General features: G+C 36.9%; 9 protein-coding genes, 1 long non-coding RNA gene and 5 pseudogenes across 23 annotated transcripts; 9 read left to right on the top strand and 6 right to left on the bottom strand.

The window, feature by feature from the left end:
• Positions 1-21,561: 21,561 nt before the first annotated feature.
• On the top strand, positions 21,562-33,048 carry LON2 (lon protease 2). Its single transcript, XM_021957682.2, has 17 exons — positions 21,562-21,783; positions 22,279-22,391; positions 22,491-22,599; positions 22,909-23,078; positions 23,821-23,912; positions 24,490-24,669; positions 24,769-24,852; positions 26,125-26,252; positions 27,147-27,348; positions 27,437-27,643; positions 28,035-28,165; positions 28,439-28,652; positions 28,860-29,162; positions 29,453-29,647; positions 30,586-30,831; positions 32,278-32,379; positions 32,609-33,048. The coding sequence occupies exons 1-17, from the start codon at positions 21,677-21,679 to the stop codon at positions 32,690-32,692; spliced, it is 2,667 nt and encodes an 888-aa protein (XP_021813374.1). The 5' UTR covers positions 21,562-21,676; the 3' UTR covers positions 32,693-33,048.
• Positions 33,049-37,702: 4,654 nt separating this feature from the next.
• Positions 37,703-40,444, top strand: LOC110756276 (H/ACA ribonucleoprotein complex subunit 4). Of its 2 annotated transcripts, none has more exons than XM_021957685.2 (2): positions 37,703-37,861; positions 38,425-40,444. In XM_021957685.2, exon 2 carries the CDS (start codon positions 38,428-38,430, stop codon positions 40,210-40,212), a length of 1,785 nt encoding a protein of 594 aa, XP_021813377.1. In that variant the 5' UTR covers positions 37,703-37,861; positions 38,425-38,427; the 3' UTR covers positions 40,213-40,444. The 2 variants fall into 2 exon arrangements, with proteins under 2 accessions (XP_021813377.1, XP_021813376.1); XM_021957684.2 differs by having other exon boundaries at positions 37,709-37,861; positions 38,420-40,444.
• A 129-nt stretch (positions 40,445-40,573) lies between these two features.
• LOC110756279 (uncharacterized) lies at positions 40,574-41,941 on the top strand (annotated as a pseudogene).
• Positions 41,942-42,755: 814 nt separating this feature from the next.
• Positions 42,756-48,200, bottom strand: LOC110756278 (uncharacterized). The gene is made up of 20 exons (XM_088253306.1): positions 48,022-48,200; positions 47,819-47,898; positions 47,573-47,659; positions 47,417-47,467; positions 47,181-47,298; positions 47,032-47,088; positions 46,559-46,623; positions 46,302-46,385; positions 46,035-46,085; positions 45,877-45,939; positions 45,214-45,276; positions 44,894-44,983; positions 44,772-44,810; positions 44,537-44,686; positions 44,378-44,455; positions 44,197-44,282; positions 43,749-43,797; positions 43,582-43,662; positions 43,331-43,424; positions 42,756-43,081 (listed from the first exon to the last, which is right to left on the bottom strand). The coding sequence occupies exons 1-20, from the start codon at positions 48,137-48,139 to the stop codon at positions 43,017-43,019; spliced, it is 1,569 nt and encodes a 522-aa protein (XP_088109432.1). The 5' UTR covers positions 48,140-48,200; the 3' UTR covers positions 42,756-43,016.
• A 4,859-nt stretch (positions 48,201-53,059) lies between these two features.
• LOC110756271 (ATPase, F1 complex, delta/epsilon subunit) lies at positions 53,060-55,016 on the bottom strand. The gene is made up of 2 exons (XM_021957679.2): positions 54,680-55,016; positions 53,060-53,537 (listed from the first exon to the last, which is right to left on the bottom strand). Exons 1-2 carry the CDS (start codon positions 54,944-54,946, stop codon positions 53,193-53,195), a joined length of 612 nt encoding a protein of 203 aa, XP_021813371.1. The 5' UTR covers positions 54,947-55,016; the 3' UTR covers positions 53,060-53,192.
• Positions 55,017-62,230: 7,214 nt separating this feature from the next.
• LOC148294435 (uncharacterized) lies at positions 62,231-62,572 on the top strand. Its single transcript, XM_088253750.1, has one exon. The coding sequence runs from the start codon at positions 62,231-62,233 to the stop codon at positions 62,570-62,572; it is 342 nt and encodes a 113-aa protein (XP_088109876.1).
• A 7,666-nt stretch (positions 62,573-70,238) lies between these two features.
• LOC110756293 (putative protein phosphatase 2C 55 pseudogene) lies at positions 70,239-71,312 on the top strand (annotated as a pseudogene).
• Positions 71,313-71,698: 386 nt separating this feature from the next.
• On the bottom strand, positions 71,699-90,713 carry LOC110756280 (MraZ). Of its 10 annotated transcripts, none has more exons than XM_021957690.2 (24): positions 90,544-90,712; positions 90,279-90,370; positions 88,039-89,064; positions 87,178-87,293; positions 86,599-86,807; positions 84,404-84,523; positions 83,540-83,668; positions 83,304-83,429; positions 82,636-82,691; positions 82,442-82,541; positions 81,683-81,800; positions 81,398-81,607; positions 80,433-80,760; positions 79,002-79,095; positions 77,908-78,016; positions 77,493-77,758; positions 77,258-77,382; positions 76,642-76,876; positions 74,563-74,751; positions 74,201-74,478; positions 73,564-73,771; positions 73,241-73,480; positions 72,678-72,763; positions 71,699-72,169 (listed from the first exon to the last, which is right to left on the bottom strand). In XM_021957690.2, the coding sequence occupies exons 3-24, from the start codon at positions 88,878-88,880 to the stop codon at positions 72,166-72,168; spliced, it is 4,188 nt and encodes a 1,395-aa protein (XP_021813382.1). In that variant the 5' UTR covers positions 88,881-89,064; positions 90,279-90,370; positions 90,544-90,712; the 3' UTR covers positions 71,699-72,165. The 10 variants fall into 10 exon arrangements, 9 of the variants coding, with proteins under 9 accessions (XP_021813382.1, XP_021813379.1, XP_021813378.1 ...); XM_021957687.2 differs by having other exon boundaries at positions 71,699-72,218; positions 88,039-89,070; positions 90,544-90,711; XM_021957686.2 differs by having other exon boundaries at positions 71,699-72,218; positions 90,544-90,711.
• Positions 90,714-92,261: 1,548 nt separating this feature from the next.
• Positions 92,262-105,232, bottom strand: LBA1 (RNA helicase). 3 transcript variants are annotated; one of them, XM_021957680.2, is made up of 29 exons: positions 104,446-105,232; positions 102,976-103,227; positions 102,705-102,875; positions 102,496-102,546; positions 102,289-102,381; positions 102,061-102,156; positions 101,927-101,977; positions 101,536-101,654; positions 100,846-100,954; positions 100,094-100,216; positions 99,884-99,955; positions 99,340-99,411; positions 99,173-99,239; positions 98,654-98,796; positions 98,499-98,570; positions 98,264-98,392; positions 97,431-97,586; positions 97,172-97,285; positions 96,989-97,087; positions 96,827-96,904; positions 96,346-96,480; positions 95,742-95,816; positions 95,471-95,588; positions 94,573-94,946; positions 94,412-94,471; positions 94,250-94,321; positions 93,475-93,606; positions 93,278-93,397; positions 92,262-93,031 (listed from the first exon to the last, which is right to left on the bottom strand). In XM_021957680.2, the coding sequence occupies exons 1-29, from the start codon at positions 104,974-104,976 to the stop codon at positions 92,885-92,887; spliced, it is 3,831 nt and encodes a 1,276-aa protein (XP_021813372.1). In that variant the 5' UTR covers positions 104,977-105,232; the 3' UTR covers positions 92,262-92,884. The 3 variants fall into 3 exon arrangements, with proteins under 3 accessions (XP_021813372.1, XP_021813373.1, XP_088109328.1); XM_021957681.2 differs by having other exon boundaries at positions 95,477-95,588; XM_088253202.1 differs by lacking the exon at positions 99,884-99,955.
• Positions 105,233-114,577: 9,345 nt separating this feature from the next.
• On the top strand, positions 114,578-116,517 carry LOC110756286 (uncharacterized). The gene is made up of 3 exons (XR_015836066.1): positions 114,578-115,861; positions 115,960-116,031; positions 116,197-116,517. It is a non-coding gene; the product is annotated as an uncharacterized LOC110756286 (long non-coding RNA).
• A 3,677-nt stretch (positions 116,518-120,194) lies between these two features.
• On the top strand, positions 120,195-125,455 carry LOC110756292 (SNF2 domain-containing protein CLASSY 3-like). The gene is made up of 4 exons (XM_021957701.2): positions 120,195-120,392; positions 120,674-122,287; positions 122,372-122,533; positions 123,442-125,455. The coding sequence occupies exons 2-4, from the start codon at positions 120,710-120,712 to the stop codon at positions 125,341-125,343; spliced, it is 3,642 nt and encodes a 1,213-aa protein (XP_021813393.1). The 5' UTR covers positions 120,195-120,392; positions 120,674-120,709; the 3' UTR covers positions 125,344-125,455.
• A 2,491-nt stretch (positions 125,456-127,946) lies between these two features.
• LOC148294434 (uncharacterized) lies at positions 127,947-129,839 on the bottom strand (annotated as a pseudogene).
• Positions 129,756-135,896, top strand: LOC110756282 (protein RAE1-like; annotated as a pseudogene). The gene is made up of 12 exons (XR_015835830.1): positions 129,756-129,948; positions 130,054-130,202; positions 130,283-130,369; positions 130,714-130,791; positions 131,358-131,553; positions 131,889-132,030; positions 132,510-132,557; positions 133,090-133,218; positions 133,860-133,937; positions 134,200-134,271; positions 135,344-135,424; positions 135,514-135,896. The product of XR_015835830.1 is annotated as a protein RAE1-like (transcript).
• Positions 135,897-136,030: 134 nt separating this feature from the next.
• Positions 136,031-138,213, top strand: LOC110756285 (uncharacterized). The gene is made up of 2 exons (XM_088253749.1): positions 136,031-136,603; positions 136,924-138,213. The coding sequence occupies exons 1-2, from the start codon at positions 136,110-136,112 to the stop codon at positions 137,846-137,848; spliced, it is 1,419 nt and encodes a 472-aa protein (XP_088109875.1). The 5' UTR covers positions 136,031-136,109; the 3' UTR covers positions 137,849-138,213.
• A 134-nt stretch (positions 138,214-138,347) lies between these two features.
• Positions 138,348-138,788, bottom strand: LOC110756284 (protein yippee-like At4g27745 pseudogene; annotated as a pseudogene).
• Positions 138,789-143,029: the final 4,241 nt, after the last annotated feature.

Below are 143,029 nucleotides of genomic sequence, written 5' to 3'. Positions count from 1 at the left end.
ACATGGGTAAGCCCCCAAGAGGTTGAGGTCTCGAAAAGGCATAATGTTTGGGAGTGAATTGCAAAATTGATTTTTGACAAAGGCTAGGTGTGCTGATTACTGGTGGAAACTCAGAGGTAGATGGCTTGTTGAGTTGGCAGTACTTGGCTTATTTCAAAAAATGGGAAATAGAAAACTGTTTGTCACCATAATGCAGGATTGTCTAGGCTTGTTGTAATCAAAGAGATGATTTATATTGTATGACAAAAAAGGTGGATGGGTTTGCTTGTTTGGATGGCATGGTGTCCTTCTTTGAATTTGTTTGGCCCCCCCAAGTCAGCTTGTTGGGGTCAACAATTGGTTGCAAAGTTGGGTTATGTATTCTTTAGCTTACTTGAGGTCGAGAAACAGAGTAGAGGCTTGCTTGTTTTTTTTTTTTCTCTTGCAACTTGCTTCAAAGAAGATCTTTGGAAGAAGCAAATTAAAGATGAGAAGGAAGAAGTGAAGCGAGTTGCTAGAAGAGATACATGCAGCTTGATTTCCTCCAGATAAGTAACAAATAGTTTGCTTTCCTCCAGGAGGAAAGCTAAAAGTTATAGCAGCTTCTGGATTCTTGTCTCTCTCTTTTTTGCTTGGCACGAAGCCCCCAAGTCATTTGGAGTTTGCATGTGTAGTTTGCTATGATGGATTCACCTAAGCCCTCATAGGCCTTTTGGAAGATGTTTTGTCTGATAAGGTATATCTACAACATAAGAAAGAATATTAGAAATTCTTTTGCATCCCTTTTTTTTTTAAAGAACAACTGAACAAAGCAAAATTGAAGAGAATGCCCTTATCTTTAAATTTTGTTGTAGCGCAGTTGCATGAATACTAATTTTAAAGCTTGTGATTCTTTAGGGGCCACTGCAAGACTAATGGCCTAGTCCCCAGCAGAGTCGTCATTTATGTTGTGGCTTTTTTCCGTCGGAAGGCTCGTCCGGGCTTGTTGATTCTCGGACCGCCATAGAGTGGTGGATCAAGCTTTCGTTGCCCCATTTTTTGAGTTAACGAGGACTAGGCCCAAAGCATCCCGAGGGAGAAACAAGTCCTAGGGGAGAACTCTGTTCTTCTTCCAGCGGCTGCGTGTTTGGTGCTGATGTTTCCGACAACTTGACAAAGAGTTGAAGATGACTTGCTAATGTTTCCGGCAGCTTGAAGAAGAGTTGAAGATGACTTGCTGATGTTTCTGGCAGCTTGACGAAGAGTTAAAGATGACTTTCTGATGTTGATATGAGATTATATGAGCTTGGCATGAGAGCTTGGAGTGTGGGAGCTAAAGATCCACAAGTTTAGCAAATGAGAATGCATGTGCTTGGCTTGGTGTTGGATATGCTTGAGTTTGGGTGTTGATAATTTGTTGTTTGTGGCTATGGCTATTGATCGGTGCATATTTACATATCATTTTGTACCCTTCTAGCTTATGATTTGGTTATGTTTTTGAGTTAAACTTGTGCTTTTAATCCTTTTTGTGTTTATCTTTCAGTTCATTGAGCTTTAGGTAATAATGAAGGCTTTGGATAGTAAATGATGCAATCCATGCATGTTAGGGCCTAATTTGGATGAATGGATGAAGAGCTTAAAGACAAACTCAATTTTGGCTACAGTCCCCTGCCAGCCCAGTTTCGTAGGTCATATTGCAAGCTTTGTTTCAGCAACCTACATAGCTCGGATGAGGCCACATTCTTCATGAAAGTTGTTCCAATGGGTGTGTAATATAACATATCCACAATTCAGCCCCATTGGATAAATATGGAGTCTGTTACCTAGCAAACACAGAGCCATGCTGAGGATGGATTTTATCAGCGCGCAAAATGAGTTAGCAATTTGTTTTGGCCTTAACTTCCTCCTCAGACCTTGGATTGGCCCAACTGATATATGGCTGGAAAGAAGACATTCTGAACTTCAAGTTTGAGTGCTTAAAGTCTTAATTTGCTTAAGGGAAGCCCAATTCGTAAGCCCTTGAAGTTGCTGGTCATGCTGACCTCAGGATGAGCTATTATTTCTGGTTGGAAGCTTGGTCATGGTGACATGAAAATGAGCTAGGGCTGCTGGTGGGATTTATTAGTGAAGTGCATCAACCATTTCAGATTTTATAATGGAAGTGTTGTATGCATTAGTGAAGTGCATCAACCATTTCAGATTTTATAAAACAAGTGTTGTATGCATTAGCCATACTTAATTCAGATTTTCAGCTTCCTTAGGCCTATATATAGTGAGTTTTCCCAAGCTTGTAAACACACCCCAAGGGGAGGAGCTCTCAAACACTTCTCTAGAGCTCCCTTCCCTTCTCTCCCTCAAATTCTCTTAATTTTGCTTTCTAGTTCTCAATTCTAGCTTTCCTTTTTCTTCTTAGTTGTAATTTATTTTTCTTTGTAATGTAAATTCTTTCCTTAAGTTTTCAAGTTGAATTAGTTTCCAAGTTTCAATTATGATTTTTGTTCTTATTCATTATGCTTATAAGTTAATATGCTAGTTTGAATGATTGATCACCATTTAGGCTTGCATGTTAGCTATCTTGGTTTGAATTAAGAGTAGACACCATGCTTTAATTCGAATTGAACTATGAATAGGAAGAGTATGTATGGACATTCGACAACAGGGATTAGATACATACTTGGTTGTTTAAAATGTTCTTCTATGCTTAATGGGTTCCTAATGCTTAATTTTAGGTTAGACAACAAATGATCAAATTAGGGAATTAGGAACACAAGGTTATGACCAAACACCATGGCTTAATCATACTTTAGCTAGAATCAATCCATTAATCTAATTGAACTTGGGAACTTATCTGCTTGAGTTAGTTATTTCTTTCTTCCTTGTTTTATTTATTTCCTTTCTTTTTCATTTCTGTTTTGTGTAGGGAAACTAAATTGGATCATTCAATCACCAATCCCTGTGGAATCGACCTCGCACTTACATACGCTAAACTACCAACGGTTCGTGCACTTGCGAGTATCACAAGTTGAGGATGCAGCTGAATCCATTTTGGTGCAGCTAAATCTACACAACAAGTTTTTGGCGCCGTTGCCGGGGATCGGTAACATTGTTTGATTCTATTTGGCTTTCCTACTTTAATTTTTTTTTTCTTAACTGGACAATTTCAAGTTTTAAAGTTAATGACGTTAATGGACAAGTTGTGTTTGTAGTCCAACAGAAAAGGACAATTGCCCAACAAGCAAGAGAACTGGGTTTAAGTCCCAGCTTACACAACTCATTGGTGCTTGTTGCTTTGAAGCATGGAATTGGACTTGTGTTGATTTTTCCTTTTCATTTTTAGTTTTTTTTTTATATTTCATAATCCTTTAATTCCGTTTCAAGTTTTTATGTGTGTTTGTTTTAGCAATGTAAATAGCTCAATAAAAATGGAGAGAGATGGCAACTTCAAAGATAGGAAGTGTGGAGTAGTGGGAGAAGTCGCGACCTCCAAATGCATCACGCTCGACCTAATCGCTTCAAGGGGGAGCATTTCAATCCTTTCTCTTTACTTGTTATTATTTTAAATTTCTGTTTCTTTTTTTATAAAAATTTAAAAAGAATAAAAAATTTAAAAATTTAAAAAGATTTTTCATATGAGCTGACTTATGGTAACTCCAGTGAGCACTTCCGTCAATACAGTGTCTAGGAGTTCTTTAGGCGACACCTTCGGTGTCTAAGAAGTTTGGGTTTTAAGCGGGACCATTGTGACCCCTCCAACCTTCCCGGATCCCCTGGCTGTGTTTTCTGAGGCCCTTAACTGGTCATCCGTGAGTTGCTTATATATTCTTTTTTTTTTTCTTTTTTTTTTTTTATTTCTTTCTAAACCTTCTTCTTAACTTTTCCCCTTATCATTTACATGTTCTCAATCATCTTTACTTTTCTTAAACATTGAGGACAATGCTTCATTTAAGTTTGGGGGTGCTGGAAAGTTTTTAGCTTTTGTGTTTGTGTCTGAAAACGTAGGCTTCTTCATTTCTACAAATTTTTTTTTTCTGCTACTGTTTTGAAAGTTTGGTCCACGATGTGTTCTTCATTTTTTCATGCTGAATCCAACGACGTAAAGAACGTTAAATTTGACCAAGTGGTTTGAAAGTTACATGTCAAAACAGATTATATGTTGAAATTGAGCAGAATAGTAATTTGAAACCTCACGTTTTTCTTTTATGTTTCTTTTCTTTGAGTCATTTTCAGTTTTCCTTCCCACACCAATGATAAATCTTGAGTCTAACTTCTAATATGGCTCTTAGGAATTTGATAAGCATTGTGTTAGGTCTGAATCTTATTCTTTTGTAGCTAAGTCTCACATAATTATGCTTGAGCTTTCTATGCACTTTAGCCATGATTATACAACTCTTGCATGTCTTACCCAATTGTATGCATTTTTGCTTGTGTGATTCACTTGAATGTTAAGTTATAACTAAGATATGATTTAGGCCATCTTTGTTAAGCCTCTTTCTTTTTCCTCCATCAACCCATACAATACATATTCCATTGTAAACCCTTTTGTGCCCAAACACTTAGCCATTTCTTTCTATCACCTTATCATCTATTAAATATCCTACCATCTAGGGAACATGTAGAGTATGATTGTATTTGAGATTGTAATGTATTCAAGGCAATAAATGAGCTATAAAAATCAAAAGAAAAAGAGAAAAGAAGTGTGGCCAATGTAGTCACGACCCTAGGGTGATATAAGGAGAAATCAAGGTGATCTAGGGTAAAGAGCCGCAAAATTGGGCCAAATTTTATACAAAGTGTGTAAATGTCAAAATCAAATTTTGAAGTGATTCAATTGCAAAATCTGGTGTTGTGAGCTTTTCAATTTATGTGCCTTACATTTCAAATGTCAATGATCTTGTTTATATGACATGCTCTACTTTGTTCCTTAGACTTTGTGTTTCAATATCCATTCCTTTTCTAACCATTACATTACATCCATGAGTAAAGTCCTAATGATTTTGGTTTAGCTTGGCAAACTTGTGTTCATTCTTGCAGGAATTCATATCGTTGTTTGAGAAGCATGAGTTGTATCTTCATGGCTATTTCACACACACACCTTGAGCATGATTTTTTGTGAGATTGTGGTAGCACTTGAATAATGTTTAGAACTTCCTTAGTGCTTGTTTTGTTCCTTGTTGAGCCATGTCTACGAAGTTAAAATTTCTGTTTGGTTGGAAGGTTAACGTTTTTGTATTTTGTTTTGTTTTGTTTTGCTTAAGGACTAACAAATCTATTAAGTTTTCTAACCATTTTGTTTTGTAGAGTTAGAAAAACGTTTGTGGGTATCGTATCTGTTAAACCCTCAGGAGACACAACTCCTCCTACTAGGGATGCCTAGAGGTTTAAAGGCTTGTTGCATATGCTCAATGCAATCGAGTTACCTACGAAAGTGGTCTAGTTAACTTCTTGTTTGTTTTTATCTTTGTTTTCCTTTTGTTTTGCTCGAGGACTAGCAAAATCTAGGTTTGAGGGTATTTGATCGGTGCATATTTACATATCATTTTGTCCCCTTCTAGCTTATGATTTGGTTATGTTTTTGAGTTAAACTTGTGCTTTTAATCCTTTTTGTGTTTATCTTTCAGTTCATTGAGCTTTAGGTAATAATGAAGGCTTTGGATAGTAAATGATGCAATCCATGCATGTTAGGGCCTAATTTGGATGAATGGATGAAGAGCTTAAAGACAAACTCAATTTTGGCTACAGTCCCCTGCCAGCCCAGTTTCGTAGGTCATATTGCAAGCTTTGTTTCAGCAACCTACATAGCTCGGATGAGGCCACATTCTTCATGAAAGTTGTTCCAATTGGTGTGTAATATAACATATCCACAATTCAGCCCCATTGGATAAATATGGAGTCTGTTACCTAGCAAACACAGAGCCATGCTGAGGATGGATTTTATCAGCGCGCAAAATGAGTTAGCAATTTGTTTTGGCCTTAACTTCCTCCTCAGACCTTGGATTGGCCCAAATGATATATGGCTGGAAAGAAGACATTCTGAACTTCAAGTTTGAGTGCTTAAAGTCTTAATTTGCTTAAGGGAAGCCCAATTCGTAAGCCCTTGAAGTTGCTGGTCATGCTGACCTCAGGATGAGCTATTATTTCTGGTTGGAAGCTTGGTCATGGTGACATGAAAATGAGCTAGGGCTGCTGGTGGGATTTATTAGTGAAGTGCATCAACCATTTCAGATTTTATAATGGAAGTGTTGTATGCATTAGTGAAGTGCATCAACCATTTCAGATTTTATAAAACAAGTGTTGTATGCATTAGCCATACTTAATTCAGATTTTCAGCTTCCTTAGGCCTATATATAGTGAGGTTTCCCAAGCTTGTAAACACACCCCAAGGGGGGGAGCTCTCAAACACTTCTCTAGAGCTCCCTTCCCTTCTCTCCCTCAAATTCTCTTAATTTTGCTTTCTAGTTCTCAATTCTAGCTTTCCTTTTTCTTCTTAGTTGTAATTTATTTTTCTTTGTAATGTAAATTCTTTCCTTAAGTTTTCAAGTTGAATTAGTTTCCAAGTTTCAATTATGATTTTTGTTCTTATTCATTATGCTTATAAGTTAATATGCTAGTTTGAATGATTGATCACCATTTAGGCTTGCATGTTAGCTATCTTGGTTTGAATTAAGAGTAGACACCATGCTTTAATTCGAATTGAACTATGAATAGGAAGAGTATGTATGGACATTCGACAACAGGGATTAGATACATACTTGGTTGTTTAAAATGTTCTTCTATGCTTAATGGGTTCCTAATGCTTAATTTTAGGTTAGACAACAAATGATCAAATTAGGGAATTAGGAACACAAGGTTATGACCAAACACCATGGCTTAATCATACTTTAGCTAGAATCAATCCATTAATCTAATTGAACTTGGGAACTTATCTGCTTGAGTTAGTTATTTCTTTCTTCCTTGTTTTATTTATTTCCTTTCTTTTTCATTTCTGTTTTGTGTAGGGAAACTAAATTGGATCATTCAATCACCAATCCCTGTGGAATCGACCTCGCACTTACATACGCTAAACTACCAACGGTTCGTGCACTTGCGAGTATCACAAGTTGAGGATGCAGCTGAATCCATTTTGGTGCAGCTAAATCTACACAACAGCTATGGGGATTTAAGAGTTTCAAGAGGGGGATGGGAGGAAAAGCTTGAGATTTGAAGCCTATGGTGTTTATAGCTTGGAATGAAGAAAAAGCTTGGAGTTATGCTTTGTGAGGCTTTATGGATTTAAGAGTTTCAAGAGAAGGAGGATTGGAGGAAAAGCTTGAGGTTTGAAGGCTATGGTGTTTATAGCTTGGAAGGAAAGAAAAACTTGGAGTTATGCTTGGTGAGGCTTTATAGGAAAGCTGGAGGATTTCAAGGGTGAGGTAGTAGGAAACATGGTTGTGATGGTCGAAGAATGGTTAGGATGGCCGCTGGAATGCTTGCAGCAGCCACCGAAAGGAGGAAGAAAAGTGGTTTGATGGTTGCTGGGGTGCTTGAGCAACCAAGAGATGTTGGTTGATGGCTGCTTGGATGCTTGCAGTGGCCAAGGGATGGAGGTTGATGGTTGGGATGGCTGCTGGAATGCTTGCAGCAGTTGAAGGGAGGAAGGAAGATGAGTTCTCATGGTTGCTGGGAGGCTTGCAGCAACCAAGATAGGGTTGATTTTGCCTAGCAAATGCCTCCCAATTTATAGAGCGTGAGGGTTTTCCTTTATTTCCAATAGGTAAAAGGATGTGCTGGAATCAGCCTATTTCCAATGGTTAAAAGGGAGCATTGGGGCATGCTATTTTCCAACATGGAAGCTAGGTACCATAAACTGATTATTTCCTATGGGTAAAAGGAAGCGCTAGAGATGGCTTGTTTCCAATGGGTAAAGCTAGGCATTTGGAAAATGACTATTTCCTATGGGTAAAAGGAAGTGCTTGAAAAATATCTCATTTGCTCACCCATATTGGAGAACTCTAAGTAATGGGCTTGGACTTTGGTGCTCCCAAGTAGCTAGCTCAAAGTCTCAAGTATCCAAGAGCTTCTGTGGGCCTTGTGGACCTCTGTAACCTTCCACACCACAATCCCTCGTGCAAGCCCCGTAAACCACATGACTTGGGTTCATGTGAGCTTGATAGGTGATTGACATATGAGAAATGTCTTATTGGCTTCGCATGGCATGGACACTATTATTTATCTAATGAATTAATTCCCAAAATACAGCTTGGATTAACGCAAGACCAACATTATATATTATATTGGGCTTTAAATGTCTTTGGGCTTCTCGTGACTTTTTTGGGCCTCAACATAAAGAGACCGGTCACAGTGTGTATTTTTTTGCTCAGTATGTTTTGATATTTTACATGCGTTTTGGGGTTTTTTCTAGCCTACTTGAGCTTGGTTAAGTCTTCTATTCCTAGTAGGTTTGTACTTAAGTCCTATGAACTATAAATAAGCACTTTGGCACTAGGTTTTCATAATGAGAGAAAACTAAGGCATCAAATTGGATTTGAGCCAAGGGTGAGAGAAAAGTGAGCCAGAGTTTGTGAGAGAGCAAAGAGGGTTCTTCATTGTAACCAAAGGGGTTCTTTCTTACTAATGAATTTCTCAGGGATAATCGAAGAGGATGTAGGCACAATGTCGAACCTCTATAAATTCTTGTGCTCTTTGTGTGTGTGTTTACTTTTCAGTTGGTGTTTGTGTGCTTTATCTTTGCGTGGCTTATATGTGGTAGTTGCGTATTCCATCAATGACAAGATGTTGGAGTATTTTCACACAACAAGTGGAATCAGAGCCGCAGTTGCGGCGAGTATAGTTATGCCCAAGTGCTCTTCCAACTTTAAGAGAAGCGGTGTGTTGACGATTGCAAACGATAAGGAACGGGGAAAACTCCTAGAATAAGATACCACAAGCGGCGAGTGTGAAGGTCTAGTTGAAGCCGTTCACCGGTAAAGAGAACTTCACGCTTGGGTAAAAGATGATAAGGTACATAATTAAGCAGCAAGGTCTTAGCGTAGTCTTGGTAGGCAAGGAAAAGAAGTCGGAAATCATGACGAATATAGAGTGGGAAGACCTGAACGAGCTTGCTAAAGGATCCATCAAACAACATCTCACTAACGACGTGTTGTGTAATGCGATGGAAGACACTGCGAAGCAAAAATGGGAGAAACTTGAAGAGATGTTTGCATCAAGATCGTTGTCAAACAAGCTTTTCTTGAAGAAGAAGCTTCACTCTCTAAAGATGAAGGAGGGTGTAAACTTGATGGAGTACGTTAGCGCCTTTAATATGTGTATTGCAGACTTGCAAAGGTTGGATGAAGTTTATAAGTCGGAAGACAATGCTGTTTTGAGCAATATGGGAAGATCAAAATTCAGGGGGAAAGATGATTGTTTTTAGTGTGGGTAAAAAATATCGTTGGAAGAAGAATTGTCCTACATAGAGAGAGAAGATAAACAAAGGGAAGAAGTCGGATGATGTTGGGGTCCAAGAGGATAGCGACGGTGAACTTTTATTTATTGATACCATTGTTAATACTTAAAAACTTTCTATTTCTTCTAGGTTTTCATCTTCTGACTGAATTTTGGATTTCGGATGCTCATATCATATGTGTTCAAATAAATCTTGGTTTGACATGTATGAAGTGGACAACTACGGCAAAGTTGTGATGGGGGACATCTCGATTTGTAGAGTCGAAGGCAGGAGTACTATCAAGGTGAAGAGGTACAACGGCGTGGTTAGGACATTGGGTGTGGTTAGGTACATACCAAAATTGAAGAAGAATCTCATCTCCCTCGGTACTTACGACAAGATTGGCTATTCCTATAAGGCTATGGAAGGAAAGCTCATAATCTCAAAGGGTTCACTTGTAGTTATGAAGTGGTAGATTCAACCTAACTGCCTATGTGCAAAGGCAGAACTAGGAATTTTTCGAAGCGTGGGCTAGCTAAATTTTTTGGCTAAAATAAAATTATACATTAAATCATATAAACCATGCAATTCATAGCTACATTGACTAATTTCCAATAAGATTTAACATAAATCAAATACATATTAGATGCAATAAAAAAAAATACATATTATCAAACTAAATATATGTTTAACAACATAATTGAAAGTGTGCCTATTGAAGTTGTGCCCTGAGATCCTTGAGAGAATTGAAATATTTTGTTATTGTCATATGAATCCATCTTGTTGCCAAAACCACTAAAAGAGTAGCTCATTATTCATCCATAAGCTATGTAAACAATACACTCTATAGATATGCCAAAATCATCACAAGCTCTAGATTTCAAGTTCGATAGCTACAAAATCTATTAGGGGGTGAGCGAAACCACAGCTCAGTAGGGACATAAACCTTTTTACAGAAATTGATATAATTAAATTAAGTGACATACAATCACATAACATATAAAAGATAATAATGCATGAATGTTCTTCATCTTTTCCCGTTAATTCATATAACTAGACAAGCAGACCCACACGTCCCATACCATGCTTATACCACTTGGTCCTGAATGCCCATTTATATGAACTAACCCCCATCTCAATCATCCCATAAATCCCATTTTGTTAGTCACCTTGTCTAACTCCCAGTGGCCAGTCCCGAATCACCCAATAAAAACCATGTGCACTGTGGGATCCCTGAGACCTGGTACTTGCCAAGAGTTAGACTCAACTACACAAAGACTATTTCCATTACCCTCTTTTCTACCATTATTTTCTCCACCCAACAACTCCAACTAATGTCAATGACATGATATAATTATGCATTTCACATATCCATATATCTCACAACAATGTAACATTTAAAACATCACCAATGTATATATATAATTATGCTAACATTGTTCAAATAGTTAAGAGTACGCCCAATACAAGGAACGACAATCAAACTGTACCACACATAATATAATGCTCACAAAATTTAATTAAACCAATCTCTGTAAAAGACCTCCAAGAAACCCCTACCTTGGCACCAAAGCTTTTGCTAGAAATGTAAGTTGTTTCCCAATTTTCCACCACATTCACAAACTCAGTTTCTCACTCTTTTTCTTACTTCTCTCTACCACTATTTCTCTCTCGCTTTCTTTGTTCATTTACTATGCACATAATGTCCTATATATATAAGGATCATAGGTCGGCAATAAGTCCTTTCTTATTGGATGGTGTATTAGCGGTTTGTATGCTTACCATTCAAGTAATATATATAGTTATTTATGTAGTCTACCTTTGCAGATAAGGAAGATTCCAATTCCTCCAATCCCTAATCTATTCTTCTTGGTGAGCTAATACCATAGTCATGCTTACTTAACATTTTTTTTTCTTTGACACGTAACTACACTAACAAAGACTATTTTACTAATACATATCCATATATATAATAGAATTATATATTTATGTAATAGACATATATATATATATATATATATATTACACCAAGATAATTACTTATAAATACATAGCAATTATCTTTCTTTAATTTTTAGAAGACGAACTCTCATAGAAATGGGTAAAGAAATCTTGTTAGTTTTAGGTAAATGGCCTCCATCCAACAAATTTTACATTAATAACTTTAAAATATTTGACTTCAACAAATTTCACATATATTTGAATATGTATGTATCTTTTATATTAGTATTTTACATATTGGCACCCCAATCTTATAATTCTAGATCCGCCTCTGTGTAATTTGTTTCAAATGTTCAACAAGTTATGTTCCTTTTTGTCATTCATAAATGCTCACAGAAGATAGATTTAGCCGTCATGCTTCGTGTTACAACAATTCAACATGAGTTAAGATAACTCTAATTACTTTGAAAACACTACATATACAATTTTCAAGAAAAATTGTCATCTATTCTACATGTTGTGAAAAATTTACGTGCACCACAGTGGGGGACCTATTAAGGCGTAAGGAGGTGCAATCGCCGGAAAAACCAATGTAGGTGGGCCTACATTCATTGGTTGGTGTTGGTGTTGTGGTTGTGGGATGGATGGGTATCTTGATTCTTGACAAGTTTTGGGAGAGAGAGCAAGAGATATGTGTGAGATAGCAAGAAGAAGAAATGAGGTTGAGGTTTTGGAAAAGCAAATTACAAAGTTACCCCACTTAACGGGCAAGTTCGTGTATTCACGAATGAACACGGAAACGATCCATTAGCTTAACGGGTGGCTAACGGGTCAACACGATAACTCGGACCTGAATATTGAAATTTTTTTACGAATTTGAATCTGTTAGCCTTACGGTTTTTAATATTGTTGTGCATATTTTGATGATAACAAATTATTCCTTATTTATCTAATGTATTTAAAGTGTGATAAGTTGTAAGGAGCAGGTAATCCCAAATGGATCAAAAATACTGTACATAGGGGAAGATGTTTGTCACACTGAGCAAGAAGCCGACACTCAAGCATATATTTCTTCAATACAGAAGAGTTAGGTTATTCCTGTAAAACTCTTTATGAATTGAACATCTAAAGGCTCTTTACCTAGATTGACCTTAGGTTCCTTCACGCATTCATATCATACATGAATTAATTGTTTTATCAAATATTGGCTAAGTATGAAAAATGTTTTTCCAAATATTTATTTCATCAAAATAATTTTTGGCGGCTTTTATTCCTTATACTTCAAATAAGAAAACTTGATTTTATGGGATTTTAATATGAAGTATATTTTGACTTAATGAACCATCCTTTTTAGCATAAATCGTATTTTGCACTAGAACCAATTTTTCATATCTTGATTTGGTGAGAATTTGATTTTCTAGTATTTTTATTTGAATCGAAATGGGGGGTACTTCCTTATTTACATTGTAAACTTAAGTAAATTGAGTAATATAAAAATAAATTAGAGTATCATCCTAATTACAGCTGTAACCCTAATGACTATATTTTCAACAACTATATTTCTATACCTATAAATAAGTAGGCAGATTTCTTGTAGAAAATGAACTGAAGATATTCATCCAAGCCTACAAGCATTCATCATACTCTAAATTTCATTTTCTCTTGAGCCAATCTTGTTCAATTTCATACAAGAGTTCTAGTGTTCGAATTCCTTTTGTATTATCTACTCAGAAAGGAGAGTTTCCATTGTGTGAGTTTCAATTGTATATCCCTCTCAAATAGGAGAGACTTTTTATGTTCCGAGATTGATTTCCATTCAAACTTGTAAAAAGGGTTGGTTTGACCCTGTGAGGTGAGAAGGGTGTCTTTCACCTTGAGCGAAGGAGTGGTGTGCTCTAGCTTTGTAAAGGTTTCAACTCCACCTGCGAGGAGTTTTTCAACATAGTGGATCGAATTCTCAAGTGGTGTGCTTGAGGACTGGACGTAGGTCAGGAGGACTGAACCAGTATAAATCTCTGAGTTTGAATTTCTATTTGCTATTAACCTTATTCACACACACAACCCCCCCCTTCTAAGGTTGATTCACTGGGCAACAGAATCGTATTAAAAGGTTGTGCACAATGTTACCAGATCTATATACATTGTTGAATATGAACACACCAAACCACACTTGCATAGTTACCAAAAAAAAAAAAACCACACTTGCATTTTCAGTGGCAGCAATAGAACCGTTGACGAAAAGAGTGTATGCGTTGACTGGAGTGGTAGTGGATATCGAGCCATAACATTTTACGTCCAATAAATAATGATAATCTCCCAATCCAACTCTCCGTCGTATCATTACATTCGTTCTTTTTGTTTTGTCGTCTTTTTATGGGCAACAAACAAAATTGATTTTGATTGGCCTCGCTTTCACAATCGACGACATGAAGCATATAATTCATATTTTTATTTATTTATATTGCGATGTCTATGACTAAAGCACAATATTAATAAGCATTATTCACTTTTGAATTCCGATGGCTAAACTTTTATATGAGCCTTTTTAAGTTGAACTTTAGTTGGGTAGTCAAACAATTTTAGTCTGGCAAGCCCACACCAAGAACACAAAACTTATCACCATATATATAATATTATATAACTTAGTTCGCTCTGAAATATCGATTGCTTTCTAATTGTGAAAATTTCAGTCAAATTATGTGATAAGAAAGATAAACACGAAATCAAGTGGAAGGGGCTTGGATCCTTTAAACAAGAGATCCTGGGTTCGATCCCAGGCGCTTGCGAACAGAGCAGATTTTGTTGGGAGAGGTCCCCGCTTTGAGCCCGACAGTACCTTGAGGGTTAGTCCCCGCAATCGCGCGGGGGATACCTTGGTTTTCACCAAAAAAAAAAAAAGATAAACACGAAATCGTATGTGATAGATTACAAATACGAAACAACTCAGATATTTTTGGGCAAAAGTATCCAAAGGCAAATGATTTTCAACAGTGGTGCAAGGTGGACTGATTGGCATATCAATATGTGAACATGTGTGGACTGATTGGCATATTTTTACGTAATGTTTGTATATTGTCATATCAATATGTGAACATGTGTGAACTGATTGGAAGCTCTTAAAGAACAAAACTTCCAAATTGTCTAACGTATGAAGAAAATACTTCTCACCATCTATTAAATCGCATTATTTAGTAATTGAATAATATAAATAAAAAAAAACTGTTATAGTAATTAACGTATTCCTTATTAAGACTTTCAACATGTTCACTCTATGCAATAGGCATCACTTGGGTTCAACTGATTAGTTGTATGTGTGGCTATTGTAATCGAGTTTTTCGATTTTTATCAATGTTATTTTTATCGTTTGGTGACAACAAAAATTCACAAATCTTGTTCTTTTTTTTTTTTTGGATTAAAAAAAAGTAAAAAAAACAGACAAAGAAAAAGGAGCCTCAAGGAACTCCACCACCTAATACGTCCATTTGAATGGCTAGCATTACTTGCAGAGGCACAAAATCCATCCAAATGTGTTGTTGTTATGGATGATATTTGAGACTTCATAAGCAATTTATTTTAGCTATGCACTGTATTTATTAATACTTCATTTTGAAGCAGCGATCGATATGCCATGCTCATATCATTTTCATTTTTTCAGTCTATAAAAAGATTGTTTAGTTAATAAAACACAAATTCAAATGTTACAATTGGGTGGGCCAACGGGCCTAGACCAGTGGAAAATGGCATTAATTTGCAGATAAGAGGTCTCATATTCGAACCCCACATGACATCTTAGTTGTGTGTGTATGAGAAATCCTCCTCCCTTATCGTTTGTACTAAAAAAAAAATTGATATAACTAGTTGGATGACATGGTGTATGTTATAAATGTGGTTAGTGCTAAATAGCCAAACACCAAATGTGCCCCTAGAGTATAATATTACAATAATGCTATTTAGACCACATTTAATGACTACATTACTCACCACCTCCCTAATAGACTAGAGGTAGGCTGGGCTCTATCAATATATGTGGGAGCCACCTGTGTTATATAGATATAGTCAGTAAATATGGTCCAAATAGCAACACCTATAACATTATTAGTAAATTTGGCTTACTTTGTTTCTATTAATAAAATTCATTTTTTAGAAGTAAAAACTCATGACTAGGATCAACCTCATCAAGTTACCTTATCTAATTTATGAAGAAACATTTAATATACCTATCATCTTTTAGCATAAAATAATGTATCTATTATTTGTACCTATTTTTCCACTATTTTTATGAATAAGATACCTATTTTTTACATATCTTTTGTAAATATACCTAACCTATAAATAACATACTTTTTTTTTATTAATAAAGAATATACCTATTTTTAATTTATGAAATTTTAATTACACAATGTACCTATTTTTTATATAAAAAAAACTTTTTTTTGTTGTAAATAATGTACTTATTTTTAATTTATAAAAAATACTTACATAAATTTCAATTACAAAGTAACATATCCCTTTTTTTTTTGGTAAATAAAGTACCTATATTATATACATATTAATATTTTTTTATAGGTTCATTATTTATTGGATATGTAATTTAGGGATTTTTTGTTTGTTTGAAATTTTAGGGATTGGCAATGTATAGAGGGAATGCCAACCAAAATAAATGGGGTGATTGATATGCTATTAATAGGGAGTATTAATTATAACTAAGGTAGTTAATGACATGCTTGAAAATAAATTATAAATAAAATATGAAAATAGGTAGCATATAAATTATAATGTAATTTAGTTAATAATACTAGGACAAATCTATCTCACATGGAAACCTATTTTAAATTTGAGTTTTTAATAAAGATTTAATGGTGTGTTTACTAATCAGGAATTAGAATTTTCATCAGGAATTGAATTCTAACTATGGAAAATTCCTACGTTTACTTCACATCAAGGAATTGAAAAGTAAGTGGGGCTCACACAAAATTAGGAATTGAATTCCTGATTTGGGAGGAATTCAATTCTTGGGTGGGAGGTGGTATTCTAATTCCTGGGGAACTAACTCATTAGGAATTCATCTTTTTTTTTCCCATTATATCCTCACATAATTTTCAAAATTCCAAATTTGTCATCTACTTTAATCCAACAACGAGGATATTTTAGTAATTAGTAATACTCCTATTCAAATTCCATATGATTTAGTAAAAAACTTCAATAGGAATCCAGAATCTAACTACTTTCAATTTACTCGATTTTTTTTCGACAAAAAGAACCGACATCTTGGGTGTGAAAAATCTAGAAAAGAGGAGAAAAGCAAAGCACTTTTCTCATTACGGATGACCAGCTTGTGTGGACAGTGAGCTAATGCGTCAACTATCTCTCAAGTAAATCTAGATCAAGAACCAAAATCCACGTCAGTCAGTCCACGGTGGGTCCCACTGGCGTCGACGTGCCGGCTAGGCCTCCTGCCCGCAGCTGACGTCTTGTTGTTGACGCAACAATCCACCAGCTGTCGACGCACAAGCACCTCCTCTCCACCCACCCCTTATCCGCTGAGATCAGATCGGACGGTCCAAAACTAGCGGCGAAATCTCAAATCGATCATGAAGGATGGGGACAAATAAATTGCCAATTGACCAATGCCCATTACCCACGTTACATTAGGGCCTCGGGGCCGTGGACCCCACCCACCCCAAAATGTTATTTATTTTATTTTTTGTTTTCAAAACGTGTTATTATTATTATTTTTAAATGACTTTGAACTTTATTAATGAATAGTGAAAAGTCATGAAAAGAATTATTGTATGACATTTTGTGGAAAAAATGGGCTTGGAGATGTGATGTGCATGATGGTGGTTTGATAGTATGACGCCCGTGATGACGCCAAAGCACTAACTAGTGTCCTAGTGAGCTATAGTTTATTTAACTTATACTTTTTTTTTTTTGGTTTGGTCGACAAACATTTCGATGTCTAAGACTAGAGATTTTAAAAGAAGAGAAGAAGCTGTGTTTTGGTTTGTTTAGAAATGTTGATATGTCAATGATGAGTTAAATATTAATGTTCTTCGCGTTTTATTGACTCCTACCCTCATGTACAAAAGTATTTGCACTTATATATGAGTGTTTGAATAATGGATCGCTAATAGAGAGTTTCCTGATCCTCCATGCATGAGTGGAGCGAAATAGAAAATACAAGTATATCAAATACATAAGTATTCAAAAGTTACATGTTATAGCTAAATATTTCTAATTTAGTCATATCTAATTTGTCTTGAAGTGACCAAGGGCACTCATAGTATGTGAGTGGGCCGAGCCACACACAGGCTAGAGGTGACTGTGGCCCGCCTCAGTTCTCATGAACTCCATTGAAGTTTTATATAAAATTTGAAAATCAGTATTTAATTTCATATCTCTTTCAGCTATTGGTCCCCCCAATATTTAGCCCTGCCACTACTACCACCAGCTCTATAAGACTTTGAACAAAATATGCAAGAATACAAGTCTTAATTTACTTCTCCATCAGAAATTTCTTCATGTGATTGTCAAGTTATCAACTCAAATGGGGTATAGTTTGCTTTGTTGGAAGGATTATTGTTTATAATTTAAAGGACTATATTCCTTTCTTAATCAATATTTGTATAGATGTTTAATGAGCTCGCATGCGTCATGGTATTGTTTTGATACTTCAAATAATGCTAGAGAAACTACTTAAATATGATTACCACTTTGGCAAGAAACTAATCAAGTCGAAATTGAATTTAATTAATTAATTAATTGATATTTCCCAATTAAAATACATCTCTATCATCTCATCAAAGATTCAAGTTTGTGTCTTCCATCCAATCCATTTTTATTTCATTTACGCTCATTGCTTAAATTAGAGCACACGGAAACTTCAAGTCCTCCAAAACTCCAAAACTAAAGTCTTCCTCATGACTTATTGCTTATGGTCATGTTAGAGCAGCTCCAGCGAGGAGCTGGGACACGGGCTGGGGGGGAAAAAAGAAAAAATGGTGTTCTAACGGTGAGCCCAGGCTCGGGCAGGGAGTGGGTCCTAGCAAGTTGGGCTGGCCAAAAGGCCAGTTCAGCCCGAGGTTCAAAACGAGGGTTGCTGACGTCAGCAACAAATTTTTTTAAAAAAAATCGAAAAAAATGGATAAAAAAAAATCAAATTTTTTAAAAATAAATACTTAGTCATATTTTTCACTTCCCACACCAAAAAATCTTTTTAAAAAATTTTGTCCAAATTAATTATTGAGGTAAAAAAATTTGTAAAAAAACAAAAAAATGAATAGTAATTGCCCTTAGCCATGGCAACGGTTGGAAACACAAAATACTATTTGCAAGGGCAACCACTATTCACGTGAATAGTGGCTGCCCTAGCTCCCCCCTTGCCATGGCTAAGGGCAAATGGGTGGAGTTGCTCTTAGGGAGACCAATTTGGGATACCAACTTGTGTACCAACTCTCTAATAGAGGTGGTGCCCACCAATACAATGGGTCCCACCATCTATTAGAGAGTTAGTACACAAGTTGGTATCCCAAATTGGTCTCCCTAGCATTTTCCATTTATTAATTATAGCTCAAAAGCCTGTGGCAAAAGGGTAAATTGCCATTATCTTCTTTTTTTGTTTGTTCTGATAATTGTCATTATCTAATGTTAAAATATGGCATCAAAGTCGTTGGTCCAAAGAAACCTTTGTAGGAACAAGTTGATAAATAATGTTAAACAACTGTTGTTTTTTGTTTTTTTTTTAAACTAATCTTTTTGGTATCCCTGTGGGGCCCACCCCAGCAGAGTAAATAAGTGTTGGACAGCTAGCCTACCGAAAATAGTAAAACATCTTTTGGTCGTATAACAAAAAATGGGATCTGATAAATGCACAACTTCTTTTGGTCGTAAAAAAAAAAACATTTAAAAAAAACATAAAGGAGATTTCCTGTCCTATTTATTTATATTTTTACCCTATAGGTGTAGGACCATTACTCTATTTTCTTCATTAAATTTTCAATATCTATATTCTCATATTTCAATATCTTTAATTTTTTTTTTTTTTTTTTTTTGGAAGTTAGGAAGGGGAAGGGAGGGAGCTCACACATGCAGGTACCATGCTACTTGGAAGCGTAGCAAAAACTTGTGGCAATCCAACCAACATGCCGTTGTCATTGGTTCAATATCTTTAATTTCATAATTCATATTTTACTATCTAACTGGATTTTCTTATTTAATAATTTTTTTTAAAAGAAGTTTATCTAATGAAGTTACTTTTTGATAAAATAATAATACAATTCCTTTATGAAGAGAGCCAAAAGGTATTCAATTGTTGGTTTCATCCACAATGTTATCTAATGATCCCAACTATCTAATTTTTAGATCTCTATTCAAGAATTATCATTGAAACAACTACCTGATAACTATGGCACCAATGGACGAGTGGTCTCAGGTTTAAATTCTCATGGCACTTTGGTAGTGTGTGTGAGAAACTACATTCTCTCTTGTAGTTTAAACTATCATTTGTATAGAATACATTTGTGTCAACGGGTTCTAGCCCAATGAAAAATGGCATCCCCTTAGAGTGGTCTTAGGTTCAAACCCTCATAGCACCTTACTAGTGTGTGTGTGAGAAATCTTCATTCCCTTTCAGATTTTTTAGGCTCCCTTATCCCTCAGGGGAGGTGAACCGGAGCTGAGAGCATCCCTCAGGGGATGCTCTCAGGCCTCGTTAACGAAAAGCAGCTAAGACGGCTCTGGTTGTTCCAAGTGATAATAAAGAATTCAAGATAGCTTTTTTAGACTATCATTTGTATTTAGAAAAAAAAAATTCATTTGAAATCCATGAACATGGCAACAATTTATAACTCTTTTAAGACCCTTTTGTCAATCATACATGTAAAATAAGGGGGAAAAGAATAGTTCTTGTTTTGTCGGCTAGGTACGTACTTTCTCATATTGCAAATTAAAGTACGTACCTAGCAATTCTTGTAAATGCAAAGTATGTACTTTCTCATATTGCAAAGTTCGTACTATTCTTGTAAGTGCCTAAAGCTTCATTACATAGTGTTTCAATATTTGAAAACCCCACCAATTCTAGATGGCATTCGGAGGTAGAAATCAAATAAGAATCACATATTATGCACGAAAAATTTACCAATCCATAAATTAACATTGTCAAAAAATCAAGTGTCTGTCAAATTCGTTGAACAATTTGAGCCATTTGGAATATAAAAATCCCAACAATTTTCCGTGTCTGTCAAATAAGAATCACACCATTGCGTGTTTCATACTTCATGAAATATGAAACTTCCCTTTGCAAGCTCTTAATCCCATGTGTGTTTACAAAAACATTAATTTAATTACTTACTATTTCTCATGCCCCAAACGTACTTCCTCCTCTAATGGTAATTTGTGGGGTTTAAATAGAAAATCTATTTTATTTCTTATTTTTTTAGTTTGGGGTGTATTTAAGGGTAGTTTGGGAAGATAGTGGGATTTTATTAGAAATTGTGAAAATTTAAATTAAAACATGGAGTGAACTTAGAACATGGAGTGAACTAAGAGAAGTGTGGAGTTTAAATAGAAAATCTCAAGAAGTTTTAACATGTACTGAAAATTGTTCATAGAAAAACAAATCTGAGGAGGGGTAGTGGCCATTCTTGATAGTGAGGGTAGTGGGGACAGTGAAAGTGAAGGCTAAAGTCGTGTCATCAGTAATGGCTTAATTGATCATGTGCAAGAATTGAGAAAAATCTGTTAAAATTCATGGCCCAATTCTTCTATAATTCATTTATTTTTCGACATATTCTAAGCGCCTCACCCAATTAATTATTGTTTGATTAAAGCAGATTTCTCGACGCACATAAGATATTATTTTCTCAATTTAGTCTCTATTAATATAAGATATTATTGGGGCATACGATATTCATCTTATATTGCTAATACTGACATGTTCGTAATTAATATAATTTTTTGGCCAATTTTAGAGGCTGATAAATTTAAAGTAAACACCATCAAAATCTACCACTTTTTGAATTTTCTTCGAATCAATAACATTTTGAATATCTAGATTAAAGTCCTTCAAAATTTAATAAAATCCCAATTTTAAAGTCCTTTAGATAGCACCCAATATCTATTGTATAAAAAAAATGAAAAAAAATAGAAGCAAAAGTATTTATAACGAAAAACAAGCCGTCGCCGTTTTGATAAAAAAAATAAAATCTGACGGGACCAAAATCCTTCCAACCAAACCAAAACCAAATAAAACCAAACCCACACACCTTGCATTTACCACCTTCCCTTTCTCCTCCTCTGACTCTTCGTCGCCTTCTCTCTCTCTGCAAAACCACTGTTTGTTTCTCTTCAGTTGCAAACATGGCGGAATCGGTGGAGCTTCCGAGTCGACTCGGTATCCTTCCTTTCAAAAACAAGGTCCTCTTACCAGGCGCCATCATTCGAATTCGCTGCACTTCACCTAGCAGGTACCTTTAAACGTAGAATTTCTCCTTTTGATTGCTTGCTGTTCCTTTAAATTGTTTTTCTTGTTTGGTTTCTGAGAAAATTTGTGCATACTGAAGTGGATAGCTGTTTGTTTGACCTCAGCTGAAACTTATAGCTATGCAATTCTTCTGCTTGTTTGGAAATTATGTTTCCTTCATTCTCGATAGGAACAAAATGGAGGAATACCTTTCATGTTCTTCGTCGTGATAGATTGTCTGGTCTAGTTTTGTTTCCTTTTGATGGTATTTTCCATCTATTTCTGTGATCAAATGTTGTGCATATTTTGTTGGTGTGGAAACTCAAGATATCTTGTTTTGCAATTTTGTTACTAGTAATTTCAAATGCGAACTTCCTTTTTCTCGTAGAATTTGGTGTTGTGTCATTTCAGGTAATTGATCATTATGTAGGTGTGGAATTGTGAATTTGTGAGTGCTGGATTATGGAATTGATGGACGTGGTGATTTTGATTAATGTAGTGTCAAATTGGTGGAGCAAGAGTTATGGCAGCGTGAAGAGAAGGGATTAATTGGTATTCTTCCCGTTCGAGATGCTGCTGAGTCAGCATCAGTGGGTCCTGTGTTGTCTCAAGGTGATTTCTGCTCATTTTTCTATTTGACTAGGATGAGGGGGTGCCTATATTTAATGGCAAATCTGAGAGGAAGTGTCTCTTGTAATTTGTCTAATTTAGGTGTGGGAAGTGAATCTGGAGAACGAGGCTCGAGAGTTCAAGTTGGTACATCTGATTCTCACAGGCTAGATGGAAAAAATCAGCAGGAAGTTATTCATTGGCATACCAGGTACATGAATCAAAATTGTATTTTGTTGCGTGGTGGAGAGTGTTTGGCTTTTTGGGTGCTACTACTTAAAATTACAGCTATCAGGGTGGTCCATCTATTTATGTTATGCGTTGTAATTTTCTTTAATCAGTTTAACTCCCCTTTAATTCTTCAATGGGCTGCCACAATTTTTCGACTCGGCCTACATTTCACTGACTTTCTGTTTTCTGTGTATAACTCCCTCTTATTGATATGTTTTTCATTTGGAGTTTTTGCACTTTGTAGTTATATACTAATTTTGTTGCTAATATTTGATATTTATATTCTTAGGGGTGTTGCTGCACGTGCTTTACATCTCTCAAGAGGAGTTGAGAAGCCGAGTGGGAGGGTTACATATGTAGTCGTCCTTGAAGGTTTGTGTAGATTCAGTGTCCAGGAACTTAGCACAAGAGGAACATATTATACTGCACGGATATCTCCTCTTGAAATGACAAAGTCTGGTATGTTGCCAATTTAGTATGTGGATTTGTTTTTGGTAGAAGATATTAGGGTTTATTAGTTGATTTGCTAGTTGTGGTTTGAAACATACCGCATGTTGTTGTTTCTTTGATTTGTTTTTTCTTTTCTGATTCAGTAAGAAGAAATTGTCTTCATACTTCAAATGCTAAGTGTATGTTTTATGTACCCGCTAACATTTATACTACGTTTGGTTATGTGTGTGGCCCTGGTTCATTAGTTGAATAGAAATCTGCTATTTATGACTAGGGGTGTTTTTGAAAGTTCTCTCTCTCTCTCTCTCTCTCTCTCTCTCTCTCTCTCCCACACACACGCACATGAACACAGTGACATGCAAACCACACAGAAATTATTCCTGTCAGCCTGAATGGATAATGTATGCTCTCTTGCTCATCTGTCATATGTTATTGAAAGGCCCTCACGTGAAATGAGGAATTCTTAAATCACCATTCTTTAGGAAGGAGCTGGTTAGGTATCACTGTATCATTGCTTGTGTGTGTCACTGCTTACTGTATGTTTCCTCTCTAAGCAATTAACAAATTTTGTCCATGTTTTACCTTACAATATGAAGACTTAAACGTTGCTTTAAATGTGCTTACCTGAGTTTATAATGTGGCTTATATGCTTATATTCAATGTATCATGATCAGATTATATTCAGATGATGAGTTTTGTGCCCTTATCTACCTATATGTTGAGTTGCTTTCATATTTATTATCTTAATTAGAGATGGAGCAAGTGGAGCAAGATCCCGAGTTCATAACATTGTCTCGCCAGTTCAAAGCAACTGCTACAGAGCTGATTTCTGTTCTTGAGCAGGTGATATTTGTGATATTAGCATATTTTTATCACTTCTTTGAAAACTTTCTCATGAATAGAATCACAGACACCAAGAGACCTTATTTCTTTTTATTTTTATTTTTTGGTGTTATCAGAATCTTTAGTTACAAGTTTTCTCAGGTGTATCATATAGCATCAATAATGAAATACAAATTCAAGACCGCACAAATATTATGCATGTATATGTTCTATATCCATTCTAAAGTATGTGTAAGCTCCTTTTGAAGCTGTGAGGCTGAGCGCCTTCTCTTTTTAACAAATGGGGTTTCAAATGGTTTTGACTGTGCTTGATTGTTAAGATGTTTAGGAAATGCCATTTGCTCAACATTCCTTGATTTGGTTGAAGAGCATCAACTAAGCTTCTTTATGTTATGAATTCTATCCAGATACTGTTGACTTGTGTGTGTATATATATATAGATATATATGTTGTTGATAGTAGACTCTGCTGATAAAACTTTTCTGAGCCTTTATTACTTGAAACGCTTGGTGTTTTCTAAATTTATATTTGTTGTTCATATTTTAAATCATTAACTCATTTCATTTTGTGCTTGCAGAAACAAAAAACTGGAGGAAGAACAAAAGTTCTTCTGGAGACAGTTCCAGTTCACAAGTTGGCAGATATCTTTGTTGCCAGCTTTGAGATAAGTTTTGAGGAGCAACTGTGTATGCTGGACTCAGTTGATCTGAAAGTGAGACTTTCGAAAGCTACTGAGTTGGTTGACAGGCATTTGCAGGTAACTGTTGATTCACTGGTGGTGATGTTTTTTTCACTCAGTTGATCTTAGTACTTCCTATAGTTTTTTAGAAGTCATGTTGGTGTTACCTTGTGACAGTCCATACATGTAGCAGAGAAGATTACACAAAAAGTTGAGGGTCAATTATCGAAATCGCAAAAGGAATTTCTTTTGCGTCAGCAGGTTGGCACTCTCACATCAGCTTTTGAGTTGTTGAGGAAGTGAAAAGTTGTAGTTATGTTTTTTAATGATAAAATTATTATTTGTTTTCATCCAGTTCATGTTTTGTTATCCTACAATAAATGTGGTAAGCAAGTATTGTGCTCATCAGTTTAATTTTTATTATTATTTATATTAATTTGATTTTTCTGGAATTTTGTTCTTTTTGAATTGTCATGGCAAATTTTGTCAGTGGAACAAATAATAAGAAATTCAGTTATAATTTTACTGAAATAAACCATAATTTGCAAATTTTCTCTTTACTCAAAGTAATAAGTAATAACTATTAAACGGTTTTTATTTAGATTAGTAATTACAGAATTAAGCTGAGGGTACAACCTTATCTGATGCAACACAAAAAATCTTGTCTGTTAAAATTTTGTGCTGAGGGTGGGGTGATTAGTTCTTATTTTCTGAAGCAATAGAAAATATCTTATCTGATAATTTTTTAAAAATTTATTTAAGTTAAATGAAGGATATTTTTGACAAAATAAAGGAATGGAGTGTACAAAGCTTTCTAGATTGCTGTATTCTTGCAAGGTTTTATACAAGTTCTACATGTAATAATTTATTTATTGATTGAGATGTAATAATTTATTTATTGGTTAGATTAATTAAGGGTCCGTTTGGGACTGCATCTGTAGGAAGCACTTAAGCTCATACTTGTTTTTGTTAGAAACACGTTGAATTTTTATTAAACACTTCTCCAGAAAACGCTTTTATGACCCAGAAGCAATTTTAAGTTTTTTTGCCAAACCATTTCAGAAGCGCTTTTAGCCATTTTGGAAGCAGTCCCAGACATGCTTTAAGTTTAATATTTAGGATTGACATAATTTTCTGTAGTGCTGGAGGACTCAAATATCAAATATATATAAGAAAAAAAAACGAATATACATTTTTCATGTGCATAACTAGGGAAAGGTTGTGAAGGATACAACAGGCTGCTTTAGTAGATGAAATTTACTAATAACTTTTATTTATAGGCGTGTTTTTGTCTTAGGTGTGCAATTATTTTGTTTGTACTCATTTCTGATTATATGTTGGATTTTAGTTGATTTGGATTTTCATGAAACTTATAAATACTATTCAGGACTTCAGGTGGATTCACATGTTGATGGTTTGGAAATATCTTAACAAACTTCTAAATTTGACACAGATATACTTTTATTTCCTATTCTTTAGCTGCATAAATCCTTATTGTTGTTTCCTTTCCTGCTTTATGAAACACACTTGCAGATGAGAGCTATAAAAGAGGAGCTTGGGGACAATGATGATGATGAAGACGATGTAGTTGCCCTGGAAAGGAAGATGCAAAGTTCAGGAATGCCTTCAAATATCTGGAAGCATGCACAGAGGGAGTTGAGGTATGATTTGGTTAGAAGAAAGGAATATGGGTTACTGCATTTCAGTGTGCAAGTAAAGTAGTTTCTTCTTTCTTAGTAAAAATTTCATACTGTGGGTATTACTGAAACTTTGATGTAATTCCATTCCAAATTTTGGCGCTGAGTAAGATACAGTTATGGTTCCTCAAACAAAGAAGTGTCTGACATTAAGGTCTTCGTCGGAGTAAAGAGAATGACGACACTGTCAGTAGTGCCCAACATTGTATTATCTTGGATTTTTTTCCTAATGATGGCATGTTAAAGTTGATTAGATTATTTTGCTCTTGAGATATTTGTAAGAGAAGAAGATTAAAGTTGTTACCCATATATACAATTGCTTTTTTAATCTGAAGCCACATTGATTTATGCAGCTTTACACAAAAAGGTCACTGGGATTTCTAACTCTTGGGTGTAGTAACATTACAAAATTTGGGCATTGTTAAGTTTGGTCCAGATATAGTTATGTAGCAAAAGGGATCACAGTCATGTTCTCTAGATTTTGTTATCCTCAACTTTAAGCTTGACGCTGGTGATTCTGTAGACAATCTGGTGCTTTATATTTTGTGCTGCTCTGACCATATTCAACATGCATTTTCCAGACCTGCCGGTGATTGGTGAACAGTAGTTGATGGGGGTTTGTAAATCTGTCCATTGATGATTGTAATGTCTATAATGTTTTCTGCAAAATTATGATGATAAAGACAAATATGAAAAGGAAAATTACCAAAGTGAAGACTTATTTATTCTTCGTTAGATTTCAAATCGTATCCAATCACCCTTGTTGTTTTGTTCGATTTCACAATTCTTGAACTTAAAGTTTTTGAATTAAGCAGGTCTCATATCATTTATTTAATTTATTTTCTCCTCATGCCTCAGGAGGCTGAAAAAGATGCAACCCCAGCAACCTGGATATAATAGTTCACGTGTTTACCTAGAGCTTCTTGCTGATCTTCCCTGGCAGAAGGCCAGTGAAGAGTATGAATTAGATTTAAGGGTTGCAAAAGAACGTCTTGACAGTGATCACTATGGATTAGCTAAGGTCAAGCAGCGGATTATTGAATATCTGGCTGTTCGCAAGGTGGCCAATTCTGCAGCACTTGTTCCCTGATTATTTGAATGTTTTGTGTTCAGAATTTGATGCTCATATTGTTACTTTTGGGTTGCAGCTTAAACCAGATGCCAGAGGCCCTGTGTTGTGCTTTGTTGGCCCACCAGGTGTTGGGAAAACATCTTTGGCATCATCTATTGCTGCTGCTTTGGGCAGAAAATTTATACGCATATCCCTTGGTGGTGTTAAGGATGAGGCTGATATTCGAGGACATAGGAGGACATACATTGGAAGCATGCCGGGGAGACTCATTGATGGAGTAAAGGTATATTTTTATTCAATTAAACATTTGTATGGACTTATGGTGTGGTATTCACATGCATAATACTTGCTTTGATGTGATGGGTTCAGTGGTTAGTCATAATTGAAAATGCTATGGTCTAAGGGTGTTGAACGAACCCAGAAAAACAAGAATACACATAGGTATTTTGTTGTTGATAAGGCATAGTGTTTGTCATCGGATCCATAACTGCCTTTAGAAAAACTTCTGATTGAAGAAGCCTCTTAGCTTTTCATTCATGGGTCGAATGAAGATTGTTGGACACTTAGTAGACACAAGAACAACTACATATGCATATCCACACCCACCCACCTGAGTATGGAATTTAAGCTATAGGACTTAGGCTAACGTTTTGCTTAATTATGTTTTATTTCAGAGAGTTGCTGTTTGCAATCCAGTCATGCTACTAGATGAAATTGATAAGACAGGTTCTGATGTACGTGGTGATCCAGCTTCAGCTCTACTGGAGGTTCTTGATCCAGAACAAAATAAAACATTCAATGATCAGTATCCTGCTCTCTGGCTCTATCCCTTATTTCAGTCCGATTTTTTATATTTAAATAATTTGAAATGTCATCTTGTAGTATGAATCTCGAGTTTGACCTATGAGTATATCTACAGTTAACTTTGGAGAAAATTTTCTTTACATAAAATGAAGAGAGTAACTATCAATATGGTCTGTGACCTGATGGTTTCACTGCATGGCATAAATTATATGAATAAATCACTATCTCTTGAATGTGAGTATATTCAAGTGATTCCTTAATGCAAGGCCTATAGCTATTTGAATGTTCCTTTCGACCTTTCAAAGGTGATTTTTGTGGCAACTGCAAATAGGGTGCAGCCTATTCCTCCAGCACTCTTGGACAGGATGGAAGTTATCGAGCTGCCTGGATATACACCTGAAGAAAAGCTGAAGATAGCTATGCACCATTTAATTCCACGAGTTCTTGATCAGCATGGTTTGACTTCTGAGTTTCTCAAAATTCCGGAGGTAAGAAGTTCATTCCATTGTGCTATTATCAAGTAGTAATGGTGTTAAAATTGTGGTATTCCCAATAATAATAGCTGTGGATCCAAAAAATAGGCACCAAATTTCTAGTTTTCAAAATCAATTTTTTATGCCAACCTTTAGATGACTCTCTTGATTCATGACCAAAGTATATACAAAAATATCATAAATGTCTCTCTGCTGTGGTAGGCCATGGTGAAACTTGTCATTCAGGGGTACACTAGAGAAGCTGGTGTTCGGAATCTTGAGAGGAACTTGGCTGCTTTGGCTCGTGCAGCAGCTGTAAGAGTTGCAGAGCAAGAACCAGCTGTCTCTCCGATCAAAGATGTGCACTCGCTTGCTTCACCACTTCTTGAAAACAGACTTGCTGATGGAGCTGAAGTGGAAATGGAGGTTATTCCAATGGGTGTGAATAATCACGAGATATCAAGCACTTTCAAGATTGCTTCGCCATTGACTGTGGATGAGGATATGCTGGAAAAAGTATTAGGGGTAATTATTTTTGTTTTTTTCTTTAATAATTAGGATAGGTTGCTTCAGCTTATTGTTAGGTAGTCCTTTGTAATGAAGTATAGCCACTTCAGGGCTCTTATCTAGATGATTATATGTAAATGAATGTTTAGGAGTCTTTTCAAGTGAGTTTTAGGCTCAACATTCCAGAAACTGGAATACTTTTTTTTTATAACCAATGCATCTTGGATTTCTCATGCATTAAATCTTGGAGGTTGACCTGTCATGTTGCTTAAGAGATTCTGAGGTTGTCTGTGTGTGTTGTAATGCAGCCTCCAAGGTTTGATGACAAAGAAGCTGCAGAACGGGTTGCAACACCTGGTGTATCTGTTGGGCTTGTTTGGACTTCTGTTGGTGGAGAGGTCCAATTTGTGGAGGCTACAGCAATGGGGGGAAAGGGTGAATTACATCTCACTGGCCAACTTGGAGATGTTATAAAAGAATCAGCACAAATAGCATTGACATGGGTAATTTTTTCTTTTAATTATCTTTATATTTTTGAAGTACTAATACCTGCCGCTTGGTCACGAGTCAAACATTTCTTGGGGTGCCTCAATGATCACACTTTTGAATTGGTTTTAATTGGTAATTCATGCATGCCGTGATTCTCAAATTGATTTTTAAGACAACTAAGAGATTCTAATGGGACTTACTGTTAGTCTCAGCCACTTGATATCTGTAATTATCAAAGAGAGAGTGTAATACTGTTTTAATGAAAAAGAAGAGAAACACAGAAGTTCGATACTTGTCAGTTTCAATTTGGGGATATGTGATATTGAAGTTTGCATGCCTCGTTGCTTTCCCATAAATAGTGACATATTAAAATTGGAGCATCCGGCTAAAAAGTAATTGGCAATGGTAAAGACGATCCATGACCCCCCCTCCCTGACCCCGGTATTTTGTGTGTTGAGATGCAATGCTTGGACTTTGAATACCCGTTGTGAGAATTTTTTTGTGCTCAGCACGTCCACTCACGTATAGTGACTGAGCCAGATGCAGATCAATTATATTTGTGGCTTGGAGCATGCGTGGCCAAATTGGCCCTATCTTGTGGATGGATTACAGGCTCTGATACCATGTGAAAGTTGGAGCATCCAATCCAAACCAATTGGAAATAGGTGAAGAGACCTAGTATTTTATTGAGATGCAAGGCTTAGAGTTAGAATAGCAAATATGAGATTTTTGTATTCTCAAATTTTAAAAGTACAAAGTGTTGCTTTTTACTGATGGAGGCATTTCTGTTGAGATCCTAGTCATATTTACTTCTGTTTCTGGGATTGAATGATAGAGAAAAAAATTAGTCCTGTGTGCACCATACTCTGATTGTAAAATATAGTCATGAAACATAATGTCATAATTTCTACTCATGTAAAAGTTAGTTTTGAAGACTCTAATTATCTCCCAGGTAAGAGCCAGGGCAAGAGATCTTCTGTTGGCAACAGCTGACGAAACCAATCTTTTGGAGGGTCGGGATGTTCATATACATTTTCCTGCTGGGGCTGTACCCAAGGATGGACCTTCGGCAGGTGTGACTCTGGTAACTGCACTGGTTTCATTGTTCAGTCAGAAAAGAGTAAGAGCAGATACAGCTATGACTGGAGAAATGACATTGAGAGGTCTTGTACTACCTGTTGGTGGTATCAAGGATAAGGTACACCTTATGTCCTACTATTCTTATGAGAAGTATATAGCTGTGACTTTGTACATAAGTCGGTCTCCATGTATAAAACATGTTATATATGGCTTACAAAATGAAATGATGGCTTTTGTATCTAGTCATGTTCTTAGTTTGCAGTTTGCAGTCACTGCCTTGTCAAGTGCTTTGGCTTGTGTGCGTGTCGGGCATGTTAACATGACCATAGATGCAACCTTGGTTTTAACCTTTTATGGACAAGTATTGTACATCATACTTGTCTGGCATAGAGATTTTCACTTGTAGTAGTACTTTCATTTTTATAATCACCAGGCTATACTACTCAACAGTCATTCCATTTTAGCATCTTTTCTATTTTCTGTAACCATCATCTAGCCAAATTGATGCTTGATGCATAATTGAGTGCGGTTTTCCAAGGAATTAGTATCTAAGTAGTTTAAATTTCCTTTATGATAAGAATTTTGTGTGAGATGCATGTTTATTAAAATTTTAAGATGCCTTGAGTCCTAAATTATAGATGTAAAATAGGTTTTGTGATGTCAGCATCACCCATTAAATTCTGTCCTTTCCTTCTTCAAGCATGGCACAAACACAAAGCATTGACATATCCATGCTAGATTTAAATGTTTTTAATCCTTGTTGTGATATGAGTTGTACCTGGCGTGTGTTCGTGTTTGGTATGGCCCATAATGTTGCCAAGTTCTGCACGACTATTAGATATCCTGCCAGGTCTGTTTTAAGCTCATGGAGCCCGTGTTACACTTTTGCTAGCTTGACCCGCACTTCTGGTATAATTTTGAAAATCAATCAACATACATGTGTGTATGTTCGTGCATTGGTTTTACCACTTATCTGGTTCAATTGCATTTACACTAAATTAAAGGGTCAATCCGGTTTATTTTGTGTAACCCAATTAATTTAAGGGCTGTCTTTGAGTTTTCCATTACCAACAAATGTGTTTAGAAGAGAGTTAGATGTACTGGAGGTTAGGGTTCGTCAATTAGAGCGAGCTACCTAATCTCCAGATGTAATTTAATTTCTTGATACCTGTGAATGCAGACCACATGGATTTTGTTTTTCCCAAATATCTGAAACTATTATTGTTGATGTCTGTTGGCTTTCTCTAGCCATTGAACCTAGATATATGTCACAACATTTCGCTTTGCTAGATTGATAAAAGTAAAATAGCTTTTTGGTATACACACTACACGGTTGTCCAATGCATCTCCGTGCTCATTTCTAATTTGTGCTGTCACTGCTAGGCTTGTTTTTAGACACATGGTTGTTTGATGATTCCACTATTCAGTATGGATTTGAGGAATTTTTAAGCATTTTACAAGAAATTTGGGTCCTAGTTGGCAGCAAATTTCTCAGTGTATAATATTCTGGTACGTTATTGCATAGATTTTCTTGGATTGATTATCTGAATCAACATTATTGCAGGTATTAGCGGCCCACCGTTGTGGTATTAAAAGAGTCATTCTTCCAGAAAGAAATCTGAAGGACTTAATCGAAGTACCATCAGCTGTGCTTTCTGGTCTTGAGGTAATTTTGGTTTTATTTGCAGCAAGGGGTTTCTCACTTACACAGCTGCTTGTAGGACATAAATTGTATTAAGGCCAGATGATTACCTTTGCCACCTGCATAGCCTGTTAGGTGTTTTGATTGCATTGTCAGCTGTAGATACCCCTGTAACCCTGTTAGGTTTTTTATCGTATGAGATATGATTGTGACCATAACGTATTTTTCATTTGGAAAAATCCTTTTGTAACAGATAATAGTAGCAAAGCGAATGGAAGACGTGTTAGAGCAGGCTTTTGATGGTGGATGCCCCTGGAGACAGCACTCAAAGTTATGACAGGGCCCTTGATGGATGATTTTGTTATGTACAAACAAATTCCAGTGATTGAATTGCCATTGGAACATGGCTTGCAGCCCCCCTATTTGTTCAACAGCTGCCTTGGCTGCAAAAACTGAGGAAATTGTCAATCACTTGAACCAGTCGTGGGGCCGGAAACCGTTCATATAGGGACATGATCACAAATCATTGATTTCATCTTGAGTTTTTTGATCAACCGCTAAATTCGCCTTGCGCCCCTCTGTTCCGTTCAATGTCAATTTCTTTCCCAATAAATCTGTAATTATAATTAATCCTGTGTCTGGTGTAAAGTGTTATCGTTTAATTGAGCAAGGGAATACAAGCCCATTTCTCTCTTCCCTTTTCAAACTGATTTGAAACTGTGCCAATATTTTGTGAAATGGGAATGTTCTGCATGATCAAAGGATACATGCTTCTCTGCTTTATATTCCCTGGTGTACGAGTCTTGAAAGTATATATAGTTTTGGTGCAATTGGACTATACTTTTGGGCCTCGTTTGGTACACCTCCCAGCCCTGGATTGGATTAGATTAAAATTAGGCCCATGTTTGGTTCGCCCAATTCTAGTTCTAAGCAGGGATTACTAATGTGGGGCCTACTAAAAACCCCTCCTTAGCAGGTGTTAGTTAGTCCCGTGCAAAAGGAAGGGACTAAACAATCCCGTGCATTTTCAGAAAAAATAAAAAAAAATAAAAATATCGTGCGTTCTGTGCTCGTACTCAGCCACTCAGTTCAAGTCCATGTAATCACCATCATCCCCATTCCGATTCAACACATTGGCTTCACAAATAACATCATCATCATTCACTTGAGATCAAAATTAAGGATGCTCATCCTCCTGCTCCCCTGTCCGTCAAATAAGCCAAGTTCTTGATCAACAATGACTCCAGAACACAATAGTTGGCCGTCGAGCAATCGCTGAACAAATCCCATGGATCTGAGTTAGTGCGAGGGTTCGTGTTGATGCCTGCGATGCCTGGGCGAATCTGAAATCGCCATGGAATGGAAGAACCAAAATTGAGAGAGAGAGAGAGAGAGAGAGAGAGAGAGAGAGATGAAGAGGAGAGGATGGTGCTGATGGTTTTTGGGGAACTCTGGCTTCCCTTGCAGAGATCCAGTGGCTTGTTGTCGATGGTTTTGGGCGATTCTGGCTATGGGTTAAATAAAAAATTATTTTTATTAGTTTTTTTATTTTTAATTTTTTTTAATTAATTAAATAAACATATTTTTATTTAAGTCCCAGTCCAGCATTATACCAAACGCAGGACAAGTCTTATTAAACTTAGTCCAAGCCAAGTTAATCCATGACAGTACTTAAGCATAATCCATGCCAAGACAGTCCTGCGTACCAAACGAGCCCTTGTAGCTCTAGCATGCATTAATTCATACGTAGTTGTGACATCGATGCATTCATTTATTGTTGTGAGATTCTATGAAAAATGCCCAAAATTCAGGTGGACATATGGATGTACTACTACTAGCTGAGATTGTTGCTTATTCAAAGGGAGATGTCTAATGCAAAATGTTAAATTTGAATTTGATGGCTTATGTGGCAATGTGGCAATTTGACATTTAGGGAAAAAAATTTCAACTTCATCCAAAATGCCAATATCATATTATTTTATTATATTTTTAAAGCAAATGGGATCCATATGATCATGAAGTTTTAAAAAAGAGTGAAATATTAAGATAATATTTGACATCAAGCTTTTTGATATGCTATTTTTGACATATATCTTCGAGCCTTTAAATTCACTTAGGTTTTGACTTGGTTGGAGTAATTTTAACCTTTAATTTTTGCCGTTTCATGTCCACGGGGCAATTTAACATCTTTTGGAGATGCTCTGTAAGATCCAACATCGACCAACGGAAAGGGGGTGATGTGTCTTATATGTGCATGCCCTCCTCTATTTAGCACGAGGCCTTTTGGGAGCTCATTGGCTTCGAAGTCATAAAAACTCCGAAGTTAAGCGAGTTGGGGCTAGAGCAATTCCAGGATGGGTGACCCACTGGGAAGTTGCTCGTGAGTTCTCAGAAACAAAAACCGTGAGGGGGGCCCAAAGCGGACAAAGGGAAAAAGACAATCTTATAATAACTAACTACATTCACTGGCGGACTCAATACATGCCTATTGTGGGCAGCTGCCCACACTTAAGTGTTTTCTTCACCCATCTAGCCAAACACTTTACCAATAAAAATAGGGTAAACTACCGAAATACCCCTTGAACTTGTACCTAATTATCAATTTACCCCCTGATCTTTTTTTTTAGCGAATTAAGGGCTCGAATTAAATTTTATTCTCAATTCCCCCCTTACCGTCTAAATCAATAACATGTCATCCAATAATCCGTCAAATATGAGGGCAAATTGGTCATTTCATATGTTTAAAATAATTAAATACTTTTAAATAAAATAAAATGACATAAAAATGAAATTTTTTTTTTATTTATAAACAAAGGAGTAGGACCCACCCACCCTACCCCCTTCACCTCCGCCTCTCCCCTTCTGCCCTATCTCTTTCTCTGCTACCCAAGACCCATTCGTGCCTTCCCCAACCATATCCACCTTTGCTAGCACTTTGCACCCACCAACGGTTCTACGGTTCTATGTCGGTCGTCGAGGAGTGAGGAGTGTGGTGGCGGCTGGCTAGAGTTGGCTAGCCCTCCCAATCTGTTTCCATGGCCGCTTCAGACTCAGTGTAAGAGAGAAGGGTAGATTTGGGCAGTGGCCATGGCGAATCTAGTCATGGTGGAGGAGCTGGGCAGTGGTGTGAGATCCCACATCGACCAACGGAGAGTGGGTGATGTGCCTTATATGTACACACCCGCATCCATATAGCACGAGGCCTTTTGGGAGCTCACTGGCTTCGGAGTTGTAGGAACTCCGAAGTTAAGCGAGTTGGGGGCGAGAGCAATCCCAGGATGGGTGACCCACTGGGAAGTTGGTCGTGAGCTCTCAGAAACAAAACCGTGAGGGCCAGAGAGGGGGGGCCCAAAGCGGACAATATCGTGCTACGGCAAAGCCGATCCGGGATGTGACAAGTGGGCTTGGTGAAGAAGAGAGAGAGAGAGAGAGAGAGAAACACTACGCACAAGATTGTTGTGGTCAAATTCGTGGTTTTCAGAAACCAATTAGTTTTGTTTTTTTATTTGTTTTAATTTGGAATAATTCGATGGTTGTGAATTTGGGGTTAGGATATTGATTTGAAAGGTTGGGGTTGTGCGGATGATTTCTATGGGGACTAAGGATGCAAGGAAGGGTGGCTTGCGGTGGTGGTCATGAGGGAATAGGGGAGAAGAAAACGGTGGTTCATGGGGGGGTAGGTCTGTGATGGGGGATGGGGTTGGGTCTGTGGGTTCTGGGTTCGTTGAGGGGTGGTAGTCATGGGGGAATCAGGTTAGGATGGGAAGGGTTGAATGGTCTGGGGGTAAAAAAAATTGAAGGAAGGGAGGTGGATTGGTCTGGAGTGAAGGGTTGGTGGTCCTAGAAGGATACGCGTCCGCATTGCACGGAAGAGAAATGAGGATGCAGATGCCAATGAGGAGTTATACTCACTAGTCACTGTTACAGAGGTCCCTCCAGATGGATTTACTGGTTTGGGCACCAAGGTGATCGACAAAGAAGACTAAACTGAACTAGTTTAAATCCCTTGTTTTTTTTCCTTCTAGTTAGGTAATTCCAATTTTGGCTGTACTTTTATTTACTTGAGGATGTTTTTCATAATTCTTCTTTTCTGTGTAGAAAAGCCATAGGATTTTTTTTTTTAATTTTTGTTTTTTTTCTTTAATTTTTTCAAAAAAAAAAAATAATACTTTTTTAATGATTTAACGGATTATTGGATGACATGTTGTTGATTTAGACGGCAGGGGGGAAATTGAGAATAAAATTTAATTCGAGTCCTTAATTCGCTAAAAAAAAAGGTCAGGGGGTAAATTGATAATTAGGTACAAGTTCAGGGGGCATTTCGGTAGTTTACCCATAAAAATAAAACACTTGGCTAATATTTTGCATGCAAAATCCCCACTCAGCACTCTAAATAAGTAAAGCCTTCAAGGTTTTAGCCCAAAACCTCTCTTATATTGAAAATATCAAGACCTAAGACTTGATAAACATGTGGTCCAATATATAAAGCCTTAGATTTTGGCCCAAAATCATATATTAAAAAATTAATGACATAGATTATGTGTTATAATATATATCGTATTGCTATGAAAACCTAAACTTTGTAGGAGTCATTCATGAAATTATTTTTTTACACCTCTAGATGGACAAAATTTTGGGTCCACTGACTACATTTAAGCTTAGGGTTCTAAACAACTAAACAACTACTAGTTGGTTTACATGCATTTTTAAGGCCCCTATAACCATTTTCAGTTTTTAGTTTTTAGTTTTCAATTATTAGTTTTTATTTTCTAAAAAATGAACTTGTTCAGTAACTATTTTTTGTTTTTTTAAAAAGTAAAAAGTGAACAAAAGTTGTTTGGTAATTAATTTCATTTTTCTGCTTTATGTGGAACTTGTAAACGAAATTTTTGGGGTCAAATTGTGAATTTGAGATTATAAAATAAAAGTGCATGTTACAAAGAGTTCATAGTATTTTTTGGTCAATTTTTTGAAATAAGAATGATTTTTTTGTTGTGAATTTTGGATATGAAGGTCCTTTGGCCGAACAAGAATCGAGCCGCTTTCAAAAACTTGAATGATCAATGAACGCAAGAATCAGTCAGTTAGGTAACGATTTTGAATTGTGACATTTTAACAGTCGTTGATCGGTTGTTGATTTGGCTGTCTCGATTCGATTACCGAACCGACCCTAGGCCTAGGTATGTTTTTTGTAGGGTTTGAGATAATGTCTGTAAAGAGCTCTTTAATCTTTGGGGCCATTGTCTTTTTAGTCCAAATCAAGGCCCAAAGGGCAAAAATAAAAAAATCTTTTTAAAAACAACAATGAGCCCAAAAGAGTGTTTCATCATTGAAAGACCAATTTGGGTTTGGTCGACGACGCATCGGTAAAAGGTGCTTTTAAACCCTCGACTAGGGTTTAGAGGACAAAAGCGAAGCGAGTGAAGTGAAGTGAGAACCACAGGGTGGCCGCTCTCTCAACCTTTCCAATTCAAGGGTTTGCTCAAAGCAGAAATCAAAATCAAAGGTATTGGTTTTCTACTTGACGTTTTGGAAGAGCTTTGATCATATTGGAATTTATCGTATTGTGGTAAACCAGAACTAAACCTTGTTCATATAAGAGCTTCTGAACCCTTTAAAGTTATTTATATATGGTTTCTTCATTTCTGTGTAAGCGGAGAGTTTGATAGATGCGAAGAGTAATCTAGTTGAAAAACAAGTTAGAAACCCAGAAACTCTTTTGGGTTTTCTGTTATGAAGGGTCTTATTTGGGCGTACTTCAAGTGATTTTTTATGTACAAGTCTCTTCTTTTGTCTTTAGAAGCTGATAGGGTTGTTCATATTCTAGCCAAACATGTCAGTGTTTATTTGTAAAACCCCCTGATATTTTGTGTAAATCTCTGGACTGGGATCTTAATGACAATGCTTTGTGTAGGAAAGTCACTATGTACCTCTGTTATGAGTAATATGATTAATGAAGTCTTTTTTTGACAAATGAAAAATCAGAGCTATTGTTTTCTCGTAAATATTGTCCAGAATAAAATTTGTATTTGATGTTGGGTTTTACCTATTGTTCTGTTTAAAGTGCAGGAAATGGCTTCGTCTGATGATGATCGAACCCCAGTGAAGGCCGTGGCGAAAGTGACAGACACAGAGAAGAAGAAGAAGAAGCATAGAGACAAAGACAATGATTTGGACAAAGACTTCATGATTAAGCCCCAGAGCTCGACTCCCTCCATGGACACCTCTCAGTGGCCTATCCTTCTCAAGAACTACGACCGCCTCAATGTTCGAACTGGACACTACACCCCTCTTCCCTCTGGGTATTCCCCACTTAAGCGCCCTCTTGCCGAGTACATCCGATATGGTGTTATCAATCTTGACAAGCCTGCCAACCCCTCCTCGCACGAGGTTGTTGCTTGGATTAAACGCATCCTTCGTGTAGAGAAAACTGGCCACAGTGGTACTCTGGATCCCAAGGTTACAGGTAATCTCATTGTCTGTATTGACCGAGCTACGCGACTTGTGAAGTCCCAGCAGGGTGCAGGGAAAGAGTATGTCTGTGTTGCACGCTTGCATTCGGCCGTGCCTGATGTTGCCAAGGTGGCTCGGGCCCTTGAAGCCCTTACTGGGGCTGTCTTTCAGAGGCCGCCTTTGATATCAGCAGTCAAGAGGCAGCTTAGGATTAGGACTATATATGAAAGCAAGCTACTTGAGTTTGATGCAGATAAACATTTGGTCGTTTTCTGGATTTCATGTGAGGCAGGAACCTATGTGCGTACCCTGTGTGTGCATTTGGGTCTGCTTCTTGGAGTGGGAGGGCATATGCAGGAGCTGAGGAGGGTCAGGTCTGGAATTATGGGCGAGAAAGACAACATGGTTACCATGCACGATGTCATGGATGCTCAATGGGTGTACGATAATCATAGGGATGAGAGTTATTTGAGGAGGATCATCATGCCTCTTGAGGTGCTGTTGACCAGTTATAAGAGATTGGTTGTCAAGGACTCAGCTGTGAATGCTATTTGCTATGGTGCCAAGTTAATGATTCCAGGGCTGCTCAGGTTTGAGAATGATATTGAGGTTGGAGAGGAAGTTGTGCTTATGACTACCAAAGGAGAAGCAATTGCATTGGGAATTGCTGAGATGACCACTGCTGTGATGGCAACTTGTGATCATGGTGTGGTGGCAAAGATTAAGAGGGTGGTGATGGATCGGGATACTTACCCAAGGAAGTGGGGATTGGGACCAAGGGCGTCCATGAAGAAGAAGTTAATTGCAGAAGGGAAATTAGATAAGCATGGGAAGCCTACTGAGAGTACCCCTCAAGAATGGACGAGGAATGTGGTTTTACCTACAGGTGGGGATTCTATTGTTGCAGGCACTGCTGCTGCGCTTGCCACTGAACCTGCTCCGGCAGAGAAGGAGACCACTCTTGTAGAGGAGAAGAAGGAGAAGAAAAAGAAGGACAAACACAAGGATGAAGAGGAAGCTAAGGAGAGTCGTAAGCGCAAACTAGAGGAAAGGGCAGAGAGCCCTGTTCCTGTTCCTGCTAAGAAAAGCAAAGGTGAAGAAGTTGAGAAGTCAGAAAAGAAGAAGAAGAAGAAAAAGGACAAAGAGAACGGTGTTTTGGAGGCTTCAGATGTGGAGAAGTCAGAGAAGAAGGTGAAGAAGGAACACAAAGATAAAGTTGAAGTTGGTTCACCTGAAACCGAAAAGTCTGAGAAGAAAAAGAAGAAGAAAAACAAAGAGGCTGAGGAAAATGGTGCTGCGACTCCCGCTGGCGCTGATGACTTGAAGGGTGATGGCGAGGCTGATAAGAGTGAGAAAAAGAAGAAGAAGAAGAAAAAGGATAAAGCAGATGCAGAAGAGGATTAGGGGAAGGATTTAGGATTAGGAACTTTAAATGGCCGAACTTTTGAATGTATGCCTCCATCTACAATGAGAATTTTCGCATCTGACTTTGAAATTTTCCTATCTCATATATGTAAGTTTTAATGAACTTGTTTTTCCGCAGAACTAGTTTTTTTGTAGTTTAGCCCTCCTGTATTGCAAGCTGTTTTCTTCTCTGTCTTGAGTAATTTCAATTCATAATTTTTCCGTTTTGTTCCTTTGTTTTCTTCCCTGAAACGCATGAATGAACATCCACTTCATTTGCTGTAGGGTTTTTTGGGTAAATGTTCTAAGCTTGTGTGCTCTTCTGGTGTCAGGAAAGAGGCCTTTATGTTCTGCTTTGCCTTTATGTTTTGCGTTGGCATTGGTGTGGCTGATGTTTTTGTAAAGTATACAGGCATTGGTTATAGAGAGGTACCTCCTGTCCTGTGAGTCGTCATCACTTAGTCTTTATATCTTCCAAACAAAAGACATATTCATTAGTCAGCACCAGATACAAAATCAAATCAGCTTTTCTCATTTGTCTCTCTTTACTCCCACATTTTTGTATCATCAGCTACCTAATTAAGCGGCACCTTCTTTTTCCACCAAATCATCATACTCAATTGTTGACGATCGATATAATGATGAAGATGTCCAAGAAATCTATTAATGGTGATCATCATCATCATCATCATCATCCTGATGTGGGCCGTAGAGCATGGAAGCTGCTGTATCTGGCATTGCCTTGGGCAAGAAAAGGCGGTGTCTTCAGACGACGCCTCATGATGGAACTGCGGGTTATCCCCTACTTCCTCAAAAGCCTTGCTCATCATCATCATCATCGCAATGATAATCAATATTACTTTGAGCGTCAGCTGTCCTTCGATAAGACCCCCATTTTCCCCACCCTCAAATTGAACCGTCGAACATCCTTCTCCTCCATGCGCTTCATTAATATCCCTTGCTTAAACCCATCATTAGTACTGGATTTTGATGATCATCATGAAATCGACATGATCACTTAGATTATGATGATGATGAGGAGGGAATGATAACTGAAGATAGTACTATTATTAATGTGCATGAAGAAAAGGGATGTGCAGATTATGAGGGCGAATTGGTTGATATAAAGGCGGATGAGTTCATAGCTAAATTCTGTCAGCAAATTAAACTCCAAAGACAGATTTCATACTTACACTACTCCTCTAGTACTACTACACTACACTACACTACACTCAAACGCATGCTTAATTAATATACAATACACCCGCTACCAGCTACATCATCTCCGTCCATCCCAAATCCCAAATCCCAAATCTCTCTCTTTTCTTTTCCCGTTGTTTCTTGTTTTCATTGTATTTTGTAAAATAGGCAATATATTATTGCGGCATTTTTGTAGATTTGACAGGTTAATTAGAGTGTTTCCGACAATATTAAGGGCCTGTTTGGGAGTGCTTCTGAAAGGGCCAAAAGCGCTTTCTAATAACTAAAAGCGCTTCTGACAGCGTTTGGCAGAAAAATTTAGAAGCGTTTTTGGGTCATAGAAGCGCTTCTTGGAGAAGCACCTGCTCTGTGCTTCTTCAGGAAGCACTCCCAAGTGCTTTTCCACGAAGCACTTTAATTTTTTATGAAAATTCAAGATTTTTATAATAAAAGCGCTTTTGTTAGAAGCGCTTATGAGCAGAAGTACTTCCTAGAGAAGCATTCCCAAACGAGCCCTAATATTAATAAATAGAGCTTTGCAGTTCATAGTCTCTTCTCTTCTTTGTTTTGTTTTCTTGACACGAACGATATTGGAGGAGGGCAAATTCAAACACATAACCTTGGATAGATGCCAATTTAAAAAAACTACTCTTAACCACTTGAGAACTACCGAGTTTCTTAATTTGTCTTTTCATTTTGAACATGGTTCAGAATCTTAAAATGGAAGGAAATTGAATGCCCATATGATCATGATTCATGACCATGTGGTGTTAAGAGCATCCACAATGGGCTCCCTAAATCACTTCCTTAGACAAATTTTAGGGAGAATTTGGAAAAATACAACTCCAACCATGCTTCTTATCCACCTCATAAAATAAGGTTATTTAATGAGTATTTCAAACCTTTAGTTAATATTAATTATTTTTAATATTATTTTTTTCAAAGAGATTGACCAATTAAAAAAGAGTTAAAGCATTTATGACTCGCTAAATTAGAGAACATGATTGGAGTTTAAATTTTATAGAGAGCTCCTAAAATAGCTTTTATATGTTTTAAACTAAAATTTACCTAAAAAATAGAGAGCATCCTCTAACAGACTAGAGCTCCTATCCTAATGTATCTGTCTTCCTTTCGCGCATACAGAGTACAGTGTGAGTCTGCGGCATCAACTGCAATATTGTACAATCATTTGGCCTTACTAAAGTAAAGAACTTTACACTTACATTTTCTATTTGATAAATTAAAAACAAAATCAAAATATTTTAAAACAATAATCTGTCATTTGTTTTGGGTTGAATCAAATGCCTTCATATTTGAAGTGTGAATAAATGATGAAAAGAAAATTCCAAGAGTTACAGAAATCCTTCCGAAAAATAAGAATTTGAATAAGCTTTGAACTGAGCAGCACGATAAATCATGTAACCACAGTAAGATAAGATGCTAGCTCCGCAATCAGGATCCACTTTCATCGTAAATTTCCATCATACGGCGATCCATGTTCAAGTTTGAAGTTAGCTTTTACTACACTAGGCCCCATCCACCTCCACATTCAAATCTACCTTGAAAAAATTATCTGGGAATATTGAGACAGCGGCTCAATGCTGTCAATTTGTATTTGGATGCTGGTCAAGATATGTTTCCAACTGCCCTGTTGCTGCCAAGATAAGACCTAGAATTGCAATGTCACAGATGTCAAATGAAGTACAGAGACTTAATGACTTGATAGAGCTTCACTGAATGTAAATGGGAATTGTAAAGAGACAATCCGTAATGTACTTCGAAACAAGCATGGCCCAAGTTCTATATCAAACACTAGAGATACAGCAGAGAGACATAGTAATTCAAAGATGCATGTCTCCCAGTAATAACAGGAAATGTGAGTATATGACATCTAAAGCTCACTTGTTTGTACTAGTACCTAAAAAGAGAGCTGAGGGCTTCCCAGGCCGTGATTTAAATTCTGGATGAAATTGCACTCCTACATAGAATGGATGGCTTGGAAGCTCTAAAATCTGCAGAACAGAAAAGTAACACAAATCATGTACAAAGTCAAATATTCAAATTCAATCCTTTTCAGTAAATGGTAGGAAAGGATTGTGTGCAACTATAACCAAGTAAATTCTGACAAAGGCTCACTACAAGTGAGCATAAGACCAGCAGAAAACCCACCTCCATTCGTCTTCCACTGTCATCCTTCCCTACAAATTTTAGGCCCGCTTCTTCAAGAATTCCAATAACATCTGGGTTCACCTGCATCATGACGGAATCAGACCATGTCCACCACATAAAGGCACTTGTGAAAGATCATGTTTCACCTGAACTAAATTACAACCAACCTCATATCTATGCCGATGCCGTTCATCCACATGCTCCGAGTTATGGTACCTAGAAATTGATAGCAATAACAGATTACGAATGTTAAAAGTGGATGCTAATAGTGGAAAACTAAGAAGTTTCAAAGTGGTGGTCTTCTGGGATTAGTTTTGATATAAGCAGTCACAGATACAACATATAGTTGAGATGTCAGGAAAGACATCCTGCAAAAAAATAAACTAGCCAACAAAGTTCAAGAGTTTTACAGTATAAATGCAATAAAGGTAAAAGTTCAATTGCGTGTGCCATGGGTTCTTCCAGACCGGCAGTGTTTGAACACATGGCACCCGCATCGACTTTACTGTATAAATGCAACAAGGTAACTGAAGTTATAATTTGAATTTTCAGTAACAGACAGGTTATCTGTTGTATATCTCAAGTTGAACGTAGTAATATAGATAATGAACATACAGCTTTGAAGTAATGCAATCAGGAGTCTGGAAAAGTGTTCTTCTGGATCCTAGTCTCATTGTGCTTCCCATATGTGTTCTTGAACCCTATATGCAGACATAAAAGAATGAACTATCACGGGAAGAATGTTGCAGCCATGTATTTCATAACTGAATAGGAAAGCATCACCATAAATTTGTACCTCAGGCATAAAAACTACAACAGGATTAGGTGTATGTTCATCGAACTCTGTGCTGTCCGCCCTTTCTAAACTCAAGACCTAAAACAAGTAATTAAATTAGGGCTGATATATGATCTTAAAATTAGAAGAAAACATGTTAGTGAAAGAAATGTTGCTTACGGATCTTGCGAACTCAATCACGGAAATCTGCATGCCCAAACAAATCCCAAGATAAGGAACATTGTTCTCTCTGGCATACTTTGCAGCTAATATCTTACCTTTCACACCACGATCTCCAAATCCGCCAGGAACCAAGACGCATGCAGCATTCTGCAAATGTAGAATAGATCGAAACATAATTACCCAGACCCTCAACTGTACTGGCGAGGGGATGATAATTTAGCTTAAAGCGTACCTTTAGAGTCTCCCATGCAGCAGCATGTGCTTCTGGTGTCTGTAGGAGAAAGACAAATCTAAAGTAAAGATAATATGAACACGATATTAAAGCAAATCAGCACAAATGATGTGGTTCAATACCAGTTTGGCACTGTCATCTTCAAGGTCAGAAGCGGAAATCCAGTCAATTGATGGCTTTAAAGAACATGCGACGCAAGCATGCAAAAGGGCCTGCAAGAAAGTTTAGCCGTCGTAATACGACAGACGTAAAGTTGGCGATTTATTAACAACAAAATAATCTAACAAGCAAGTACGGCACAAAGCAACAGGGAGACATAGTAGCACTAACTCACATATTAACTGAATGTTATATGAATAACTAAATTCTAAGGTCTAAACTAGAGATCATATACACCATCTATCCAGCCAACGAAAAAATAGAACAGAAGTTAGCATCACACCTTCACTACAGATAGATATGAATCTGTAAAGCCAACATACTTCCCCACCATGGCAATCCTCACCTGCAAATATCAACAGATTATCATTGGATGAATCGAAAAATAAAAGAGATAATGTTCCAACATAGAGCATTGCACAGTTATCTAATAACACTCACAGAATTTGTGAGATTATCGTAAGTCTCTGCCATCTTGGTCCAATCTCTTAAATCAGGAGGCATAGCAATGCTGAAACAAAACATTAAACACCAGTAAGTTAACATAGCCAACCTTCCTGTAATCTATATATGTAGCATTTCGAGCTTCATAATGAATCACAAATGTAGTCTATAATCACAATTGCAATCATTAGAGAGGGAGAGAGAGCACAAATATCAACTAAAGGAGTCCAAGTCAGGCATAATTCTACGTAGAGATTGCTTTGTTCTCATTACACAGGAAGAATTTTAAACAGGCTGAGGCTAATTATCAGTCCAGCACCAAAATTGAAGCCTTAAATCTGAAGTAAACAGTGAAACTTAACTTAGTAAATTTAGTTGTTGAAGAATTGAATGATGAGCATTTTGGTTCTGAACAGCAACGTGTCAAACAATAGTTAGAACAAAACTTTAGACAAAATGTAAAATAAGTATTTAAGCCTCCAAGGAGACAGAGAATTGTTACCCTAAGTAAGAGAGGAATGTGCCAAATGTTTGGTACATCATGGATATTGAGAATATTACTAGGCTGTAAGAAAACAAAAAAGAAAATATAAAACTTGTAATCAAGAAAACAAAGTTTGATGAGAAAAAAACCCAAATAGGATTAATTCAGCAACTTACTGCAACATGACAAAGTTGTGAAAGTTTCTCCTTCGTATTTTCCAATAATGGCTGCAATATAGTCACACAAAAAAAATCATCTCCACCAAATTTAATCTTGACGAAATAATGATAGAATAAAATAGAAAGGGAGTCAGGTGGCCACACTGCACCAATATGAGGTGTCCAAGCAAGACTTAAATGGGACCTAATGAAAGTTCTCAGGCTAAATTTATCTGCTTATTTGACTTGTGTGAATGTAAGAACAAGATAGATGAAAAGAAGTACCTGCGCAGAGCGACATGCTAATAGATGAGGAGTCAAGCCATATTTTCTTAGATCCCGCACACTATGTTGGGTAGGCTTTGTTTTCTACATGAACGCACACAGACACATGCAAAAAGAGAGTAAGAGTCAGTCACCCAGAAAAAAAGATGAATCAAATTCTTCAAAAGATATAGTCAACTTTAATATCTAAGATTACAAACTACTATGAGGAACTAATGAAGAAACATAACATTCAACAATTAAGTACAAAGTCTTACTTGCTCTCCAACAACACCCAGTACCGGGATCAGGCTCACATGAATAAGACAGAAGTTTTCTTGCCCTGAGGAAAGAATTAAATCCACATAAGCAGTTATCATTAACACAATGAAAGTTCAAATCCAAGTGGATATCAACTCCATATGGAAATAATTGGTTACTTTTAGTTCTGGAGATCCCACATTCCATTACATCTATACACCGGAAAAAACAGAGCAGCAAGCTCTCGATGAAGTTTAAACAGTGGAAGTATATCAAGTTTATTAGCGCTCATAACATAATGGACCAACAATCTAAACATGTCCTTATCAGATCTCAATGCATATTCCTACAGCAGTAATTGGATGATCTATTTTGACCACAGAGCATAAAAACATAATCACCAATCTGAATCAAGCATGTGGGCGAAGAAATGATCTCATAAATAGAACCATTAAAATTCCTCAAAAAACAGCATACACCACAACCTTACCAACTGAAAAAGACAATTGGCGCAGAGCCTCAATGAATGGCCTGGATTCCATGTCACCTAAGAAGAAAGAAAATAGTTAGCTCTTGCACATAAACACAGAGAAAGAACAATGAGTCATATAAAGTGAATATATTTTAACTGTCGCTTACCCACAGTCCCACCCAACTCTATAACACAAACATCTGCAGGGCCCTCTTTTCCATCGACAGGAATGAGAGAAATTGATTCGACCCAGGTCTTAATGGCATCAGTGATGTGTGGAACAACCTAAATCGACTCAAACATGGCAGGAAGCCAGTCATTAGTAGTGTATGCAAGTGCTAAAAAAAAAAAATTTAAAAAATAAAGTTATGATTCATTAAGATTTGTAATTTTGTATCACCACCTGAACAGTCTCTCCAAGGTAATCGCCTCTCCGCTCCTTATCCAGGACAGACTGATTTCAAAAATAAAATTGAGGAACCCATTAAAAGAAAAAATCAACATTTCATGAAGGGGATAGATGGAGACACATCCCTGTTAGGAAAATATAAGCCCACACCTGATATATCTTCCCTGTGGTAATGTTGTTGTCCCTAGTAAGAGCGACATCTAGGAATCGTTCATAGTTGCCGAGGTCTAAATCAACCTATTACGATTAAAGTTTAAACTCAGGCTCAGCAGCAGCATAAACCATAAAGATAGTATTTCAGAGGCAAGGTGAAGTATTACGTACTGTCTTGGCACTGCTTAAGTGAATCATAAATATTTAAACCAAAAAAAGAAAAAAAAGTCCAAAGCGAAATACCTCTCCACCATCATCGAGAACAAAAACCTCCCCATGTTCAAAGGGAGACATGGTGCCAGCATCTATGTTCAAGTATGGATCTGCAAATTGTTGAACCAAAATCAAATTAGTAAAGAAAAAAATTGAAGCGTTTATAGTAGAGATAGTAAGAAAGAAAGAGAAAAAAGAAAGAAGAAGAAGAAGAAGAAGAAGAAGAAGAAAACCGATTTTGATGGAGGTGACGCGAAGGCCACAGGCTTTGAGGACGACGCCGATACTGCTGGCAGTGACGCCTTTGCCCAGCCCACTGACCACACCACCTGTTACCACAACGTACTTCATTCTATCCTACTCTTCCTGCCTCGCACACACTCTCTTTCTCACACACAAACACTCTCTCTCTCTCTCACAGTCTGTGTGCGTGTCTGGCTGTAGAATTGAATTTGGACTTGTAAACGTTTTGTTTTGTGTTTATGTCTGAGCGGGAAACGTTATATGAGTCAAAAGGGTAGAATATTTTTAGATTATATTTCATTCTTCAAAAGGAGTATTTATAATATAAGGGTGTAACCCTAGTATGGTTAAACTAGAAAACAAGATAAAATCCTAATTACAGTCATAATAGTGTTGGCGAGTCCTTACTTAGTTAGGATTTTGGTTCCTTATTTCATTAGAATTTTGGTTACTTACCAATTATTATTTAGTCCTATTGTAATAGAGATTTACTTCCTATTGTAATTTAGATATATTTCCTATTTTATTTAGGGTTAACACATCTTTGTACTTGTATAAATACCTTCATATTGGAGAAGAATAATAATATGAGCGTATATTAGTATAACTGAATATTTGCCCTACTTTGTTTGACAAATAGACTAGGAAATAAATATCCTAATTAAACTATGATCTCGCTAATACTCCCCCTCAAGTTGGAGCAAAGATGTCACGCATGCCCAACTTGTGAAGTGAGTTGAGAAAGATCGTAGTAGACACAACTTTCATAAGAACATCTGCTAGTTGATATTCAGATGATATAAACGGAAAAGAAATAATTTCAGCATCCAACTTCTCTTTAACAAAATGTCGATCAACCTCCACGTGCTTTGTACGATCATGTTGCATAGGGTTATACGCAATCGCAATTGTAGCTTTAGGCTTAGTTTGGTATTGCTGTGCTTTTAAAAAAAAACTGCTTATGTTGTGCTGCAAGAATAAACAGCTGTGAAGTGAAGCATCTAAGTGTTTGGTAATTCGTATTTGTAAAAGTGCTGTGAGTATAAAAAGCAGTGTCATAGCGTGTAATTTGTTAGAAGAGATAAGGGCAATCACTGGCAGAACCAAGGCATGGGCTGCCCTTGGCTGTAGCCTAGGGACAGCTTGGGAAAAAAACAAATTAAATATACATAGTCTATATTTTAACTGAAAATAAATAAATAAATATACAATTTCACCACCAATATGCATAGTAAGAGATCTTCCACATTTGTATTTGGTGTCAAAGTTTATCCCGACATCAATTTTAAAATTTTTCTATTAATTTGTCTCCAAAAGAGAAGCATTTTTCTAAATGAAATTCACCCTTTCGCGAATAATATGGCTCTAATTTCAATTTTTTTCTTTGTGTTTACAATTATGTGATTTATATGATTTAATGTATACTTTTATTTCTAGAAAAACTATAGAAAATGTAAGTACAAAAAAAATTTATCATTAGATTTTAAGCTAATAACTTTAGCTAGCCCACCCATTAAAAAATTTCTGGTTCCGCCCTTGAGGGCAATATGGGCAATTTGAAAGTTTCAATTAACTCTCCGCATGCTTCTCCTTGCAGTAGATTTCCGAAGCATGGTGTGAGTTGCTTCTACTTTTTGGCTGTGGATGACATAAGATTTTAAAATAAGTAGGTTGGATTGGTTTTACCAAACACTCAAATCTCCAAAACTTCTTTTCAAAGCTGCTTATTTTTTAAGCACAACAACCCCAAACCAAGCCTTATTATCACAATACAAATCCATGGGTTTATGGGGTCCAAACCCAAGATCTCTCAACAATTTTCTTAATCATAGTAACTCGCACACACCTTAAGCCATCCCACCATACTCGGCCTCGACACTAGACCTAGACACCGCTTTTTGCTTTTTACTCCTCCAAGTAACAAGATTACCACCAACAAATGTGAAATACCCAGATGTAGAACGTCTATCAGTGACTGAACCAGCCCACAATATCTGTATACCCTTCCACATCTGTATGACCATACTTGGAAAACATTAACCCCTTGCAAGAGTTACTTTTAGATAACTCAAAATGCGCATCACAGCACCTATATGATTTTCACTAGGAGAATGCATAAACTGACAGTGGTGGAAAATATCAGCTAGACTTGATACAAGACCATGATCTTAAGTCCAAGTTGGAATTTTTTAAGAGGAGATACACAAACGCAAACAGAAAATATGGCTTGTGGGAATCCACAAGCCCCATCATTCTGGAGGTGTTTGATCTGATTTTGGAGGTGAGTGTGAAAGCGAATTTGAAGGCAGAGTAGATATATAAGGACAAAGGGAACGGAGATGAGACAAAGTGAAGGCAGAGCAGATATTGGACAAATCCAGAAATAAGACGACTCAGGATCAGAACCAACCCAAAACAGAATGTGTGGCACCACATCATCCCCGTACCATTTGTCCTTATGCTTGCGCCGTACTACCTCAAACTTGCTCCGTAGTAACTCATACTCAATCTCATAGTGGTGGGCATTAGGTGGTTCTATGTGGTTGAACCAAGATGAGGATGTCGGGGAAGCCGCTGAGTGTCTTGAACTGGTTTTTTTTTCTACCTAGAATGAATCCTCTCTGTTAAAAAGTAATGCACATTGTACTTTGAATAATAAAGAAAAATTTGGAAAAATTGAGAGAAAGTAGACAAGTTAAAGTCACTAGAAACATCCATGTACTATAACTAGAGAAATCTAAAATAAGGAAAATTGTGGCTGAAAATGACTTTGGAAAAGTTAATTGCATGAGCAACCGACTTTTCCAAAGCTGCCGACTTAGTCCCTCTATAACTAAGCATATAGCCTCTCATTGTAATCAAGAAGTAAGCTGAAAACTAGTTGTCCAGTCTCAAGCAATAAGCCAAGAGTAAAAAGGCCAATAAGCCAGCAAAAGAATGAAAGGCCAATAAGCCTAGTAAACAGTTTCTAGTTGTTGAAGGCCAATAAGCCTAGTCCTCTATAAAGCCTTGTACCTATCCATTGTTGAATAAATAAAATCACTCTATTGTCCTTCTAAAAATCCAACAAGTGGTATCAGAGCTTGTTCCGATCAACCTTGGGCGTTGGTTCACTCTAGTCCTCCATCATGTCTACCACTAGCCAAACTTCTGGAGCATCAAGATGAAGACTTATTTTATGTCTCAAGATTTATGGGACATAGTTCAGAGTGGCTTCAATAATCCAGAAAATCCAACCATGGAACAATTAAGGCAGCTAAAGAAAGATCAGCAGAAGGATGCAAAGGCTCTATTTGCGTTGCAACAAGCTTTGGATGACACTATTTTTCCAAGGATTATGGGAGCCACAACATCAAGGGAAGCATGAGAGACTTTAAAGGAGGAGTTTAAACTCCAAGGTACGTGCAGTTAAACTACAAACTTTGAGAAGAGATTTTGAAAACATTAAAATGAAAGATTCTGAGACCACACAAGAGTACTATGCTAGAGTAAAAGAAATAATCAATCAATTGAGAGCCTATGGAGAAAAAATTTATGATTCAAGAATTGTAGAAAAAATACTTATCAGTCTCACTGATAAGTATGATCCCCTAGTAACTGCCATTTAACAGACAAAAGATATAACTAGTCTGTCAGTGACAGAATTAATGGGCTCTCTGGAAGCATATGTAAAAAGACGGAGTAGGCGAAATGAAAGTCCAGTAGAAAGTGCCTTCCAGTCGAAACTAAATTTAAGGTCTCAGAAGTCTAAAGATGATGAAAGAAAATTTGAAGAAAATTCTAGAGAAATAGAAAATGAACCCAACAATAATCGGGAAAATAAAAGAGAAATTGTGAAGAGGAAAGACTACCCTCCATGTCATGTATGCAAAAAGACAAGCCACCAAGAGAAAGATAGTTGGTATCGAGGCATACCAAAATGCTGGAACTGCAAAAGATTTGGGCATATAGAAAAAGATTGTTGATTCAAGAAAAACTATCAATAACTACACAGAAGAAAATGATAAGTACGAGCATGTGTTCTATGCATGTCTAGCACTATCAGAAAAAGACAACACAAATTGGCATATCAAGAGCAGTGGCAATGACCGGAAGATAGAGATTGCAGCTCAATTATCAACAAACGCAAAGAATATGGCATCAACAAGATTAGAATATCTAGCAATATAACACAAATGTGCATTAAGGAGGAGTGTTAAAAAGTAATGCACATTGTACTTTGAATAATAAAGAAAAATCTTGAATAATATAAAAAAAAATCTAGAAAAATCGAGAGAAAGTAGACAAGTTAAAGTCACTAGAAACATCCATGTACTATAACTAGAGAAATCTAGAATAAGGAGAAAAATTGTGGCTGAAAATGACTTTGGAAAGTCAATTGCATGAGCAACTAACTTTTCCAAAGCTGCCGATTTAGTCCCTCTATAAATAAGCATATAGCCTCTCATTGTAATCAAGAAGTAAGCTGAAAACTACAGCTGTCCAGTCTCAAGCAATAAGCCAAGAGTAAAAAGCCCAATAAGCTAGCAAAAGAGTGAAAAGGCCAATAAGCCTAGTAAACAGTTTCTAGTTGTTGAAGGCCAATAAGCCTAGTCCTCTATAAAGCCTTGTACCTATCTATTGTTGAATAAATAAAATCACTCTATTGTCCTTCTAAAAATCCAACACTTTCACTTAATTTTGGAAAAATAGCCCAGAAACACCGAAAAACTGATCGAGAAAAACGGAAGGGAAATCAACTGATGGTTTTCCGGTGAATGGGGGGTTGGTTCTACAACCAAATTGATGCATGTGGTTGTGGTAACGAGCTTTTTTTATTTTTTTTATTTTTTTTTAATTTCTTCCAATTATGTGGCAAACCTAATAAGCTCCCAACTTGAGACACACATCTTGAACAAAGGAAAAAAAAAAATCATGGGTCCTAGGGTTTCAGGTTAAAATTTCCATGATACCTTGGCAGTGTGTGTGAGAAAAACCTCTCCCTTGAGTTGGGCAAAACATAAAAAATAAAAATCATGGGTTCTGAAATACTTTATTTCTCTAAAAATGATGTAGACAAAATCGTTCAAGCAAGATTACTGCTCAAGGAATAAGATCGAATAGCCACTGGCGTGAAGGAGGAGAAGAAGGAAAAGCTAATGGTTGAAGCATGGCAAAATGATCAACCAGTGAGAGCAGAGTTGAGAGCACTATGAACATCAACCCCAATCTGCGCTTCAGCTTTCTCCAAATCGGTTGTGGCTGAACTGAGCTTCTGGGTGAACTCTGCAAGCCCCTTTTGCACTAAGATTGCATCAATCTGGTCAATTGGAACAGCCTCCACAGCAACTATATCAGCAACAGAATTTGCATGAATAAAAGCAAACCCACTGCTCACAAAATACTTGGTCACGTCACTGCCTTCGTGCACCGAGAGGACACCGGGCTTAAGCTCTGCGATTGTTGCTACATGGCCAGGCAAAACACCCATTTGTCCAGTTGTTGCTGGTACCATAACCATGTCAACCTGAAACATGTCATTGAAGTTCTTAATAGGCATCAGAAAAGTAAACAGAATTGTGTCCAAGAAGCACTTGAATTTTTAACAAAAGTATCGACGTTATTGTAATAAAAGTGCGCTTATGAGTGGCAGTGCTTCTTATAGAAGCAGTATCAATAGTGTTGAAAAAATAAAAATAAAGATAACTGATTCTTGTACAACAAGTAAACTTGGTTTGTGATATGAACTCAGGATGCTGTAACAGAAAATCATATGAATAAACCGTTCATGAATGGTCGCCAAACTGAATATCAAACCTTTTTGCAGCTAATCAACTAGCAACTACAGAATCTTTGTTTACTGTTTTGGTAGATAAAAGACACAAGCTTGGTACAATAATAATGTGACAAGCCCAAAAAAAAACCCAAATGATAAGGATGAACGACCATTTAGAAGAGTAAACACACCTTCTAAACTTCAGACCCAAAAAAACACACCTTCTAAAATGTAAAATCCCACAACTCAAATATCATAAAAGAATAAAAAATTAAGATGAAACATAAAACATGAATTTTTTTTTTAGTACAAGCTATAGTCTAAATTACATGGGAGGAGGATTTCTCACACACACACAACTATGATGCCATGAGGGTTCGAACTGGGTTAGACCCAGTTGGCCATAAAACAAGAATTTAATAACCCTAGCTCATATAACATTTGGTGGCCAAGAAAACAAGATTATATACAATTAGAGAGCAAATTGTCCTCAACCATTGTGTTAAAGAATGGAGCATAAAAAAGCTAACAGTACAAAATTTAATGACTAATCAGTTCGTCTCCATTAAATTAATCTGTCCATCTTCACATAAATTCACAAATCAATCACAAATATTGATCAACTAATCCAGACGGAAACGCATTGGTACACATATTATACCAAAATTTCAGTCATATAGCCTACAAATCCAAATAAGGACAAGATTTAACACCCAACCAAACGAATCAGCAAATCCAATCCAAACACTATGGGAAAATACAAAACATAAAGCAAATAATCAGGTATTAAAAATTTGAAAAACTAAAGGAAAACAAATTAATAACCGAATCCAAACAAAACCCAAGAACAAAAAAAGGAAGAAGGAAAAAGCCAGAAGGGCATATGCACAGACCTCTTTGCCAGAGAGCTCAGAGGAGTAGGGGAGGACAAAGTTGACGGTGAGTTTGGAAGGGAGAGAAGAAGGGGTCGGAGGGCGGGGCTCCGTATAGGTTGATGGAGTTTTAGGTGGGTCCATGATAGGTATCACTTTCTTCCATGACTCGATGAAGGCCGAGTCGGCATTGGGATTGGCCGCTGGGACCTCTGTGCACAAGGCTCGGATTCTGCTCGGGCAAGTGGGTCGACCCAAGAGGCGTGAGGCTTGACGAAACATGAACATGGTGGTTTTGGTGGCTTTCCGGGGTTGTTTTTGTTGGCAAGGAAATCAGAGTTCAGTGAGATGTCGAAAATGGTGATGTTGATGTCGAGTTTCTGTTTCGTTTTCCCAACCATTTTCCTCATTTTTATGAGAATTGTGAACTGAAAATGAATGGATTTTGGTGAATTTGTTACACTCCAATCTTTTTTAAATATAAGAAAAAGGAAACATATTGATATGGTTTGAATGCTATTAATCTTTATCAACGTTCCAAAAGAAATGTGAATAATAATACTCCTAACATGACGAACAGAAATATCACCCTACCCCACTCCACAATACAAAATTATATCAAACGGAAATAGGAAATATCAATAGGGCACAGAACATTTGCGCATGTGCAATCTGATCATATATATTGGAGGCTTCGGTGATAAAATGATAGTTTTACATCTAATTTTTTTTTAAAAAGTTATTGTTTCTATTATGGTTAACTAGAACCTCAAATGTGCCATGCAATAGAGGCGAGGAAAAAAAAAATCAATTAATAGTTTATTAGTTGGGTTATTTGACTAATTAGTATTTTTTTTAATACAAGTGATATTGGGGAAGTTGGGAATCGAACTTAGGACCTCGGGTGCACGGATAAATTATCTTAATCACTTAAGTTACAAGATAAATTTGGAAACGACTCAGGACTAATGGTTTATGTTTCCAAATTTGGTATGTCTGATTTCTATTTATGACCCTAACTTAAGTTAGGGCTTCATCATATAAGGTATGTCTGATTTTCGAAGCCCTAACTTAATCTTCTAATGCTACTCACTTGGAAGCACCTTTTTTAGTAAGGTATCATGGGTTCAAATCTAAAACCACTAGTCTACAAGTTAAGGGCTTTCCACTAGCCTAGACCTGGCCACTTTATTATTATCTTTTTAACTGAAGAAATCCTAAGCCAAAGCATTCCACTAATGTAAATCTTCGTATGGTATATTTTTCTTTGAATTTTAAAATTTTCAGTATTCTCAATTATTTATATTCCACAAATGAGAATAATGTAATTGATTTTATGGCTGCCATCAGTGAACATATTAGTTTCGAAGCTTTTTATTTATTTATTTTTATCAAATAGAAACTCATTAGATAAACTTCAACTGTACAATCAAAGATATCAACAAGACATCTAAAATACCAATCCCAAGAGGGCAACAAACTAACATGCTAAAAACACAACTAATGCGGACAAAAGCTGCACTAAAACTACTAGCCCACATCAACACAATTAACCATAAGCCTAAACAAAGCCCACAAACCCAACATAACCAAAACCCTAAAACAACCCATGAGCCTAGACGAACCCTATCACCACCACCTGATGAAGCGTCGTCGCGGCCACACCCACCACCGCATCCATAACAGATCTTGGGAAAATATGATTTCCAACGATCTACTTGCCCATAAGAGCGAACAAATAAACGAAAAACAACAACTTTGCCAAAGAACAATTGGGTGATTTGTAGCAACCTCTGTCAAGGACGATGTAAAATTAAATTTAGAGAACATGAGCTACATTAAGGAGCGGGTTTTGGGAGCAGGATTTGATTGAGAACATAAACTAAAAGGGGTGATGGGGAACTTCAATCTAACCATGGCTCAAAAGAAACCACCACAATGGGCTTTTTTTGTAAAACGCCCCAGTAGACTTATTCACTAACCTAAAAGGAAAAGACGAGAAGAGAGGAGGGGGAGGAGGGGCAGTGACGCTTCTTCCTCCTCCCCCCTCTATGGAGTTTTCTTTTAGGACTCACAGAGGGCGGCTAGGATTTCTTGGGAGAATATTGAGTACAAAAACATTAGTTTCGAAGCTTGGAATTTACATTGTTTATTAATTTATGTGGCACTCTGTCATTGTTAAACCTTCTTCTGTAACAAAATTTATGTCTTCATTAAACTTTTAGAAAATAAATTTCAAGCACCGTGTACAATTTCTCGGATAATGAGATTGATTTTTGAGGTTGTCAAGATAGAATGAACATATTAGGTATTGAACTTGGCTGATATGTATAAATATGCATATTAGGTATTGAACTTGGCTGATATGTATAAATATGCATATTAGGTATTGAACTTGACCATGTTAAGAATGGCCATATTAAGCTAATTAGGTATTTTGCACATACTGTGTATTAGTTTAATCTAGACAGTCCACATGATTCATTGGAGTTGTTTGTTCAGAATTTCTGGAGACAACGTAGAAATTTTGAGGATATACCAATATGCTGCAATAATTATCACCTTAATTATTATATTATTATTAAATTTCTAATCTTTCCTCCATTGGTAAACATTAAATGCGGAGCCTTTTGGATCACTATATATACCCTGCTTGTTGGTGCATAAAATTGACATTGTTTTCTTTGGATTGCTATAGTTGGAGGTAAACTCTAGTCGGTCCTTGATTTACCAAAAACTAGTTAGAGAGTTAGCATCTCAAGTTAGATTTCTGGTAAATCAAGGATTCGATTAGAGCTTGATTCCATTGAAAAATTGTTTTTCATGTCGAAGGGGCTAGTGTTGAAGATGAGCTCTAGTTGATTAGCGATAATATTGGAGTAATGCGTCTCCTTTAGTTTCCTGGTAAATCGCTGATTCAATTAGAGCTAAGTTTTTCATGAAGCTACAATTCTACCATGAGGAGATTTCCAGTACATAATTCTTCTCTTTCCTTCACTATTTGATTTTTCTTATAAAAGGTTGCTCTTGTTGTAGGTCATATTTTCCAAATGAATCAACGATTTGTCCCATGGAAGGAATGACTTTGCTTGTATACCATGTTGCGGCCATGGCAAAGTCTGGATATTACAACCTCCGTTTATTTTTTCTTGTAAATTGTGGCCATAAATTTAATGTTACATATGCATAAAATATTTTGTTTACAATATTGAAGGAAAATCTATTGTACATGGTCTACACCAATTTAAGCTTATGACAAGACGATGATGTCTCAACAACAATGGCGAATCCAGCGAAATTTTTATCCCAAGGGGTCAACATGTAAAAGTTATCAAAAAAAATTTCGACCAAAAATACCTTAAAAAATTAAACAATACCACTATTATCCTAAATTCATAGTAAAAAGTCTTGTTTATGTATAAATATTAGAAAATCTTATATATAAAAAATCAACAAAGAACTATTAGAAAATCTTATATGAAGAAAATAGAAATAGTGTGTCTAATGTGAGAACTATTAGAAACTCTAATAAAAATATAAATAATCTTAGTCCAATATGAGATTTTGTTTCACATATTGACTCTATTTTTGCTTCTTCAAGTCTTAAAAAATGCTACTTTTATAAATTCTAGAAATAAAATATTGAAGTTATTTATAGGATTATTTTCAAAATTAATTAAGTTGAAAAGGATTTTACAGAAGAAGAAAAGAAAAAGAAAAAGTTGTGAATATATGTAAGAAAGGGTTAGCAACACACGTGGCACCACTTGTTTAATCACCACCATCTGATCCATTTTAGGGTTTTCCACTTAAAGGGGGCCCATTCGGTTTGCGGATTGAACTTCCCATGTCTAATCCCATGAGATAGGAATGGAGGAAGTTCATTCCCATGTTTGGGAACGCTAGAAAATAAGGACTAAAAAATACCATTTTCTATCATTCCCATGTTTGGTTTATGCATTATTAGGAATGAAAAGTTGTTCAGTTTTCCAACAATACACTTAATTTTTTATTATTAAAAGCTATTAATATGAAGAGTCTTTTAAGGGTCAAAAGTGTAATTTAAAAATTATAACAGGTGTAAGTTAGTCCCAAAAAAACAAAAACTGCAATAAATGCCTCCCGCGGGGGGGGGGGGGGGGGGGGGGGGGGGGGCGCGTGCGCGGCGCTGGGAAGTTTCCCAGGGTGAACCAAAGGTATGAAATTCCTCCATACATGGGAGGTACCCACAAGTCCAGAATTGAATTCCCAAGAGTGCATGATCGGTTCATAATTGTATATCATTTTGTACCCTTCTAGCTTATGATTTGGTTATGTTTTTGAGTTAAACTTGTGCTTTTAATCATTTTTGTGTTTATCTTTCAGTTCATTGAGCTTTAGGTAACAATGATGGCTTTGGATAGGAAATGTTGCAATCCATGCATGTTAAGGCCTGATTTGGGTGAATGGAAGAAGAGCTTAAAGACAAACTAATTTTGGCTACAAACCCTTGCCAGCCAGTTTCGTAGGTCAACTTTTTGGCCTTGGATCAGCATGCTTTGGGGCTCGGATGAGGTGAAGATTTTCATGAAAGTTGTTCCAATGGGTGTGTATTATAACATATCCAAATTTCAGCCCAATTGAACATATCTGGAGTCCTTAGCCCGTCCAACACTGAACCCTGCTCAGGAGGATTTGCAGTTGCCAGCTTTTAGCCATGTGCCTCCTTTTAGCTATAACTGACTTTGTACCCAACATAATGAGTGAAGTAGGGAGGCATTCCAGCTATGAAAGTCTGAAGGAGCAAGTTGGTACTTGCTGGAGCTATTAATTAAAGAGAAGCATGTGCATGCATGTGAAGCAAAAAGAAAGAAATGAAAAGAAATGAAGTCAATTCCAGTCTCTGTTCGGCAGCCAACTTGCAAGGCTCAAAACGCACACTTCTACTGCTCCTATGGGAATACTTTCTTCATAGAAGTTGTTCCAATGGGTGTCTAGTATAACATATCCAAATTTGAGCCCCATTGGATACGTTTTGAAACCTCTAGCCTTCCTACACCAAGTCTGGTTCAGAAGAATCATTTCTTTTCAGCAACCAAAAGAAAAATACATGGGTTGGCAGCAAAAGGCAGCCACAATTGAACACCTTTGAAAACCCATGTGAAGAAAGCTTCAAGAGCAGCAAAAGAAGTATGGGATGGAATTGATTTCAACCACACTAACATAGACAAGATGAAGTGAGAGTTATGAGTTGTATTAAAAGAGGAATGGTGGTGTTGGAATTCATCATGATGTTCCTCATTCTTAGCCCTATAAATAGAGAAGTCTTCAAGCTACAAAACACACCCCCAAGGGGGGGAGCTCTCAAACACTTCTCTAGAGCTCCCTTCCCTTCTGTCCCTCACATTCTCTTAGTTTCCTTTCAAGTTGTCAATTGTTGTAACAAAATGACTTTACTAAATTTTCCTTCAAGTTTTCTTAGTTCCACTTTACTTTTATTTGTAATGTACATTCTTTCTTAAGTATTCAAGTTTAATTAGTTTTCAAGTTTCAATTATGGCTTTTGTTCTTATTCATTATGCTTATAAGTTAATATGCTAGTTTGAATGATTGATCACCATTTAGGCTTGCATGTTAGCTATCTTGGTTTGAATTAAGAGTAGACACCATGCTTTAATTCGAATTAAACTATGAATAGGAAGAGTATGTATGGACATTCGACAACAGGGATTAGATACATGTTTGGTTGTTTAAATTGTTCTTCTATGCTTAATGGGTTCCTAATGCTTAGTTTTAGGTTAGACAACAAATGATCAAATTAGGGAATTAGGAACACAAGGTTATGACCAAACACCATGGCTTAATCATACTTTAGCTAGAATCAATCCGTTAATCTAATTGAACTTGGGAACTTATCTGCTTGAATTATTTTCTTTTCTTTCTTTCTTGTTTTATTTATTTTCTTTCTTGTTTTTCTGTTTTGTGTAGGAAAACTGAATTGGATTATTCAATCACCAATCCCTGTGGAATCGACCTCGCACTTACATATGTTATACTACCGAACGGCTCGTGCACTTGCGAGTATCACAAGTTGAGGATGCAACTGAATCCATTTTGGTGCAGCTGAATCGACGCAACAGTGCACTTACCAAATATCGAAATGCAATTTGAAACCCATTCAAAAGCTCCTAAATCTTGAACCAAGCAGGCCCTTAGGGTTAAAAGTATTTTTGGTTGCTTGGGTTAGGCTCAAAGACAATTTTGGTCACCACGATTCCAACTTTCTCAATTTCATCATATCACTTGCAGTCATTAACAAATCAAGTCCAATTCTTTAATTCCATCAATTTGAATGCACGTGCTACATACGTACCGGGGAATTATTAAACTTTCGCCCTAGCCACTATCATAATCTCATTCCTCTCGCAATTAATGTAACGTGGAGGATTAGAAAAGGGGATTTAGGGTTTTTACTAAGTGGGAAAATGGGGCTCAATTTTCAGTCAATTTTGATCCGATTTACAGTTTGTGCGTCGATGTTGTCTCTTTGGTTTCAATATGAACAATGATGCCAGCCCTGCTGTTTTCAGTTTGTCAATATTTTCCTTCCATTTAATTGTCTTAACTAGAAGGAAGAAACATCCACGCAATTTCATTCAGATCTAAAGTCCAAGTAGCTAGGTAAGCATATAATTCACTCTCTTTTCATGTGAGCATCATGTGGTCCGTAACCCAACCTGTGATCTATTATGGGTGTATAAATTCAAAGAGATTTGTATAAGAAAATTTATTGAATGTATCCCCTTCGATTTTGAAATATTATCAAGATGGGCATCCCAACTTGCCAAAACTTAGGGCTTGCAGGTTACAGCAGAAAGTGGTGGGATAGTAACCACGTACGCAGTGCTCAGGAACATGGTTCTCGAATCTGTTATTTGGGCACAAAAGCAATATGGTCATGTTAGGTTGAGATCATTTTGGAGACACCCGAAGTCATTTTTTGTCCAACTAGATTAATAGAACTTGGAGGGACCTAAGAAGATGCACCGTGTGTTGACATTGTTTAAAAGGAAAAGGAGGGACCAAATAAGCACAAGATAGTGTTAGTGTGTAAGCATTGAGCTAATATGAGTTTAGGATAAATAAGCCTTGTGTTTAATTGTGTATGCACTTAGTTGACAGGTATGAGGCCTTCAATATGTAAGGCTAAAATAGTCATATGTAGTAACCTTAAGAATAGCTAGATGTGTGGTTGAGATCTAATATGACGTGTGTGGATCGAGCTAAGGCTAATGATTATGAGATGCTTTTTGGCATGCTCATTTTTCCATTAAGAGAAATATAGTCCTCTCTGTTTTGCAGAGAAGGAGAGCTCTTCATTCATCATCGCTTTTATTCTTTCTTCTTCATTTTTCATACCCAGACAAACACAAACTCTAACATGGCCTCAGAGCCAGGTTTGATCAATTGAATCTGGGCGTTTTTCAAAACTGTGAAATCGAGCTCCATTCACGCTCGTTCCGGTTTAGGTGAAGTCACCAGAACTCCTTAGAATCCGATTTCAATTTGTGTTCGTAGCATCTAAGCTAAGAGATGGTTGGATCTGGAAGTTTTGAGGTGAGAACTCCAATCTTCTTTGGTGAGAACTACAAGTTCTGGAGAATCAAGATGGTGACGATCTTCAAATCTCATGGGTTATGGAAATTAGTTGAAAAATGGGTTACGACCTCAGATTCAAAGAAGAAGAAGAAGACGGCTGAAGGAAGCTCAGAAGCGAAAGACGATGAGAAAACTGTGGCTGCATATATGCAAGATGCAAAAGCTCTGGGTATTATCCATAGTGCAGTCTCGGATCAAATATTCCCTCGAATTGCCAACGCCGATTCAGCAAAAGATGGTATGGGAACTGTTATATGGAGAATACCACGGTGGTGATCAGGTACGGTCGGTTAAACTCCAAAATCTTCGACATGAATTTGAGTATACTAGAATGCGTGATGATGAAACATTATCTGGGTATCTTACACGTCCGAATGAACTGATTAACCAAATGAAGACGTTTGGTGAAGTGTTATCTAATGCAAGACTTGTGCAAATGGTCTTAATCAGTCTTAGCAGACCCTATGATCCCATCTGTCTTGTGATTGAGAATACGAAATGTATAGAAACGGTTGAATTACAGGAGGTTCTAGCAATTCTTAAAAGCCAGGAACAACGTTTTGATATGCACACTGTTGATGCTACTAATAAGGCATTTGCCTCCTTTTCTGTGAGCTCGAAAGGGCACCAAAACAGGGGTAACTCTCAGTCCAATGGTCTTAAGTCTCAAAAGAATTGGAATCTTAAGGGGAAACCATGGGAGTCAAAAGGAAAGTCTCAACAGAACAATCCTGCACCAAATCACAGCTTCAGTTCATCACAGCTAGCAAATCAAGAAGCTGTAAGGCCTCAGTGCAAAGTGTGCTCAAAGTACCATTTTGGAGAATGCAGATATAAAGGCAAGCCAAAGTGTTACAATTGTGACAAATTTGGTCACTTGGCTAGAGAGTGCACTGCAGGAAAATCTGTGCACAAGCCTAACTGTGCAAATCAAGTGGAGGTATCTGGTAATCTATTCTATGCTAATTCTGCAACTACAGAAACAAGGCTGAATGGAAATTGGTACATTGACAGTGGATGGAGCAACCACATGACAGGAAATGTCAATCTTCTTGTTGATGTGAGAACCAATGTGGCAGGAAAAGTGCAAATGCCAACTGGTGATCTAGTTAATGTGGCAGGAATGGGATCTCTTATGATTGATACAACTAAAGGAAGGAAATATATCAGAGAGGTGATGCATTTACCAGGGTTGAAGGAGAACTCGCTAAGTGTTGGTCAGATGGATAAGCATGGGTATTACTTGCTGTTTGGAGGAAAAGTATGCAGTGTTTTTGATGGACCATCACTTGACAGCTTGGTTATAAAAGTGGGAATGAAAGAGAAAAGATGTTATCCTCTGCACTTAATGCATAATGATCAGATGATGCTAAGGTCAAGTATCACTCCTTGTATCTGGACTTGGCACAGGAGGCTAGGTCATCTCAATCTCAAGAGTCTTAAGCAGCTAGGAGAGAATGAGATGGTCCACGGTCTTCCATATCTTGAAGATGTTGATGGTGTATGTGAAGGATGCCAATTTGGAAAACAGCATCGAGATTGGTTTCCAAAAGAGCAAGCTTGGAGAGCAAATAGTCCACTAGAGCTAATACACACTGACTTGTGTGGTCCCATGCAAAATGAATCAATTGCATGGAACAAACATTTTATGCTTCTTATTGATGGTCACACAAGGATATCATGGGTTTATTTCCTAAGACACAAGTCTGAGGCTCTAACATGTTTCAGGATGTTCAAAGCAATGGTGGAATTATAGTGTGGTTTCAAAGTGAAGTGTCTCAGAAGTGATAGAGGGGGTGAGTTTGTGTCAAATGAGTTCGACATGTTCTTAGAGACTGAAGGAATTCAAAGACAGTTATCTATGGCCTATACTCCACAGTAGAATGGAGTAGTGGAGAGGAAGAAAATAACAGTTGTAGAGATGGCTAAGGCAATGCTTCATGATAAAAGTATGCCATACTTTCTGTGGGCAGAAGCTATACATTCAGCTGTTTATATTCTAAACAGGTCACCTACAAAAGCTTTTGGCAATCTAACTCCATTTGAGCCTATAGTGGCATAGAACCAGGTATTGGTCATTTAAAAGTGTTTGGATCGCTCTGTTATGTGCATGTACCAATTGAGATAAGACAAAAGCTCAACACAAAGAGTGTCATAGGTCTGTTTGTTGGATATGCAACATGTGAGAAGGGATACATGATATTTGATCCATGCACTAAGAAGTTAATGTTGTCAAGAGATGTAGTTTTTGATGAAACCATGTCCTGGAATTGGAAGGAAAATTCAGAGAATTCTGTTGCTGTGACCTACATTCAGAATCAATATGAAAATGTGATTGGTGTGAATTCACATGGGTTGAGTGAAATTGAAGGAAGTCCCTCTAGTCCCTGTACTCCTTCAAATACTGAAGAACAAGAAAGGATCATCCATGAGTCAGGAAAGATTTCACAACCCTATGATCATACTCCAGTTAAGTGGAGAAATATAAGTGACATTCTGGCACAGTGCAATCTTTGTATTGTGGAACCTGAGAAATATGAAGAAGCTGCACAAGACAAGGCCTGGATAAAAGTAATGGAAGAAGAACTATCAATGATTGAGAAAAAATTGCACTTGGGAGCTTGTAGATAGGCCAAGTGATAAGCAAGTCATTGGAGGGAAATGGGTGTTCAAAACCAAGCTGAATTTGGATGGCTCAGTACAAAAGAACAAGGCAAGGTTGGTTGCCAAGGGGTATGTGCAGAAACCAGGAATCGACTACAATGAAACTTTTGTTCAAGTTGATAGATTGGATACAATCAGAACCTTGATTGCTCTTGCTGCACAAAGAAGCTGGAAGTTGTACCAACTAGATGTTAAATCTGCATTTTTTAATGGAAAATTATAGGAAGAGGTGTATGTTGACCAATCTGAGGGATTTGTACTTGATAGCAAGGAGGACAAGGTCTACAGATTGCGCAAGGCCCTTTATGGACTAAAACATGCACCTAGAGCTTGGTATGGAGAGATTGACAACTATTTCATTCAGTGTGGATTTGAGAAAAGCTTGTGCGAAGCAACTCTCTATACTAAGACAAGGGGAGATAAAGAAATCCTAATTGTGTCTATCTATGTGGATGACATAGTATATACTGGAAGCAATGAAGAAATGTTGAAAGAATTCAAAGAAGATATGAAGGTGAAATATGAAATGACAAATTTAGGACTTCTTCATCATTTCCTAGGAATGGGAGTGATACAAACTGATTCAAGCATTTTCATTCATCAAAGGAAGTATACTTCTTCCTTGTTGGATAAATTTGGCTTGGAAGAGTGCAAATCTGTCTCCATCCCTCTTGTTGCTACTGAGAAATTAAGCAAAGATGATGGAAGTGGTGCAGCAAGTGAAGAACAATATAGAAAGATTGTGGGAAGTCTGTTATACCTCACTGCTACAAGGCCGGATGTGATGTACACAGCTAGTTTACTAGCTAGATATATGCATTGTCCTACCAACAAGCACTATGGGACAGCCAAGAGAGTGCTCAGATATGTTAAAGGGACACTAGATTATGGTTTAAAGTATGAGAAAGGCAAGAAGGCAGTCCTAATTGGATATTGTGACAGTGACTGGGGAGGTTCCATTGATGATAGCAAAAGCACATCCGGCTATGCTTTCTCATTTGGAAGTGGAGTTTTCTCATGGGCATCTGTTAAGCAGAATTGTGTTGCACTCTCAACTGCGGAGGCAGAGTATATGAGTGCATTAGAAGCTACAGCACAGGCTATCTGGCTCAAATTTGTTCTGGAGGATTTTGGGGAACTACAAACAAAAGCAACTCCTTTGCAGTGTGACAATACGTCTGCAATTTCAATAACTAAGAATCCAGTGTTCCATCAACGAACAAAACACATTGACAGAAGGTACCGCTTCATCAAAGATGCGTTGCAGCAAGGTACTATTGACTTGGTCTATTGTCCTACCAAAGATCAAGTGGCAAACATTTTTACCAAAACTTTACAAAAGGAAAGGTCCAATTACCTCAGAGATAAACTTGGAGTTATATCAGCTCAAAGCTTAAAGGGGAGTGTTAGTGTGTAAGCATTGAGCTAATCTGAGTTTAGGATAAATAAGCCTTGTGTTTAATTGTGTATGCACTTAGTCTATTAAATGACAAGTGTGAGGCCTTCAATATGTACAGCTAAAATAGCCATATGTAGTAACCTTAAGAATAGCTAGATGTGTGGCTGAGATCTAATATGACGTGTGTGGATCCAGCTAAGGCTAACGATTATGAGATGCTTTTTGGCATGCTCATTTTTCCATTAAGAGAAATATAGTCCTCTCTGTTTTTCTGCAGAGAGAATGAGAACTCGTCATTCTCATTGTTTTTATTCTTTCTTCTTCATTTTTCAAATTATGTGGTTGTTATTGTTCAAATTGAAACTTTTTAAAGCAACTTGTGGAGAAAGTTTAAGATGGAAAGAAACTCAACTCAGATGTGGGAAATAACTCATGGAGCATTGTGGTACAAGTGAAGTGACTGACTTGTTCTATTGAAGTTATTGAATTAGAATCTCTAAGACAGTCTTCCCTTTTTTTGTGGTCATTGTACATACATAGACACCCTAATGTAACAAGACAGATACAGATCCACATATACCTGAAGAAGTTCCTTTGACTGGGACACTCAGCTCATGATATTTCTGTGCTTTTCAGAATTGGCATTTGAGTTGTTGTATTCAGGTGTATCCGAAAGTATCAATGTAAAGGAAACACTCTGGGGATCGAGCTATCAGCTGCTGTGTGTTCGGGGAACTCTCATCACACTCTTAGTGGAAACGGAAGTGAAGATACAAGTTAAGTTGAAGTGCAACTTTTATATAACATGTTTTCAGGCTATCTATATTCTTTGTGGAAACGGAAAGTATCTATTTAGGTGTTCTATTTTTACCTTTAGGAAAGTAGCTTAGATAACAAATGTTTTCTTTTAAAATTCGGAAATGCAAATAAATCTGTCGAAGCCATATTTTCACACTCTAATTTTCTCCTCATGTTGCATGCGACCCTCTTTTTTTTATTTCTTTTCTATCTTGTGATTATTGGAATTCCAAATCTACCCTTCCAACTGACTAAAGAGAGCTCTCTGTGACTGTGGCCTGGCCGTTTTTCTTTTAGGTTACACTCATCTCGTCTTCTTCATACCGAAAAATGCAAAAGCTTCTCTGGTTTTTTTTATATATTTTTTTATATTTTTTTTATACAAGCGATATTGGGAAGGGGAATTAAACTTAGGACCTCGAATTTAGGGGTAAATATTCTTAACCACTTTAGGGCTTCTGCTACAAACCCCTAGTATCTGTCGTTGTTTTTTTGTTGTTGTTTTTCCATTATTTGACATCTGTATTTAAGTGGGTTTTAAGAGCATTTATACCAGTAAATTTGGCACACAAATTTGATGTTCCTAAGGTCCCGTTTGGTGGGCCGACGTAATTTTCTCATCCAAACCGGTCCCAAGTGCCTTTAAACTCATCAAATAACAAATTGGATTTTAGTCATGTTTACCCTTTTTATTTTTTGTGCCTGTTGGAGGCTAGGTTCCCCCATTGATCTGTTAACCATTAATGGTCTTGAGATCAACTTTCTTTTATGGGGGCGTGCCATTGTTAGCAGTTAAAAACCCTAATGGACTTGAAAGATGTAATATACTTGCGCTCCAAGTAATTGACTTAATCAAACAAATAATTGTGATTTTGGATGGGGACACCTCCCAAAAAAATCCTTTTCTATGCCTCAAACTGGTGAGAACTTCACAATTTATCTAAATAAAACTAGTAAGTAAAGCAAAATACAAGTGTTTGAAAATAAAACAAACAAGTTCAAGCTTGAAATATAATACATGAAAGGAACTGCCAATTCTGAAAAACCCCATCTTAATTTAGCGGTGTTTTACAATTTTACCACATTTTAATTAAAATTGCATGGTTTTACTTTTTAGTTTAGCAAAGGGCAATTTCGGGGTTTACGAAAGTTTCATGCCTATATATAGAATAGATAGAAGATATAGATAGCATCAGGATGTCATTAACTATATAATTTTTGTAATGAATATCAATAACAACAAAATAATAACCTTTATGTTATGAAAAAATATGAGTAATACTAGGCTTACCACATTGTGTACCACCTAGAGAAAATACATAATGTGATATATAAATATGATATGCCTAGTATTTTACTAAAAATATATATTTTCTTTCAATAATGTTCGTGTATAGCTTTTTTTTCTTCTTCTCATTTTATACATTACAAGTGGCCAAATAATTTAATAAAAAACTGCACAAAGTCCAAGCACATCCTTTTTATGAGTGCTGCTATTTCCACCCCCTTATCCTATTTTCCCACCCATCTTATATTCTCACCCACCATATAAATTTGAAAAAAACACAATCCTATTTTTCCACCCACCTTTATTCCTAAAATACCCTTTCATTATTAATTGAACCAAAACCCAGAAATCAAACAAAAAATTAAAAAAAATAACCCAAACAAACCCAGTAACCCCTTCCTATCTTCTTCTTCAATTACAATTCCAAAAAAATCTCGAAAGACACCCTTTAGTCCCAAGTCCCTACAGCATGCCCTTACTTTCATTTAAAGCATGCTAACCTTCAACCCCCTGCCAATCCAAAACCCAATAACCCTTTGAGTTATTCAACCTAAAACCATACTAAATAACAAACGAAAGAAAAATAAAGAATTCATTCATTCATAGGGGTGGCTGTCGAGAGGAGGGAGGAGAGAAATAAGGAGAAAAAAGGAGGGGGAGGGTGGATGGGTGCGTGGGGAAGATAGGACAGATAGTAGGGTGGGTTTGTTGAAGAGAGAGAGAGAAGAAGGAGAGAGGAGGTGGGGTTCGGATGTGTGGTGGGTGGTGTGGTAGTCGGGGTTTCGTCGGGATGAGGGAGAGGGGGGTCTTAGAAGTCATTTTACAAAGAGGTAAATTTGTCTTTAAAATTTTGAAGATAAGGTGGGTGGGAAAATATGACAAGGGGTGGAAAAAGTTGCACTCCTTTTTATATGTAAACTAAATAAAAACACAAAAACATGGGCATTTCATTCAAGAGATGCCACCTAACACACAAACGTTACAACTCTTTAAATTGTCTATCTACCTTGGCCTCACAAACTACACACATGCTTTAAATGTCAAGTGATTCTCAGTTCCTCTACGTTCCAATGCTCAAGCTTTATAAGATTTATAAATGTCAAGTGATTCTCCGTTGTGATCGTGACTAGGTTCATGTCACTGTGATTGGACACATTTCAGTGATAGTGTGTGTGAGAAATCTCACTTTAGTTTAGAATATTGCTTATAATGAAAACAAAATGAAATCTGATTGAAAAGCATTTGTAAGGCAAAATTGCACAATCAATCTTGTGAGGCGGTTATGCTAAGCTCATGAACTTTGATGTTTCTAAATCATTAGTAATTTAATTTGTTTTCCTCCACAAGGAACTGTCTCATACCTAGAAAGCACTTGTTTCCAAATTATATACTCTAGAAAGCACTTTTTTGTGATACGACTCCCTTATTTGAAATCAACAAAAAACAACTAATTAATGAAAACATTACTCAACTTCAAATAAATAAATAAATCATGGAGGCTTTTGGTAAACAACTTATGCCAAAGAATTATGTATGCCCTAATTTCTGGATCTAGAGATTTGGTGAAATTATCCTTTAAAAATAGAAATAAGATTTAGATTCATAAGGGTTTTATCTGCGTGGGCTTTTAATTGTCCTAAAATGTCAAGAGACCTAAAAAATAAAAAATAAAACTATTAATATTTTTCCATATCCTATTGGGAAACTTGGCCGACAAGGACATGTCGAAATCTATAAATATGCGTTGGTCCCTATTCATTCCATTCACTCTCATATCTCTCTCTTGCTTTCACTCTCTCTCTTGCTCTCACTCTCTTGCTCTCAGTATTGTCAAAGATGATGATCGCTGCCAACAAGCCGCCTGCGTTTGGTTTGGGGGCGATCACTAATTGCTTTGGCTGCTGTGGCTATGGCCGTGGCCCGTATCAAAAGAGGAAGTTGAATAGCCGTACTGATCATCAACTTCATCTGATTTGTGGGTCGTGCTATTTACCCAAAGAGAACAAGGAAAAACCACTGGGCGAAGACGCCCACTTCATCTGCCATGATGCCCAGACCATCGGAGTGGCTGACGGCGTAGGCGGCTGGGCCAGGAAAGGCGTCGACGCTGGCGAGTACGCGAGGGGACTCATGAACCACGCCAAGAAAACAGCCACGGACATAACCCGATCCTCCGCCGCCGCCGTGGATCCAAGAAAGGTGTTGAACGAAGCCTACGCGAACAATGCCGGAGTACAAGGGTCGTCGACGGCTTGCATCCTTAGCCTCGACAAGGAGCGTGGGACCCTACACGCCGTGAATGTCGGGGACAGCGGGTTCATGGTGTTCAGGGACAACATGTGTTTCTTCAAATCATCAACTCAGCAGCGGAAGTTTAACTGTCCGTATCAGTTGGGTAACTGCATGGGCGGCGACTGTCCCGAGGCGGCGGAGGAGTTTGAGGTTGAGGAATTGAGGCCGGGGGACATAATAGTACTTGGGACAGATGGGTTGCTGGACAACATTTTCGCGAGCGAGATTGAAGCGGTTATTGTGGCGTATGAAGTTAGCGGTCAGGATTGTGAGGAGTTGGCTTCGTACATAGCCAACCTAGCGCTGTATAACTCGTTGGACAAGTACAACGTTAGCCCCTTTCAAATGGAGGCACAGAAGGCCGGACGAGAGCACGTGGGAGGCAAGATTGACGACATCACTGTTGTCATCGCACGTGTGTTGGCATCTACTACCTAAAAAAATAAAAATAAAAATATATACAAAAAGTTACCAATTGAAAGGAACACTGGAACCACCACTAGAGCCTCAGCCTAAAGTTTCAGTTTCAGTTTCAGTTTCGCAACTCAGCGAACTTAGCTAAGCGCTTTCCAGAATGTGCAACTTAGAGATTACACAAAATTAGCGGTGATAAAGAGAAGGGTTTTCATTGAAACAGAAAGAAGATTTTCAATCAAGTTCAAAACGGATGAGTAGGAAGAAAAAAAAAGCTACATTAACGAAAAGTGGTTCCCTATTCAACATATTTTATCCTCTCAAGATTTATAACACTAATATTGTAGGGTACTAATTTAAAACGACCCCAAAGGTTGGGTACTTTTATGTAGTTAACAATTTTATTTTATTTTATTTTATTTTCAGATTACAACATTAGCTATTGATTTGTTGCAATGCAGAAGGCTCTGTAATTTGAATGCACAAGAGAAAATTACACTTGTATGTGTGTACATGCATGAGCTTTTGTGGATGAAGGCATGACACAGATAAAAAGACAGATCTATCCTTTATATATTAGAAATAATGAAAATGTTCGCATTACAATAATTTCCGGTGAAAAATGATTGAAACTAATCTCTATCTTCCTTACTGTGCTCTAAAGTTTTACAATCCATTTGCCTCTCTGAGTACAATGGAGGAAAGCTGCACCTATAAGGCTATAACCAATGCATGTATACAACTTGGAACATATTTACAAAAACATCAGCCACACCGATGCCAAAGCAAAACATAAAGGCAAAGCAGCCACTCCGGTGCCAAAGCAGAACATAAAGGCCTCTTTCCTGACACCAGAAGAGCACAAAAGCTTTAGAATCGTTGTCATTTATATTTCGTTTCCTTTTTCTTACGTTCCAGACTCGTGTGCCCAAAACGCGTCCGGATCTGGGAAAAATAGAGAATGATCTTGGATTTCTAAATTTGCTATGTGCCAGTCCACAAACAGCGCCTGCATTAACTTGAATAGCAGAAGAATGGTTGGTAAAAGCCACCACTTATCATCATCCCTGAGAGCACGTACAGTTCAGAAGCATATAACGTGTATGAAAGATGCAATGTCACATGTACAAAATAATTTCATGATTAGTTTTAAGAGAGGATTAATTTCTTTTTAGCCCTTAATTAACAGCAACAAAAAGGAGAAGGATCCTTCTTCAATAAATATATAAGGGATTATCATTTTTCTAAACATATTACAGAACAGCTTAATAACAAATACTGACAAGAGACTAAAGTTCAAAAACCTAGAACCAAAAATAGTTCAATCAGCATGTACAGGTAAAGGTCACTTCAACACAATCTAAAGAACTCTACACTGGTTTGGCTCTCTGCAAACACTGGTTTTCACCTCATGTTTGCCACTCTATGCATGTATTTTTACAGGCACATTAACATGACTAACAAGCAGCAGTTAGTTCCATCCAAAGAATCTTATTATTTGCTTCAAGATAGAATGGAGGCCTCACCTTCTAGTGTTCCATGTATTTGACTTGTGAGGTGGCTGGAAAAATGAAAATCCATAATGTAAAATGCCACACATGAAAGCGACCACCTGCAGAGTTCAAAATTAATTACATAACTCGACAGTAATAGTTGAGTGGGGAGATCTAGATGTCGAAACATTTGAGCTGCTTCAGGAGAGGATCTCCATTTTTCTTTTCAAGAAATTGGGACAGTTTGTGGGGCCCACTTTGAACTATAGTTCAAAGGTCCAAACCGTCTTATTTTTCGACACTTAACATGTATGCTCACAATTTTAGAATGAGTCACTACCCTACCCCCTCCACCACATACTAGTGCTAGAACATAAGCATGGTGAGTAATGACCACAAAAAGCATGTTGAGCAATGACCACAAAAAGCATGGTGAGTTCAACCCAACTCCCCGCTTAGAGTTTATTGGTTATGGGCAGCTATGAATATAGAAATAGCTCTAAGTCTCATGCATATCCATAAGTTGTTCCTAACTTGTAATAGAAATTTCAAAAAGCAATTATGCTAAACCATATTTCAAGCGCTGTATTACTTACAATATTAGAAAGCGATGTAGCATTCCACAATGCATATACACGAGCAAGTGAAGCTCTTCTAAGTTCCTTACTGAATAAGGCATTCAATCCAGCAAGGAAGGGAGAGAGAAGGGATAAAGGAAGTATAAGCAAGACAGCAAGGAAAGCCCCAAGAGATATCCAATAGAATTCAAGTAACATAAGAATGGTGACAGAAAGATCTGCTAACAGCATGAAACTTATCAGCAGCAGCAGGGTGTCCTGAAACATGCATTTATATTATATCTTGAATGACATCGGAATTGTGCCTATTTTAAATACAATAAAAAATCTAATTGAAGTACCTGACGACCAACAGGTCTTGTATTGTGCAGTAAGAGAGAGAGTGGAAAGAGGAAATCCCTTTTATAATCCAAAGATCTCAAGGTAGTAAGATTTATAAGACCTCCATTAATCCCTCCAGTTATCCTTTTAACAGATAATGCATGACCTACAAATGGCCAACTTTGTTGCATCTGCTTTGAACATTTTCTTGTGCATGCAGCATTGGACCTGATTTTAGATAAAGAATTAACAATTTAGTCAATAATCATTACGCTAAACAATACATGCAGGGTTCAGGAATCAGTCACTTGTGCATTCTAAGGGTTCAAGCTGCTATATTTTCTAGCCCCAAAAGGATATCAGTGCAGTCAGACGTTTATGCCTACCAACAATAACGAAATAAGAAGGGAACAGAAAAGGAAAAAATAAAAAACTTCTCTGTTTTTATCCATGCCATGCAAGTCTTACAAGAATGAAAACATTCTTAATGAACACTAACATTCTTAATTGGTTGTAGAAACAGTGTGTTAAAATGGAAAAATGGATAAGCCCATCACACTTGTTTTGAAGCATGCAAAAATTGGAGGTCCAGGGTGTATATGAGCAATCAGCGCATGCTCTTAAAAAAGAAATGTAAGTGCAAATAATCAAAGTTACCTTGGTAGCTCGTTATCCCCCATATCAGACTGATGCAGACTTTGAAGTGGATAATCCCCAACCACTACCAATATTCCCAGCTGATAATAACCAGAGGCTGTTGCTTGAAACCACCCAAGCTCAACTCTTACTCCATGAAACACAAGTTGAGGGTTTGCATGGCTATTCATCCAATTAATCACAGGAATTAGGTGAGAACGGATAGATCCATGCCTCACCATCCTCAACTGAGCATTCAAACCAGCAACCAAATGATTCCAAACAGTTTCTGGGACATGCTGAGAATAGAATGACATGATTTACATCGGATATGTATAACAAAACAATAATCAGTAGGTTACTTATCACGTGAAACTACAGACCTGGCCAAGGAGGTTGGTCAACAACGTATCATTGTGAAGATTATAAGGTGACATATAGCTGCCATCACCACCAAAAATTATGCACATGGGGAACCTCTTCTGTATGATTGATACCATATCTAGACGCTTCTCATCACCACCAAGGAAAAAATCAATATATGCCAACATTAAGTCTGGTGTTGCTCCAACCTGCATCAATTTCAATTATGAAGATGAGACAGAGAAGAAATTTTACATATCATTCAATACCTGTGAAGAAAACTCAACATAAATGAATTGCTAGAAACTATTATTTTTTGGTAAGTAAAATTTACGTCAAGAAAAGGATACTATGGTATGCAGTAAGTGTCCAAAGTACCCAAAAAAGGAAAAATTGAAAAGAGAAACAACAAGCCCTAACTAACCTTCTAAAGGAAATTTGACAAAGTAGAAAAGGAAATGCAACCCGCCCATCCATTCAAAAAGAGACCTTGACAGCAACAGTTCATTGATTCAATGTTTGTTTTTACACCGTAAAACGTTCATCTCTTTTCCTGCCCTCTTCCAAACAATCTACATAACAAAAGAGGCATAACCTTTTAAACCTCCTACTTCTGTATTCCCCCAGCCACCCAGTCCAACGAGGATGCAATTACAGACTAAGGCATAGCCATGTGAACTCCAAACATTTTCTGCTCAACAAATGCAGTCTGTGAGGTTTGAACTCAGAACCTCCAGCAAAGTGGAGATTAGTGCCACTCAATGTGTTCAGAGGCAAATGCACCTAATGCGAGGCATTTTGGGTCTTGCAAGACAAGATGTAAGCCATGCGGCATAAGACTTTCAAATTATTATTATTTTTTTAAAACTTCTACACAAATAATATATATGAAGAAAAAAAAATACATATTAATAGTAATTCATAAAACATATGATATTTATGATCATCCAACTTAAATAAGAATCCCAACAATGATAATGCTCATCCAATAAGATCATTAACAAAAACATAAAAAGCAGCTCCAAAAGAGAAAATACGCTTATCTATCCAAATCCTCATCAATAAGACTTCATTCAAGCTAATATCACTATCATCTTTATCTAAGGAATCAACGTGGGATGGTAATTGTCCACTATCAGGAGGCAGAATGCTTCTTCTTTCCACATTGTTTTTTATTTTTTAAGTTACCCCTTCCAAACGGCATCGTTCTGGCATGGGTAATATATATATTTTTCATTTATAAAGCCCAAAAGGCTTATGCCTTTCAGTACTTTTGTGAAACAACTGAGCTTCTGGGTTGTTTCCATTGCACCTTGCTATGAGGTGTGCCCACGCCTTTGAAAACATTGATGCCACTAGACCAAACAGTCATTGGGAACTGAATTTTAATAATTATTTTTGTGGTAGCCTAACACAACAGTACTTGCTCCGTTGTTCACTACCAAGGATATCAGTTATGTGGCTTGGTAATCATACTGGGTTAATAACAACACTTTATGACATGTAAACTGTGTTATAATCACCTGTTAACCTTTTCTATTTGGTCAGAATAATAACCTGTCAACTGAACACATTATCTTCTTTCATCTTTTTCTTTTTGGCAAAACTTTCACAACAAATAAACTACTGTATAATTTATTTTCATTTTCAGACCTTGTACCATTTTTCTTTTTTTCACCAGTGAATGAAACTTTTGCCAATGCTTGATTGGCAAGAAGTAGTGAAAGGAATGAGTTCTTGGCAAGAATGGCATGAAATTGATGTCTGTGTCACCCATTATCGGGATATGTCACACATATAGCATAAAAGTGAAACGTGCATGCGTCTTGCAATTAGAGAAACAGGAATACATTGAAACTGTCCACATTAGAGATGGATGTATAAAGCAAGATAGTAAAAGGTCCACACTTAGTTGATGGTATTAAATTGCATTTTATAAATTCATCTATTTTAAGATGCCACCATATGTAAATTGTCTACTCCAAAGAGAACCTCAGAAACCTACCAAGTACGAATATGAAGCTTGACAATGATTGATTACGATAATAAGTGTAATTACAAAATTTACTGGGAAGGAAATTTAGTAGAAAGAGTAAAACCTTCATCCCTTTGTACAAGGCTCGAGATCTGCAAGAGCGAAGACATGAATGGTCATATTCAGACTTCACATATTCCTGAAGGCGATGAACTTTATTTCTTTGCCGCCACTGTTTCCAGGACCAGGAACAAGGGTATGCGAGAACTGAAAGTATACTATGCACAGACCCTTCCCACCAATCATATGCAGCAACAGAATTGATCTCATCAATAAATCTGTTAAATGCATCTTCATATCTGTAACCCAAAAAAGGGGTTGCAAAAACAAATAAATATTGTTACATATTAGACAGAACAAGTAGATGCAAACCTAAGTGGTGCTTTCAATTAAACCATTATCTTGGACTAACAATTAACTAATTATATTAGTTCTAAGAGAACATGCGTTATTTTTTAAGGCAAAAAGTATCTTGGAAGAAAAACTTTCAAACCAAATTATTAGAACCAACAGGTTAGATAAGTTTTCTTGGTTTCAGGTGCACTGATATCAATGGCCAATACCTAATCACATATACTAATCCAAAATATCACTGTCATATTCCTCAAAAAAAATATCGCTGTCATATTAGCATCCAATTGTAATATCGCATAGACTTCTAAGTTCAGTAATTTTCTTACACAATTTCAATGATTGCATTAGGAGGAGAGTAAGGAAGATGCCATGGTTCTCTGAAAGTATTAGGACCCATGAAGTACATTCGATGAACATGGCTTTGAGTTTCTTCAACTCTGGTTCCCCGTACCTAATATTATTATTTACAAAATAAAAAATAAACATGTCAAAAATTCTGCAAGGCAATCAAATCATAGCTGCGGAAGCATAATTTGAAATAAAGGAATACTTGTTGTATACCTCAGATAGGGAAAGAAGACACGGGTATTGATGATGACTGTGCTGTTCAATTGAACCAGCCCTGTGATATGAACATGAACCAACCAATTTGATTCTCAAAGTCCTTAGTAACAAAGCCAGAACCACCAAAATGCATGACAATAAAATTGCAAAAGGCCAGGGGCCCCCGAAAGTATACAAAAGCTCCTCGAGAGGTGTGTAGCATTTTGGCATCCTATAATTGTCAGATACACATTTATAGGGACATGATGACTGAGTCACCCCACCTACAGCAAGTGTGCACCTTTTCGTGAGCTGAGAGCCAATATTAAAATAATACAAAAAACTACATTTGGGAACACAGAGAGAGAGAGAGAGAGAGAGAGAGAGAGAGAGAGAATCAAACATAAAAGATAAAATATGTTCATCAAAATACCTCGCACATAGATGAACTCAGCACGACTTGGAAGAAGATCAACAGAACAAGGAGTACAAAGATGTGCATCAGAACCATCAACATTTTTGAATGTGCCAACAGGGCATTCCTGTAACAGAACACAATCCTCAAAAACCTTAAAAAAAGAAAGAAAATGAAAACAGATATAGCAGATATACCTCACATTGATCAAACAGGATATTAATAATAACAGGATAACCTTTAAAATGATAATTTGTTTATGTTGCAAAGACTCTAAGTGGCTTCCCCTCAAGTGTTTTGGCCAGCACCACTTTGGCGGACGGAAAGATAGGAAGAAGGATTTAGACTTGCATGGAACCCAATTCAATCAATAATGAAATTCTTGGATATAAGAAATGTTCTGTAACGACGCCCAGCCTAACTCCGCCCAAGGGTTCAATCAATTCCTTAATGATGTCTTGACTGACTTCAAACTGGAAGGGCAGGGGCCAATAGTATAGGAAAGGAGTCCAAGAAGAAGTCAAGCCTGAGGTCAAGAAAAAGACCCAGCTGTTTGTCCTGTCTGTCAGTAGCGGTTTCTTTGAATTTCTTTGTACACAAAGACATAGTGGCACATAGGATGTGGGTGTTTTTGAGGTCCAAGTTTCACGATAGGACAAACGCAAAACCCAAATATTTTTTAAGTGAGTCCTATTGGTTCAGATATTGACAACGCCAACCAACTTTGATGAGTTAAACAAATATTGACTCGATCAAACCCACACAAAGGTGGCACACTGGTCCAATCTGACCGGTTCGGCTCAGGCCAGTTTAGTGAGGTTGGAAAGCAAAATTCCCACCATAATGAAAACTTTATACTAAACCAGAATTAAGCAACAAAAACAGAAACTCACAGCTTGTTTCAAAGCACAGTGAGACCAATTGAAGCATGGCATGCCACAAGCGTATTGGGCCTAACTTAAATGGCTAACACAACCATTTTACACCACAAACTGATGCACATATCGAAATAAGGGGTAGCATGAACGTGCACAGGTTTCTATGTTTGATACCAGAACCATTTATACTAGAAAAGAGACATATTCCATTATGAAATACCAAATGAAAATTACCTTGCAGAAGGTTCCATAAAGGCCCTTTGGGCATTTTTTCCCAGTGATAGTTCCATCGCTTCCATGATGACCTCCATCATCCCCAGCACCTCCACTAACAGAGATCAGCAAGAAATTAAATTGCCATTATTGAGTTCTTTTCATACCACGGCTTATTAAGAAAATAAAAGAAAAAACTATTCAAGTAACATTTGTTGAAAGATGAGAATTCTACCCTCAACCATACTTATCCCAGTAGGCTTAAAAGAACAGTCTGTATGTAGTCTGACAAAAACTTAAAAGATAACATTTGAAAATTAAAAAAGAAAAGCAAGTTTGCAGATATTTTTAGTATAGGTTAAGAGGGCAACCAAATGACGGGTTTTTAGGTAAATTTTTTTTGATAATTTATAATAAGTTATTCTTCTGAAGATGGGATAATGAGAATATCCAGACTTTTGTGACAATTTCAAGCTCTCGAGGTAAGGGATTTGCTAAGAAAACAATTCAAATCTAGGAACAATTTGTTAGCAAATATGGGGATGAGGTATGATATGCCAATTTCATAAGAAATGGAAGGCATGAACTATCATGTGCTATAACCCCATCAGAATCATGTAGACAGAAAATCAGATTGAAACCTTAAAGCAGACGTAAACATGATCTTCTCTTTCATCATAAAGACTATCATTCTATAAGTACTTAATCAACTAAAATACTATGTTTGATCAGAAATATTTTCTTCTTTTTTTCTTTTTTTCTTTTAAAATTCAGTAATTTACTTTTATTTTCTGCTTGGGAGAAAGATTGTCACTGTATGTGATACTAGTGTTCTATCTTGTATCATCATGCCCCCACCAGGGAAAGTTCCTTGGTCAAATAGGTAATGTAAACTCTTCTTTCGTACTAGCAAGTTGGTGTCGAAGCAGTAGTAGAAAGGGTGCTCTATTTGTTTTGGTCAACTCAGACTGTTACCACTAGTAATTAGCAACCTAATCAAATTTATAGTAATAGCTAAGCTGCTAGTGATAGTCTTCAGAACAGAAAACCAGGTACTTGTCAAATTCAATGCATACTCTTAGCCATTTAATTCCCATGACCAAGGGTAATGATGGAAATAAAAAACTGAGAAACTACAATATCAGACAAACTTTTTTACGTTTTATTATTTTGAAAATCAGTAACATGATTGAATGGTTGAATAAGCCTCTATGAGGAAAGTATTCTCTTAGAAGGAGTTTCTGTATTTTATGAAAGTCCCCAGAGCATCTGGCATTCAAAATCATGCATGAAAATTGGGTAAGGAAGTGATAGTGTATCAAGAAAATGTTTTACAAATATATTTGACCAAAAAGCAGGAAAACACATCCCCCATATCCAAAAAGGATATTCAAAGAACTGATAGCAGCACAATCTTAGATTTATGAAAATTATAAAGACACCAAATCATACCTGCTGTTAATGGAGCCACTTATAATAGCAACCGGAACATATTCATCCTCGAAATCTATCTTAGACCAATGAAAATGAACTCTTCCACCCCCACCCCCACCTCCACCAAGAGGACCACCTTTGCCCCCAGCAACAGACAAAGATGAATTATGTGCAAGTAATCCAAGCTCTTGAAGGAAAATAAGGATTGTCCCACCTGAACCTCCACCAAGTCCGCCAATCAAAGTACCATTACCATTTCTGGCTGCTTTATGAAAGCTTTGGCCATCAGCACTCAATGTTCCAAAGACTTCAAGCTTTAAGAGTGGCCACTGGATGGATCCCATCACTAACCAGCATGAAATTGAGTGTAAGTATGATCCAAGTATAATGTCAAATATATTTAAATTAGTAATTCATAGTTGCAGCCACTTGGTTTTTGTTCATCAGCAGTTCAACACCCAATTGCATGTCACTAGAAAACATTGTTCCCACTAAAGGGGGTTCTGGAAGAGCATATCTGGTTATGGTCCTAAAATTTGACATTTTATATTAAGCACCTTAGAAAGTTTAATAAGGTTATGCTTACCTGTACAAGACTTTTATTATTGGAGTTGAATATTTCCCGTAGTTACTGGTTTCTAAAACAACTGTCTTCCTTTTTCTTTTTCCAGTGCAAGAATAAAGGGTGGTTTTGAAATTGCTTAGTTACAAAGTTTGCTGGTTTACTACTATTGCCAAAAACTTAAGTGCTACTTTGTGGGCCAACAATAATTTTATACTCTAACACTCCCCTCACATATAGGCGTCTTTCCACAACACCTGAGCCCAACATGTGAAGTTCAGCTTGTGTTGGGAGGTTGCAATAGCAGTGAGTTGAAGTCAAGATTTCATGACACTATGAAAAAGTTTGCTGGTTTACCACTATTCTCAAAATTTAAGCCATAGATGTGTGCCAACAATTTTTTATATGTTCGAAAACTTACCAATCATTCCCCCTCCAACCACATTCCCATATGACGGACTGGGACCCTCAGCTCCACTCCCCAATTCACATGGGAGATCAGCATTGCCATATTCATTACCACCATTGCACACCCTCCCATTAAAGTATCCAGAGCCCCCTCTTCCCCCGTGTCCAGCACCACTACCAGCTCCATTTGAAAAGTTTCCACTTCCAATACCTTTACTGCAACCTGAAAATAGATGGTTTTGATTTAATCAAATGCGTAAAACATTTCACATCTTAGCTCTAGAATAACCTCCTTTACCTAGTTCTGATGCAGTGATCAGGCCATCAGTATCTACAATAATAGTCCTCGCCCTGTGGATGTGAATTACACTTCCCTTCACGACACCATCAACAAGAAGGTCCTCAACACGACAAATCTACAAAATGTGAAACACAAATGTACTTTGAACAACAATAACGGTGAACCCACAAGTTGATACTTCTATGGGTAATCAACCGATCAGAAAGAGTTGATTTCAATCAAGAGTTGAAGCCAAAAATTGAAGAAAGTAACCAACATAAAAGAAAGTTTTGGTAGTGGTAAAACTCATGATCAGCATCCAGACCAGAAATGGAAGTCCAGGCAAACTTGGACCAGTCTCCTGCTTTATAATTATCGAAAGAAAAAAGAAAAATTGAAATGGGAATAGCTCTTGCAGGTTGTCCAACTGTATACAATTTGGAAAAGCCACACAAAATAACCTTATAATTTAGATTATGAACCCATGAAACTTAACATACCAATAAGATAAGCCAACAGGAAGGTTAGATTCCCAGTAGAAACTAATTTTCTATGATTGCTATCTAAATGACTAGAAGTCTAATTTGACAAAAGAGAATAACAAAAAAAAAAAATTGACTAGAAGTCTACGGCATACATAAAATAAAGACTTCGTACCTTACACATTAAAAATAAATCATGCTTAAGAAAATGATTAAAATTACAATAAAGCAGGTATTCTGTTCCAATATGCTTTAGCATCTCTCCATAAATCTCTAATAAAATTCTTAATCTTACTTGAAGTGAAAAGGAGAGTGTATAATTAACATGGCAATCATCTGGTGGAGTAATCAAATCCAATGGACATGCTTGACTCTCACAAAGGGATTTTGTTACCCTACAAAATTGAATTCACAAAAAAAAAAGTCAAAAAAATTCTCAGGGAAGAAAACACAAGCACAGAGGAACAAGACCCTAAACTTCATACTCACACGTTTCTGCTAGCATCATCATCCAATGGAGCCTGAAGTAAAGAACCAGCACCAACCTGTTGTAAGAAGCATGAAAATTTGTAAAGCAGTTTGTCCAAATGGAATTCTACAGTTTCACTACCATAAAAAGGAAACGCATGACAAAGTAACAGCAGAATAGGTTACAAATAGATCCATTTTGGCCAGAATTAAAGAAAAAAAACTGAGCCACCAGAAAGAAACATACAATAGTTACTGATAGCCGAAATGTCACATTCCAAAAACATATAAACAAAAACTTCTCGAAAGGTAGTTTGGAATTGTATAAAAAATTTAACGCATTAGTGGAAGCAGTCACTATGGTAGTTGCATGTTCTGAAAATGTCATGCAATGCTTTCAGAAGACAAGATAAGATGAGATGATGAAATGATGACAACAAAGAAATAATGTGTAAGTATAATTTTTTCATAGTTGTCAAAAACCCATGGGCAAACAGGATTTTTTTTTCAAATCTATGAGCTCTTTGCTATTTTCAAATCAGCATAGAAGCAATTAGAAATAAATTTTCTTTTTTAAAAGAAACGAACTGTTATTGAAGAAAACTAAAAGGATACAGCAGAAGTGGCCAAGAAGGTCACAGAACAAAAGAGCTAAAACATCTAACACTACAAGAGAAACAAAGGCTTACAGTGATGTTATAAAAGAGAGACAAGGAGAGCCTCTGGGCTTTTATTGCATCACCATGACCAGTCAACTTCAGTAGTCCCTGGCCATATACACCCAAGTTTGTATTTGAACTAATGACAGAGTTTTGCTGCAAAACACAATGTATCAACTCCACTTTTCAACTACCAAGAAAAGGCGAAAGGTTTAAAATACAATGAGTATTAAATATAAATAAGGATGAGGTTCAGACCATCATACCCTCAGAACAATCAGATTCCTGACTTCAAGGACTGAAGCAGTAACAATGGGATTTCCACCACCATCTATTTGAATTTTGGAGTTCCACATGAGTAACATCTTGATAGCAACTCTAAATGCACCAAAAACCTTCATTTATATTAAGATACCTTTTTTAGACTCTTTACAGAAAATAAGAGAAACTTCAGAGCCGGGAATTAGAATTCTACAAAGATCCCACAGCACCAACCCGCCAAGTTCTTTAATATCAAAGTAGCACCTCATAAAGAAAAGCAACGAACATATGGTAAAACCCTCCTCTTGACATAACGAGTGAAATTGAGCAAGACTAAACTCTCAATTTGTTCATGAATAGCACTCGAGTAAGCTTATACCACAGGCAAACATGATTATTCTATAGCTCCAGGATGACATGCCGATTTCAAACAGAAAAATCTAATGAAACAACGTAGAACAACCACCTAGAACGGGTTTAACCTACGACTAGCCAGAGGAAGTTTGATCCTTCATCGAGGAAATCCCTAGGGTAATCCTATTGCTTTTGACTTTCTTGGTTAGGTACCATAAAAAAGTTTACGTTGGTGAAATTTTGAAGAACCACAAAAAAGTTTGAACTTGAGTTCAGCCTTGAAATGTATGTGTGTGATCCTCATCTTTCCCAGGAAGCTTGAGCTTTGGTTCAAGCACATCCATAATTATTCAGTTCAAGCTTGATTGAGATTTGATGAAACCAAGCTCAAACAAGTTAGACAATGACTCTGTCTCACCTTCCTTGGCTTGATTGCATCAAGGGTTTAGACAATTGCTTGTACTAAGAACATTGATAAATAGAAAGGAAAATGAAATGCTATGATAGCTGCTTGCCTTTATGATGGAATCACTCATCAGAAGTTCTTCAGCAACAAGCTCAAATTCTGAAATTGGATACTCGGACAATCCAAAGATGATGCTGCCCCCACGGTATAGACTAATTTGGCCTCTCACCTTCACAATCAAAGAGGATGCACACCAAAAATAAGTGCATGTATCTTCTGGATAGAGCATACAAAATGAAGGAATTCACTTATAGAAATAAAAAAGATAAAACATGTAATACTTGTAAATCCATCACTTCTTGACCAATTCTATGGTAGTGCCATGGTACTTCTAACATGACAGAAACATATCCCATAGTAAGAAAGGACTGTTTTTCAGGTTCTTAGTTCCAAATTTTAAATGTCTACAAAATGAAGCAACTTCATGTTTAGAAAGGACAATGTATAAGATCACCAAAATACGAAAGTGTTTTCAAAACCTCTTCAATACCTATTGCAACTTAGTCTTAAACACCACACACCCTGTGTCCGACTTCATTGAATCAGGTCCATTGTCCCCTTCGCATAATTTCAATCAACCCCTATAGTTTTAGTTCCCAAAGGCCACATTAAGCACTGTTCCCCACAGTTTTAAGTTCTCTATGCATCCACGGAAGCACTGCTGTGCTAGGAGCTTAGCCTTAGATAATGGACCCAACTAGCAGGTTTAGGAAATACCATAAGTCTATAACTCCACAAAGAGGTCCCCAGAAAAACACAATAGGTACCTAAATTATATCATCTCCCTAAAAGTATCTTTCAACTTTAGATCAAGTACCATTTTCCTACAATATAAGTTAAAACTTCTGTAAAATATCTACAAGTGCAAAAGATAGCGAACCTTTCCATTTAAGTAGGATTGAACCTCGGAACTCCCCCTTCATCCTTATTCTTGAGATAAAGTACATTAGGCCCCAAAAGCCATTGAAGGTCAATAATAGCAATGGAAAATATTTCTTAACTTCATTCCTACTTGCAAACTTGATCAACAATAGCTAGACACACACACCGACGAAGGACGGATACTCCAAAAAAGTTAGGTATGGAGTATCAGGTACAAATACACCCCTGATATGGCTGGATACACACCTGATATTCCAAATACATATCCGCTGGCTTCTTGGAAAGTTTGACTTTGGGATATGGTAACGATATGCGACTCATACAATGTGGATACGCCTAGGATACAAGGTAGGAGTATTTTTGGAAAATTATTAAAGAAATAAGGGTCTGTAATTTAAATATAATAATAATAATTAAGGGTCGGTACAAGGAAAAAAACATATATAAATAAGAGCTGTGGCAAAAACTTCATTCAAGTGCATTATTGTCAACAAATGTATAAGGGCTCACACTATAGAGTGAGCACGATGCATGAACAATGGAATGGAATCAATAGATATTACTGTTATCTTTTTAAGGCATATAAAATACATATTTATATGTGTATTAATTAATTCTTGTATCCTTTACGTATCTGTATACTATTATTTAGAGATTTTTCATACAGCCGTATGCTATCATATCTTGTTTTCATGTTCGTATAACTGAAACATACAACACACACATATTAAACCTTAAAACTCACCATTCATCTCTGTTATCCAGATAGAGGTGATATTAGGCCCAAAGGCCATTGAAGTCAACAATAACATAGTTAAGAAAATGGAGCCATTCTTACAATTAGTTAAGTCTTTGCAAAGATGCTGTAAAATTGCAGCACCATTTTGTATACCTAAACAAGTTCCCAGAAAAGTCTAATGTAACAGGAATGCGGTTGGATTCTTCTTTGGTTGATCAATAATATATTTCATTAAATTCTTCTTCATATCCATTTTTTCCCTCTACTTTCTTCCTTGAAAACCTAGAGAATATTACCATTCAACATTCATAAATTATCAACAGCAAGGCTACATGAAATGCAGAAAATAGTTTCCCACAGGATGCCTAGGAAAGAAAAAAGAAACAAATGGAAAACTTCATTTGAAATGCAGTAATGTCCTGATTGGCATTTAAGATGACAAAACAGGTGCCATAATCAAGTCCAAACAAGTTACAACAAGGGAGATCCCACAATGAAATGTTATGAAGCCACATTTTTTGCAATATATATTTGTCCAACCATGGCAAAAAGATTCTTTGCAGAAGTATAGAAATCAACTCATGAAAAATTATTAATTACTTGAGAAGACTAAATTTGCCAACCTGAACTCTAGTCCAAAGAAGTGGAACCAACACTTTTGCATTATTCTCCACAAAAACATGTGACCATAACGGGCTGGTAGGAAAGTCGAGCAAAGGGGTTTCAGTTTCTGTTGTGATATTGTCATTTCCAACCCTTAAACTAAGTAAATCTGCATTAAAGTATGTGCCAGCTGCTCCAGCATTCCCAGGACAACCGATACTCAAACCACCTGACATAATAAAACCATAATAAATTTCAAAGCTCCATTTTTCTAGAATAGCTTTGCAAAAGTACAGGCATGTTTCTAACAGAAAGAGCATATTCCACGAAGTATAGTCCAAGACTGCAGACAAAAAAAAAATTAATTGATAAGTTGAAAATGTAAACGTAAACCTGCATTTATAAGTGTATATACTACATGCATGGGAACTGATAATATTAGACTCAAAAAGAGATATAGCAATAATCAGCATAACACAGATGTAACATAAGAACCATCAGATAAATATATTTAAAACTCTAACATAAGAACCAAATATATATCAAATTCAAATATTGTTGCTGCAACTACTAGATACAGATGTGTAATCAGTACAAACCATGCACAGTGACTTTTACATCTTCTTGTATGCTGTAACAATCAAGTGATATTCTTCCACCGCCACCTCCACCCCATCCTCTTCCACCAGCAGCACTTATGGTACCATATCCCTTCCTATGTCACAGGACAAAATGCAAGCAATTGAAGAAACTCAGAGAAGTTCTTTTAGTTTGAATACAATCTTCAAAGTAATTAAATGCATAAAAGTTTCAATTATTTATCCACCAACTTTCCCAAGGAAAAAAAAAATGCAATATTCCTTACAATAAGAAGAAAGAATGTTAATCCCATAAGGTACTGATGAACTGCTCATTGATTTGGAACTGATATAACTTTAAACTGAAGGTGAAGTGTATGATAAATATGACAAACAATTTCTTCAGTATTAATGTAGCTCTATATGAATGCCAATCGATTAGCATTTTTAGCTGTGTTCAATCTATTGAGTGAAAGGTATGCGGGCTTTGGAGGTGGGAAGAGGGCTAAGGTATTATGGGGCTGCGGAGTTTTCAAATTTGGTGATTTGGATGTAAGGGAACAGAACAACTTTTGAAGGCAGAGGTGGAAGAGCTGTGGTCATACTTATGGTCTTTTTCTAAGCACTTTATGATGCTCCCCTTAGTGAAATTCACTTTTGATTGGGCTGGATTTTTGTATTGAGTGTGGCTTTGTTTTATGCTTCTTGGTTTCTCTTTCCTAGGTCAACTATTGTCCTCCTTTTGCCATTGTGTAATTTTTCATATGAACTTTCTTTTCCCACTGAGGAAAAAAAGGAACCAAGCACCTAAACCGGTTTGTACATCACCCACTCCCTAAAGAAAGCATAAGCATAATATCAAATTAAAAGGCATGTACTCACAACTTTACAGCATGTACAGAAATACTTCCACCAGATCCTCCTCCGCCAGTTGTCCCACCGTCCCCCCCTTCTGCAGTTACAGACCCATTCATATACAGCATATCCTTCACTTGAAGCTTGACACGTCCTCCACCATTCCCTCCAAATGGAATTTTAGTAGATAAGCCCCCACCCTTACTCCCATAACTCCACGGCTCGGACAATGTTGACCACGTATAAACATCACCACCCCAAAAACTTGACTGATTATTTTTCAAGCAGGAAGCACCTCGGCCACCATGCCCTCCACCACCTCCATCATAGCCCACTGGAGTTCCACTAGTTTGAGAAGGTGGTAATCCACCCAAAGATGTTGTATTTATAGAAGAATTATATTCCATAGTCAGATTGGCAGCAGAAAAAACTACAGAACCAGCAACTACTGCAGCAAATTGACCAATTTTAACATTTCCTGACATATTAAATGTAATCATGCAGCCTTCAATTGGACAGACAATTGATACATGAGGGAGAATCTCCAGGTTTCCAGTACCATATATGTAAAGATCAGAACTGAAATTCAAGTTTGAGTTTAACAAGCATGTAGTATTGAATGATCCAACACCTTCCAGGTCCTCACAAGATACAGAATCATTTAACGGGGATGATAACTTTGCAACCTTATAAGTTGAGGTGCTTCTCTGAAAACCTTCTATTATATCCGAGCTGACATTGTGCAACCAGTCTTCTGAACCATTGGCTGTGCTTCTGTACTGCCCTGAAGTAAGAGAAACGGCAGATATCCAAACATGCCCCGCCAGAATGCAACACCAAAGGTACCATTTCATTTGTGAAGGAGGCATTACCACTCAGAGTGACAGAATACTAACATTTCTGTCATATGCATCTGGATTGAATATAAATCTAACTTTTCAAGCCAGCCTCAGGAGGCAGTAAAGTAGCACACTTTTGACTGGAACATCAGGTTCATCATATCATCTTCAGGAACATTGCCACTTCTACTGTGCATTAACATTGACTATTGTCCTGCAACTATGACCATTAAGTTAAAGATGACCTTGGAATCAAGGAATGTAAAAATATCTTTTTTATTGGATAATTTTTTTTCCCTCTTGTTTATTGGATAATAATCCAGTCCAAAACCGAGTTGGTCAAAGTGCATATGACCTACATTGCAATTGTCATGTTTAAACCCATATTTCCACTCACCCCTACTGGGTAACTCATTGTTATTCTTTGCTATCTGTATTTTCATATTTTATTGCTACAGAATCACAGCTTCACTGTGTCTGATCTACCTGCCACGCCATTTGCATTGTTTGAACAGCAATTCTGTTCAGAAGAATCCCCTAACAACGCTAGACGTTTATTATTTTGTCCATAGAGAGCCATCCCTGAAGCCTAAAGAACTGATGTAAATAGGAAACTGGATACTCTTCTTACAGAGTAAGTAAGGGACTGATGATACTCCAGTCACCATAGTAGTCTAGATTTTTAAGGGGAAACCAACAGAAAGCCTATAGGATTATAGTTTAGAAATTGATATCTCAAATTATGTTGATCATGGTTGGCCCGTATCTTTTATAATACAATATCAGTGACTCTCACTCCCCCTCATTTAGAATTCCTAACATACATTAATCACAAACTATTTTGAGTGTTTCTATAAAACATTGAAATTTATTTACCCAAAAAAAAAAACCATTTCTGTCTTTTCTGATATTTCTAAGTAATCCTTCAGTATCCCAACTCCCTACTTGGTACATAATAGATACTAAAAAATAAATATAAAAAAACCTAAGAAGACTCTTTGACTATTGATTAAAGTCCAAAGTGCTTCGCATCAAAAACACTACTGCTTAATGCAATGACATTGAGTAACTTGACTAAATTTACATCTTTCCTAAAAGACATATATAGTTTTAATTACGTACAAATGCATTAGTTACAGTTTCAGCACATTTCACCGTGTTGGTTATGTTCAACCGCACTGGATAAACACTTCGCATAGTCATACCATAAGAGAAAAATCCTAGAATGTTATACTACCACTACATTCAATGCTTCTTTTTAAGAATTTTCCGAATCCCATCTTTTCCAAGATATCAACCCAAATTCAATATCCAGATACCAGTCTTTCCAATTAATCCCACACCACAATTACAAACTTCAATTTCATTGCCCAAAAAAGCATTTCTTAAACTAAAATAAAACCATCATGGTGCTAAACAATCACTTACTTATGCAAGAAGCACACACACAGAAGCATACAAGCAACTGAAAATGGAAAGGCTTTCGACGATCCGTCGTTTCAGTTTCTGAAGTCGCATTTCTAACAAAGAAAATCCAGAAACAATCAACAAACTCTCTGTCACTATTGCCAAACACCAGCACGCCAAAATTCACAACAACAAAAAAAAAAATTCCAACAAACGTAACTGCCACTGCAAAATTAAAAATTCCAAATTCAACACAATCGTTAAGCTAATTGCATGGAAAGTGTACCGTTTGGCAAGAGAGAAAACAGCAGAGGAAAATTCCACTGAATCAATTCAAAAGGAAGTTTCCGCTTTTTATCTGTCTATCTGTGCGAGTCAGAAAATGGTATGTGCTTTGTCTCCTTGCTTCGCTTTTACTATTTAATTCTTTGCTTTAACTTTTCGTTCTTGAGTGGCAGAGTGAGTGAGTGAGTGAGTGAGAGAAAAGTCTCTGACGAGTCCAAGTCTCTCGAAGCGACGTCGTTTTCGATGAGCTGTACTTCGTAACAGATTCAGGCGTCTTTTCAGGGAGCTCATACTTATCTCTGTTTAAATTTTTAATTAAAACTTAAATAGTAATTTATCCCTTTAGCTACACTTGATTTGATAGTAACTTTATTAAAACTTAGAAAGTAATTCTCTTTAAAAGACAACAAATTTTGAATTTATCCCTTTGTCTACAACTATTGGCGCAGCTAATGTTGCTGCTGATTTCCAATATTTGGTTTGGTTCAATCGTTTGTCAATTTTGATCTTTATGCTTAGGTTCAATGGGGGTAGGTTTTGTAGAGGGAGATATCCATTGGTCTGTCTTTTTTTTGTTTCTTAACAAGAAAGTATGTGATTAAAAAACACAAAATAGAAAATTACTCTCGTTACCTCTCAAGTCTTTTTTAAGTTCTGATGTGATCGGATTTGATTGGAAAAATCATAATCCAATCTATAATTGATCGGGTGCGGATTGGTGAAATTGTATTGATTTCGAACGGATATACACCCTAGAAAGTTATAATCCTCTCCTTTCTTTCAAACCCATCACAATCTTTTACGCGATTTAAATAACCAGCGAAAATTTAGAGAAGGATATTATGTAAATGAAAAGATATGTTATTTCCCCAAAATTAAACCTAATTTTCATGTGCCAATAGCTCAATTGGTTGAGTTCTTCCACCTCCACTCATGTGGGTAGAGGTTCAAAACCCCCAGGCACCCAATGAATATTATTTGTGTAAACCACCCCCTACCCCAATCGCATGTACTAAAAAATAAAATATAAAACTTTTTTTTTTTTTTGGTATAATTACATATTATTGAGCTTAAATGGTGAAGAGACATATTTTCAACCATATCAATACGGTAGGGGAGATTCGAACTAAATGCATCTTCCAAGTTTGGAAAGAGCAAAATTCAATCGTCAACAAACAACCTCCAAACAGTTAAGAGCAATCACCCGAGGACGTGTTTGATTCCCCTAAGCCCTCTCACTAAAGAATGACATCCCTTATCTAAAAGGTTGCTAAAAAAGAGTGGACAAGTCCAATAACGGCCCACTAGAAAAGGTCACCCTCAATCCCACACTTTCTAAATACTACACTTAAGAATAGGTCAGAAAAGGACGGAAGAAAAGGTCACTCGAAATCCAATGCAGCAATATGCAATTACAACATGCAAAGAGACCTGTCTCTCCAAAACATTTACAATCAACCCAAAACATAGTCGATTTCGTCTATTTTATGAAATTAAAATGAAATACAATGACCGAAGTTGTAATTTGGCATTTTTTCACGTTCAACAAGAGAGAATCTTGGGACAACAAAATATTTGACATCTAAAAACTACTACCATACCATCCATCAAATTTTAATCCACAATTTCTCGTCCTCATTGATAAAGAAGATATTGGAGAAATACCTCGAGCATAGCATGCCAAATATATAAACCACTACAGCATTTAAATCAAGCCAATTACACAAGAAAACCAATATCACACTTTTATATACCACCAGGGTTCTTTCCGCGAGCAGTACAAGCACTGAATAACACTTGCTCAAGATTTCATCATCGTCTATTTCAATAATAATGTAGAGTATAATTACATGTCAGGAGCTGAAAGGGTTAGGCGACTTTCCCCAGCACGCTGTACAAAAATTGTGGTAAACTGCTTCTGTATGAATAATGGGTCATTTTCCCTGTCAGTCACATATATAGCGCCCCGCCTCTTTCATCGTTGTCCCAACCCTTTCGCCAAAAACCATGCCATGTAATGCTCTCATTTCACTGAACATTTTTTACCTTTCTTCAGAACAATACAAAACTCCAATCAGGTACTCGGGGTTATCCTTTTCTTTCTCAGCCCTGGATTTGCCGCTCTTGTTTGCTCAGACCCCATGCATGTTCATTTGCCCACTCTATGATATCATTCCAAATATCCAGAACATCAATTACGGGTTATGGAGATAACCACACTGATCTCAACCGGCAAATCTTCTGCACTTAGGGTAGATATCTTTGGGCACACAAGAGAGCACAAACCGAGTTGCTGAATGCAAAGACTATAACCCATCACAGCCATTATTCCCTACTGTCTCTTAACCATTGTAGTGGATTTTCTGATTTTGGGAGCTCTGGCCCTGCTGAGGTGGCTGCTGCTGCTGCTGCTGTTGTGGGGCCTGCAAGTTCATTGGCTGTGTGTTGTAATGGGCAAAAGGCTGAGAGTACAGAGAATTCATAAATCCCTGCAAATACGTTGACCAACTTGTCAACTATATGGCGAGGACAACCACCACTAAGCCAAGATATGACTTGAAAATGAAACAGAGGAAACATGCAGTAAACATTTGACTATATACCCAACCCACCAAACTCAGTCAAAGAAAAAAGTAAAAAGGGCTTGCTAACTGCAGAGTAGCCAAATGTTTCTACACGTCATTTTGTTTATTTTGGAGTGATAATTCTCTTATCAAACAGAATGAAGAAGAAACCTGAGACTGAAGTTGATTGGCATTGGCCACACCATAGTGGTTCTGTGATGCATCATCCTGAGATGGGTCATTAAAGCCCACTTGAGTAAATAGACCTTGTGATCCGTGAGGCATGTAGTCCTGTAAGAAAAGCAGTTTCAGAATTGCCTAAAGGATGATAAAAAATTAAAGACACAAAATAATGGAAACTAGCAAACCTGAGACATGAAGTCATTCCCTGTACCAAATCGAGAATATCCAGCTTGAGAATTCTGGTTCATAAAGTTCCCTGGAAACCCACCTTGTGCGCCTTGAGTAACGTAATCAACAGCATATCCACTTTGAGAAGCCTGCAGAGCAAGCTAGCATTACGTCAATATAAAAAGCAATACAAGTGAAAACTAAGCTTCTGACGACTCATACATTAAGATCGCTTTCCTATTCCTGTAATTCAGTAATAGTTTTTTCAAGACACAGCTAGTCCTGTAATTGCAAGTAGAGGTTTAATTAAAAACGTGCAACAGTATGTCCTGTTTTCCCCCTTTTAACTCTACTAAACGTGAAACTATATAATAAGGGTTGTTAATGTAGAAGCTGAGCACGTTTTGGAAAGAAAGAAGTGTTGATACAAACGGGGTAAGGGAAGTTCCGTTTCTATAGATAATCTCATCAAGTGAAATAACCTCTTTGTTATGTTTTTTGTCACAATAGTGGAACTTGTCTCCAAGTAAAAACAATTCATAGAAACTGAAAACAAAATAAGTCTAATAAAAAACAGTCTTAACATTCTTCAACAAACCACTTGACGGACAGCCTAACAATCTTAAGGAAAGACGTTTAAAATAAGTCGAAAAGATACCTAAACCAAACCATGATAGTAAACAACTAAATCCTGAAGTTTCCAAGATCAAGACACCCTGTTGGCATACAAATAATATATGGCCCAGCATACAATAAAACCACAAAAAAGAAAAAAGCAACCCAACTTCATACCTGAGTGGAGAAGTCAGCAACATTATAAGGAACATGTGATCCCTGACTTTTAAAGTCATCACCTAAGAATTCCTGGTAACAGACAATGAAAGATGACATTAAGAAGTCAATATCAAAGTCACAACTTAATCAAAAGATTTATATGTTTAGCAAGAGAAAAACCTGAGACATGCCCGCCATGGAAAATCCATCACGAAATGTTTGGCTTGGCCCTTGTGGCATCTGTTGCATACAATAAGGATAAGAATACATGCATCAAGTAGATGAAAGTACAAGAATTGGGGAGAAATGGATACATAGAAAAAAGAAAGACCAATACGAACATTATTGACAAATCCAGGTTGAGATAATGGGCCACCCACAGATGGCTGGCTATTTGGATTTTCAAGGGCAGGAAAGTTGAATGTAGACCCCAGATTTCCAACGTTCTGCTGTGTGCCTTGTTGGTGAGGGAGGTGACTGCCAATTGGAGCACCTGCATTTCCACGCCCAGCCCCAAAACCTCGACTTCCAGGTTGAGGGACATGAGGAACAGCTCCAACTGGTCCATGCACAGCTCCACGAGTTGGAATAGCATATGGTTGAGAAAGGGGACCACCATGAAAGGGTGAAAGAGGTGCCCGAGGCATTGGATATCCAGCAGGATGTACCCCAGGCTTATGTGCACCATTGGGTGGGCCAGGAGGCAAGTAAGAACCTGCATTTGGCATAAATGTTAAATTAAGGATGCAAGAAGAAAAAAAAAGTTATTTTAGGGATAGGAGATGTTTATCAAATGGGTTTATTTTATTTACTTATTTACTATAATTTGAATTTAAAGGCTAATTATTTATTTTATTCTCATTGGATTTGTGAGATTTAATTATTTTAATTTCTCCTGTCAAAAGGATTATTTTAATAATTCTTCATACACATGAAACAAGCAACTTAGTGAACCCGTCTTTTGGGCTCATAATTAGTTACAAATTGCTCCTGCTACTCATCCTAGAGCCTTTGAGTATTGTCCAAGGACGTGCTGTAGAAGTGCCTACCATATCAACTAACCCCAAGTTTTTATACTAAGTTGAAAGTTGTCTTCAATTTCTTGTTCAGTTTTCTTGTCTCTTTCATCCCTACTACATCAATCATGTATGTAGTGGAACGGCAAAAGTAAGAAAAGTATCAATTCCTGGAATTCCGGGAGAAAGAAGGAAAAAGGGAAAGATACTGGCATTAACATACCCCTACCACGAGTACTTCTTCTGTCCGCACTTTGGCCAGACGAGCCAATAGACCCAAAACTATCATTTGGGATAACTCCAGGCCCACCACCAAAGAATAGCCGCCGGTCATTATAGATCTGTGTCAACATTAGTGGAAGCGTAACATGATTCCACATCAATTAGTGATTTCATAAATTAAGATCCAACTCCACCACAAATTGAACATGTGTATGTACAGAAAAAAAAAATTTGTAAAAATAATGTGTGCCTGCTCTCGCTAAATGATATACCTTTTTGGGCTTTGGAAATTGAACCATACTCTGCTTCAGGTTATTTAGAGGTCCCTCAACCAAGCACTCATGTTCCTATTGATGTATAAAATGTCATAAGTACTATGCAATGCTGTGATAATCAACCCATATAACACAATCATTTTGATGAGCCAACATGACAAAGTCACAAAGGGAAAGAAAAAAAAAAGGAGAATCAACAATAAGCGGAAAGCCTAAACAAAATTTGCGAAATATCATTAACAAATATGCTCCCCAGAGCTGCACAAGTGTTCGTCACCTGCAATCCACATTCCAAAGCCGAGTTCTGGCTTGTGGAAAACGTATTCTGTTCCTCAATCTTTTTCCTTGTTCCCTTTTTTATTTATTTTATTTTTTATACAGGAAACAAAACTTAATCAAGAAAAGTTGAAAGAACACAAATATATTGAACCAGAGGTCAACCTAAAAAGACTCTAGAGAAGATGAGAACAGAAAAGGCTTTTACTCAAAAAAGAAGAGTAACCTTTTACTCTTATTCTATTAACTGGCAGAGGAAAAAAAACAAACAAAGAAACAGGATAACACAACCACAAATAACATAATTACAGAGATCAAGAAATACCTTGTAGTGTGTCAGTAGGCTATTCCACAGTGGCTGCTTACTTAGAACTTTAGGGTTTCCAAGAATGACAATACCATATCGAGCACGTGTTAGAGCAACATTGAGACGGCGAGGATCATTAAGGAATCCGATACCCTGAAAGAGGGGTGTATTAGCTAGGAACCAAAAAGCTATCATAAATTTCTCTTTTTTCTTTTTCAAATGAGAAACAGCTAGTACAAATTATCTCAGAACCAAAAGCTGGAAATCTTTGTTTTGTATAAAATTAATAATAATAATAATAATAATCTAAAAAGAACTATTGTTTGTCCCACAAAACTTGAACAGTGAAACATCTTTCATATTAACTTCTCCAGCATTCTGTTTAATCGTGCTATACAATAATTACATGCCACGGAGTTGAGAAAAAGTGTATAATGACTTTACTTTTTGCTAATTTCATAATTAATACTTTCCACATTAAGTGATTTCATGAACTCACCTGATGCTCATTACTCCTAACACATGAAAGGATGATATAATCTTTTTCTCTTCCTTGAAATGAATCCACACTCGCAACCTGTGACAATAAACAATGAAGCAACATCGACAAAACAAGGATAACTGCAACAGAATTCTACATTTGATGAGTTAGATAGATTACCTCAATTTCCTTATAAAGTTGCTGTCTGAGAGCACCATTTCTTGACATATAGTTCACAATATAAGCTCGTTGTCCCTCATATGGTGTTATCACCCCAATCTGTGAAATGCTGACATTATTAGATTAAAGCAACATCGACTCCAGATATAAATGCTAAAATCAAAAGGACTATTATAGATTCACCTGACTAGGGACTACACCACTCCTCAAGAATGTTGTGACAATCTTTTCAACGTTAGCAGCCTCAGTTCTGTTCAGATAGGATGTTCCACTAGCACTTATCTCCTCTTGCCCCATCTATAACACACATGTATGAGTCCAAAACAAGCCACCGGAGAAATTAAAAATTTTAAAGAGTTGAAGAAAAAAAACAGCCAAAAACAGAACTTAACTTTGCTAACACAATTTTTCTAATGTTTCAATATACTGGCACTTACTGTACCTGTACATAAAAGAACATGGGACGATTGGGAACTGGCCAAGGAAAATCAATCCCTGATGATTGCCTTTCATTGATGGTCACTCCATTTTGAAGTGTGCCCTCGTAGAAGCTGTTAGATGGAAATTCTGACAAGGCTGGATGCATTCTGTATTGAACCTAAAATTTGAAATCACAAAACTTAACATATCAGTCCTCCAATAGTCATACATGCACTAACAATTTCACTGCGGGATGAAATACAAGAAATTTCATAAAGTAGACAACGGGAAAATATATTATTATAATTTAAAAATTATTCTTTTTGGAAGACTGATTTTACAGCATCTTAGCGGTACACAAATAGTTGAGCTAACTTTGCTTTTGACTCAAATGCAAGATTGATAGGAATTTTTTCTTTTTAAATAAATTTTTTATATCTGATAAAATTTAAAAGGAGAGTGCCAGATGAGAGAAAAAGTTTGTGATTTTCTTACAAAAGTAATGAAAATAATGTGGAAACAAAAAAAAAAGATGAAAAATACTGGTAACTAAGCTTCCAAAACCTTGAAGAATATGAGTCGAGGGCGAGTAGAGAACCACAAAAATCTTTCCAATACCAAGAAAAGATGTGCAACTTTGTCAACTCAACCTAATACTAAATTGAATGTTCAGTGTTGTGATGTTAAGATAAATGAGAAACATCTTCTCCATTGCTGAATGGTTATACAGAACTCAAATTTCATGCATGACCAACCAACAGATGCTCATAAAATAAAAAGCCAAGTACATGTAGACTATCACTGGTACTATACACAGCTACACGGGTATTGAGGCTGGAATAAAAGGTGACAAACCTGCAATCTAATTGGTTTCACACCAAGTAAAACGAGGCGTTCAAAAAGAGACTGGGCAAGCCCAGCACGAGCTGCTTTCTTGCACATAATGACTGGACCAAGCTGGCAGTGATCACCAACAAGAACAACCTAATATGGAAATTCTCATAAGATTGCCGACCATGCACTGAATTGTTAAAAGATCAAGCTCTCAATTAAAATTCATTAACATGTAAAAAAAAATATCTCAAAGTACCTGCTTTGCCCCAAGAACCAAAGGAATAAGGCATTCAGGTTCTGTTGCCTGAGTAGACTCATCAATCAGTACCTAAAAGCAAAGGATAGAATTGTGTAAGCGTATTTTAATTGTGACTGATAGTAACGAACTGTCTATGTAAGATGTATTTCAACCTGACGGAACCTAAAATTTGCCAATCGAGGATCTCCAGCGCCAACACATGTGCAACAAATGACATCAGCGCTCTGAGAAATCTCCCTCTCGGTTGCCCGCTTCAGTGCCTTATATTTCTTCTCGTCACTACTAGACAATTCTCCTGTAAAAATTTCGAGGAAGTAATTAGCATCAAGTTGAATAAACATACAAATAAGTTCATAGAACTATAACACATTTACTTAAAACCTAATTGCAAGTAATACCGGGACAAATACAGAACAATCAAGACCAGCGTTTCAAGGCAACGAACGGACAATTTCATGCAGTAAATTGATTCAATGTGATAATCATAGCAAAAATAATAAAAGATGTCAATCGATAAAATCAAATTCATTTTTACCTACATGCAAGGGTAGTTGTGTAACAGAATACACATATCTTTCTAAGTCATGCTTGGACTTACAAATAACACACAAAAAGGCATTTAAAAAGCCAGAGTAATTGGGGTCAGGGGAGAGAGAGAGAGAGAGAGAGACCTTGCTCATCCTTCAATTGTTGTAACTTGTGAAGTTCACTCTTTTCTGACGTGTCAAGATGACGAACCTGCAATTATCAGTCAGTAAGCATTTTGTTAGAGAAATGAACATAAAGAAAAAAAGCAAAATGTGACAAATTATTATGAAGCCAACAAGTCAAAACGAACCTGGTAGTGGAGGGTTAAATGCTCAACGGGAGAACTTACAGCTTCCCTTGATTTCGCACAAAGTCTAACAACCTTAAATCCAAGGGAAAGAAAAAAGATTAGAAAAGAATCCAGTGTCCACACCCTTCAACCATAAAGATAAAATATTATAAATCATATGGTGCAATATTTGACGCAGGAAAGGGAGTTTAGGCACTCATTTTCAGATTTCCTGTGCCTGGAAATCTTTCACACAGAGATTTTATTAAAATATGAAAGCAACCATGGCATAAACAGTGGACACAGGATCCACCATCTAGGATTCTAAAAAGAAAAGAAAAAAGTTGTACAACCCAGCAACCAAACCAACATCTAACCCAGGTAAACAAGAAAAATCATGACACAGAAGCTCTCTAATCCAACAAATTATCAGAGAAAAGAATCCAATTATATGTCTAGATAAGTACACAATCAGAAACGATAATCAAATATTCAATACAAGAAGAGCCACAAAAACAAAGGGGATAGAGTTGGTATATTAGCGGGCAAAGAACTGGTCCTCTACCTTCAACCCAGTTGCACTTATCTTCTCAGCTAGTTGGTCTACAGCCACATTACTAGGAGCACAAACCAAAACCTAGAAGAAGAAATTACGAGAAGAAAAAAAAACAGAGAGACAGAGAGAGAGAGAGAGAGAGAGAGAGAGAGAGAGATGAGTATGTATTTGTGTGTGGGTGAGAAAGAAAGAGGAAATGAAGGATGTTAGGGAATTTACCTGTCCCTGGCCTTGTTTAGCCATGTGATACACAATTGCTGCAGAAGTAACAGTTTTTCCTGTGCCAGGTGGACCCTGAATCAAACTTATAGGCTTCTGGAGGACACTCTTCACAGCAAAAACCTATCAATAAAGATATGTAAGACACTTGGAAGAGACCAAGTACATGTACAACAAAGATTCCTGAAAAGGTCCAACAAATTGATATCATGCCATATTTAGGAAGGAGACATTTATGATGAGAAAAATAATGTATAAAAGCAATGTACAGAACACTACAGCAAAGTCTGCCAATGTATCAAGCATGCTACACAACATAGTATTGACAAGTCCTAGAGGATCTCAGACTCAAAAATAATCAACATAAAAGTGAAAGTCAATGAGACCAAAAATTTCTCTGTACACAAAGCTACACACACAAATTGCTACCAATTGGACTGAGAGGAGGCATGCAAAACCAGGGCATACAAAGGACCATTTTAGTGAAACACCGCAATTCAGATATAACATAAGACGTGTGATTCTAATAGGCCCTTCATCTATAATGTTGCTAATGAACACCAACCAAAATAACTATGCAACTTATGAAAATTTTCAAAACCTAAACCTTTCGACCAAGGATTCCGACAAATGTGACCATCTCAAAAATCAAAATAAGTGGCATATTTCCGTGAATCAAAGAAAGTAATCTTTGGTTAAACAAGCATATCAATCAAATCAGAACAACTTAGTGTATAATCAAGATATCATACTTGAGATGCATTGAGCTCCGGAAGACCAGGCGCACCAAAACGACGAGGCAATGTATTACGGACCATTTGGACCTCTACTTCATGGCCTAATAAATGATGGTAAATATATCTGCACAGAGAGTATTAAAGAGCAATAAAGTTAGATGCAAACATACAATATCGTGCAGCATTACAGAAGTTACAATACAGGGAACAAGCAGTGCCCAGTAAAATCTCGAGACCTAACCTAAAACTAACTAGAGCAAAATACTGATTCGGAAATATGAGCAGGCTGAACCACCACTATGTACAGAACTTAGTTTAAATTCAAATTTTAAGTGCAGTTCTTGTTATAAGTCTACATCGGGAAGTTCGATCAAAACATATTCAATAGCGCTCCATTACCCAACACAAAATGAAAGTATCATATGATATGCAACTATCTACAAAGATGTTCAAACCAGTTCATTAGGGACACAAAGCATATCATCTGGAGATATTAAAGCCATTAACTGAACTTGAACTAACTAACGTACCCTCTGATCAAAGCATTTGATGCTTGACATTTCAAGACAATGTCTAGCAATACAAGAATTATGAACACAGAATCAACATCAAGTTCCGTCATGATGAACATGTCCTTTGATAAGACTAATGATGAACATTTTAGCATATACTTTTCTTAAAAAGCAAAAGCACCAGCCAACCTACCCACTAACACTTGTCTCATCCACTGCAAAAGCCTTCATGGCTCCCTGCATCCGATCAAAACTTGTACTCTTCCAAACGAAGTCAACACTGAAGCCATGGTTCACATCAACTGGAACTCCCTGCATACACCATGAACAATACATAAGGAGGAAGGAGAAGGACGGCTGCTAGGATAAACTTGGAATTTTTAAAAAAATTACAAGGGTAGAGATTGATTTCAAAATGGAAGGCCCATGGCACTCTAGCAACAAAAAAGCCCAACCCGAAATAACAAAAAGAAAAGCCCAGTTGTCAAAAATTAAATAAAATAAAAGTAAAATAAAGATTAATAACTGCCAAGTTCACCAAAATAAATAATAAGAAAAATTAGCTGCACCAATATTCAAATTACCTGACTGGCACGAAGTTCAAGTGCGACCTCCTCTTGTGCAGTTAACTTGATCTGAAACAGTAAATGAGTACTATATAATAAGTGCTACAAAACTAAAACACAAATAAATTATAAACTATAGAAAAGAGGCATACCACATGTCCTACTGACTGCCATGCTGGATGAGCTGCATCTCCAGAATAACGAAGCCGCAGCTCATCACCAGGTACAAGCCGCAACTCATTGTCTTCCTGCAACAACCCAAAACAAGAAAGAATGTTTAAAAAAGATACATACTGACAGAACTGAAAAGGGTGCAATACTTCTAAAAACCAAATGGTCAACCTAACAATGAAATTATATGGAATTTTGCAAGAAAATACCTTTGGAAAAACAAAATATGCAATACGCTTCTTGTTTAGACCAATGTCCCACCGAATCGTGACATTGTCTTTGCTTTGAGATTCTTTCATCATCTACAACAAAATTAAGATCATAAGCATTAGACAATTGTTTAATCACTAGCCAAATGATCGTAGATTCTATAAATAGAAAAGAAAAAGGAAAAGATAGGAGGTTAGCGCCCATACTTTATCATAGTCAGCTTCAAGTTTAATAAGTGGTGCAAACACATTTTGATACTGCATCAATAACAAGAAAACTGTCAGCATACCAGCAGACATCCATATAAAAAATGCATAATCTACAAAGGGTTCATGTTATAAAATGAACACGATTTAAGCATTCTCAAGTTTCGAAGCATATACAGTCGGTGCAAAAAAAGTAAAAATAAAATCACCTGGTAAGCATCTTCATACTTCAAGACCACAGGTTGGGGTTCATCATCCACACCAGGCTTCTCAAGATCTTCTAGGGAAGCATCAGGATTGGTCTTCCATAGTTCTTCTACCTTATTTATTTGTTGAGCACTAATCTGGCGCGCCCTTAACTGCTCCTGTTCAGATGGGACCTGCAAACCACAACATCTTAGATCTTCTAAACTGAAAAGCATACATTAAGTGAAACGAAAATAATCATGTAGCTGTTGGTAGGGAAAGAAAACACCAAACCTTAACAAGCCACTGCAAGAAACACCTATCATCAATCAGGGGACACCACTGGCTCAGATCCCAGTTCATATCCTTCAATGCATTAACACTTAAACAGGGTTCCCTACAAAGAAGAACAACAACACTCTCTGTCTTGGCTGAAATAAATCCAAGAAGGAATACATTGCGACATCCACAATTGTAGCATTCTAAGATCGTTTCTCCCAATGGACTATCTTTATGAAGACAGACTTCCTTGTGTTTTGCTCGAACCTACAAAAACCAACATGACAGACCACTTAAGAATAGTTATCAGACTACAATGCCTAACCTATTGGAAAGAAGAGTATCTTACAATCCCTTACATTAGAGAGAAGACAGTGTATAATGATTATACAAAATATTTAATCATCACCTTGAGATTGAAACCTTCAATTTAATCAAACTCCACAATAAAAACAATGACCTAAACTTTAGTTCGTAATTCCAAGTCGAAAAGCTTAGCAAAATAAATAAAAAAAGTAAAAAAAAAAATAAACAATATGAGTGAAACTGACTCGCCAACTGTTATGGTCCACAACTTCTGCTAAGATCAATTGAAAGAGGATAGGAAAAAGGATGATTTAACACTTCATCTCAAATCTTACAATATAATAGCCACACGAATGTCACAAGAAAAGTATTATCATACAACTAACTCCATGTAGTTCTGTACAACACCAAAATATGATACAAAATGCTGGTTGCTTAAAACTGCATTAAACATATGTCCTCGGTAACTCCATTGGTATATAAGTGATCCAATATAAACCATCCACTCAAACAAATCAGAGGACTCATAAAAGCTTTTTAAGTGCCCTATCTTTAATGGAACTTTATAATAGAAAATTATGTGGGTTAGGAACTAGAACTTTTGAATTTTATTGGCAACAAATACGATCTCAACAAATTCACATAACATATACATGAGCCAAATTGATCTTCAACAGCACACAAGGGTCAATGGACCAACTTAACAGAACGCATACTATATGAAATTTCATTTTAAATTTTATTAGATTGTATGATATAAACTTTTAGGGATCTTTCACTTTCTGTAATTATATTAGATTGGGGAGCTGCTGTAGGATAGTTTTTTTAGTTGTTTACAATGGAGGTGTGTTTTGGATTTGGTTTTAGGGCTGTATAATTTTGATGGTGACCTGGTTTACTAAGTTTTGTTGTGTCAACATGTGAATGTCATACCTCTTTCTTCTATGTTTTTAACCCCAAATGCCAAACTAATACTGCAACAAGAAGCTCACCCCTTGAAAACAATAAACACTTATTTCCCTATATTATCTAACTACTAAACTTCCCACTATTGCATCCATGTTTTGACTCACTCCTCACTCGTAATTTCCAGTTCTTACCCAATTTCCCATTAGACACATACCTGAAAATTTACAACAAAATAACCCAAAATAAAAATGAAAACTGGCAGAGCCTTACCAGGTGATTCACAATATGAGAGCCGGACGTGTTCCCCCTCGAATTACAGAACCATTTTCGACATGAAGGCACGTTACACCTCACAACGCAAGCCGGGTTCGACACCCCGCAGTACCGGCACGCATGTTCTGTGAAATCCCCTTTGCCGTACTCGTAGTTATCATCATCCCCAGTGTCCTCAAAGTTGAGGACACTCATCCCACCCGCTAGCACGTCAACCACCTGATTATTGCCGCCACTACCGCCCGACCCACCTGCCCTGGCCTTCGTGGCGCTGCCCGGGGCAGCTGAAACCGGTGACGCATCAGACTGGTGGTCTGACCCGACTCCTCCACCGCCACGGTCGCGGTCTGTAGGGTCTGATAAAGAATCGGACGGCGTGGGCCAAGCCACAGGTGACCGAATCGGGTCACGAAACTCCGGGTAGTCAAAGTCCTCGCCTTGGGTGTTGAATTCGAGGAAGGTGTAGGCGTCGTTACCCGTATCCGGCTGCGATGCCGTTTCAAAAAGGTTGTTTGGCTGCGAATCCATTGGTCCCTCTGTGAAATTGAAATTTTTTGGGGTCAAGGGTTTTAGGAGGTTGGGGTTGTTCAGATTCGAGAGACAGAAATAACGAGAGTGAAAGGGGTTAGGGTTAGGGTTAGTGTTTGGTGAACGAAATGAATGAGGAGAGAAAGAGGTTTGGGAAGAGGAGGAGAGAGTGTGGGAGGTGTGTGCGTAGACGTCATGGAGAGAGAAAGAGAAGAGAGAGAGAGGAGTGCGTGTGGGGAGGTTTTGTAAGTTTTGTTTTTGCGAAACTGTTTTTGCAATATTTGAGACGCGCCACTGTGATTGGGCAGAAGCGGGTCCAAGGAGTGCTTTACAATACGCACGTGACGGAGGCCTTTTGGACTGCATGGCACGTGAGACAAGTGCGCGATGTCAACTTTAAAAGGCTTGTGTGTTGTTGTGAGGCACGTGTAGTCATGTTTGGGAAATGGTTGTAGATAGATAACCAAGAAAATGTGACAAAATCTATGGGTTCTGTACAAGTGAAAAAATAATAAGAAAAAGCACTTTTGACAATTAAATTAGGTGCACTATATTTTTGTAGATTGTGAGTAAATAGAATTGGTTAAACATAGAAAAATTGGTGATGAATGAATATCTTCTCTTTTGTTCTATTGTGATTGTTACTTAGGTCTCGTTTGGTACCCACAATTGGACTGTACTGGACTAAATTCAGGGGCTGAGGCTTGAACTTAATCTTATCTTATGTTTGGAGGAGTGTTGGACTAAGAGAGACTAAGGGATCCAAGATATGACTATATTTCTAAATTATAAAAATAATTATTTTAAACATTAAATATTTTTTTCTGTTCTTAAATATGGATTATAAAATAATTACAAAAATTAGAAATTTATGATTTACATACAACAAATTTAAGATCATGAAGTTGGGTTTTCTTAATGAAATACAAGTGTAAATATAAACTTAAGATAATCATTGGTTTCCCGTTCACTCATTGTACATTTGCATGGGCATATAATCTCTCCATGTACTCGATTCGTGGCTCCAATGGTGTCAAGCATAGCACCCTCTACCATATTTTGAGCAATTTCATTATCATCTACTGCATGCTCTATCGGATTTGTCGACATCTCCCTCCGAATAAGGTTCCGTAAAATACAACAGACCATGATTATTTGGCATTGCATCTTTATGTGGTAAAATAATGGGCTCCTTAGTATAACTCATCTAGCTTTTATCAAGCCAAAGCAACGTTCTATTACATTTCTAGCGGATGAATGCTTCATGTTAAAATATTCTTGATGATTTTTAGGTTGATTTCCATCCCTCCACTTAGATAGATGATATCTTGTTCCTCTATATGGCGCAAGTAACCACTCACTATTCGTGTACCCTGTCATCTACAAGGTAATAATAGCTTAGCAACAAAATGAGAACTCTAATTAGCATATATATATATATATATATATATATAATGATAGTCAGCAACGCATAGTAAAATATGAGTCGGCATACTGCACAAAGTTACTTTGGTTAGATGAAAAGCTACACAATATTGTACTGCTTAATGGCTCATCTATATAGCTAAGTTCATTTAATTTTGTGTGCAACTAAGAAACCCATGACAATATTTGACCCCATATACAAGATACATGGCCAATAAGTAAACAAAAAGATACAAAATTATACAAGCAATGAGATTGAAGATTGCAATTACAGAACAAACAAACTTTGAATTGGCATGAAATTGGATAAGCATGTCACAATTTAACTTTTGTTTGAACTTATAAAGTAAATAGCTCAATGTTTTCAAAAACAAATAGGGAGGAATGTTGGTCCGTACGAAGGCTTCTTTTAGTTGGACAGTAAGAACCAAGTTTCAGGAGGACGTTAATTTCCGCTCCAAGGAAAAAAGAAAAGGATTTTGTGTCTGAAAACAACCAGGTATGGTCTCCCCCCACATGCTACACTCTGTTCAGAGAAACTCTTCGCTTACTTGTCGTGTGTCCTTACGGGCCCCTAGCGAGCTCACTTTGCTTTCACCTCCGAGAAGGTGCTTCTCTCGACTGCGGCCTAGAGGTGTCAAACGGGCCGTGCCGGGCCGGCCCGTCCCATTTAAACTCGTGCTTTTAACATTTTCGTGCCGTGCCGGGCCGGCCCAGTTAACTTAGCGGGCCGTGCCGTGCCAGCCCATTTAGTAAAATCATAAATCCCAGCCCGGCCCAAAGCCCATGTCCAAATTGAAACGGGCCGGGCCGGGCTCGTGCCGTGCCCGTGCTCGTGCCCGTGCTCGTGCCATACTCGGGCCCAAGAACCAACCCATTTAATTTGAATTTTTTTTCCCTTGATTTTTTTTCCACTACATAATTCATATTATAAACATAAAAAATATAATTAGAAGCAAGGAATGATGAACTATTTAAAAACATTAATCAATCAAACACCTAAACAATATGAAAGTTTGGAGGGCAAAAAAATAGCCTCATTAAAACCTTGCCTTAAAAAACCCCCAAAGGAGGAAAATCATATCAAGGAAAAAGAGTACCATTGTCCTCCCAAATTACACAAAATGGAAAACAAAATTAATCTAGGACACCAATGCAGTCAATCAAATACTTGTCCAAAATTAATCTCAACTAACTTTCTTCATTAAGGGAACTTGTGCTGTCATCTTCAAAATATGAGAGATCTTCATCTACAAAACTTTGAGTTCGAAAATCAGCATCTTCCCAATCCTTAAAACACATAAGTGCCTCGCATATTTGAGGAGTAAGCCTCGTCCTCTTTTCGTCCAGCACACGACCACCTGCACTAAAAGCAGACTCCGAAGCTACTGTGGACACCGGAGTTGCTAGTGCATCACGTGCCATAATGGAAAGCACAGGAAAGTTCTTTTCATGTGCTTTCCACCAATCCAAAATATTGAAATTATTTCTTTCTTCCTCAGTCATAAATTCAACAAATGCAGTATCCAAATACTTAAAAACTTCAGTACGAGAACTCATTACACTCTTTTGTTTTCCTTTGCTAGCAAGCATACCAAAAACAGCTGCACTACTAGATGAAGATGAACCAAATAAATGAACAGTTGGAGCAGTTTGTGTAGCTATTGTACCATCACTATATTTCTTCTCATACAACAAATAAGTATCATTGAATGTCTTCTGAATATTGGATATTGTAAGTGGTAAAGTAATTGATAAATTTCTTGAAATTTCAGTCAATATTACTTCCAAACCACTTACTTTAATTCTAGGATCCATTATTGCACCAAAACAAAAAGTATAAGGAATCTCTGTCCAATACTTTTTATATTTAGTTTCCATTTGCTCACAAATGTCTGTAAAATTACATGTAGTATCATATCTGTATTTAGCAAAGGTAGCACTAATTGAAAATAAATCATGAAGTGCAATAGGAGATGTGGGATAATAAACACCAGAACAGTTACATGTAGCATCATAAAAAACTTTGAAAAAGTCCACCAAAGTAAAGCATACATTCCACTCTTCGTCCCTCAACAGATTATCATTCATTTTATTATTGTAATAAAAATTGATGACATTGGTGTAACCTTTACAACTGTTAAGCATGTGATAAGTTGAGTTCCAACGAATATGCATGTCTTTTTTCAATTTTATAGGTTTCAAGCCATGAGAAATACAAAGGTGAGCAAAGTCTTGTTGTCTAGAGCTACTAGAAGAAATATAACCAATAGCATCCCTAATCAATTGAAGCTGTGTTTTAATAACTTTTAATCCATCTTGCACCATTAGATTAATTATGTGACACACACACCTCATATGAAAAAATTTCCCTCCGTAAGAAGGATGCAAAACATGTTTAAATTGCTCAATAGCAGAAGAATTATTGGAAGCATTGTCAAAAGTAATAGAAAATATTTTATGAGTAATATTATACTCCTTAAACACATTCATCATACCATGAAAAATAGAACTACCAGTATGTGGAAATTCAAGAAGACGAAACGCAATAATTTTTTTCTGCAACAACCAATTTTCATCAATATAATGGGCAGTAACACAAATAAAAGGCAAATTATTACCACCATCCCACATGTCAGAAGTCACAGCAATAGAACCCTTCAAATTAGAGAAAACATTTATCAATTTTTTCTTTTCCTCATCATAAAGTTTTACAACATCACCCCTATTAGTATTGCGAGAAACTTTCTTAAATTCTGGTTGCAAAGCCACTTGAACAAATCTTTCAAAACAACGATTTTCAGCAAAACGAAAGGGTAATTCAGCACATGCAATAAATCTAGCTAACTCAACTCTCATTTTAGCTTGAGAGTACTTAAATGAAGAGATTCCAGTATTTGCAGATAGTTGAGACTGCTTAGCATGATTATGACCATTTTTTTTAAGACATGCATTAAAATGCCTACGAAGATGCCCAGTACCATTTGCAGTTTTACAAGTCAAAGTATGCTTGCAATAAATACACATAGCCTTTGGAAGAATAGTCCCATCATCAAGTTTTTGGTCACAAACTTTAAAATGTTTCCAAACTTCAGAAGTTTTTTTTCTTTTTTTAACCTCAGTTTGATCAATGTTTTCTTCTTGAGTGTTTGATTCAAGAGACATCACAGCATGCATAGGTTGCTCCACATCATTAGAGGTTAAGTTATTTTCATGATTAGGCATGTCATCAGGATTAAGATGTTCACAATTATTATCATAATGCTCACCAAAATCAATATAATCTTGAGGATCCATTAACCAGAAAAATTAAATAAATACCTCCCTTTGTGATTACAGAATCTCCAGAAAAAATCTCAAATACCTCGAGGATCCATTTCAGCTTTCTGTCAAAATATATTCTCAATGGGGTTAATGTGTTGAGCTTTTTGTACAGAGTCTGTTAATTATATTAAGAAAAGAATGGTTGAAAATCCAAACCAGATACTTACCATTCAATTAGAACCCAGAAGGTAGAATCTGCAAAACCCACACCAAAAAATCAAAAAATTTAGACTGTTGTTTTGATAAATAATTAAAAATAAAAATAAAAACAAGATCAAACCCTACAATCAATGTTTCTCACAAATTTTGAGCAACCAAACATAGAAACTATATGTTAAAGCTCTTACCTTGCAAATCCAACTCTGTAGAATTAGAGAATTGGTTCGTGCTGATGGTTCGCAAGCTATTTAGATGCCTCCAACACAGGTTTTGGTTTATGATGCTATATGGATCTTCCAACACTGATTTGGGGTTTATATAGTTAGGGATATTTCCTAAAGATTTATGATATGAGAATATGCAGAAATCGAGAGGAAGAGTATTTGCAGATGGTTTGTTTACTGAAAATTCACGCATGGCCTCACGCATGGCCTCACGCCTCTCCAAGTTCCAACCCTCAACTGACTCCAGAGTCCAACAAAGTTGGTTCTGTTTGTTAAGTTATTATTAATGCTGGAGTGTTTCAAGTTTCAACTTTCAACTTTCAACGAGTCCAACTTCCAATTTTGTTTTTATTATTTTATATTTTATTTTCATTACTCAATTTTTTATTTGTTATCCCAACTTTTTTTTTTGTCTTAAAAAAATGCAATAGAGGATTGAAGCGGGCTCGGGCTCGGGCCGTGCTTGAAGCGGGCTCGGGCTCGTGCCGTGCTTGAAGCGGGCTCGGGCTCGTGCCGTGCTTGAAGCGGGCTCGGGCCAAGTCCATTTAATTTCGGGCCACGGGCCGGCCCGGTCCATTGGACCTTTTTTTAAATCCCAGCCCGGTCCAAGCTTTCGTACCGTGCCGAGCACGGCCCACTAATATTCGTGCTCGTGCCGTGCCGTGCCTCATTTAAACGGGCTGGGCTCGTGCCGTGCTGGGCCGGCCCGTCCCGTTTGACACCTCTAAATGCAATAGAGGATTGAAGCGGGCTCGGGCTCGGGCCGTGCTTGAAGCGGGCTCGGGCTCGTGCCGTGCTTGAAGCGGGCTCGGGCCAAGTCCATTTAATTTCGGGCCACGGGCCGGCCCGGTCCATTGGACCTTTTTTTAAATCCCAGCCCGGTCCAAGCTTTCGTACCGTGCCGAGCACGGCCCACTAATATTCGTGCTCGTGCCGTGCCGTGCCTCATTTAAACGGGCTGGGCTCGTGCCGTGCTGCGCCGGCCCGTCCCGTTTGACACCTCTACTGCGGCCTATGGCAGTTGCCACTCTATGCCCTTTCCCTTGGAGGGTGGCCGTAAGGACACACTTCACTCTAGCTCCAAGACCGCTTTGCTTTTCTATTCTCTGTGTTCCACTACTATCCCACCCTCAATCGAATCGAGCGGGGTTGAAAGCCTGATCTCCCGCCATAGGGGGCATTTCCGTATTTTTTTTAATTGAATAAGTGGGCGAGTGTTTGCGCACACTCGAGATAACAGACACACGTGTGCATGAGCCTACGCATGCATGTACGCGCGCACGATGATTCGTAAAAACCTTTGTCAAAACCCTTGTTGATAGGGATTACCCACAAATTGTGTTTATGCAGTTTTTCTTTACCAAAAATGTACGTTGAATGAGAATTCGAATCAATTTAAAATACAATTCTCAAGATAAGGTTTTTCCAATTCCATTTTTAAGCGTACGCGCGTGTGCACATTTAAAACAAAGAGAAATGGCAAACCGAGAAAGTTGCTGCTCCTACAGGTCGTACTTGCTATAGCTCCCAGGTTAATTACTAAGTAGCTTGGTCCTTGATATAAAGTAAATAGCCCAATGTTTCCAAAAACAAATAGGGAGGAATGCAGTCTGTACGAAGGGTTCTTTTAGTACGACGGTAAGAACCAGGTTTTGGGAAGACGTTAATTGCCCATTCATGGAAAAAATAAAAGGTTTTTGTGTCTAAAAAAGCCAGGTATGGGGCCTCCATTCACAAGCTATACTCCATTCAGAGAAACTCTCCACCTACGTGTCGTATGTCCTTATGGGCTCGTTTGGTACACCGTATTAGACTTTGGATAGGAGTAAATAGTCTATGTCATGTGTTTGGTGTCAACTTGTATTATTTAATTACCCAACTATTTTATACGGGTTGGGCTTTTAATACTCTCCTTACCTGACTAACTAATACAACCCACACACCCCGGATTAGATAATACACGCTTAATTATACGGCTAGGGAAATAGAACACGCGTTCTACGAAAAAAGTCAGACGCTCTTTTTTTTTTTTTTTTTTTTTTTAGGTGAGACCCAAGGGTATCCACCGCCGACAGTAGTGACTAATCCCTTTCGCCGCGGAAGCTCTCCCAATGGAGGTAAACGGTTAGCCACAAAATGCGCTCCATTCCCATGGGCGGGGATCGAACCCCCAACCTCATGGTTAAGGAATGAGGTGAGCTACCACCACACCACATCTTCTTCTCCCTAGGATTCTTCTCTGCTATATATCTTCTCCACATGTTATTTTCTTCACTCTTCTCCAGGTATCCATCTCTCACTCTCTCTCTTTTTCATACGCTCTCCAATATGCTTATTCTTACTTCTTCTCTATTCTTTATATATTTCAATTTTATTAAATTTTTGTGGAAATTAGGTTATTAATTTTTCTTTTTTGACATTTTTTTTTAATCTAATGTTTTCTTTGTATGTGATATATTGATTCGACGTTGTGGGAATATTTAGATTGTTGGTATTAAACAGAGTAGTGCTAGTTTTCGTCCAAAAGCAAACAACTGTGCTAGTGTTGGTAGTTTAGTTGAATACATACATACTTGACGATTAGGAGAGCAAAATTACAAAATTAAAATTGTATGAACCTGAATTCTAGGAACCTTTTTTTTTTTTTTTCTAGGTGACCATGGGCCCTTTATGATGTTTTCCTCTTGAACCATTCTTGATTAATAAATTTTCTCTTTTCCTTTTCTTTTTACGATTCCCAAGCTTGTGGCCTTGGCTCTTTTGATTGCAATGCTTCTGTTTTGCTACTACTTTCTCCTTCTTCTTGTTGTACATGGAAACCTTGATGTCCAGTACAGACATACGCAGATCTATATTCATAATACAATTCTAATAGTTAAACCACATATATTTCTGTATATGCAAGTGGGATGGTATTTTGTAGTCTTATGTCATGTCTCAATTTCCATTAAAATTATCAAAGATTTTTATTTTATTTTTAAAATAGTCTAATCTGATGTTATCTGGAACATCACCAAACACAGTATAACTTAGTCAGACTATTTAACTGGAACAGCACCAAACGCCTTATAATATTATGGATAAAGAGTCAGTACTCTCCGGAACAGATTAATACTATCCGACGGAAATTAGTCAGTACAGTCCGACGTACCAAACGAGCCCTATGGCCCCTTAGGGAGCTTGCTTGTAATACCCCGAAAAATTCATGGTGGATTTTCATATTTTAATGAAAAATAATATTATGGTGGAGAATAATTATGGGTATTTTATCAACTGATTTTGGATTGAGATTATTAAATTAAGTGTGTTTAATTTCAAGTTGGAAAAATGACCAAAATACCCCTATGTATTAAAATTACTAAAATACCCTTGTAGGATTATAAATAATTTTTTTTTTTTTCAAAGGTGAAACGTGGAGGGCATCAAACCACCCTCCTCTCATTCTTCCCCTCTTGCCTCAAGCTTTCATATCCACCATTTTATGAAAGGATGAGTCACCTAGTCTAAAATGGTGAGTCACCTAGCCTAATTAAGATTCTTAAATCATGAAATTATTCTTATCCTCATCATTCATTGTATCATCACTCTCTTCCTCATTCACAATGTTTTCATCCTCATTCTTCTTTTGTTCCTCTTCAAAATCCAAAATTCGTCACTTCCTTGGAGCAGCCGAGAACTCAAATTTCGGAAGCTCAAATGTGAAAACTTCCTTCATAAAAGTTGTTCATTTACGTAATTCCTATAACATTCTCCGATTTCAGCTCAATCCGACTAGCATAGGCTCTGAAAAGTTGGTATGGTCACAATAAGTTTACCATTTCCTGATTTCACAGTAGTATGCTTAGTTTCAATATGTTTATTTGATTTCCTATACTCAAATAACTTTGGTTCCTTCATCAAAGTTGTTTGAAATCCTGTCTACTAATATATCAAAATTTTAGGTTGATCGGATTTCTATAGCCACCTTGGGAATGTTTAGAGTGGAACTTGTTTATAGTCTTCAACCTTAGTTCCTTCCCTTGGTTTCAGTCCAGAACACTCATTTTGAAAGCTCAAAACACTATAGTCTCTTCATGATAGTTACTCCAAATTCTCCTCTTTATAACATATACAAAGGTCAGCAAAACATAACAATTAGGGCCCGTCTGGTAATGTTTTGGGAGAATGTTTTTAGAGAATATTTTTAGAGAATGAAAATAAGAAAACAAATTTGCATTTTCAGGAAATGAAAATGTGTCTGGTAGATTAATTTGAAAACATCTTTAGAAAATAAAAACAGTGAAAATGTGTCTGGTAGTACAATTGTTTTTCAGGTGTATTTTTTATAATTTCAGTTCTTTTTTTTTAAATTATGATATTTTTAGAGGCTAAAATTATTATAAATAATGAAAAAAAATTAAAGGCCAAAAACTATCTTATCTCCTTTCTTTTTTTTTTCTTCTTTTTCTCCTTTTCTCTCTTTCCTCCTCTTTTCTTCTTCTCTTCCTTCACATGGCTGTTTCTTTTTTCTCTTTTTCTTCCTCATTTCTTCTTCCTTTCCTTCCCAAGGCCGTTTTTTTTTTCTCCTTTTCTTCCTCTTTTCTTCTTCCTTTCCTTCTCCACACACTCCTTCCTTCCATGGCATGAATCCCATACACCCACCCATCACTCTCTCTCTCTCTCTCTCTCTAGTTTCACTAATTAATGGTTGTGTTGGTTTGATTGGGTGATGATGGTGGTTGTGTTGGGTATGTGGTGGTTCTTCTTCCTCTCTGTTTTTCTTTTCTTTTCTTTTTCCTTTGTATTTTTTTTTCTTAGTTTGCATATTGTGTTATTTTGGATCGGAGAAGATGAGAGGTCAAGAAGAGAAGGGTGAGAGAGGAGAGAAGAATTTTGGTTTTCGGTCTGAGAAGGAGAGAAGATTGAGCGAGAGATGTGTTTTGAGCGTTTGTTTTATGGGAGAACAAAAACATCTTTTTTCTGTTTTGTAGAAGTAAACGTGAAGTTGGTCTCATTTTATAAAAACATTTTCAATGTTTTCTATTTTTTCCCACCGAACACGTTTTTGCTTTGTTTTTTTTGTTTGAAAATGAAAATGGGCCTTTAAAACGTAAACGAACGGGGCCTTATAACTCTCTGAAAATTGGTATGAACAAAACTTGTTCATTAATTATGTTCAATTTCTTGTTATAGATGTGTACTTTTTCTCAAATGGCTTGTTACTTATCATTCCATTGATCAAATTAGCCACTATCATCTCAAGTAAATGATTCTTTGAAGGTATGAAGCTCATCTTCATATTGTCTCTTTGAGTACTAGTTGTAAATCAAGTGTTGGTTAGAATGCCCCAATGACATATATCTCTTTCAAAGTGTGTTTCTATGAAGTTCTAGATCATTTCGATGTGATTTTGTACCAATTTCATTCTGGGATTTTGTTACATCAAAATTGATATTTCAAGGGTTATTTCAAAGTTGGTTTTGTGCCATTTGAATTTAAATTGATTTTTTTGTGAAATTTCAAAGGAGAGACTATGATGTTGGAATTGTTTTGATTCTATCGCTTGCCCTGTTTTGAATAGTGAACGACCTTCAATTGCGCTTCACCACCCCCCCTGTGGGTAAAAGCTTATATAGCTGGTTGACCAAAATGAGGATCCCAAATTGCATGAGCAATAGGTCCCTCAGGTTTGGCGAGGTAAATGTATTAAAAAGGGACAAATTTTATCGGATGGTGTTGCTACGGTTGGCAGCGAACTCGCCTTGGATGCCAAGGTAAAAAATTAAAATAATTTTTCATCAATCCAATCACCGTTCATGTTTTTTCTTTTTCTTACCAATCACCACTACACTTTTTGACCTTGGTTCTGTAGGAGCAAGTCAGAAAGATTGAGAAATAGAACCATCTGATTTGATTCGTTCTATAGCGGGGTCTCGAAAAACAAGTAATTTCTGCTGGGCCTCAATTCTTTTTTTAGGTTCATTAGAGTTTTTATTGGTTGGAATATCTAGTTATTTTGGTAGGAATTTTATATCTTTATTTCCTTCTCAGCAAATATATATATTTTTTTTTCCACAAGGGATCATGATGTCTTTCTATGGGATCACAGGTCTTTTTATTAGCTCCTATTTATGGTGCACAATTTCGTGAAATGAAGGTAGTGGTTATGATCGATTCAATTGGAGCTTATCAGTAGAAAAGAATCAATTTAGATAGTCTTTTGTGGCTCTGGTGGCGACTAGATCAATATGTTATTACTTCAATAGAAACTCTTATCGAAGTTCACTATGAATCTTTGGGTATCTATCATGATATTTATGGGCACTATCTAATAGTATAAAAATTGAGGGGAAGCTGTTGAGAGTTATCATAGAATGAGTACCTCGATTTAATATTTGTACCTGTTATTTATTGTTTTATATTAATATTTTAACTTTACCCTTATATTGTTATAAAGATATGGAATTGATATTCCTGGTATAGTAGATGCTATTACCACTTTTGGGCAACTTATTTTTTTAATATTATAAATACTAAAAATATTATTAATTTCTTTATATATAAAATATTATAAATACTAAATCAATTATATTTAATGCGGATGTGGATACAGTCGAATGGTAAAATTTCTCTTTGCCAAGGAGAAGACGCGAGTTCGATTCCTGCTATCCGCCCAGGATAATGGGTAAATATATGAAATTTAATTAAATATTTAATAGATAAAGCATTAAGTATAATACGGGTCGATTATTCAGGGTGTTCTGTCATTGTCGTAGGTCATTCACTTTCATTACATCAATGTGGATTGCCTTGCGAAATAGCAATAAACCTTTTCCAGACATTTGTAATCCAATATTGAAATAATTTCAAAGACTTTCGTAATTTAATGTGGTAAAAATTTAGTTTACATGATGACTTGACGTAATGGAAATATTGAGGATCATTTGCTAGCCTATTTATTAAGATATTATTACCACCAAATTATTATATTTTACGTGGTGAATATTTCAAACCATTACTGCGTCCTTATTGGTACGGAATGGTAGACTAATTTTTTATTATCTTTAAGAGATGCAATTTTGAGAGCAACTCCAATGCAATGATGTAAATTAGGGATGTAAAAACCACATTTATATACCGTTTGCATGTCTAGGGGACATAAATGTATTTGGAAATTAGGGATGTAAATTAAGGATGATCTTAATGAAATTCCTCTAGATTTTCTGTTATGGGACTTGTAAATTTAATTTTATACCATGTTTTACCATTTCCACAACTAAAAATTTACTTTATCTTGTATCGGAAAAACCTCCATAAAGAAACTATGTCTACAAGCACTGGCGGATCCACAGAGGCGTAAGGAGGTGCAGCTGCACCTCCCCTCACCGGAAACTTCCTTGGGGATGCCTGAATTTGCCCCGTCGCTAGTGCCCACCAATTGTTCGACTAAATGCCTCAAAGACGTTGTATTGTTTGCTGCTGTTTGAGACCCTGAATATTTATCTTATATTGTTGGGCTCGATCTCACGAGCATGTAGGAGAAAACAGTTCATCAATCGGAGCTACACAACCAAAGTTATGAATTTTCGAAGTTTTTCTTGAATATTTGAAGTTATGTTGCAGAGGAACAGTTTAAGGAAGAAGAAGACTCTGCGTCAGCGCTTCTGATTTTGATTCTTTTTTAAATGGCCCAATAGCAAGCCAACACATGTCTATTTCTAATTGGCCTAGCTTAAAAATTCATTAAATACTCATATGTGTGCCAAAAAATTCACCGAAAATTACCCCAAACTTCTAATCACGTGTACATTTATTTCATGACCTCCAATTTACATGTGCTTTTGGTTAGATTAATTGGTAAATTTTGGTTAGATTAATTGGTATTAACTTTTGTTAGATTAATTATGTAATTGACATGGATTTTGTTCATATTTGATATGAATTTTGGTAAACTAACTGTGTCAATGACAAGGATTTTGTTCATATTAATTGATATCCATATAGACTATAATCAATTAGTTGTAGACGTAAAACTTTTATTTGTTTTAATTATGAGTGACATTTTGCACCTCCCCTGAAAAATTCCTGGATCCGCCACTGTCTACAAGTGTTGTTAGTGACAACTTTGGCTATAGCGAAAGATTGTTAAAGTTAGAGTTGGCAATGGCCACAAATACTTAAAATTTTGATCGATGAAGGAAAATTATTATTTTTAAACGGTTGAGAAAAATTAAAAGGAAAAAAAAACAATGGGATTTTTTGTTTTGCTTTGGTAAAAATCAATGGGTTCAGTAAAAGTGAAAAAAAAAAGCACTTTAGACAATTAAAAAAGAGATGACACATGTCACTTTGTGGTTGAGCCATAATTGAAGGGAATGAGGAGTTCCTCCTTAGATAGAGAAAGGAAGCATTGTCCAAACAGAAACCCATGCCAAAAAAAAAAAAAAACTAAAGGAAAATGAGAAAAAGATAGGAAACTTCAAGCCTTGCCACAATGTGGTGGGTTGCCATACTCAACTTTCATGTGCTTTGTAATTTTGAATATTTTTTTACTTGGATAATGAATGAATTTTTTTTTTGTCAATCTCATTCTTTTATGTTCTTTTTGGTAATCAAATAGGCAAAAAAAGGAAAAGAAAAAAAGAATCAAAATAGGAAATTGTATTGAAAAATTGATTAAATCGACCAAATTGATTCAATTTTTAATTTTCAATACAAAAGCAGTTCAAGATTCATTTTTAAATTTTGCATTCCAACTTTTCCGAATCGACAATTCATGCATTTTTATGGAATTTAATTTGTTCATCTATGTATTTGATTTTAATTAAATGACTTATCCATTTTTTATTTTGCATATTTTTTTACACGCGCAATATTTGAAGAGGAATATTCAAATATGTTCCATTCCCCATCACCTATAATACAAATGGATTTGGAATTTACCCTTTTTTATTTTATTTTTAAAACTAGATGATTTTCGGACCTATCCCAAAATAAGAAATATCATTATTATGCAAATATTTTGAGTAACTCATCCAACTCACCATGTCAGAAAATCAATAAATAAGAGGTGTTCATTGTACATTTTCAATTAACTCCAAATTTAATTATTCTTATCTATGTTTTGGCTTTGAAGTGACCTTTGCAATTCAATACCCAAACAAGCAAAAGAGTAAAGACCCCCAACCCTCTTGTACTTTTTATTCTCTATAAAAACAAAAAACCATGCTCCAAAAAAACAAAAAAACAAAAAAATTGATTGTAGGACTACTTGTCATATATGATATATAGCCGTATAGGTCTCTATCTACCCCGGAGATTAAAAGAAAAGTAATATATTGAGTGGTCAGAGTTCGTGTCTTATCCTCATTGGTTGAGAAATATTTAGTCTTTTTCTTTTTATTAGTCGACATGAAGTTCTTTTTTTCATTTGTCATCATAAATTATCATCAGAACCACTAAATAATTTAGAGGATAAAACCCAAAGAGATGACCAAAATAGATAAATTTAAATTAATCAACAAGAAATTATAGTAGGGGTGGGCATGGTTCGATTCGGCTTGTTGCTTTCTTTATCATCATTTATAATTTATGGAATATTAGTTGAGAAAAACCTACCTTTGATTCAAATTTCAATAAAGCCAGCTCTTAATTTATTGATTCACAAACCAAGTTCAAATCAAGCCCTTAATATTGTAAAAATAAATAAAAATTTACCATTCCACATAATAAATACAAATCCAAACCTCTTGATTTCTTATAAAAAAAAAAACCTCTTGATTTTTAAAAAAATTAAAAATTAGCAGGCGGATTGCTTATTAAGGAAGCCAAATACAAGAAAGAACTGAAACACAAAGAAAGATCTTAACCGTTCGTCTGCCGTCCTCTCCTGACGTGGACACCATCCAGACCCTTGATTGTTCCACCAATCACCGCTCTAGTTAGCAAGCACCAAACCTCTCGGCTGTCTGTCTATTTTACTGTTATACCCCCTCATACCCCCTCGCGTCCTTACTACTTCTAGGCCAAGGAAGGGTAGCTTTGTCCGAAAAGAATTTCTCACTTACAGACCCCAATTATTTGACCTCGATGATTCAACTCTCAAAAGACCCAAAATTCAACACTTACGAAGAAAGAAAGAAAGAAAAGCGTCCTTTTGCCTAAAGCTCTCTCTTCGCTTGGCGTGGCGTGCATGCTCTGAAGCTCTCTCTCTTCGCGCCCTTTTGCCTTCCTCTAGTCCTGGTCACGGTCACGAAGCTCTCATTGTGCTCATCTCTCTCTGCAAGTTCGCCATTTTTGCTGCTTGTAAGTATCTCTGTCTCCCTACCACTCTGTTTTGCTGTTTTCTGGTGTGTATATGCATGCGTTGTATGATTTTTGTGTATGTGGGTGTGCGATTTGAGGGAAAAGAGCTGGCTTTGTGATGAGTTTTCTTTGGTGAGAAAAATTGAATTTTGGGGTTATTGTGATAGGCTTTTCTCCTTGCGGTTGCTTGTGTATGTGTATATATATACATATGCATGTGTTAGAGCTGATTTTTGTGTGTGATTTTGATGTAAAAGAGCTGACTTTTAGATATTTTTTAGTGATTTTGGTGGAAAAGGTTCAATCTTTTGGTGCTCATGGACTATAACGCGCCTGTAGCAAAGAGGACACGGCTAAGTGAAGAGAAATACTGGAGGGAGTTGTGGGAGAAAAAGGCTGGGAAACGAAAACTCCGTGATGGGTCTGATAAGAAAGGGAAATCACGTAAGGGGTCCGAGGCATGGGATTGTGTCTCTGTGGATGACTCTGAGGAGAATGAGGAAGCCACTGTGAGTCCATCCACGGGAGGCAAGGACAAGAAAAAGGGTGGGAAAAGAAAATCTGCTGAGGGGTCTAAGAAACAGAGGTCTGGTTGTGATGATTCTGATGAGTGTGAAGATCCCAGTGTTGAAATCATCAGCGAAAGTTCATTTGGAAAGCAAGACAATGATTCTTTGGGTTTTGATAGTGTTGAGAGTGCAGGATCAAATGGAAAGAAGTCTAACTCTGTTGCTGTGGACATGGAGAATTTTTTTCCAGTTGAAGTGGAGGATAGTGATGATGAGGTGGTGTATTTGGGTGAAGGGAAAGTAGGAGGTTTTGGTTGTTTGAGTTCAGAGAGGAGTGATGCCTGTGAGGATGCTGCTTCTGATGGCACCACTGAGGATGCTGCTTCTGATGGCTCAGATAAATCTTGGAAGAGTAGTTCTAGTGAGGATTCTATTTCTCATGCCTCAGGTGAATCAGATGATGAGGCTTTTGAACCAGAAAACTCAGAAAGTTCTGTATTTTCTGAGTCGTCGAATTCATGCGGTGAAGAGGGGCATGATGATGAAAGAGAGGTTACCAAGAGAAGTGGGAAACCAGGAAAGGGGAAAAGTGTTGAGGAGAAGAAGGGGCAGGACATTGATGCTAGTGAGATTGCAAAAGGAAGTGGGAAAGCAGAAAAGGGGAAAAGTGTTGAGATTGGTGTGAGGAGAAAGAGAAGGGTTGGATTGGATATGTCAGTTGATGCAGATGATGACATTGATAGCAACAAAGATGATCCTATTCATTCTGCTCAAGAGTTTAATAGTGTGGCAAAACGAACTCGTTCACGAGTTAGTCCAAGAAGTGAAAAGAAGAGAATAGAATCTGGAACTGTAAATGATAATGAGGATTCTTCTTCTGGGTATGATAATGACAATGAGGATGTGGATGACGCCAATTGCAGTGGTCCGAGAACTAGGTGCCACGAAAAGAAAACAGGGTCTGATGATGATAGAAGAAATTATGAAAGTGACAAGACCTATGGTGGTAGTCCAGAAACTGAGCGCAGTAAATGGAACGATGCCCAGAGAGTGTGCAAGAAGAATAGAAGGGATATCGGGAATCTTACTAACAGAAGGTCCATGTGGGCAAAGAAGGATTGCAATGTTTTAAAGATTCTTGTAGATTCCATTTATGAGAAGGGAGAAGGGACACTGAAAGGGTCAGTTTCCTTTGGAGATGAAGGCCATAAAGATGAAAGAAATCAACCAGAATCTGAGATGACAACTCTTCCACTTAAGTTCAGTTTTGGGGAGCAGTCAACTGTACCAAAGAAGTCAGAGTGTGATCCAGAAGAAAAAGAACTATGGGACGACCTTGAATTTGCTCTCAGAGCTTCTGAGATTGATTCCTCTGATTCTAATGTGGTAGGTTGGTTCCCCTGATCTTGGAAAGTACATTTTTGTTTCTTGCACAAGATCTTTTATTGTAAGTGAATGTTTGATTTGCAGGTTGAAAGTCAAGATTCACTCCCTATTGCTGATGAAGTTGAAACAGTAGCTAGCCTCTGTAGGCGAGGGGTTCATCAGCTTATACTTGATGAAGAGATTGGACTCAGATGCAAGTTTTGCTCTTATTTGGATCAGGAGATCAAGTATATTTTACCAGACTTCGTAAGTCCTGCAATTGTCTTATGCATGTTCCTTTCAGTTAAGATTCATTATGTTAGCATTTTTCGATTGCACTAAAACTTAGAATCTAGTTATTATTATGATAACACTGAATGTAGAGCATTCTGTATTGTTTGGAACATGCTTAGGATGCATCCTTTGTTGGTAATTTTATCCATATAAGTTTTAGATTTAGAGACTTAGAGCAAGGGCTTGCTTGCCTAGCTGAGATCCAATATTATATATATATATTGTTTTGGTTTGGGTCCGTTATTTGGAATGAAACTATGACGTGTTGACGTTTCTTTCCCTGTAACTTGAGTTGGCCAAGTTTGATTGGATCTGAGAGCAAACTCACTGTTCAAGCTGTTGACCCAATTGACATATTTCAACTGTTGTTTGTTATTATTAGATTTTTATTGTATTTTTGAACACCTCTTGCATATGCTCGGACTTGATCATTGATTTAATTCATTTGGTTACTCAAGGCTTCTGGTCTTTAACTTGACAGTAATAATTTTTTGGTGTATGTAACTTGACAATGACAATGCTTTCTTTCTTTGATATTGAGTGGGTCCTTCATCCTCGGACGGGGTTATTTAATGATCTCATTGGTGGGCCATTATTACTTCTAAAGCTGCAACTTGTTGATTTTAGTCTTTCAAATCAGAATTATCAAGTTAGTTATGGTGACTGTTCTTGTTATGTTTGTGGCCAATCTCTATTTTTTGTTAAGGATTTCTTGAGTCTCGTCAAATATGTTGCTTTGAATGATTTAATATATAGGGTCTGATTTTCCGTTCTTCTTTTACTTTCCTTGTCTGCTTTCTGATACTCTGCGCTTATCAACTTAATTGTCATGCTTTAGCATATCAGATATGTGATTTTTCCCATGTGTATGTTCATTCCAGATTGACTGCCCTTATGGAAGATTTGGCACAAGAGGCTCTGAAACAGACAACCGGTCTATCTTTGATGAGCTTCAATCTCATGTTTCTGATTCTGATCGCCATTCTGGCTGTAATTCTCATCCTCATGTTGAAGGCACAGTGTGGGACTTAATTCCTGGTGTTAAAAGTAGTATGTATCCCCATCAGCGTGAAGGATTTGAGTTTATCTGGAACCATATAGCGGGTGGTATTTATCTGGACAAGTTGAAAAAGCCAAGTAGTGTTGGTGGGAATGGATGCATCATATCACATGCGCCTGGAACAGGAAAAACTCGCCTGACCATTGTCTTTCTCCAGACATACATGGAGTTATTCCCAGATTGCAGGCCACTTCTGATTGCTCCTCGTAGCATGCTCCTTACGTGGGAAGAGGAGTTCAAAAAATGGAAGCTTGACATTCCGTTTCACAATCTTAACAACTGGGAGTTATCTGGCAAAGAAAATCAAACAGCTGTAAATTATGTGATGCAAGCTCAAGGCAGTAAAAGTGTCAACATAGAAAGCAGACGAATGCTGAAGTTGTATTCCTGGAAAAAGAAGAGAAGCATCCTGGGGATTAGTTACAGGCTGTTTGAGCAGCTTTCTGGAGCACAGAAAACTGGCTCAGTTGATGAAATGGGGAAAATCCTTCTCGAGTTTCCTGGTCTTGTAGTGTTTGATGAAGGACACACTCCTCGGAATGATCAAAGTCATATGTGGAAGGCTTTGTCAGAAATCAAAACAAAAAGGCGCATTCTTCTCTCTGGAACTCCGTTTCAGAATAATTTTCAGGAGCTCTTCAATACAATCTGCCTCGTGAGGCCAACTTTTGCAGCCTCGATTGAGTCTACTAAATTCAGTAGAGATCTTCCCAGAAACCGAGGCCGGAAAAGCAATGGAGAGAAATGGAAATGGACTTCTCTGGCCAGCAGTAGTGGAAAAGTTGTCGATGACAAAGAAAAACATGCTACAGAGGTCAAAGCTCAGATTGCGCCATTTGTCCACGTCTATAAAGGTTCTGTGCTGCAAGATAGTCTTCCCGGGTTAAGGAACTCAGTTGTTGTTTTACACCCAACCCAGCTACAGGAGAGGTTTCATAAGAGAATTCAAGTGGTGAAGGAACTGTTTCGATATGAAAACCTAGAGGCTTTAATATCTTTTCATCCTTCCCTCTTGCTTAAGGAAGATGCATTTTCTGCTGACCAGGGTAGGTTACAAGAGCTTAAATTAAATCCTGATGCTGGAGTGAAGGCAAAATTTGTGATGGAACTCATCCGGCTCAGTGATGCTTTGAAAGAAAAAGTTCTTGTTTTCAGTCAGTACATTGATCCCTTAAACCTTACAAGGGATCTTCTGAAATCTCAACTTCAGTGGACTGAAGGGGAAGAGGTGCTGTATATGGATGGAAAAAGTGATATGAAGCAGCGTCAATCCTCAATGAAGGTTTTCAATGATCCATCTAGCAAAGCCAAGGTATTATTAGCTTCAACTAAAGCATGTTCTGAAGGCATAAGCCTTGTTGGAGCTTCCAGGGTTGTATTGCTGGATGTCACATGGAATCCATCTGTGGAGAGGCAAGCAATATCCCGTGCCTACAGGCTGGGACAGAAGAAGGTTGTGTTTGTCTACCATCTCCTCATGGACCGAACTAATGAAGAGCATAAATACAGTCGCCAAGTTGACAAGAGTCGTTTGTCTGAGTTGGTGTTTTCTGAGTCAGACAAGAAGAAGGTTCTTGAGAAGGAAATCGGAGCCACAGTTTCTGAGGATAAAATCTTGCAAGAGATGGCCCAGCACGGGAAACTGAAGCACCTATTTAAAAGCATAGCTTTACTGCATGAAGACATATACTTTGAGCAGCTAGGCCTGTCAACTTTTGGTTAAGACACAGGCACACATTGTAACCCAATGACTGTTTTCAACTCTTGGTTCGAACAAATTTTGCGCACTTTATGGTTTCTTAGCTCCAACATTTATGCATTGCCTTGCCTCCAAATTATTGATTTGGATCTCTAGAGAGGTTGACATTTGCCTCCAAATTATTGATTTTCCTTTTGGTTAAACAAGACATAGTAGGAAGGAAAGCATTTGAAACCACAGGGACATACAATGATATAATGAAAAAACCTCAATCAGTTGACACATAGAGGAAAGCACCAAACCAAAGAGTAGTGGTTCTGTTTAGAGACACCTCGGATACCTTCATTCTTTGCATACTTCTCAAGTCGCTACACTTTCTTGCTTCTCGTGGTTATGGGAAAGCAAGACAACGTCTAACCATTGTTTCAGTGTGCCGACTATGCCGACCATGCATGAATTGCATGATGCCGAACGACACTTAGGGCCCGTCTGGTAACGTTTTCAGAGAATATTTTCAGAGAATGAAAACAAGAAAACAAATTTGCATTTTCAGGAAATGAAAATGCGTCTGGTAGATTAATTAGAAAACATCTTTAGAAAACAAAAACAATGAAAACGTGTCCGGTAGTACAATTGTTTTTCAGGTGTATTTTTGCTAATTTCAGTTCTAATTTTTTTTAATTCTGATATTTTTAGAGGTTAAAATTATTATAAACAATGAAAAAAATCAAAGCTAAAAAACTATCTTATCTCCTTTCTTTTCTTTTTTTTCTCTTTTTCTCCTTTTCTCTCTTTCCTCCTCTTTTCCTTCGCATGCTGTTTCTTTTTTCTCTTTTTTGTCCTCTTTCCTTCTTTCTTCCCCTTTTCTTCTTCCTTTCCTTCCCAGGCTTCCATGGCATGAATCCTATACACCCACCCACCCATCTCTCTCTCTCTCTCTCTCTCTCTCTCTCTCTCTCTCTCTCTCCACTAATTAATGGTTGTGGTGGTTCGATTAGGTGATGATGGTGGTTGAGCTGGGTATGTGGGTCGGAGAAGATGGGTGTTGTTCTTTTCTTTTCTCTTCCTCTGTATCTGTTTTCCTTTTCTTTTCTTCTTCCTATGTAATTTTTTTTCTTAGTTTGCTGGGTCGGAGAAGGTGGGTGTTGTTCATGTTGGGGGGTTTATCGGTTGTCAAGAGAGAGAGCTAGAGTTGTCGATGGGATGCATTCTCATGTCTTCGGAAAACACTGAAAATGAAATTACTGAAAACAACTTTTTTTCATTTTCAACTTTTGTTCACAAAGTCAGATTTGTTTTCAGAAAATGTTTTGTGAGGGAAAACGAAAACAATGCACCGAACGTGTATTTGTGAAAAACAGGAAACAAAAACAGAAAACAGGCCCTAAAAACATTACTGAACGGGCCCTTAATTACTATGTTGAGCATTTCTCTTACTGGGCTTTACAAAAATTAAGGGGTGGACTGAGGTGAACACCCAATGACAAATTATATGAGTTTAGGATCATATTTGCAATGTGAGGGCTGGTCATTCATTATATTGATTTGAGATTTATGAAAGAATTTACACATCTGGATGGATAGCACAGCATATGTGGGGGCTGTATTCAATTATTCTTGCTAATGTATATTTTTTTCGAACATTCTTGCTAATATTTATGTCTATGTGTAGCCGAAAATTATCATATAGAAAACTTAATGTATCAAAAGTTTTCGGTCATGGAATTTATGAGGCTTGAATTTCCTTTAGTTTGTGATGAGTTAGTAAAATAAGGAACCGGAAAAGTACGAACAAAATATATATGTGTTTTATTCAGCAAAATTTTGATAAAATATAAATGAAAAGTTCGGCCACTATATAATATATATTTTTTCATTTTTTTATTCAATAATATATGAAAAATACGTGAATTTTGTATGTATTATTGAAAATTTTGTAAAAAATACATGTATTAAACGTGAAGAATATATATGTACATATATTACGTTGCATTGTATGTTTGAATTTAAAAACGTGTATTTTATTGAGTCTTTAAGATGTGTACAGAAAATAACAATACTTTAGAAATATAAGTAAGTATGAGTATAATACAAGTATTAAACGAGAAATGCTAACTAGTTATGACTAACGTTTTAGCTTTAAGTTAGATATGATATGCATATTAAAAAAGTGCTAAAATGTGAACAATGATATGGTCTATAATCTATATGCCTTGTGAAGGCTAAATAAAGTAAAAGACTAGTTATTTATATGTACTCCTTGTGAGGCTAAATAAAAAATGTAGAGGGGAATGAGCTCAAGTCTATATTGCTCTGTTTGGATGAAGGAATTGCAAATTACATAGAATTCTAAAATGACGGGATTTAGATTTCCGTCATTTCAATTTCTGGCAATTGAAGATTTCAGTGTTTGGATTTATGTATGTCGAATTTTGTAAATGACAAAAATTGAAAATTTCAATGTTTGGATAGCTCATGTAAATTGTAAATGATAGAAATTAAATATTTCGAAAAAACAAAAAAACTGATAACCGACATAGAAGGTATTCCTCGAAGTATAAAATAACATATCGTTTGATGAACTAAATAACTCAACTTAAACAAACAGAGCATATTAGCAAACCAAATCACTCCCCACATGCAATAAACATCAACAACATACTTTTTGTTTTTTTTCTCAATTGGGAGTGCCTTCAGCATATGAAATTGTTTGTCATTTTCTATTAGCCAAGCACATGCTTTGAGTTGTTCATTTTCACTAAGACCTGGTACTGCTTGTACTTCAGCATATACCTCTGCTGGATCAAGGTTCTTAGTATCAGCATGGATAAACTCTTCAAATGATAAAACCATTCTATCAATCGAATCAACAATAACATCTTTGACAGCACCTCTTTTCTTTGTGGGAAGAATATCACAAGAAATTGATGCACGATTTCTTCTCTTTTGGCCATTTGTCGAGGTTGGTGAAATATAATCAATAACATGAATATCTTCTAAATCTTGTGTATCACCATCCAAATCAACATGATCAACTTCACTAGCAAGAGTCATAACCTTAGTTGCATCTGCACCTATTTCAGCGCCCTCTCGAGTGGCTCTATCTTTGCCACACAAATCTACTATATCATCCCAATTTTCTATAACTTTAAATCGAAAACCTCTAGCATCGTCATGAGACTACCAAATAAATAATCAAAGTCAAATAAGAAAGAGAGAAGACCAAAATCAATTTTCAGCAGCATATAACAATCAATAAAGCTTTTCGTTTCCTTACATAGTATATAAAAAGCTTTTCAGCAGCATAGGCTTTTTTTTCAGAGTAGGCCCAGTTTGGGATTGCTGTCACTTTTAAAAGAAGTTGCTTCTGCTGTGCTTTGAAAATAATTAGCTGTAAAGTAAAGCAGCTCCATGTTTGGTAAATAATATTTTTAAAGTGATGTTAGTACAAAAAGCAGTGTAAAAAACGTTTGGTAAATTTTAATATAAAATTGTTGTAACTGTGAATAATGACTAAAATAGACATGATGTTAAAAGTGTTATGTACTAATTATGTGGTGGTAGTTGTAGTGATGGAGTGGAGGTGGTGGTGGTGATGAAGGTGAAGTTGGTGGTGGTGGGGATGGCGGTTGTGGAGGTGGTGGTGGTGGTGGTGTTGGTTGTGGAGGTGGTGGTGGATTTGGAGGTTTTGGAGGAGGAGGTGGTGGTGGTGGTGGTGGACGTGGTGGAGGTGGTGGATGAGGTGGTGGTGGTGGAGGATGAGGAGGAGGAGGAGGGTGTGGTGGTGGTGGTGGTGGTTGTTGTGGAGGTGGAGGTGGAGGTCGGGGTGAAGGAGGAGGTTGTGGAGGAGGTGGTGGTTGTGGTGGTGGTGGTGGAGGATGAGGAGGAGGAGGATGTGGTGGTGGTGGTGGTGGCGGTGGTTGTGGAGGTAGTGAATGTGGTGGTGCAAGTGGTGGAGTTGGATGTGGATGTGGAAGTGGAGGTGGTGTCATTTTTAAAAAAGAATGATGGTATTTTGGGAATTAAAAAAATTCATTAAATGTTCATCTCTGCTTCTTTTGAAAGCAGCTTTGAAAAGCAACCCAGAGCCTGCTTTTAAAAGCTGCTGTCAAAAGGCCATTGCTTTTAAAATAATCGGGATATTTTCTTTTTACCAAACACCTTAAACTGCTTAACTTTAAAGTGAAGTAGGTTTTTGGCGAAAAAAAGCAATTCCAAACGGGGCCATATCGATAATTAAGTCTTTAAATATTTATGGAGGAAAATGGATTTAACCCTAATAATTATTGTTTTGGTCCAACACTGAAAGCCCAAAAACTGAAACAAACCAATTTGTGAAAATAGTTTTATGGCCCATTTCTATTTCATGGGCTCTATCCAGATTAAAACGGAATAGTTATAATAAGCAACTCTGCGTTTTCTTGTAAGAAATTGTTTGTTTTCTTTTCGTGCGTAAGACCTACGAGCGGGAACTGAGTGAGTAACTCTGCGTTAGAGCTACGACGGGGAAGAGAAAACATGCCCTCCTTCACGCATCCCCCTCCTCTATTTATTTGCTCCTGTCCGTTTTCTTCAAGCAATCAGCTCCTCCTACTTCTCGTTCAGTTTCTTCTCCTTCCTTCTGCTCAGGTAACTCTCTCTCTCTCTCTCTCTCTCTCTCTCTCTCTCTCTCTCTCTCGGATTTTACTTGTATGATAAATGCTCACTGTTTCTTTATCTTTTGAAATTTGAAAGTCGACAACGAGCCATTATCACTATACCATGCTTGCTTGAGTGCAACTTCAATGTCGAAGTTCATGGCTGCTCCAAATGCAAATTTAAATTCAAATTCAAATCCAAATCCAAATCCAAATCCAAATCCAAATCCAAACAACTCCTTTGAGGTAAATTCATTGTCCATTTTTCTTTGCCTTCATGTATTTTTTTGCTGAGTTAATTTAATTTGATTTTGTGTGTTTTTTAGGTCGCTCAACCTCCAGACGACTCCATATCAAGCCTAAGTTTCAGTCCCAAGAGCAACATTCTGGTCGCCACCTCCTGGGACAACCAGGTTCTTGTTCTTTTTCTTTTCTTTCGTTTTTTTTTTTGGTTTTATCAGTTACAAAACCTTAGGTTTTGTTTCTTTGCTAAGAAATTTATTTGTAGAGATTTTGATTGAATTTCTGTGACCATCTTATTGAACTTGTGGTTTATGGACAACCCAGAATATAAGACAATATGCTATGAGGTTAATATAAATTTTTTTGGGTATAATCTGCTTATGTAATTTATGTTAACTGAAATTAGATAAACATGGGGCATTTATAATTTATTTTCTTTTCTGTTTTCTTTCTTTCGCAACCAAACAGTGTTTTGTTAGGATTCACTAATGACTTGTGGTGTTCCCTTGTTTAGGTGCGATGCTGGGAGATACACCAGAGCGGAACCAATATTGTCAGTCAGCCAAAGGCAGCGATATCCCATGACCATCCGGTAACATATCTTATTGCACATTGTTAGGCCAACTTGCTTTGTTTTCGATTCTCAAGCTTGATTTTGAACCTCTTGTATAATTATGGATATATGCACATACTGGCTTACAATGAGTCAATTATAACTTCCTATCACAGCGATGGTGCGAGTTAGAAATCCCTGTTCAGTATTTAAATTCTAGATCGCCTGCCTTTACTTGTAGAAGGACAGAATAATAATAGTAATTATGGTAGGTGTGCGACCTGTTTGCAAGATCTTAGGTTTCCAATGAAGATGTCAAGGACAATTGCATGTGCAATTGTTATATGGTGCTGATTTCAAAACAAGTAAATTTAGTAGTATTTTTATGCAATATTATTTGAAAAGATAGAGTTTTTTTTTGGAGTAATGAATGAACATGTGCATTTAATTTGAGACTACATGGGATCAATGTATGTCCTTTGAGGAAATTCTGTGATATCACTTGCAACTTTTCTTTCTTTCTTCTTTCTTGTAAGCTGGTCAGAAGTTTATAATATGATTCATGACTTTGTATACACCTATAGTAATATACTCCATCTATGTAGGTTTTGTGCTCAACTTGGAAAGAGGATGGAACAACTGTGTTCTCTGGAGGTTGCGACAAGCAAGTGAAGATGTGGCCTTTGGGTGGCCAACCAGTAACGGTTGCCAACTTGCCATGCATGATGCACCCATTAAAGAGATTGCTTGGATCCCTGAGATGAGCCTCTTAGTCACAGGAAGCTTGGACAAGACTATGAAGTAAGTAAAACATAGCCTTTGTTCTTATGTATTTTGAGCTATCTGAAATTTATACACCAGAAATTTGTGTGGTATTCTTTCTAAAATAATTCATTTAAGGTTATGGGAGAATGTTGTGCTTTGCTCTTGCCAGTTTGGCACCCTTTTTGCTCATATATTTTCTTCTTTGTTACAAAATGTTCTCATTCATCTGAGAACTAAATTTCTTGTAGTTGTTGATGTGTTGTATTGTTTTTCTACCTTAACTTATTTCATAAATTACTAAAGCTTTGTCATCTTGCCTTGATACCAAATTTTCTGTTTTTTTATTTATGATCTTCTCTGCCTATCTTCAGGTATTGGGATGTGAGGCAGCCAAATCCAGTGCATACACAGCAACTACCAGAGCGCTGTTATGCTCTATCAGTGAGATACCCTCTAATGGTTGTTGGCACTGCAGACAGAAATCTGATTGTTTTTGACTTGCAGAACCCACAGGTAAATTTTAGTTTTAGGAGTTATCAGATTAGATTTATTTTATCAATTTCATGCAAGAAAATCACATTAAAAAGTAAATCAGGCTTACTTATTTAGTAACTTTGTTCACTCCTAGTTTCAAAAATTAACATTTATTTAGGCTGTTTTTTTTATTTTATTATTTTTTTATATAAAAAAAATTACATTAAAAAGTAAGAAAATCACATTAAAAAGTAAATCAGGCTTACTTATTTAGTAACTTTGTTCACTCCTAGTTTCAAAAATTAACATTTATTTGGCGGTACTATGATGATAAGCTTCTCTAGTTTTTTAGTTTTCAATTCCAGTAAATCACTTTTCCACAATAAATTGCGACGGTGCTGGGATATATTATCTGTGTGATTTGATCACCTCCATGAATGTTCTCTATTTTGCTTCTAAATTTAATTATTTCCAATCACCAACACACTGAATTCAAGAGAATTCTTTTGCCCCTAAAGTATCAAACAAGGTGTGTTGCTGCATTTCCCGATCATCAAGGATTCTTGGTAAGTATTTTCTCTTGTGCTCGTAGTTTTCTGTTTGGGTTCTCTCTGAAAATATAGTTCTCCTCTTTTTTAAATAGCTTGCTTAGAATGACAAACTATAATATGGTATTCTTGCATAATTATTTCCACCAAACATGAATTCATGGTGTGCTTTCTTGTTTATGACTAGCAATTGATTAATGTGATAATTTCTGGAGAGTGGAGACACAAGAAAATTTTAGTTTTCTAGGGGATATAAAAAATACAAAGTGGTGACCAGTTTATTTAAAAATCTTTGACTTTGACATAGAGATTATTGTAATTTCTCAAAATGAGATTAAGAAGAAAAAAAAAAGAGAGGTTTAAATGTTTTTGTTGATAGTTGATATGCCTCTTTGTCATCAGTTCTTCCATTTGCCACTGTGCTTTCTTTTCTTGACTTATGTGATTGTTGATCATGATGTAAGATCATGCATACTCAGTCTTTGCTTCATAATTATTATATTCTCTGAATGGTTAACTAATTATGATTCTGACATTATGATGTAACCAGGTTGGCTCTATTGAAGGGAGGGTTGGTGTACAACATCTGGATGAAAAACAAAAAGATAAAAACTTTACCTTTAAGTGCCATAGAGAGGGCACCAGGATATACTCAGTCAACTCTCTGAACTTCCATCCAGTATGATTTTCCTTTGTCTTTTTCCTTTTTCATATGGATATTTTTTTTCTTCTGGATAATGCACTAAATAATGTTTGTATTTCTTCTGGTTGACTACCTTAAACTTAAGAAACCTCTTCATTAATTTAGTGTTCTCATGTTTCAGTATCCTAGTTAAGAAAAAATCGCTGAGATTGTTTTGAACCTTGTCATCCATAGACTATGATGTTTTTGTAGAAGTATGGTATTAGTATCATTGGTTCAGTCCTCACCTTAAGATTTCACGATTTGGATATTATTCTATCTATCATTCAGGTTTCAGATTTTTGATATCAGTGGATTTATTGGCATATGCACGAATTTTAGAGTTTCCTTTAAATATATTGATTTTGTTCTATTATATGAGGTAATGAGTCATGTCGGAAATTGCCACCCCTACTTTGAGTGCATTTGGATCAGTGTACTTTGTTTTACTTCAGAGTTATGACTGGGAATGCCTAATTTTGATATTTTATATTTTCTATGATCAGTCCAAACTCTTTTTTGTAGCATTCATTATGGTTCTTGTTAGGTTGTTCAAAGAAATGATGGATAAATCTGTGTTTTCATGTTCTGTTACTATTATTTGTAATTTTAAAGCTTATTTGAGTCCCTTGTCTCAGGTGCATCACACATTTACTACTGCTGGTTCTGATGGTTCTTTCACTTTTTGGGATAAGGATAGCAAACAGAGACTAAAGGTTTCTCCCACATCTATTTTCTATTTCTTTTCTCTTTGTATTATGTGCTTCTTAACTGTTATTTCTGTTCTGATAAGTAAAAGTTGCTGCTAAGCTGGCAGGCTTACTTTGTTGTCTTTAATTCTGCAGAATCCATATTCTTTTTCTGGCATGTCCTTGCCAATTCTCCTACTCTCTCCTTGTTTATATGTTCAGTCTATGACTGATCCTCTCTATTTATATGCGTATAGGTGTCTGATACAGCTTTTTTCTGATTTTTCAGGAAATGTCAAGGTGCAATCAACCTATACCTTGCAGTACGTTCAACAATGATGGTTCCATATTTGCATATGCGGTAATTCGCTTTCTTCATGATTGCCCAACCAATATGAAGACTCTCTGTCTCTGTCTCTGTCTCTGTACTCACATGCACCACCTGGGCACATAAATTCACAGCACTCACACATACCAAGGCAGACTAATCTGTAGCTGTTTTCACAACACTAACACATAAATTCACAATACTCTCACACACACCACCTTGCGTCATGACTTCATTGATCTATAGTAATATTCTGAGGGTTCTCTTATATACTTGATGCTTAAATTACCACTAAATTAGTATCATGCTCTACTTAAGATCATTCTCGTCTGTTAATATCATTGATTCATTTGACTGAGTCATCGTGTAATGTAAATTTAGAAAAAGGGAAATACCATCCTAACTTTTCTGGGTTTCCTCTTTCAAATCTGAGGTCGGAAATGACTTCTTGTGCACATGTATACAATTCATGTTCATCAACTGGTTTAAAGTGGTAAAAGTAGTTATGTTAGATTACATTTTGGGAAACAGAGTACGGCTAGCTAAACCTTTATGAGGAGAGGTCATTCAACTGTACACTATTATGGCATTCTTTTATTATTTGGGTACAAAGGAGACCAGAGGGAGGTTTAAACTTTTTGCTTGATTCTGGGGATAAATGTCCACTACCACTGGAGCTACAACCCCACACGTCTATATATAACTTTACAGTAAACCATCCTTGAATATTTAGATTGTCGTTGTACAAAATTTCAGGCAATGTTTTTTGTGGATGCATTTTTATGTTAGTTCTTGCGATGATGATCAACCTTTATGCAATCTCAATTTGTACCTCCAATAAACCTTAGCTCTCGCCTTTGATTAATGTGTTTTTTTTTTCTCTTGTTGTGTGCCATTGTACAATGATGTTTCTTTCTGTACACAAGTGACTAAGTGGTAGAGTAACTAAATGCCTCGCATTGCACCTTTAAATTGATGGTTATGCTTTCTGTACAAGCCAATATGACTTGAAAACTGATTGCACAAGACTCAAACAAACTCTCCCTCCAGATATTTTATTCTCATAATTTTAAATTGCATATCTTTTCCAAACTTGTGTTTGCAGGTTTGCTATGATTGGGGCAAGGGTGCAGAAAAACATAATCCAGCTACCGCAAAGAACTACATTTTCCTCCATGTGCCACAGGTATATTCGGACAACACATTTCAACAATTTTGTTCATGATGGCCCGAAAATACTGAAGACTGCACGTTTATATGTTTCTTTGGTTGCAGGAAGCCGAGGTTAAAAGGAAACCACAAGTCAACACTGGTGGAAAAAGGTGAAGCTGGTCGACCAGCCATGTCGGTTATGAGCTATTTCTGTACATGGAAGTTTTTAGTTACTGACGTTTGATCAAGGCTAGCCCCTCTGACAGCTCTTAAGAGGATATCCTACAGATTTTTAGTTACAGATTTACGATTCTCGATCAAATTTCTACTCTCAAAAATACCATTTTCCAATCTAGAAAACAGAGACCAGTAGAAATCCAGAGATTCTTGTTCAGTCACCAACTGCCACAGGATTTGAGCAAAACTCGTCTGAATCCGACTGATCACTAAGGTTGATAAAGTTGAGAATGATTGAAACGATAATACAAAGTTTTCTGATTCTTGAATTGTTGGTAGTGTTGTTGTAAACTTGTAATCATGGCACTTGAGATTGTTGGAGGGGCTGCTCTAGGAACAATATTTGCAGCCTTGTATGATGTTGTTAAGATAGCCATGGGAAAGACTGTCATGCAGTTCAAACCCCTCCTCCGAGATCTCAAGTTTACGCTAGGGTTTTCTGATTCTTGAATTGTTGGTAGTGTTGTTGTAAACTTGTAATCATGGCACTTGAGATTGTTGGAGGGGCTGCTCTAGGAACAATATTTGCAGCCTTGTATGATGTTGTTAAGATAGCCATGGGAAAGACTGTCATGCAGTTCAAACCCCTCCTCCGAGATCTCAAGTTTACGCTAGACTCGTTAGAACCATGGATCATCCAACAGATAGGAGAACATAACTTGGCTTTAGGTCTTCCAAATGACGAAATAGAGATCCTTCAACAGAAAATGGAGGAGAGTGTAAAACTCGTTGTCAAGTTATCGAAGCTTGGAATGTGGGACTGCGGCATTTGGTGTAGTTGTTGCAACTGCACGAAGCCCAGTTATATTGACAAGCTTGTTGAATTGGACAGTTCTCTTAGAATACTGTTGAAAAAACTGAAGCAGCAAGAAGCAAGGGATGTGAAGGAATCATTGATTTTGGCTAGGAAAATCCACGACCAACAAGATGAATTAAACAAAAGACTATCTGATTTAGTGAAAGTGCGACAAAGACTGTCTGATTTACTGAAAGTGCAATAGTTAGTAAATCAGATAGTCTTTGTTGCACTTTCACTAAATCAGATAGTCTTTTGTTTAATTCATATTGTTGGTCGTGGATTTTCCTAGCCAAAATCAACGATTCCTTCACATCCCTTGCTTCTTGCTGCTTCAGTTTTTTCAACAGTATTCTAAGAGACCTGTCCAATTCAACAAGCTTGTCAATATAACTGGGCTTCGTGCAGTTGCAACAACTACACCAAATGCCGCAGTCCCACATTCCAAGCTTCGATAACTTGACAATGAGTTTTATGCCCTCCTCCATTTTCTGTTGAAGGATCTCTATTTCGTCATTTGGGAGACCTAAAGCCAAGTTATGTTCTCCTATCTGTTGGATGATCCGTAGTTCTAGCGAGTCTAGCGTAAACTTGAGATCTCGGAAGAGGGGTTTGAACCGCATGATAGTCTTTCCCATGGCTATCTTAACAACATCATACAAGGCTGCAAATATTGTTCCTAGAGCAGCCCCTCCAACAATCTCAAGTGCCATGATTACAAGTTTACAACAACACTACCAACAATACAAAAATCAGAAAACTTTATATTTTCGTTTCAATCATAATCAGGAAGCAATAATACAGAGACGATGGGGCATGGCCAAAGTGAAGGGAATGATGTGCAAAGGGATACTCTGGGGGGTGCTCCTTGGTGCTGTTATACAAGTGAAGGACAAGACTAGGATGTTTAAGCGCATCCTTGGGAATCTTAAATCCACGATAGATCCTCTAAAACCACTTGTAGAAGAGATAGCAGAATATAACAAGGTATTGCATCTCTCAAAGGAGGAATTAGAGAATTTTACATTACAAATGGAGGAGGGTGCAGAGCTCGTTCACAAGTGCTCTAAGATTTGTAAGTGGGCTAGCTGCAAGAAGTATGAATATACCAATCAACTTCTTAGATTAGATGAATCTCTTCAATTACTCTTAAGTATATTAAGAGTGCAATTTGCAAGGGATGTGAGAGAGAGCTTAACTTCCTTAAGTAATACAGAGGCTTTGATCAAGCTAATTGAAGGGAAAATAGAGGAAGGAGTCAAGTTAGTTGAAGGGAGCGGTGTTGGTTCATGTGAAGTGGTTGCATTTGATGTTCTAAATGGTGCGGGGAACAAGGAATGCAAAGGAAACATTGGATTCAACAACGAATATGGAGGCAGCCGGCAAGCAAATCAAAGCAAGTGTTTTGGTACAAAATCAAATTGATGTTGCAGTAACTGAACCTGCATTCAGTCCTGATTGTATGGTTCATGAAGTAACTTAGCAATGAACTCTGCTATATCCTATAAATAGAAACTTTTAGTTTGCCAAGCATTTGTTCCTCGTCTGAGTCGTCTCTAGTGGACAAATTGCACATAAAGGGTACATTTTTAACCTCGAGTTCTTGATATATAGTGGAACTTTGACACTTAGCAAGTGAAGAAGAAGGATCTGCTTTATATATTTTGAGTTCATACATAGTGTTCATGGTCATTTCCTTTCACCCAGGAACGCCTATCTAGCTAGCAACGGATTTCTCCTATCCAGCACAACTTTGTAATTCTTCATCAGCAAATTCTTGTTCTTATTTCCCTTCATTCTACATTCAATCATCAACTTCTGTTGAAGTTCAAAACCCATTGGCATCCATTGAAACAAGAAGGTTCTATATGCAACGAGTGGAACAGAAAATTGTATGCAACATTTCAAATTCAATTCCATAAGCTTAACTGAAAGATTTAGTCACAATTTATTAACAAGATCAATCATCCCCAATACAATATTCACATGAGGAACACGAAATAAATGCACAACAAGGAACAATAATTGATTTTTTTTTCAACTGATGAGATTTTCTGAACAAGATGAATAGAAGCATGAGCATCCCATACACTTACATTTGACATGCAGACAGATGAACTAAAAGTCTCCACACACACTACCAGTTTTCCTTGACTATTTTTGATTTCTCAAGTATGAATTTCCCTTCCTTGTACTTCTGCGTTTCCTCATAGGCTCGTTCGTACTTCCAACCCAGCACCTCATGGCAGTCGCAGCAGGAGACATCAGCAACAGTGTGCAGACCAGTCATGAGTTGTCTGTTTTCTTTCGGCCCGACTGTAATGTTCATTGCATGTTAAAACAGAAAGGCTCGACCATTTCTACCCTATGATTTAGGAAAAGAAAAAGTCGAATCAAGTAATGTTTTTGCAATCCTCTCATCATAGTCACATCCAGAACAAGACTATCTAATATACACATCAACCAAATCAATACAATGCAGAACATAAAAACCCTCAACCAAAGAGAAAACAACTACTTGCCTTCCCTTGGCTAATCAAGTTTGAATTGAGTCTTCATTTCAACTTAAACGAAGGCTAAACTCTTATTCCTCATTTCATCCAAAATGTAGTGACAAGTAAACGTCTATTCATTTCATTTTAAAGAACAGATTCTCATTAACATATCAAAGCAAGTCTCTTTCTTAACGACAGACAATGAAAAGAAGCACAACAGCTTAATCAAAGCAAAGCAAAGTTCTTCACCTGAAAGGATATAGAAATGACATCATCATGAAGGGCAACATGGTTTCTGCAATTACAGCGACTATACAACCTCGGCCCAACAAATTCCGCCATCAGAAATCGAGATTACGATGAATAAAGCACAGACCCCTGAGCCGCTATACAAAATTCAAGACCCTCTGCTACAAAGCATCCAATCCAAACATTTGCAGATACAGCAGCAATCAGCATCACTTTTTAGTACAATCAAAATTGAAAATCTAAAAGAATCATATGTAAATACAAAAATTCAAGAGCAACAAGAAGCTCAACTTTTAATCACCAAATATTGGTCCACTATAAAATTGGTTATCAAATAGTCTTGGATGCAATTCCTGTTGACAAAACAGGGCAGTGATTTCGTAAAGGATCAAACAACTGAAACCAATGATAAAGAGCAGTAATGGTGATCATCAAGCCATCAATGAGGCCCAAAAAGAAGTAAATGGCAATTGGTAAAGACAGAATTGCTGTGAGAAAAGTAAAAGGCTAACAAAGAAACCCACTTCAAAAATAGCACAAGATCAGGGACAACATATAGCTAAAACCCAGTAATTAACAATGAATCTGGCTTAAGGAGAAAAACCCAATATTTGAAAATTAAAAAAATCGAAACTTTTTCTTTAATTATGAAATGGGTAGTGGACTGATCATCTGCAAAGGCCAGTAAATGCCAGAAATGTTTAAGATATGAGAATTACATGCATAGATTAAAATTAAGGGTTTATTATTTGTACCTGGCCAGTGTGCCATTGTGGGTTTATATAGATGGCTGTGGAAGAGAGAGAGAGAGAGAGATGGGGAGTTTAAGGTTCTCTGAGACAGACTGTGAGCTTTATAGTAATGGAGAGATGTGTCGGAGTTCGGTGAGTTCTAAACTTACTGATTAGGAAGATGACAAGTTGCCTTGAAGCTGTCCTGAGAAAATGACATAATTTACGCGCTAAATTACAAAGTTACCATTTATATTATTTATTTGTTAACGGTGAGTGAAGTGGTTGTGACAAAAATATGGAACACTCGCAGTAGTCTACTGTGGCAGTCGGCAAATCTATCATGGATTGCTTTGGCGATTTCTAACTATTTTTTTATTTAAAAAAGGTGAGTTTTATATGAACAAAACGTTTAAAAATAAATATTTTTTAAATTAAAAAAAGGGTTAAAAATACATGGATGATTAAACTTTAACAAAATTCATGAAATTGTTAGTTTGGTGTGAAAGTCATTATTCTGTTGTGAATTCTAGTAGGGGCAGTTGTACATATGCACGTAAGTCATTTATAACTATTGGCAAGATCTAAAATTTTGATGCATGAATAGTTAAAAATCACTTGCACACACAATTGGTTTTATAACAACTTAATTCATAATTCGCTTTATGATTCTTAAATCTCAACGCAAATCTTCTAGTTACATACAACTTGTGTAATCTTGATTTTTTTTTCCCAAGTACATGTGATAGTCTAAATTTATATACACAATTAACATGTTATAAGGGTTTGAACCTTTAACCTATGGTATGCTAGTCAAATCCATTTTCCACTCGTCTAGACTCTGTTGGAATCTTGATACATGTCAGATTAAAAAAAAAAAGAATAATGGAATAACTCTGTTGGCAGCAGCTGGGGCCCACTCTGACTCTATGGCTCTATCAAGATCTTTTTATATGGGGCTATCTCTGGTTTTTTTTTTTTTTTTGGTCAAGAGTACTTTCATTCCAAACGAAAGAGAAGTACAAGCAAAGGGCTGCGAAAAGAAAGGAGAAAAACAAGCAACGGCGAAACTAAAGCAGCCACAGCAGAAAGAGATGAAAAACAAGCTTCAGCAAAACAAAAGCAAAATTTGTTAGAGGCCAAACCTATGACACCTCCCAACAGGGAGCGTGTCCGCCTCTAATAGCCAGAGCTCACATCGTAGGGGGACATGGGAGCCCATCAGCTTGCAATACAAAGACCAAAGAGGATGGGAGGCTGGATTCCCAAACCTCATCACACATCCTCCTTCTAGCACGAGAAGCTGCAGCATCTGCTGCTTTGTTTGCACCACGGTGCACCCAATTCCAAGAATACGAATCGAAACCACTGCAGGCTCTTCGAATTGCCGTTAGAATGGGGAAAATAGTCCATCTACTCTTCTGAATATGGCCTTTGACAGACTGGACCAACTCCTTTGAATCAGATTCAAAAACCACATGTTAAATCCCCATTTGAGCAGCTAAATGTACTCCATTCAACGTTGCATGCCCCTTCGCCTCAATAGCCGACGCTGCTAGTCTGGTTTTACTACTACCGTCCAAACACACAGCATTCGAGTCCTGAACCACCACACCCAAACCTGCTAGCTTCGAACCTCCCTCCCAAGAAGCATCAACATTTACTTTACAGTATGCATGGGGAGGGGTAGACCATCTTGCCTCTGCCGCCCCAACCTCAACAGCATTTTCACTCATATTCATCACAGACTCAGTTTGCATTTGCATGAATTCGCTGACCATAGACTGGGCAACATGCAAAGTCTTCTGCGGGCACACCTGAACACCCTCAAAGACAGCAGCGCATTAACTTTTCCAAATACTCTAACAAGTGTATGCAATTTGAGCCATGAGCCAAGAGCCAAGATCGATCGTGAGCAGAGCTTTGAGGGAGCTGCAAGGTCCTCTTTAGCCACTCACCAATTGTTGTAAAACTTTGTCTATTTATTTTCTAACATAAAGGGCCTCCAAACCAAACTCCTTGAACCCAGTTGCATAATAGAAGGAGGTGCTCTTCAGATTCAGGAAACTCTCCACATAAAGGACAAAGAGGCGAGGGACCAAGGTGTCTCCTATGCAGAGCCTGACAAGTCGATAACCAACCCTTGCAAATTCTCCACAAGAAATTTTTTAATTTTGGCACCAGCTTCGAATTCCATATTGACTTCCACATAATCTTATCTGTTGTCCAAGAGCCAGAAGGCCTACTGGTGTTAGAACTAAGAGAAGCATTGATGATTAAATTATACCCAGATTTTACAGTAAATCTTCCATCTCTATTGAAAGGCCACACCATTCTGTCAGCCTCAGTCCCGTCACCTAAAGGCAGAGCTTTAATCAAACAAGCATACCTGACATTGACTTGTCTATCAATAGCATTTACATTCCAGACACATGTTGAAGGGTTTATTATTGTTTCAACCTTTTCCTCCTCATTTACCTCCACACCTGGTTTTGGCATTAAAAGGTGATCAGGGGAGCAAGGAATCCACTTGTCAGTCCACAATTTAATCCGACTTCCATCCAAAACTTGCCACTGTGCACCATTGAGAATGACGTCCCTGCCTGCCAGCAAGCTCTACCAAGCCCATGAGGACCTAGCTCTTTTTTTTGCTTCTAGAAAATCATTGTTCGGAAAGTATCGACTCTTAATTAATTGAGCCCAAAAAGCATCTGGCTCCATCATCAATCTCCAGCATTGCTTGGCTAATAAGGCAGTATTGAAGTCTCTTAGGCTTCTAAAACCCATCCCTCCTTCCTTCTTTGGCAGCCCCAAATCCTTCCAGCTAATCTAATGAATTTTATTTGCTTCCTGGCTATGTCCCCACCAAAAGTTGGCAAGAATGCTATCAATCTCCTTGGAGAAGCCGATGGGAAAAGTGAACACTGACATGGGATAAGAGGGAACAGCCTGAGCCACAGACTTTATCAACACTTCTCGACCTGCTTGCGTGAGTAAGTTTTGCTTCCATCCTTGCACCTTATGCAAGATTTTCTCCTTTACAAAAGCCAAAGCCTCCTTTTTTGATCTCCCGTACATTGTTGGAAGGATAAGGTATTTTTCAGGGTCATCCGTGATATTAATGTTAAGAT

The sequence above is a fragment of the Prunus avium genome, chromosome 5 (assembly GCF_965620075.1).
Source record: "Prunus avium chromosome 5, drPruAviu1.hap1.1, whole genome shotgun sequence".
Classification (NCBI taxonomy): domain Eukaryota; kingdom Viridiplantae; phylum Streptophyta; class Magnoliopsida; order Rosales; family Rosaceae; genus Prunus; species Prunus avium.
Note: the sequence above shows the minus strand (reverse complement) of the source record. Positions and strands in the feature narration are given on the sequence as shown.

Bases quoted from the DNA above. Each gene is read 5' to 3' on its own strand.
- LOC110756292 (XM_021957701.2), top strand. From the start codon at position 120,710: ATGGACTATAACGCGCCTGTAGCAAAGAGGACACGGCTAAGTGAAGAG. The intron at 122,288-122,371 runs GTAGGTTGGTTC...TTTGATTTGCAG, and splicing joins ATTCCTCTGATTCTAATGTG to GTTGAAAGTCAAGATTCACT. The intron at 122,534-123,441 runs GTAAGTCCTGCA...TGTTCATTCCAG, and splicing joins AGTATATTTTACCAGACTTC to ATTGACTGCCCTTATGGAAG.
- LOC110756285 (XM_088253749.1), top strand. From the start codon at position 136,110: ATGGCACTTGAGATTGTTGGAGGGGCTGCTCTAGGAACAATATTTGCA. The intron at 136,604-136,923 runs GTCTGATTTACT...TTTCTGTTGAAG, and splicing joins GTGAAAGTGCGACAAAGACT to GATCTCTATTTCGTCATTTG.
- LOC110756278 (XM_088253306.1), bottom strand. From the start codon at position 48,139: ATGAAGTACGTTGTGGTAACAGGTGGTGTGGTCAGTGGGCTGGGCAAA. The intron at 46,624-47,031 runs GTAAGGTTGTGG...TTCTTTCCTCAG, and splicing joins CCAATTGTCTTTTTCAGTTG to GGCAAGAAAACTTCTGTCTT. The intron at 44,984-45,213 runs GTGTGATGCTAA...ACTTTCTTGCAG, and splicing joins CATATCTATCTGTAGTGAAG to GCCCTTTTGCATGCTTGCGT.
- LOC148294435 (XM_088253750.1), top strand. From the start codon at position 62,231: ATGGTTGGATCTGGAAGTTTTGAGGTGAGAACTCCAATCTTCTTTGGT.
- LOC110756276 (XM_021957685.2), top strand. From the start codon at position 38,428: ATGGCTTCGTCTGATGATGATCGAACCCCAGTGAAGGCCGTGGCGAAA.
- LON2 (XM_021957682.2), top strand. From the start codon at position 21,677: ATGGCGGAATCGGTGGAGCTTCCGAGTCGACTCGGTATCCTTCCTTTC. The intron at 21,784-22,278 runs GTACCTTTAAAC...TGATTAATGTAG, and splicing joins CGCTGCACTTCACCTAGCAG to TGTCAAATTGGTGGAGCAAG. The intron at 28,166-28,438 runs GTATCCTGCTCT...CAAGGCCTATAG, and splicing joins AATAAAACATTCAATGATCA to CTATTTGAATGTTCCTTTCG.
- LBA1 (XM_021957680.2), bottom strand. From the start codon at position 104,976: ATGGATTCGCAGCCAAACAACCTTTTTGAAACGGCATCGCAGCCGGAT. The intron at 95,589-95,741 runs GTATATCATTTA...ATGTTGACACAG, and splicing joins AATTTCCAAAGCCCAAAAAG to ATCTATAATGACCGGCGGCT. The intron at 94,947-95,470 runs GTATGTTAATGC...TGCCAAATGCAG, and splicing joins AAGAAGTACTCGTGGTAGGG to GTTCTTACTTGCCTCCTGGC.
- LOC110756271 (XM_021957679.2), bottom strand. From the start codon at position 54,946: ATGTTCATGTTTCGTCAAGCCTCACGCCTCTTGGGTCGACCCACTTGC. The intron at 53,538-54,679 runs GTCTGTGCATAT...GACATGTTTCAG, and splicing joins CTGAGCTCTCTGGCAAAGAG to GTTGACATGGTTATGGTACC.
- LOC110756280 (XM_021957687.2), bottom strand. From the start codon at position 88,880: ATGCCTCCTTCACAAATGAAATGGTACCTTTGGTGTTGCATTCTGGCG. The intron at 80,761-81,397 runs GTAAGTTTTCGA...CATGCTGGTTAG, and splicing joins GGTTGGAGGGGGAATGATTG to TGATGGGATCCATCCAGTGG. The intron at 79,096-80,432 runs GTATGATTTGGT...GATCTCTGTTAG, and splicing joins AGTGGCTCCATTAACAGCAG to TGGAGGTGCTGGGGATGATG.